At 39.0% G+C, this 109,746-nt stretch overlaps 9 protein-coding genes, 3 long non-coding RNA genes and 2 other non-coding genes across 17 annotated transcripts; 6 read left to right on the forward strand and 8 right to left on the reverse strand.

The window, feature by feature from the left end:
* Positions 1-3,303: 3,303 nt before the first annotated feature.
* LOC131013718 (small nucleolar RNA R71) lies at positions 3,304-3,410 on the forward strand. The gene has a single exon (XR_009097805.1). It is a non-coding gene; the product is annotated as a small nucleolar RNA R71 (small nucleolar RNA).
* Positions 3,411-8,079: 4,669 nt separating this feature from the next.
* On the forward strand, positions 8,080-10,289 carry LOC131012188 (GDSL esterase/lipase At5g03980-like). The gene is made up of 5 exons (XM_057940098.1): positions 8,080-8,625; positions 8,711-8,923; positions 9,234-9,382; positions 9,487-9,760; positions 9,960-10,289. The coding sequence occupies exons 1-5, from the start codon at positions 8,367-8,369 to the stop codon at positions 10,166-10,168; spliced, it is 1,104 nt and encodes a 367-aa protein (XP_057796081.1). The 5' UTR covers positions 8,080-8,366; the 3' UTR covers positions 10,169-10,289.
* A 14,031-nt stretch (positions 10,290-24,320) lies between these two features.
* On the forward strand, positions 24,321-24,402 carry TRNAS-GCU (transfer RNA serine (anticodon GCU)). The gene has a single exon. It is a non-coding gene; the product is annotated as a tRNA-Ser (tRNA).
* Positions 24,403-31,299: 6,897 nt separating this feature from the next.
* LOC131012190 (uncharacterized) lies at positions 31,300-32,809 on the reverse strand. The gene is made up of 5 exons (XM_057940100.1): positions 32,448-32,809; positions 32,201-32,270; positions 32,021-32,128; positions 31,847-31,937; positions 31,300-31,529 (listed from the first exon to the last, which is right to left on the reverse strand). Exons 1-4 carry the CDS (start codon positions 32,504-32,506, stop codon positions 31,851-31,853), a joined length of 324 nt encoding a protein of 107 aa, XP_057796083.1. The 5' UTR covers positions 32,507-32,809; the 3' UTR covers positions 31,300-31,529; positions 31,847-31,850.
* Positions 32,810-33,109: 300 nt separating this feature from the next.
* Positions 33,110-35,421, reverse strand: LOC131012189 (uncharacterized). Its single transcript, XM_057940099.1, has 3 exons — positions 34,202-35,421; positions 33,914-34,123; positions 33,110-33,547 (listed from the first exon to the last, which is right to left on the reverse strand). The coding sequence occupies exons 1-3, from the start codon at positions 34,307-34,309 to the stop codon at positions 33,509-33,511; spliced, it is 357 nt and encodes a 118-aa protein (XP_057796082.1). The 5' UTR covers positions 34,310-35,421; the 3' UTR covers positions 33,110-33,508.
* Positions 35,422-36,799: 1,378 nt separating this feature from the next.
* Positions 36,800-37,141, forward strand: LOC131008378 (uncharacterized). Its single transcript, XM_057935261.1, has one exon. The coding sequence runs from the start codon at positions 36,800-36,802 to the stop codon at positions 37,139-37,141; it is 342 nt and encodes a 113-aa protein (XP_057791244.1).
* A 6,512-nt stretch (positions 37,142-43,653) lies between these two features.
* Positions 43,654-44,353, forward strand: LOC131012191 (uncharacterized). Its single transcript, XR_009097227.1, has 2 exons — positions 43,654-43,812; positions 43,952-44,353. It is a non-coding gene; the product is annotated as an uncharacterized LOC131012191 (long non-coding RNA).
* Positions 44,354-45,667: 1,314 nt separating this feature from the next.
* Positions 45,668-48,949, reverse strand: LOC131012192 (uncharacterized). Of its 3 annotated transcripts, none has more exons than XR_009097229.1 (5): positions 48,508-48,949; positions 47,808-48,024; positions 47,312-47,630; positions 46,114-47,231; positions 45,668-46,008 (listed from the first exon to the last, which is right to left on the reverse strand). XR_009097229.1 is itself a non-coding variant. In XM_057940101.1 (4 exons), the coding sequence occupies exons 1-4, from the start codon at positions 48,789-48,791 to the stop codon at positions 46,765-46,767; spliced, it is 1,287 nt and encodes a 428-aa protein (XP_057796084.1). In that variant the 5' UTR covers positions 48,792-48,949; the 3' UTR covers positions 45,668-46,764. The 3 variants fall into 3 exon arrangements, 1 of the variants encoding a protein (XP_057796084.1); XR_009097228.1 differs by having other exon boundaries at positions 45,668-46,016; XM_057940101.1 differs by having other exon boundaries at positions 45,668-47,231.
* LOC131012193 (uncharacterized) lies at positions 45,748-46,652 on the forward strand. 2 transcript variants are annotated; one of them, XM_057940103.1, is made up of 4 exons: positions 45,748-46,070; positions 46,136-46,172; positions 46,250-46,371; positions 46,450-46,652. In XM_057940103.1, the coding sequence occupies exons 1-4, from the start codon at positions 45,816-45,818 to the stop codon at positions 46,510-46,512; spliced, it is 477 nt and encodes a 158-aa protein (XP_057796086.1). In that variant the 5' UTR covers positions 45,748-45,815; the 3' UTR covers positions 46,513-46,652. The 2 variants fall into 2 exon arrangements, with proteins under 2 accessions (XP_057796086.1, XP_057796085.1); XM_057940102.1 differs by having other exon boundaries at positions 45,816-46,070; positions 46,250-46,652.
* Positions 48,950-51,601: 2,652 nt separating the features above from the next.
* On the reverse strand, positions 51,602-60,104 carry LOC131012194 (flowering time control protein FPA). The gene is made up of 4 exons (XM_057940104.1): positions 59,745-60,104; positions 58,650-58,964; positions 53,460-54,673; positions 51,602-53,060 (listed from the first exon to the last, which is right to left on the reverse strand). Exons 1-4 carry the CDS (start codon positions 59,745-59,747, stop codon positions 51,887-51,889), a joined length of 2,706 nt encoding a protein of 901 aa, XP_057796087.1. The 5' UTR covers positions 59,748-60,104; the 3' UTR covers positions 51,602-51,886.
* Positions 60,105-62,213: 2,109 nt separating this feature from the next.
* LOC131008379 (uncharacterized) lies at positions 62,214-64,167 on the reverse strand. Its single transcript, XM_057935262.1, has 4 exons — positions 64,141-64,167; positions 63,979-64,021; positions 63,093-63,810; positions 62,214-62,676 (listed from the first exon to the last, which is right to left on the reverse strand). Exons 1-4 carry the CDS (start codon positions 64,165-64,167, stop codon positions 62,214-62,216), a joined length of 1,251 nt encoding a protein of 416 aa, XP_057791245.1.
* Positions 64,168-78,256: 14,089 nt separating this feature from the next.
* LOC131012196 (probable amino acid permease 7) lies at positions 78,257-82,392 on the reverse strand. Its single transcript, XM_057940105.1, has 7 exons — positions 82,073-82,392; positions 81,486-81,722; positions 80,954-81,047; positions 80,008-80,222; positions 79,671-79,804; positions 79,325-79,552; positions 78,257-78,860 (listed from the first exon to the last, which is right to left on the reverse strand). The coding sequence occupies exons 1-7, from the start codon at positions 82,167-82,169 to the stop codon at positions 78,459-78,461; spliced, it is 1,407 nt and encodes a 468-aa protein (XP_057796088.1). The 5' UTR covers positions 82,170-82,392; the 3' UTR covers positions 78,257-78,458.
* Positions 82,393-91,250: 8,858 nt separating this feature from the next.
* On the reverse strand, positions 91,251-92,227 carry LOC131012197 (uncharacterized). The gene is made up of 2 exons (XR_009097230.1): positions 91,715-92,227; positions 91,251-91,459 (listed from the first exon to the last, which is right to left on the reverse strand). It is a non-coding gene; the product is annotated as an uncharacterized LOC131012197 (long non-coding RNA).
* Positions 92,228-93,081: 854 nt separating this feature from the next.
* Positions 93,082-94,879, reverse strand: LOC131012198 (uncharacterized). The gene is made up of 3 exons (XR_009097231.1): positions 93,544-94,879; positions 93,408-93,432; positions 93,082-93,325 (listed from the first exon to the last, which is right to left on the reverse strand). It is a non-coding gene; the product is annotated as an uncharacterized LOC131012198 (long non-coding RNA).
* Between the last annotated feature and the right edge of the window lie 14,867 nt (positions 94,880-109,746).

The raw sequence follows: 109,746 nt of genomic DNA on the forward strand, positions 1-109,746 counted from the left end.
ACATCCTCTCATATCTCGGATTTCAATATTAAACTCTTGAAGGAGGAGGATCCACCTTATCAACCTCGGCTTGGCATCTTTCTTCTCAAATAAATACCGGATGGCCGCATGGTCGGTGTGAACAATAGATTTTGTGCCAATGAGGTAGGAGCGGAATTTGTCGAAGGCATACACAACCGCCAAAAGTTCCTTTTCAGTGACGGTGTAGTTTGATTGAGCCTTATCTAGAGTCCTACTAGCGTAGTAGATGACTCTAAATAGCTTGTCTTTCTTTTGCCCCAACACGGCCCCGACGGCGATGTCGCTTGCGTCACACATGAGCTCAAACGGTTGTGACCAATCCGGTGTGATCAAGATGGGAGCACTCACTAAAGCCTTTTTTAGTTTCTCAAAGGCCACCAAACAATCTTCATCAAAGTTGAACTTTGCATCTTTTTCAAGAAGGTGACATAAGGGTTTGGTGATCTTTGAGAAATCTTGGATGAATCTTCGATAAAACCCGGCATGTCCAAGGAAGCTTCTCACGGCTTTCTCATTGGATGGTGGTGGAAGCTTCTCAATGGCCACTATCTTTGCTCGATCCACCTCCAATCCGGCTTTGGAGACCTTGTGTCCAAGCACAATTCCATCCCTAACCATAAAATGACATTTTTCCCAATTCAATACAAGGTTAGTTTCCTCACACCTTTGCAACACAATAGATAGATTATGGAGACAATGATCAAAAGAATTGCCAAAGATAGAAAAGTCATCCATAAAAACTTCCATTACATTTTCAATTAAATCATGGAAAATGGCCATCATGCATCGTTGAAAAGTAGCGGGGGCATTGCAAAGACCAAATGGAATGCGTCTATAAGCAAAAATGCCATAAGGACAAGTGAAAGCGGTCTTTTCTTGGTCCTCCGGGGCAATCATGATTTGATTATACCCGGAGTACCCATCAAGAAAACAATAAAATTCATACCCCGCCAACCTATCAAGCATTTGGTCAATAAAAGGAAGAGGAAAGTGATCTTTTCGAGTAGCTGTGTTCAACATCCTATAGTCAATACACATCCTCCATCCATTTACTAACCTAGTTGCAATTAGCTCATTATGCTCATCTTTTATGACGGTTATCCCCCCCTTTTTAGCAACAACTTGAGTGGGACTAACCCACTCACTATCCGAAATAGCAAAAATAATTCCCGCATCTAGCAATTTGAGAACTTCTTTTCTTACTACTTCTTGCATAATAGGGTTTAACCGTCTTTGGCCTTGCCTCCTAGGTTTAAAATCATCTTCCATCAAAATCCTATGCATGCAAATGGATGGGCTAATCCCTTTTAAATCGGAAATTGACCATCCTATAGCGGACCTATACTTCCTCAAAACATTTAGCAATTGATCAAGCTCATGAGGAGAAAGGTAGGATGATACAATTACCGGATACGCCTCATCCTCACCAAGGAAGGCGTATTTCAAGTGTTCGGGGAGAGGTTTTAACTCCAAGCTGGGAGTCTTCTTCTCCACTCCTTCATCTTTCGGCTCTCCATTTCTCAAGTCCAAGAAACATGCCTCTCCTTGTGAAATTTTCTGCACAAAATTCATTTCATTAGCCTCAATAAATAAGTTAGAAGCATTAAACTCATCATTATCAACAAAAGAGAATAGAGGGTTTAGGAGGCAAGTGTCCATTGGATTGTTGTAGATGTGGTACTCCTCCATGTTGATGCAAGACTCTATCACTTGCATCATCTTGCATTCACCAACCCTCTTTTCTTCTTCCTCCTTGTACTTGAGAGCCTTGTGAATTGAAAATGTGAAGCTCTCTTCATTCACTCTAAGGGTGAGTTCGCCCTTAGCAACATCAATGAGGGCTCTCCCCGTTGCCAAGAAGGGGCGCCCAAGAATTAAAGGTACATCTTTGTCTTCCACCATGTCCAAAACAACAAAGTCCACCGGGAAGATGAAATTGTTGACTTTCACGAGGACATCTTCTACTATCCCCTTTGGATAAGAAACGGAACGATCCGCCATTTGAAGGGCAATTGTTGTTGGCTTGATGGTGCCAATCTCTAGCTTATTGAAGATTGAGAGCGGCATCAAATTTATACTTGCTCCCAAATCACACAAAGCTTTCCCAAAGCGATCATTCCCAATATCACAAGGGATTGTGAAGCTTCCGGGGTCCTTGATCTTGGTGGGGATTTTTCTTTGGAGAACGGCACTACATTCTTCGGTTAGATTGACCGTCTCATTCTCTCCCATCTTCCTCTTGTTTGATATGACTTCCTTTAGGAACTTTGCATAGGAGGGCATTTGTTTCAAAGCTTCAATAAGTGGAATGTTGATGTGCACCTTTCGAAAAATCTCAAGAAACTTGGAGAATTCATTCTCCACATTCTTCTTTTGGTGCCTTTGAGGAAAAGGGATTGGTGGGCAATAAGGTGGTGGAGCCACGTACACCTCCTTCTTCTTTCCTCTATCTCCTTGTTCCTTTGAAGGGTTGCCATCTCCAACTTCAACCACAACACCACTTCTATCTTCTTCGTCGGGCATCTTGGGCTCTTCATATGTTGTCCCACTCCTTAGAGCAATGGCCTTGCAATGCTCCTTGGGATTCACGATTGTGTTGCTTGGGAATTGCCCTTGTTGGTGTTGATTGTTTATAGACTCGGCAATTTGTCCCACTTGTATCTCAAGCATTTTCAATTGCTTGGCTTGAGCCTCTAACTTCTCATCCGTTCTTGTCATGTGAGCTTGAGTCGTGGTCATGAACTTCATCAATATTTCTTCAAGGTTGAGCTTCTTCTCTTCCTTGATCATGCCATGGCTCACCGCAAATCCGGGCGGTGGTTGCAAGAAATTGTTTGGATTGCTATAGGAGAGGTTAGGGTGGCGGTTAGGTTGGAATCCTTGAGTGTATTGCCCTTGCCCTTGGTAGCCACCTTGTTGTTGGGGCCGGAAGTTCGCATAGCCTCGGTTGTTGTTGTTGATGTAGTTCACATCCTCGAAGCTAGTTTGTTCTTCAACCACGGGCTCTACCTTGACATTGATATAGCATCAATCTTGCTATTCATGGCGGTCAATTGAGCCGTCAAAAGAGCTATCGGATCCGAGCTTGTTGTAGCCGCCACCTTCTTCAAGATGATCCTCTCCGTTGGGAATTGATGGCAATTGGTGGCCAAGTTCTCTATGATGTGAGCGGCCTCCGCGTGGCTTTTCTCCAACAATGCTCCATTGGCCGATGCATTCATGTCTCTTTGCATCTCACCACTACACCCGGTGTAGAATACACAAATGATTGTGTTTTGATCTAAACCATGGTTAGGGCACTTCCTTAGCATCTCTTTGAATCTCTCCCAAGCTTCGTAGAAGGATTCTCCATCAAATTGGTGAAATTGGACTATGTCCTTCTTCATCTTCATGGTTCTACCCGGAGGGTAGAACTTGTTGAGAAATTTTTGAGCCATGTTCTCCCATGTAGTGATAGAACCACCCTCTAAAGATTGGTACCATGTCTTGGCCATGCCCCTTAGCGAAAAGGGGAAGAGTCGAAGTCGAATGGCATCCTCCGGGACTCCATTCATCTTGATGGTGCCGCATATCTCCAAGAAGTTTCCAAGATGTCCATTCGGGTCATCTTGGGAAAGACCGGCGAATTGGTTTTGTTGTACCATATTTATGAGGGCCGGCTTGAGCTCAAAATTTGTGGCGTTGATTCTCGGGGCATTCACTCCTCCTTGTTGGACAATGGGTTGGAACATATTGCTAATAGGTGGTGGTGGAGGTGTATTTCTTAGAGCTTCTTGCTCATTGATTTTCCCTTGCATGGCTTCTAATTGCATTTGAAGTTGACGGATTAAGTCGTGATTTTCCGCCATAGCTTCCTCCAACTCTCTATCTCTTCTTGTTCTTGCTTTGTTGTGTCGACAAAAAGCTTCAACCTCAAGGTTTATAGGTATAAGAGGTGCACCCTTAGATCTTGTGTTCATACACTACCTATCAACCAACAAGAACAAGAAGTCAAAACACAATCTTAAAATAGAAAACAAAAATTAAAGCAAGTAAAATGTCTAAAGTAGTTAAGCACAATGAAGCAAAATATCACAAGCAAAGAAACTAAACTAATCCCCGGCAACGGCGCCAAAAACTTGTTCGCTAATATTTTCACCACGCCGCAAGTATACGGGTAGTTGTAATATATGGAAGCAAGGTCGTATCCCACAAGGATTAGTAGTTCAATCAAGTGATTATCCTAATTCATTATGCTAGAGCTATTTAGACTAAACGAAGGAGTGATTGGTTTGATTATGTAACTAAATACTTAACAAGTGTAAAGACAAATAAAAAACAAGTAAGCAAAGTGGATTAATAAGATGATTAAGGCGATTTAGGGACTAGGCATCGATGATTAAGCAAAAGACTTCAATTATAGCTCAATATTAATCTTGACAATCCTAATTATCTAGAGTGATCTCCCAACTAGTTCTAGCCCCCTCCCGGACGACTAGAGCGGTAGATTACGGGTCATAGTTGCCGTCCCCGGTCAACTTCTAACCTATAACTCCCAAAAGCACACAAAGATCGACATACTCTCACCCAACTCTCAACCTCCCGGTTATCGAATTGATATGTTTCAAACACCTTATCTATTGCAATTATCCTCTCCCGATTCAAAGTGCAAATTAGAAATGCATAGAATGTGGCCAACAATCCATACAAGAAATAAATCAAGGGTTTGAAAAGATAATGTGCAAATGAACAAACAAGATTTATATTGAGCATAAATAATCAATCCATTACAATAATCATCTAGCCTAATCCCCAAATCAAAGAGAAATTTAGCCTAACATGTTCAAACACAATAAATCAAAGTTAAAGGTGTACATAATGAAAGAGAGAGTAAGAAATGACAAATCCTATTTATGAGCTTCTTCTTCCTTCTCTTCTCTTCAATGGTCTTCAATGGTAGATGGGTGTGTTAAAGGAGGCTAGGGTTTTTGTGTGTGGAGTGTTGGGGAAGATGAGTGATGGAGAAGAAGAATAATGAGAGAAAAAGGGGAAAAATGGGGTTTAAGGGCTGAAAAACGCGACTCCGCTCTTTTCCCGCGGTCATGGCCCGCGCCCGTGGTGCTCAAACGTGGGCGAAACTCAGTGAACCCGCGGTCCCGCCCCGCGGCCGCGGGTGGTGACCGCGGTACATCCCTGGACTTGAGCACTTAGCCCGCGGTCCCACCCCGCGGCCGCGGGTGGTGACCGCGGGCGATACCTTCCCCACGACGCGTGACCGCGGCCGCGGCCTCTGTGCGCGGCTGACTTTGTCGGCCCCGTTCTCCCTCGTCCGAGCTCCGATTCGGGCGCCGTTCACGCTCATGGATTCCTCTCGAGACGTACTTCAATCCTATGCTCTCACAATTCTCCAATCAACTCTTGATTTGCCCTGAAAATACTCAAAAACTATACCAAGCAATCAAAACTTCATAAACACTCAAAATTGGGATACAAACACATATATGCAATCAATTCATGGGGAAAAATGACAACAATTCGTGTGATATTGAGGTATGAAATCCATGTTTGTCAGTAATTGAATCAATAGGTTGAATGCATGTAGTTGATTGGTGAAAATACATCCCTAGGGTCAGAGCTTTCTTTATATTTGAGTTAATTATCATAGTTTTTATGCTCTTTAGTTTTATTTAGTAAATCTTAGTTTAATATTCACCTTCATAATCGTTTTACTTGCATATTGTGAGAGTCTGTGTAGGAGATAGATAGAGTGATTTCGTCTTACAGTCCCTGTGGATACGATATCCGATTGCTGTTTATACTACGATTACACCGTGTTAGTTGCGGTACTTTTGTCGCTAATAAAATAGTGATCAGGGTGATTCGAGATGGTTTCATCGTGGCAGTTCATCTACAGCCCAAGACTATGTTTTTATAAGACTCAGCCTTCTGTTTGGATTATTATTGATTTATAAACTGTTGTAACTAGATTCTGTAGATGTTAAAGAAAATTGATGTTATCTCTACTATTCTTGATTACTATATATGAGTGATTACAGAGTTATAGGAAGAATACTACCTGCTTGTGTGTTGTGATAACTGCTGGGGATGATTTATGCTTTGGATGGATATTTGCTTTGTTGTTTGGAAATTGCAGAATGGGGGAAAAATTGTTTCACGCTCAACTCCTCTTTTCTTATACTGTTTTGAGTCGGTTGAGGGAGTGGCTGAGTCACGTATGCTACGTGTTGGCTGAGGACTTAATCAAAGATTAGTAAATTTAATAGGTTAAACTAGAGGTGATTAACTAGTTAATCATATACACAATTTGGGCTTCAACTCCCTTCATATACTAACAAATACTGGCCCAAACAATTACTATTGGGCTCACAATTTTGGCTGAATAGTACTTGGGCTTATGCACTAATATAATCATTGGCCCAAACAAATATAATCATTGGCCCAAATCAAAAATATATTGATCTTATTTAAACTTAGTCCAAATAATATTTAGTGGGCTTTTTGCATAATAACATGAGAATTTAGCCCATCTCTATTAACTTAATATAAATTGGGCTTCTAAAATAATATCCTGGTCCAATTTTCGATAATAAAGTATTTGGACTGCTATAACTATAAGTCTCAATATAACTTAATTCACTAGCTATATAATAACTCAAGTCTTTCATGCAACTATCTTTGATTTAATTAATCAAATATATCTAACCTATTAAGAATGGATATCTCTATTTAACTATATATTAACAAATAATAATATAGTTAAGTTGGGGGCTACTACAGTAATTGAATCGCCGGCGGCCGTCCCTTTTTTACCGGGGGGAAATGCCGCCGGTAATCACTTATTTTTTTGTAGTGAACGATAGATCTACAGTTCTCGACTAACGACAAATATACCAATGACATTACCGACGAAGCCTGAAGAAGCGATTCGGGGAAAATTTTCCACTGAATCACCGACGAAATTCCGATGGAAGCTTACCGACGAATGTTCGGCCATTGTTGATTCATTTATTTTTTAATATCAAGGGCTTAGAGCGACGGCGGCCATGGCTCGAGAGGGGGGGCAGTGGCAGAATTGGAGGTTGGGGTTTTGTAGGGGCGGCGGCCTAGCTGGCGTCATTCTGAATCAGGGATAGGCGCGAGAGAGAAAGAATGGCGACGACGGCTCGTTGTTGCTGATTCACTGGAAAGAGAAAGGCGGCAGTCGATGAGTGTTGTTGACTGGTGCGGGAGAAAGAAAGGCATGTGTGAGACGAGCGAGGGAGATGGAAAGGTGCGGGGGTTCATCAGCGGCCATGGCTTCGCGGGCGACGGTTGCTGCGGCTGTGAAGATGGCCGGATAAGGTTGAAGAAACCATGGCTACTATGGAGAGAGAGAGAGAGAGAAATAGGTTAGGGCTTAGATTTGTACATGACCTTAATTAATTTACTTATTTAATATTAATTTTAACTTAAAATAGAAATATGTGTTAAATAATGGAACAATTCAAAAAAAAGTACTTAAATAGTAGGACCGAGAGAGTATCGATTAAAATGATTAGTGCATAAAGGAGGGGCAAAGAGAGAGGGGCCCTCAATTAAGAGTTAATATTTGTAAATTTACCCAAAGCCACGCCAATATAGTATTATTTTTCTCTCTAAAACGTGTGTTTACGATTAACTAAAAGTGGTATTTCTACACGACATAACATTGACGCAGATGCAAAAAATTATTAAACATAATTTAATTAATTACCTCAATGTTATATTTACGACTTTCTGTACAATTATATATTACTTGTGTAAAAACTTTACTCCAAACTATCAACAAAGCTACACGTATTATGGGTTGATGTAAAATATATATATAGTAGTAGTAGAAATCGTTCCGATTATCATCAAAATCTCCAACTACAACTCATATTTCTGGAAAGCAATACGTGCCTGTTTTCTCAGCTTTCTTTCTAACTCAAAAACTTTCAGAAATTGAAAATCACACACACGTGCACGTAAGAATGTGTTACCATATCAAGTATTTATGTGAAATATTATTTAAATCATTCAATGTTTTCAATTTACAATAAATAAAATCTAGCGTTAATGAGCCTCTCAACTAATTTTTAAAAAATAACCCCTTGAAAAAATAAATGTGCCAACAACTGCTCGCAATCGCCATCGCTTTATCAAAATGATTACTCCAAATTATTAGAACAGTGTTGAACCTATACTTATAGACTTATAGTAATACTTTGAACATTTAATGTGAGATAAATATCGCATTATCCTAATCAATGAAACACTCCTGCAACTATAAATATAGCTCACTACATCATTTCTTATATATCCATCATTTCACCAACATTTGAACAATGGCTATTTCCTCGTCTCTCGAGAAACTTGTCTTAGCATTTATGCTTGTCCAAATTTCCTCTCTTTCACATGCCCATCTTCTAAAGATGTGCAAGATAGACCAAATCTATAACATCGGAGATTCCATTTCCGACACAGGAAATTTGGTCCGAGAAGTCGGCCTCGCCACCTTCTGCGCGAGGCCGCCTTACGGCGAATCGTATTTCAAGAAACCGTCGGGCCGATGCTCCAACGGCCTTCTTATGATTGATTTCATTGGTATGATTAATTTGCTCATTCAAAAATTTCATAAGTCAATAATTAATTTGTTTTCTTATCTATATGTAATATGATGTTATTACAGCATTAGATGCGGGTGTTCCTTTTCTACCACCCTACAGAAACAGTGGTGCTGATTTTAGGCATGGAGTGAACTTCGCCGTCGCCGGTTCGACGGCGCTGCCGTGGTACGAGCTGGCGGCGGAGAATGTCTCGTCTTCGGTGACAAACAGCTCTCTCTCTGTGCAGTTGGATTGGATGGCTGCTCATTTCAACTCCACTTGTCCTAATCGCACAGGTTAATTATTTAGATTTGGGTTTTTACGTAAAATAATAGCATCGATCCTAGTGTTATTATTTCAACCTTCCTAAAAATTGAGAAAAAAGTGGGGCCCCAATTGGATGGTTGAGGCTAAGAATCTCCTTAGTTATACGAAATTAATTATTTGTTATGTATTGACTTTCATTTTAAGAAGTGATTTATAGAAATGAGACGTCCAATGTAGGGTATTGAATTCGAATGGAGAGAGTATTATTATTGACAATCAAGCAATCATTTGTTTTCTCTTATTTGCAATTCTTATTTTGTTTAATTTCCAATTTGTTAGATTGCACCAAGAAAGTCGAAAACGCACTTTTTATGTTTGGAACAATTGGTGGAAACGACTACAACTACGCGCTCTTTGAAGGAAAGCCCTTGGAAGAGTTAAGAAGCATGGTACCTCAAGTTGTAAATACCATTATGCTTGGTGTTAAGGTAAGTTAATTTCTATATAGTTCTATTATTTACAATAAAAAACCAAATTTCCTTAAAAATTATGTGTATCAATTATGGAGTGCAAATTCATGGTTATACTGTAGAAAGTTATTAGCTACGGAGCTACTAGGGTGGTGGTTCCCGGGAACTTGCCCATCGGCTGCCTTCCAGTTTATAAAACCCAATTCTTGACCAACGTATCGGCATCATACGATGAGAAGCAGTGCCTGAAGCAGCTGAATGATTTCGCCAAATACCACAATCAACAACTGCAGCAAGCCATTCATGACCTGCAACAACAAAACCCTAATGCAATAATCGTCTATGCCGATTATTACAATGCTTATCGCTTTCTACTCCAACACGCCATATCTCACGGTAAATATTTCACTACCAAAACTCATATAGAACTTCGTTTGAAGGAATTGAAGGAACCACGAGACTCATTAAACGATACTTATATTTGGACTCAAATACAACTAAATTAATATCACTAGAATTAGCTAACCCGATCGAGTTTTGTGTATGGTTAAGGATTAATCATAAAAATGAAGTTGTTTGGTGAATGTATATATAGGGTTGGATACAGAAAGGGCTTGTTGTGGGATCGGAGGAAAATACAATTACGATATGCCGAGAATGTGTGGGAACGATGGAGTTAATGTCTGTGCTCATCCGGATGGATACATGAGTTGGGATGGGGTGCATTTGACCCAACAGGGATACAAGATCATGGCAGGATGGCTGCTGCCTCACATCTTCTCCAGTCTCCATTGCCACTTTTAAAACCTTACTCACTAGGCTATATTTCATTACTAAAACCTACATATTTTTGTTGTCTCCTTGTTTTTATATAAATTGTTTGTGTGATTATAATTCAGTTTAAATGTATCATCGTTGTATTAAACTGTTGTATATCTAGTAGTCTATGTAGCATGTCGTCGCATCATATGCACACACACATCTGACTATAAATTTACATAGTATTTTATTTTAAACGTGTTTGTCTAAAGTATACTCCCCCAGTCCAATAAGAGTGTGCATTTCTTTCTATTTTGGGACGTCCACAAGAGTGTGCATTTCACTAACTCTTTATTTCTTATTCTTACTTTATAATGAATCACTTTTTTCACTCCTAATACACTAATCTAACATTTTATTAAATATGTGCCACCAAAAGTGATGCACATCCTTGTGGGACAAAGGGAGGATATTATATTTAAAAGAATATATTAAAATAATATAAAAATATAGTATCAATCAATCAAGGGATAAAAGAGATCGATGGAGGATGAGAGAAAATAGTTGGACTCTGACGCCTTATAATTGTTGCAAAATGAAAACAACAAATGAAATCACTAAATGTTGATCTTTAAAAATAAACAGCTAATATTGATTTTAAGTTTTTACAATAAAATGAGTTTATATTTGAACCATTTCTTATATATAGAGAGAGAGTATGGATTAAATGAGAATGATCAAATGTGGTCAGAAATGAGAATGAATCTACGATGATATATACATATTCAAATCTTATGACTAATATTAATTTATTCAAATTTATCGTGTAAAATAAATATAACGATTAAGCCAATACAAACATTTCACCATATTAATTGAATACGTTATTCATGCATTACAAGCACTTTATTTATTGATTATATTAACTTATTCGTTATTCTCATTTAACATGAAAATAGTCATTCTCACTATAACATAACCATATATATATAGGCTAAGGTTCCAGTGAAAATTGAGAACCATGCACAAACACATAAAATACACGAACAAAATATGATCATTAGTCGATATCTAATCTTGTATATATGTTATTTTTAATTGCATATTTTAAAAATATACTCCCTCCATCCACGAAAGAACTTCCTATCTTTCTTTTTTGGGACGTCCACAAAAGAACTTCCTACCTATTTTTGGACTACACCCCACCACTTATAATCCTCTTACTTTTCACTTTTCACAACTCCCAATATTAATTATAGCACTTTTTCACTACTCACAATACACTCAACTACCTTTTATCCACTCTCAATACACTCAACAATATTTTTTCTTAAAACCCGTGCCACTCCCTCCTAGGAAGTTCTTTCATGGACGGAGGGAGTATATTTTTACTAGGTCCCCCTTCTATCAAATCTATAGTTTTGCTTGATTAATACCGACTCTGTTTTCCAATTTTTACATATGTTAAAAATACATTTTTACTTTCAAGATCTTTCCATTTATAGTTTTGCTTCACCAAAAATATTTGCATAGTTAAGCTAGGTTATCAAATTTATAATTTTGCTTCACCAAAAATATTTTCATATTTAAGGTTTAATGAATGTATATTGATGGACAAATGTATCTTCTAACTTACGAAGAACTTATATAATGGTAATATATATGTATAGTAAGAAAAAGGTTTAAACTTAATGCCATTCTGATGACATGAAAGAGAAGAGTTAAGATTTTTCTATTTTATTTTAATGTAAAAGGGAAAATTTATGTTAAATTCTTTTTTTTTTATTCCTCAAATAGATGGTTGATAAGCATTTATTAAAACTTGGTAAATTTACACTGGATTAAAACATATAAACATTTATTTGTTATTATCTAAATTTTAAAACATAATATTTTAAAGGAGAAAAAAAAAGTTTTTTTTGAGGAGGTACAGTTTTAGAATATCTTCGATTCTGGAATATCTTGTTTCATTTTAGTTAAGGTATGTAAATTAATTTTTTTTAAAGCGCATATTCTTGAGTACACGAAATTGTACACGAATACGTTTTTATACCTGAAACATAATTTTTGAATTGATTTGTTGTTACGAAGATGCGTAATTTAATATTTTGAACTAGACATTGTATGAATATTTGTGAAGTTTTATAAAATCTTTTACATTAAAAAATACAAAGTATTACATAATTATTGAAGGTATAACTCGAGCACACAATTTGGACTTAAGAAACAAACAAATATACATTCTCTCCAAATTTGGGGGAAGAAATTAAATCGCTCTGGAATCAAAATTATGAGCATTTGGTCAAATCTTGAGGCGGCGGGCGCAAAATTTTAATCTTGGGCTTTCAGATTTGGGTAATAGGTATTCTCTAACTTGTGGGTAATTAATTTATCAGAACCATTTATTTCATCACTTCATGGTTCGAGTTCGGTCCTAATCCAATAAGTAATAGGTAGGTTTTAGATTTGGAATCATAATAAACGGTTTCGGTTCGGATAAAAAATCTCCATTGGCATTCCTAGGCCTATGTATTAAAAGAGAAAGTGCCCGATTTTTTGTGGACGTCAAATATATATAGTAATTGTGCTTGGTTGTTCCGCCTCAAAAAAAAAAATTGTGCTTGGTTGTTTGTGGACGGAGGGTGTATTGTCTTCTCCAAATTGTGGATGAGAAATGATTTCGAATGAAACTGTGTTGATTAGAGTTATTGTGTTGTGGTGTGGTGTGCTCTTGTATGTACACAAGAGATCAGAGCTTTTTTTACAGAAGTAGAAGTCGAGAAGAAAGGTGAAGCTTTTTACAGGGAAGATTTTGGATGATTTATGTAGAAAAGTAGTTAGTTGTGTGAGGGAAAATCTTCAGAGATTGAGGGGTGAACAAATAAAATAGTTTAGACTTTTATAGAAGAAAATTTACAACGTTGATGAGCCTCTTCAAACATTTTTTTCTAGACCCAAGAATAGCCATTTTATTTAGGAGTTATCCTCCGAAAGAACATCGTTGAGCCAGCGAGGAAAGCCAGCAGTCCAATACACTGGCTGCCGGCAAGAGCGTGCAAAATGCGCCAAACAATGAGCGACTCTATTCGCCTCACGGTAAACATGATTAATACTATTAAGAATGGACGAACGAGCTACACAAAGAATATCTAAAATATCATCGGGAAAAAACTCCCCCTCCTCCTCTGGACAAACCATAATCCGAGCTACCAACATCGAGTTCGTATAGATATCAATTGGTTCAATGCTATACTCCATGCACCAAGTTATACCAGCTATCACTGCCATGATTTCCATCTTAAGAGAGTTCGACCTTGGCGTTGTAGCTTTAGTTGTTGTTAGCTTCACACTTCCGGCATAATCACGTACCACTACACCATAAGCTTGTGTTTGAGGGTCATAGAGTGCATCAACATCGCACCGATACCTGCCTCTTTTGGGTGCAAACCGGCCATTTCTTTTTACCAAGCCTCAATCCCATAAGATTCTCCACCAAATACGTCGGCTTCGCCATATAATAAGCTTCCAATATCGCTCGACAATCATTATCCGTGGGGGCAGCAATATGCATAGCTTTTCCATGCATAAGATTACACACAAAACTCCATAATTGATGAAGTAGTACACCACATCGCATATTCCTCCGCCGTATAACTTTTGCGGACAGCCATGACAATATCAAGCAATGCCATTCCCGAACCTTTTTTCATCAGAGGCCAAAAAATCGAGCTCTTTCATGTTCCGTTCAAAGACGGACAAAATCCCATGGCAATATCAAGCAATGCCATTCCCAACGATCGCTGCAGCGCGCACAAATCCCATCTACCAGAACTCTATGAGCTCTCAAGTTTGCACTAGTTGGAATCAAATTGTTCAGAGCTCTCCATACAAAAACCCTCACCTTTGGCTGTAGCTTTGTACTCCACACCAAATAAGACCACGTATTCCTATCAGCCAAGCTATGATTGGGGTGTGGATCGTAAAAGCTCATATAGAGTAAATAGGCTATTTTGACAGAAAAAACACCTTCCGAATCCCATCTCCACATAATAGAATCAACAACACCCCGCTCAGCAACCGATGTTCTTCGTATTGCATCCACCTCATGAGGCCAGCAAAGTTCATTCAAGGTGTCTTCTTTCCACCACAACTACTCATCAAGTAAATCTGCCACAATCACAGTCATATCTTGAACCCCATCACCACATTTGCCCATCACACGCCCCAACTCCATATCTCGGACCCATGGATCTTAAAAAACCCGCACATCTTTGCCATCACCAATAGACTATAGGAGTCCTTTCTCAAGCAAGGGTCGGCTCCAAATGAGAGACCGCCAAATATATGAAACATTACCCCTTAGCTGGGCATGCATAAAATCTCCTTGCGGGTAGTATTTAACTTTGAAAACCCGGGCGACTAATGATTCCGGATTCTGTATGAGTCGCCAAGCTTGCTTCGCTACTAGGGCTTGGTTGAAGCCTCGCAGGTTACGAAACCCCATACCACCCCATGCTTTAGCAATACACATGCTTTTCTTGAAACATTGCATTTTAATCAGTAAAATAATAAGATATCAGATTCTCAAATAACACATGCTTTTCTTGAATTTGGTATAGTAGTTATTGAAAAATCGGTAATGGTTGTAAAAATCTGAAATAGTAATGGAATGTGGTTTTGGAAAGAAAATTCAGCCTTGCCGAGATGGACTTATAACTAAATTAAAAGTCTAAACAACTTATAATTGGCCAATATACTAATTACTCAATTTATAGAATACAACTCAAATGCAAAAGTTAAATCCATTTTGTAAACATCACATAAGGATAATAATTATTCCAAGCATAAAGTTAATCAAAATTTTCTTTAAAACTTTTCTTAATAAATCTTTAATTTGTTGGAATTAAAATATTTTTTCTTCTTCGGAGTGTGAATCGTTTAACTCTAAACTCAAGAATTCTTCTAAAATTTTATTGAGGAAAGTCGGGATATTACATTTTTGCGTAGACATTAGACATGAGTTTTTGAAAGAAAAATAAAAAAGGGAAGAATGGAGGGTTCTGCCACAGACGTGAAGAGAGAGAGAGAGAGTGAGAAGAGTTTTCTTAAAAAAGAACATTAGAACAAATTAAATAATGGTAGTTGTTTTATGGGTCCAATTGTGGTAGTTTCGTCTTTTCATTTTGAAAATAACTATTTATATGAGTATGATTATATATATATATATATATATATATATATATTGTTGGAAATATGGTTTTGGACCATATCTGAATTTAATTATTTAATTGAAATAATTATTGGATGTTAATCTACGTCTCGAGTAGATGAACGTGGTATACTTGAAGTCTCAAAACCGATTTCCGGTGAGTGAGATATTGTATATCAAAGTTTGGGTGTTGAGAAGGGAAATAACACTTGTAATGTGTTGTTGTCCCACATTGGAAAACAAGGGAAGAATGCTCTTGTATAAGAATAGCAATGCTCATGGAGCTAATAACTTGTGGGCTTGCTATGGGCTTGGATGAAGGCCTTGGCCTCACACACACGCGCGCCGCCGCCGCCGACGATCGATCGGACGGACGGATGGACGACGACGCCGCCGGACGGGCGGGCCGCGGCCAAGGACTTGGATCTTGGCAATTGGTGCTTTAGGTGGTGTTTGGGTCCAAACTATATAAGTTTTTGGACAAAATACTTTTGGGCTTTTGATTAATTTTATTCTTGGTCCAACAGTTTATTTTTTGTTTCCAGCCCAACCAATTTGTAGCAGCCCAAGCCTGTTAACGTTAAAGAAGCAGATGCTGCATAGCAGTTTCAAAACTGCACACTTTGAATTCAGAAACTGTCGAACAGTTTTGAATTCTTTTGAATTCCTGCAGCCAACTTCAAATGCAGTAACATCCAGACTGTTACATGGTGGATTAATTTCCCATTATGCAGTTTTAATTTCCCTCATGGTGAATGGCTTATAAATAGAAGACTAGGAGCATGGCATTCCACCCTACGAAAATTCTGCATTCCTCACTCCCTCTCACTGCATACTGCTCAGTTCTCGATCCAATTCAGTTCGCCGGAGCTCGCCGGATTGTGGTGCTACATCCGACGAGACGTTCGTCGTTTTACCTTTGGGGAAGATACGCCTACACCGTGAGTACTACCGGGGCGATAATCTTCTTGCGGGAAGAGTTCCACCTCGACTCGACGTTTCATCACGTTTGTTTTTTGTTTCTCTGTAATTTCCCTCAAGCTTCCTTGTTGCTTCTAATCTGTTTATTTTCTTAGTTCAGTTTTCTATTTTCGATTGTTTCGTTTTTTGAGTTGTAAAGTTCCTCGATCGTGTATCCGGTTCTAACAATCGCAAGAAGATTATCCGCTGCTGCCGCACGTTCGAGTTTGGATTTTTAATCTACCTTAAAACTTTCGAAACTTTAATCCTTTGCTTGGAGAAATGGCGTCCATCCCTGCTGCCGGCACCGCCACCAACGGCTCCACCGCCTCTGCCACCATTGGCTCAACCTCCTCCGCCACCGTTGGCTCCACCGCCTCTGCCACCATTGGCTCAACCTCCTCCGCCACCGTTGGCTCCACCGCCTCCGCTACTGTTGGCTCCACCTCATCCACCTTCTTTGGGTCATCCTTTGGCTCAACGGGTGGTTCCACTTCCACCATGGCCCCGTTGCAAACGTCGAGGACGTTGGGTCTTGCCGAGAAACCCTCCATTTTCTCGGGCAAGAACTTCAAGTATTGGCAAGAAAAGATGTTGTTCTACCTCACAATCGTGGGGTTTGCCGGTTTCTTGACGGAGGATGCGCCTCCAACCCCGAGTGAAGGGGAGACGAGCTTCGAGGTTCGTGCCGGGTATGCGAATTGGTGCTAAGGCGACTACTTGTGCCGCAACACCGTTCTCATGTCCTTGGACGAGCGGCTCTACAACGTCTTCAAGGTCCATAAGACCGCGAAAGAGGTGTGGGCGGCACTTGATCTCAAGTATCAAGTGGACAAGACGAATACTACAAAGTATGTCGTCGCCAAGTGGTTGGACTACAAGATGGTCGACTCCCGCTTCGTGATGGACCAAGTGGAAGAGTTCCAAACTCTTTCACACGAAGTTCAAGCCGAAGGAATGCCCTTGGCGGATGCGCTACTTGTAGCGATCATCATCGAGAAGTTGCCACCAAGTTGGAGGAGCTTTCAAAATCTTTTGAAGCATGAGCGCTCGGAGATGTCCGTGGCGAACTTGGTGTCAAAGCTTCAAATGGAGGATCACGTGAGGAGTCGTGATCAAAAGGGCAAAGCGCCGATGGATGCAAAAGCCAATCTCACCGAGAAAGGCGGACCTTCCAACAAGCGTGGTCGCCCTAACCCCAACAACAAGGGCAAAGGGAAGCAAGGTGGAGGACAACCATCAAAGTTTGATGGTGTGTGTTTTAATTGTGACAAGCATGGTCACATGGCTAAGGATTGCCGCAAGCCAAAGCGGAAGAAGGAGAAGAACAACGTCAACAACGTCGAGAAGGACTTTGACGATTGGAACCAAGACGACTTTGCTGCGATGATTTCCGAGGTGAATCATGTTGATAGCCCAAATGCTTGGTTCGTGGATACCGGCGCTATCGTCCACATTTGCATCAATCGTGAGTTGTTCCACAACTACAAAGAAGTGGAAAACAAGACGATCATGGAGGCGAGCGAGCGGACTTCTCAAGTCCTTGGCATGGGAGATGTGGTTCTTCAACTCACTTCGGGCGTGGAGATCACCTTGAAGGATGTGCTACATGTTCCCACTGTCCGAAAGAATTTAATTTCGGGCATTAAGCTCACTAAGAAAGACTTTGAACTGTTTTTCAAAGCTGATTATGTTGTAATTCGCAAGTGGGGAAAGTTCCTTGGGAAAGGCTATGCCTCCGAAGGGCTTTTCAAACTTGGCGTGAGAGCTTGTAAGCCTGCCAAGGCAACTATCAATAAGAAAGAATCTACTTCTTCTGCTTACTTGATTGAGTGTTCCGATTTATGGCATTGTAGACTTGGACATGTTAATCTAAATGCTATAAAAAGATTAGTAAAAATGAATTTACTAAAAATTGATGAATATAACTCACAAGAGAAATGTGAAGTTTGTGTTGAAGCCAAAATGGCTAAGTTACCGTTTAAATCGGTTGAAAGGAACACTAAGCCATTAGAACTAATTCACACCGATGTTTTTGATTTAAAGTTTGTGCAAACTAGAGGTGGTAAGAAGTACTTTATCACTTTTATAGACGATTGTACAAGATATTGTTACCTTTACCTATTGAAAAGTAAAGATGAGGCGATTGAAGCTTTTAGAAACTTCAAAAATGAAGCCAAGAATCAACTTGGATGTCAAATTAAGATGGTTCGAAGTGATAGAGGTGGAGAGTATGTAGCTCCGTTTGCTGAATTATGCAACGAAAGTGGTATAATCCATCAAACGACGGCCCCTTATTCACCACAATCTAACGGCGTTGCTGAACGCAAGAATCGAACACTTAAGGAGATGATGAATGCCTTGTTGATTAGTTCAGGATTACCCCAGAACATGTGGAGGGAAGCTGTCTTAACGGCTAACTATATCTTGAACAAAATTCCACTCAAAGGGAAAGATGTAACTCCCTATGAGCTATGGAAAGGAAGGAAACATTCGTATAAATACCTCAAAGTGTGGGGGTGTTTAGCTAAGGTTGAAGTGCCTTTACCAAAACAAGTTACAATTGGACCTAAAATGGTAGATTGTATCTTCATTGGTTATGCACTTAATAGCAGTGCCTATCGTTTCATAGTGCACAAATCGGAGATACCCGATATACATGTTGGGACAACGATAGAATCAAGGAATGCTATATTCTTTGAAAATATCTATCCCAATAAGGATAAAGGTGTGTCTAACTCAAACAATAGAGTTGAGAGTGAAGCTACGAGTTCTAAACCTCTAGACGTAGCCAGTAGTTCTACACAAGTAGATGATGCCACGAGTTCTAATCCTGTACCACCTAATAGGAAAAGACCAAGGTCTAAACCTGTGGATGTAGAACCAAGACGTGGGGAACGGGTTAGAAAAGCTAAGGTCTATGGACCGGATTATGTTGTCTTAATGTTAGACGGCGAACCGGTGACGATCAAAGAGGCTTTATCTGGCTCTGATGCAGCTCTATGGAAAGAAGCCATAGATATTGAAATTGATTCCATTATGCAGAATCATACTTGGGTGTTAGTGGATCTACCACCTGGAAGTAAAGCTTTAGGATGCAAATGGATCCTAAAGAAGAAGTACAAATCTGATGGTACTATAGATAAGTACAAAGCCCGACTTGTCGTTCAAGGTTTCAGGCAGAAAGAAGGGTATGATTTCTTTGATACCTATTCACCTGTGACTAGGTTGACGTCTATTAGGATGCTTCTCGCTATTGCTGCTTTGCACAATCTCGAGATTCACCAAATGGATGTGAAAACTGCATTCTTGTACGGCGAGTTGGAAGATGAAATATATATGAAGCAACCTGAAGGGTTTGTAGTACCTGGGCAGGAGCACAAAGTATGCAAACTCCAACGGTCTTTATATGGATTGAAACAAGCACCGCTTCAATGGCATTTGAAATTTGACGGCGTGATGTTGTCAAATGGATTTAGAATCAATGAGTGTGACAAGTGCGTCTACATTAAGAATTCTAATAACGGCTATGTTATTGTTTGTCTTTATGTAGATGACATGCTCATCATGGGGAGTAATTCCCGAGTGATTCAAGAAACGAAAAATATGCTAAGTAAAAACTTTAGCATGAAAGATATGGGCTTAGCTGATGTAATTCTTGGAATTAAAATTCTAAGAAAGTCTGATGGTATTGCTATAACACAATCTCACTATGTTGAGAAAGTGTTAAAGAAGTTCAATGCTTTTGACAAGCCAATAGCTAAGACTCCATGGGAACCGAGTGTACATTTGAATGTACATAAGGGAGAACCTGTTGATGCGATAGAATATGCTAAGATTATTGGGAGCTTGATGTATCTAACGAATTGCACTCGTCCCGATATAGCATGCTCGGTCAACAAGTTAAGCAGCTTTACAGCCAATCCTAGTAATGAACATTGGAAAGCTCTTGAAAGAGTCTTGAGATATTTGAAATATACTCAAAACTATGCAATTCATTATACTAGGGAACCCCCTGTACTTGAAGGGTACTGTGATGCAAATTGGATATCTGATGCCAAAGACTCGTTCTCAACGAGCGGTTATGTATTTATTGTGGGGGGTGGTGCTGTGTCTTGGAAATCCAAGAAGCAAACTTGTATTGCTAGATCGACCATGGAATCCGAATTCATAGCTTTGGATAAAGCTGGTGAAGAAGCCGAGTGGCTTAGAAATTTCCTCGAGGATATTCCGTGTTGGTCGAAACCTGTGTCGTCCGTAATAATTCATTGTGATAGTCAAGCTGCTATCGGACGAGCACAAAATAATTTGTATAACGGTAAGTCGAGACATATTCGTCGACGCCATAATACCGTGAGACATTTGATCACGAGTGGTGTTATTACAATTGATTATATAAGATCAATTGATAATATAGCCGATCCGTTGACTAAAAGTATCCATCGAGATCAAATGTATAGACTGTTAGGGGAATGGGTTTGAAATCCACATCTTAAAGATGATCATAGTGGATACCCAACCATGATGACTGGAGGATCCCAAGAACTTGGTTCAATGGGACAACTAAGCTATGAGAATCTGTGTGTTGAACACTCGAGTTGCCTATTCCTTATAGAACAGTGAGTGTTCGAAAACCTGCATGTGGTGAGGTTAAGTCTTGGACTTTTAATAACTCTAGAACTCCTCAATGAGGACAAGTATAGCAGGATGCTTGAGTTAAGAGTTACCTATATAAGTGTGAAGTGTGGCCGCTTCGATTGAAACACTTATGAATCCAAAGGGGTGTTCCAAGGCCTGTAATGGACACAAACGTAAGAACGAATGAGGATTGAAGCAATATTGTGTCAATATTACTGACTTAGTATACACCGAGGAGGACTAGTTCAAGGAACCATATCCACTAGGCCGCCGGTATACTCGATAAGATTGACTATGGTAGGTTCAAAGCCACAAGCTACCTTTCCAAATGCAATGTTGTTTCTTAAGAGGACTGAGCTAAGTGTCTGCATACATCTGCATACGGCTTTCTCACTCATGTGGGGGATTGTTGGAAATATGGTTTTGGACCATATCTGAATTTAATTATTTAATTAAATATTCAATATTTAATTGAAATAATTATTGGATGTTAATCTACGTCTCGAGTAGATGAACGTGGTATACTTGAAGTCTCAAAACCGATTTCCGGTGAGTGAGATATTGTATATCAAAGTTTGGGTGTTGAGAAGGGAAATAACACTTGTAATGTGTTGTTGTCCCACATTGGAAAACAAGGGAAGAATGCTCTTGTATAAGAATAGCAATGCTCATGGAGCTAATAACTTGTGGGCTTGCTATGGGCTTGGATGAAGGCCTTGGCCTCGCGCACACACACACGCGCGCCGCCGCCGACGATCGATCGATCGATCGGACGGACGACGACGCCGCCGGACGGGCGGGTCGGGTACGGGCCGCGGCCAAGGACTTGGATCTTGGCAATTGGTGCTTTGGGTGGTGTTTGGGTCCAAACTATATAATTTTTTGGACAAAATACTTTTGGGCTTTTGATTAATTTTATTCTTGGCCCAACAGTTTATTTTTTGTTTCCAGCCCAACCAATTTGTAGCAGCCCAAGCCTGTTAACGTTAAAGAAGCAGATGTTGCATAGCAGTTTCGAAACTGCACACTTTGAATTCAGAAACTGTCGAACAGTTTTGAATTCTTTTGAATTCCTGCAGCCAACTTCAAATGCAGTAACATCCAGACTGTTACATGGTGGATTAATTTCCCATTATGCAGTTTTAATTTCCCTCATGGTGAATGGCTTATAAATAGAAGACTAGGAGCATGGCATTCCACCCTACGAAAATTCTGCATTCCTCACTCCCTCTCACTACATACTGCTCAGTTCTCGATCCAATTCAGTTCGCCGGAGCTCGCTGGATTGTGGTGCTACATCCGACGAGACGTTCGTCGTTTTACCTTTGGGGAAGATACGCCTACACCGTGAGTACTACCGGGGCGATAATCTTCTTGCGGGAAGAGTTCCACCTCGATTCGACGTTTCATCACGTTTGTTTTTTGTTTCTCTGTAATTTCCCTCAAGCTTCCTTGTTGCTTCTAATCTGTTTATTTTCTTAGTTCAGTTTTGTAGTTTCGATTGTTTCGTTTTTTGAGTTGTAAAGTTCCTCGATCGTGTACCCGGTTCTAACATATATATATATATATATATATATATATATATATATTACTACATATGAATTTCTCACATTTATGTTAAATTAAAATTTTATTGAAACCCAAAAAACCCCAAAAAGACCAGGGTCGAGCCTCGTTAAAACCTCTCTAAGAAAATCCAAAGGAAAACTTAGAGAGGGAAAAAGAGTACCCGTCTAGATACAATGCCAAACAGAGCAAAACGATGGCGGAAGAGCGGAGTTGAGGAGACTTCAGGAGTTCTGGCCGGACCATCACCCCCAAACCTCCCCGGCTCAGCACAACCATCAATAACAAAGCAAAAAATAAAAATTAAAAGGAAAGCAAAACTAAAGAAACACAAAAGCCCACAACGGCAATAAGAAAAGAGCTCGCTAAGCAGAAAGACAAGGAATCCGCTCCTGATAAAACAGGAAACTGGAAGAGCCAACAAACACCAACGGATTCCGACCATGCCTAGGTCAGAGTCCAGCGCATCAGAGCTCTAAAAAACCCCAACACGACACTCCAAAAACCACGATCGAACGAGCGAGGGGCGAACAAGCCCCAACTCGATCCACCGAAAACAGCAGCAGCAAAAAGACCCTAACTTAACGAACAATTCGAACAAAAGACCTGTGAATATCATCATAAACTAATTGAGAAATCTTAGGTATCAAGTGGTGACAAAAACCCTCCTGGGACATAGATGAAGCAGGAAATCAACAACACAATTTCCCTCATGGAAGATATGAGAGCACCGGATGCTGCAATGAGCGACACATTTGAGAGCAGCAAGCCAACGACTATAGAACCGCCACGGCACCAAAACCGAACTGCTGTTGAAGACATTAACGACGTAAGTAGAATCCGATTCCACCTAGAGATTACACCATTGATAACTAGCTGCCCTCTCAAGAATAATCAGGAGCGCAAAAAGCTCCGCTTCGAAAGGGAACCCCGACCCAACACAGAAATGGAAGCAAGCAACCACCGCATTAAACGCGTTTCTTATCATGCCACCAACATGCATGGCAGCGAGCTCTCCTCGTAAAGACCCATCAATGTTGGCCTTGAGCCATAAGAGCATCCACAGCCCTTGTGTCTAGGTGTTGGTCCCCATCTAAGACACAACCCTCCACAGCTCTTGTGTCTTAGCTTGTGTCTTAAATCTTCATTTCCATAAAATCTCCGATTCTACACTTTTATTTTAAAATTCCAAATTTTAAAACATAACGAAACTTCAAGTCAATTTTAAAAGAGTGTTGAAATTTCGGGTAATAAACCACATTATAACTAGGAATGAAAATAAAAACCAACATCTGAATATGAGCCAAATTTACGGCCCAAGAATGTAAAATGAGCCCACTTCTTCCTTCACTCTGATTAGGGCAAAACCCCAAACAGATTCTCTCCCTTCATCTCTCTCTCCCTCTCAAACACACAGACACGCACCGGAGACGCAATTTTTTTTTCAATTAAACCGTGCGTGTGTAATGCACGGATCTCACTTTCTTCGCCAACGACCCGTATCTTAGCAGAGACCCGACGTCGGCACAAGTGGTGTCTCCAGCGCGGGTGTGGGGCCGACGACCCGGGTCGATCCGAGACAAAGATGCCGCACTGCAGATGCTCTAAGGGCGGGGGAATTTCTCTCATTTATATATATGAAGCGTTTGAAGTACTAATACTCCCAAACCTTTATTGTAGTTGGAATATATATAACTGTCGAAATAAATCATTAGTTTTTCTTCAAATAAAATCGAACCCCATATATAACAATGCACGCTGACATTATCCAGTTCCCGTGATGGAATGGATATAAAATAGGGAAACGAAATCCCAATCAAACAAGTCGCTTTGGCCGAGTGGTTAAGGCGTGTGCCTGCTAAGTACATGGGGTTTCCCCGCGAGAGTTCGAATCTCTCAGGCGACGTTTATTTCTATTCAGAAAACTTTTGATAAATTAAAATCAAAATATTAAATTCCACCTAATAGGCCTCTCTTTTCCACCTCACCATTTCCTCTGTCGTCTATGTTCACTCTCGCCATCTCTTTTCCATCATCACCCTTTTTTATACTCCATATAACGGTGATCTATTCGTGTATTAAAATTTTATCAAATTATATTAAAATTTTTATTTTTTTATTTTTTCCTTTAAATATAGCCTAATTTTATTATATTTTTAAAAATGTTTTAAATCTCTTCTCTCCCGTAATACTTTATTTTCCTTTTATTTCAATTTTATAGTTTAATTCTTGTAATTTTCATCTGTTATTAAGTGAAATATGAATTATAATACATGATAATATTTATTTTTCGTATGAATATTATAATGTGAAATAACAAATATGTTAAATGAATTTTTTTGTATTTCTAAATATAATATAAAATTATTATAATAATAGATAAATAAAAATTAAAATAAAATAGAAAGAAAACATATGTTAAGTTGGATTGGTGTTGGTTAATGGAAGTACAAATTATATTAGATTGTAAATTGTGTACGTGGGTGGATGAGAGAAATAAATATTTTATTAAAAATATTAAAGAAAGTTCTTTCGTGACAGATAGAGTATTTAATATTGAAATTTTAAAGAAAAACCTCTCAATGAAAATAAACAAACAATTATTTGAAGACTGATCTGCTTATGCTATCTTGCAATTTATTCTTGACATAAGTTATTTTGAAAAATATTATTTTTGCGTTTGCAATAGAAATAAAAAGATTTAACACCAACTTTAAATAAAAATAATATAAAAATAAGTCACATATATCTATTTGTTTCAATAAATTTCATCAAAAGAGAACTAACATCATGCAAAACAAACGAAAAAATTGGAGTAATTTTTTATATTTACATATATTAGTAATATTAAAATATGAAGAAATATATGCGGCTGTTTTTGATATGGACGCGAACAGTTCCCCGGGACTGGATGGTTTTTTTGGAGCTTTCTTTCAGAACTGCTGGAGCACGATCAAGGAGGATGTTGCTCGCGCGGTGAAAGGGTTCTTCATTAATTCTTATCTGCCTTCTGGTTGCAATGCTAATACGTTGATTCTGATTCCGAAGAAGGAAACGGTGGACACTGTTGTTGATCTTCGTCCGATTATCCTGTCCAACTTCTTTTTCAAGATTGTCTCCAAGATCCTGGCCTCGCGGCTCAATAGGGTGGCTGCTGATACGGTGTCTGCTCATCAGTTTGGTTTTATTGGAGGAAAATCTATTCATGACTGTATTATCCTGGGCCGGAAGGTTTCAGCTGCATGAACCGTACGGGTCGCAAGTCGAATATGGCCTGTAAGAACGATATTAGAAAAGCCTTCGACACTATTAGTTGGGACTTTATTCTGAAAGTTCTCGAAATTAATGGGTTCCATGACAATTTTGTGCGCTGGATCTCCATTATCTTTCAATCTGCTCGTATCTCCATCTTGTACAATGGTCAGCTCAGTGGCTACTTCCCTTGCTCGTGAGGTGTTCGTCAGGGTGACCTCCCCTATTCTGTTCGGCATCGCGGAGGACGTGTTGAGTCATGTTTTGCTCAATTGTGTTCGCTCTCGCCATCTGATCCCCATGGACTTCAGTAGATCGAAGCAGTTTCATTCTCATTTATTTTATGCTGACGATATTCTCATTTTTTTGTAAAGCTTCCCGCAGAAACGCGCGCAAGATTAAAGAGGTGATGGACTTCTATGGTGGGATGTCTGGACAAATTTGTAACGCTCAAAAGTCTCACATGTTTTTTTCTAAAGGTGTGACTTCTGCTATGCAAAGAGGTATTATAAGTGAGCTTGGTTTTGGAGTGGGCAGCCTTCCTGTCAACTATTTGGGGTTCCTCTTTTTGCTGGTCGTATGAAGGCTACCTACTTGCGTGCCATTTATGATAGAATGATTCAAAAATTCTCGCGCTGGAAAGGTCTGCAGCTGTCAATGGCAGGAAGAATTTGCTTGGTTCGCTCGGTCATTCAGAGCTCGGTCACTCACTCTATGATGGTTTATAAGTGGCCTAAATCCTTGATCTATGCTTTAGACCGTCACTGCCGTAACTTCATTTGGACAGAAAATATCGACCAAAAGTCGTTCTGCCCGGTGAGCTGGTCACGGGTTTGTGCGCCTAGGACGGAAGATGGGTTGGGAGTCAGATCGTTCTCTAACATGAACAGAAGCTTCCTTATGAAAACAGCCTGACGTCTCATAGAAGGGAAAGATTTTGCTTTTGCTATTCTTCGTACTAGATACTTGGATAATTTCTGCTACGCCAAATGGAATCTGGCGTCTTCTCTTTTCTGGACGAGCGTCCGCAGCCTGGTCGATCAGATGGTGGAGAATTCGTTTTCTTTTATAAGCACCGGAGCAAGTACGCTATTCTGGCGGGATGATTGGCTCAGTTACAAGCTGGTAACTAAACTTGGAATTCCAGATTATATGCATATTTTCTTGAATCAAGCAGTTGAGAATTATTATTATGATGGAATTTGGCATTTCACTGAGGATTTTGTTATCCAGTTCTCGGATGTGGTGGTTGATATGCTCCTCATCCCCATCGGTGATGAGGAAGATGTTAGGGTCTGGAAACCTTCGGACACCGGGAAGGTTACTTCAGTTGTTGCTTATGCGAATATAGGTCCTTCTTTTCCTAAAGTTGGTTGGGGGTCGTGGCTCTGGGCCAATTTCATTCCAGATCGCTGATCGCTGATATGTTGGCGGATTATTCACACCAAAATGCCAACGCTGGATTGTCTTCGTCGAAGGGGGATTCAAGGCCCCAATCGCTGCATTATGTGTAGCAAAGATGAGGAGACTTTGAATCATCTTTTTTGGGATTGCACTGCGATTCGTCCTGTTTGGAATGAAATGTTGGACTGGTTTGACAAACGTGACTTAGGTATGAGCTCGGATATTCATTCGTTCCTTGTGGCCTCTTGGAATGTGGATTTTAGCCCTCTGGTGTCGTCCTTTTGGAAAGTTGCTATTATTAATATAATTTGGAAAGTTTGGGATTGTCGTAACCAAGCAACTTTTGACGAGAAAACTTTTCATCCTAAGATGATCTTGAGCTTCCTCAAAGTCGCTTTTAAGGAGATGGACTCTCAATTCTTGAGACTTGGTCATTCGAACAATACTTGGAGTGAATATCTTATTCTTAGGCGTATTGGGGTGGCGACGCGTGCTAGGCCACCTCCGACGATGATGGAGGTTCATTGGTGGCCTCCGGTTGGAAACTGGATCAAACTAAACACGGATGGCTCGGCCACGGGTGCACCGGGTCTCATAGCTGCTGGTGGAGTGTTCAGAGACAATTGGGGATGGGTTCGTGGTTGTTTCCATTTTAAAGGAGGAAAGGGTTTTGCTTTTGAGGCGGAGCTCTTAGCGGCTATTCATGCGATCCGAATCGCTCATCAAAGGGGTTGGAAGCAACTATGGCTTGAAGCAGATTCCACTTACGTGGTCCGCCTCCTTCATAATCGTTCGACGAATGTCCCTTGGCGTTTCCTGGCCGAGTGGAGGAAAGTCTTAAAGCTTCTCTCCCAAATCAGCTTTCAAGTTTCTCATATTTTCCAGGAAGGAAACAAACCGGCGGATTTGATGGCAAATCTAGATCGGACTGAAGGTTGGTGGCCTTATGCCTTGGAGGAGATTAAAATGGTGGCTGCTCTTGATATGTCAACGCATAGTGATGTGCGCGTGAAATTTTGATGTTTGATGTTATTGTTTAGGTTAAGGCTGATAGCGTGGCTTTTTCAGCCATCACCGAGGCTAGTGCGGAGCCGTTTGTCATGACGGGAGATGGGTTCAAGAGTTGGCGGTGCGGCTGCTTTGAAGGGGGAAGAGCAGATGACAGGAGCTCGTGTTTTCTTTGGCGCCGTGCTGAGCTAAGTCATCAGAATATTGGCTGTCACGAGCCATTGAGGTCGGAGGTTAATAGTCGAACGGGGCAGGCTACTGGAAGCTGTAAGGTGTCGCTGACACTCAGTGGAATTTTGACTCGGATGAGTCCCGAGCTGACTTTCGCGGAGGATCTCTGGACTTCGAGAGGGTGGGTCATGCGCAGGGTCAGTTATGCGCATGGATTGGCGATGGTCGGCTGCGGGGCTGGGTGCGGGAGCAGCCTGGTGCTTTCTTTCCAGAACTGCGTTGAGCGGGGCGGGGTCTCGGTGGTCAGGCCTTCCTCAGGTCGGATCTCTGATAAGTTCTGGCAGGACTTCTCGACCGATGGAATTAAGGGTGATTTGCGGCGACGGCATATAACCGGCCATGGAATTAACCTTTTTGCCAGTTGGGAGTCCTTGCCGCCTGGTGTGAGCTGTTGGGGGATAACGGCAGCCGGCAACAACCTGTTCTTTGTTTCTCGTGGCTTGGTTGGAAGAGGTTTTTTGGAGGAGGATGGGCCTTCAGCGACGGCGTTTCACCGGCTGCTTGGTCCCTCTGCCTTGGTTGATCGTTGGCTGGAGGAGGGAATCGGCGACGGCGTATTACCGGCTGATTTCCCTTCTATGACAGCTTTCAGTGTGGCCACCTTTGTCGACCGTTGGCTGGAGGAGGGAATCGGCGACGGCGTATTACCGGCTGATTTCCCTTCTATGACAGCTCTCAGTGTGGCTTCCGTTATCGAACGATGGCTGGAGGAGGGAATCGGCGACGGCGTATTACCGGCCGGTTTCCCTTCATTGATAGCTTTCGGTTTTATTTTGTTGGTTGTTGGGTTTTTCTTGCGTTTGCTTTTCTTCTTGTTTTCTCTTTGTGTTGAGAAGCCGGGATTATCTAGGAACGATGGTTCGGCCGGAGTTTCTGAGATTCTCCCAACTCAGCTTCTGACACTTTTTTCTCTTAGACGAGTACTCTTTTTCCTCATGCTGAGGTTTTAATGAGGCTCGGCCCTTAGTCTGCTTTTCTGTGCTTTCAAGGGTTTAGGTTCTCCTGTTTTTCTTTTTTCGTTTTTTTCCTTTTTATATAATCATATTTTAATAAGGTGTACCCCCGGCCCATTCTACAACATTGGATCCATCGGTGGTGGTAGTGAGAAGAGAAGAATGGCAAGAATCAAGAGAGTTAAGAGAGGATGAGGTGGAATTTTATATTTATTTTTTTATTTTTATAAGTTTTATATAATTTAAATGACATTAATTTGAATTGGAGAAAATTTAATTTCGTGTGGAATTTTAGAGAAATTAAAAATCTGTATATTTAGAGGTAGGAAAAAATGTGTAAAATTAAAAGAAAAAAAAAAGACTCAAAATTTATGTGTTCCAAAATTTGAACAGATCGTACTATTTAATTCTTAAATAACAACAGCATGTATCTTTGCAATTACTATGTTAAAAAAAATCACGCCCTTCTTTATCTCGTAAGATAAGGTGTTCTAACCATCCTACCACTACTGCATCTCCTTTTACCAGGCTTGCTCGGAATTAGCCTCTTTTAGTTAGATTATAATCGATATAATCATAGAATTTTTTTTTTTTTTAGTTGATAAACTTTGATCAGCCCAACGTTGATTCTTCAATATATCTCTGGTTAAAAATAACACTGATCTCATTGATAACGAGTAGGGTCAAATAATCCGATGGAAGTAGTTGTTGAATCATACAACATAATTCAATAACAAAAGCTGTAGAAAAGAGCCGAAATATGAAAAGATTATTTTATTTTTAAACATCAATCGCAGTTTAATATGGTAGTGTGTAGGGATTAGCATAACTGAATGATTTCGATTGGTTTTGGTCCGACTAGAATTAATTTCGATGAAGTTTCAGAAATTGTGGGCATTATAAAATTCAAACTTGATAAATTATCTTTCAGAATACTCACTGAGGCACAAACTCATTTTCAAGTTTCAACCGAACAACAATTTAGTATATTCTCTCTTTATGCGTGTTTATTTGTTTATTTGTTTTTTTTTGTTACTTTCTAGAAATTCATGCTTTATATAGTTTTATGCTTCCTGATTATCAATTAAAAATACCATTGCGAGCATATAAATGTGCCTTTTAGGTGGAAAAGGTAATCTCTTTCACATTCTCCATCTAACTAACAAAGAGAATTTTATAAATTAAAAAGAAAAGGACAATCAAAATCAAAGCAAAAACCAAAAGGATTAATTAAAACGTGGGGAGAGGCTTTTCAAATTTTAAATTCCAAAGGTGGATCCCAAAATCTAAACTTTAACAATAGGCACACTACTAAAAAAAACGCTCATACGTAACGGTAAATTTCCGTTATGTATGTACCAAAACTACCGTTGTATATAGTGGTGTTATGTATGAGGACGTTCATACATAACAGTAATATACCGTTATGTATACTATGAATACATAACGGTTTATCGGATATCCATAACACACGCAAAACCGTTGTGTATAATACTCATACATAACGAATATTTCCGTTATAAAAAGTTTGTTTTCTGATATGTATTAGTTATATAAATAACGGTGATTTATGCTTTACATAACGTTTATCCACCGTTGTTTAATGGTAGAAAACATAACGCTTTTTTATCGTTATGAAATTTATTTTTCCGTTATAAAATATATTTCGTAGAGACTGTGCTGGAATTATACAACGCTTTTTTGTACTTCACATAACGGTTATTTCCGTTATCTTTGGTATCAATTGTAACAGTGTTTTACCGTTATAAATTTATGTTATTCGTTGTGTAATTAAATTATAGATAACAGTGTTTATACATATTAGAAACGGCAATGAGAACCGTTATGTATTCTCAATTATAAAATTAACCATATTTTTAGGGGTTTTTTTATTTTTTTGCCTGTTTTTTGTAATTTCCTAATTATAATTCATACAAATATACAATATTCTCAAATAATACAATCCAAAACATATTATATAACATAACTTAAACTTCCATACATTGTAGCTTCAAAGTACCTAAAGTAGTCATGTAATTTACATCCAAACAATATTAACAGAAAAATGGTGTTCAACACTTGCTTCACCAAATTCTTACATTTTTTCCAGATTCAAAAGACATACAAAACACCAACCAAAATGCCACATCTAGCTTCCTATCTTCCTGCTAACTGTTATTGCCACCTGACCATGAAACAAAATCAGTAAAACATAATACTATGTGCCATGTAAAGAAACTAAAAATGATGCTAAATGAAGATTAACTTCACAAATGTTTGAATCTAAACTTAATCTCAAAAGCCCAGTTTCAGTAATTTGTTACTTAAGTTATATATGTGAATTTTAAAGCCTGATCATAATTCACAAGTATAAGAGGATGATATAAGAGGATTAATATGGCACATGTATATCACCAACACTTAGGGATGATGTAAGAGGATTAATAGCCGGATCATAATTCACAAGTCAAACATACCTCATAATTCACAAGTCAAACATACCTGATCAGTCCAATACATGTGTAAGAACACACTTAGCCCATTCCTCGCGAACTTCATCGATTTCAACTTGAGAATATTGTACATTCGTAAACTGTAAATAAAAATTAGTGGTCAAGTATAATTTATGAAAAATGTTACACTAAAATATGATAGTATATATTTATAAGCATTTACCAATGATGGCAGAGAAATATTGGCGTCCTTTTCAAACCCTTGCACTATTTCTTTCATATAGCGCATCACAAAAAATCCACATTCCGTACCACCAGGTTGCCTAGGAGCCTACATTTAGAATCATAAAAATATGAGGTTACCAACTATGAATTAATATTACCTATAAACAATAGCACACACCTTTACAGTTTCCCATTTTGCCGAGTTCTTGAATTTCTTTCCTTTGTTTGCATTGTAGATACTCATAGCACTTCAAAAGAATGAATACAAGCAAATTAATATACGAATAGACACCCAATCAAGAAGTTAAATTACTTTCAACAAACAACCAATAGAAGCAAATTAATATACGGACAAAAAAGAAGTTAAATGACAGTCAATACAAGCTAATTAGTATACGGACATACGCACAGGTGATAAAACTTACTTGTCAACAGCAGCTTTCCAAGGGACATTACGAATTCTATTATAAAGAGAGTCGAACATATACACGTGGCCTTTGTGTGGTACAATTACTGTGAGTATCCAAGCTTAAATGTCTTGTTTCTTTTCGGCACGGAGATTAAGAAATGTGTATAAAGTAGATAAAGTGGGTTAGTGGAAATTATTTAAATATTAAGTATAGAGAGAGAGTGTATTGCCAAAAAAGGAAACAGGATATTTCAAGTGGGACAACCCAAAAAGGAAAGCAGGACATTTCAGCTGGGACAAAGGGAGTATTTCATACAAGTAAAAAAATTAGTATAGCAATGATCATAAAACTTAATAACTATTGAGGTTGTAATGTTAAGTATTCACTTACTCCACATTGCAAGGCGCCAAAACAATTTGATTTGCAATTGTAAGAAGCAATCGTTCTGATAATGCGCGTGCCCTATCTTCGATTGATAACTTGCTAGAGTGTGAGATAGTGAACGGGTTCACAAATAGAAATCTGCCAGCTTGATCTTTATTCATGTTTCTGTACAAATGGCTGAAAGTAAAAATTGATCAAATTTATAAACTTAGGGCATTATTACCATACATCCCAATAAATGGATATTTATTGGTAGTATAAACCAATCCACCAAAAAGTAATGCATACTGTCATAACAAAGCAAAATGTAAACATAATAATAACTTTCAACAAATGTAATAATATTATACAAGAATATTTGAATAGATACAAATAGTGAAAGGAAAACCCAAAATGCTCTACGAGCGTCCCAGAATCCAATTCCATCCACATGTGTAATTATTGAAGTCCAATCCCTTTTCTATATACATAAGTATATCAGATCATTTCATGTAATTATCAAAGAACAAATAATTGACAAAAATCTTCCAAACTAATTAACCCTGTGGTATATATTTGTCAACAGAATACTCAAAAAGGGACTGTTACCTCGTTGGCAAATCTCATGAAGAAAGAATGAGGAATTGATAGAAAAATAGAGAAGCAGCCACCATCAGAAGTCCGTTAGCGATGGATAAATGCAAATCAGCAAGTCAACTACTCCTTCTCTCCTTTTGCTTTTCACTCAGTTTCTACAAGGTAATCAAACAAATTTTAATAAAATGGCAGTAAGTTGCTACAATGAAACTTGTCCCCAACAAAAAAGCAACTTATCTCCTTAATAAAAGCAATGAAACTTAGGAGCAAATAGCAACTACTCTATCTCCATAACAGCTAGTTAATCCTTAAGAGCAAACAAATATAGCAAGTGTCACCATATATGAAACTTAAGAGCAAATAAATATAGCAGCTAGTTCAATGAAACATAAGTATCTCATTAACTGTGACAGTTTAAAACTCTATTAAGCATGACATAATCATCAAATGATAACACTAACAAATGCTAAACTGGCCTCTTTTCTCAAACGCATGTAATTAATGCTCAACACTTTAATTACCTTAAAATCATCTGTAATTCGAGTTATGACAAACTGACTCCAGTCCACTCGTAGAATTCCAGTATCCGGCGGTGGTGTATACAACTTTGCTGCATCATTTTTGTTTGGCACAATAAAGTCATTATACAGACGAGTTTTCCATGATCGCCACTTATTATTTGCTGATTCCAAACAAGAAGCCTTCCATCCATCAGGAACATTGTAAGATAACTACAATATCAGAGAAGAAGCACAAGTCACTAATCAATAATACTAATAATCTGAACATATATATAACAACAGACTTACCTTCACCGTTTCCCAGATCTCCTGTTTCACATCTGCAGGAACTTCTCTCCAATGCAGCTGCACGCTTTCCTTTATATGCAGCAGTTGAGCACCCAGAAAAAAGAACATAACAATAAGAATAGATATACATTCTATAACTCATTACAGCTCCAATGAAGCACAAACAGATCAATGAAGAAGCAGAATAAGGCAACAGGTGCATTCAATAGAAGACACAAACTCACACGTGTTTGGAGTGAATTTCCTAGATATAGCATTAATAAAAACTAAGTGTAAGCCCAGAAGTATCAGACAAGTCCTAAGGAGTTGCAGATTCACCCTACAACATTCTATTCCTCCTAGCTACAACCATTGCTACAAATCATCTTCAAATAAGACTTTGCTTTGTTTCTATAAACAAGTCACATGTGTTCTCAAACAAGTCACTGTACAAAGGATGAATTGAATGATGGATGCATGAGTGCTAGCTAAATGAATAAAATCATCTCGCAAAATCAGAAAAAGCAATCGACGGCAGGAGCGGCGTTGCCAAACAAAAACTTATTTTCGGAGGGCTTCAAGTTCAAATCCAGACAAAATTGTATAAAAAAATACAGAGAAAGCGAAAAAGAAAAAATAGACAAATTTATAAGTGCAAATTCTCACAACAAATTCTCAAAACACACAAATAGCATTACCTTTCGTTGGGAACTTGGCGTTGGAAAATGCTGCTGCTACGGAGTCGTCCGGGAAAGGCTAGGTGAAGGCGGCGGACTGTCAATCGAAGGAGACAGGGCAGGGCGAGCAGACGGCGGCGGGGCGAGCCGACGGCGGCGGGGCGAGCCGACGGCGGCCAGGAAAGGCTGGAGCGGCGGTCGGAGAAAGCTGGGGCAGCGACAAGGGTTCGAGATTTGGTGGAAGGCGGCGGACTGTCAATCGAAGGAGACAGGGCAGGGCGACCCGACGGCGGCGGGGCGAGCCGACGGTGGCCAGGAAAGGCTGGAGCGGCGGTCGGAGAAAGCTGGAGCGGCGGTCGGAGAAAGCTGGGGCGGCGACAAGGGTTCGAGAATTTGGTGGAAGCTAGATGCGAAAGGGAGTAGCAATTTCACACTTATAATTTTTTTTTGCAAATAGATTTGGTGATTTGGGGATTTTGGTGAAATTAATGTGAAGAAAAAGATGATTTGGTGAATAGGGGATTTTGGAACGAAAGCTTTGGAATTGGAGTGAAAGAGTGGCGGGAGTTATATTTCTATTTTTTAAAAGGAATAATTTAGTTTTTTTTTTTTTTTTTTTTTTTTTTTAAGTTCATAGATAACAGTAAGGAATAACGGTTGCAATTACCGTTATAAATTACGCTCATACATAACGATATTCTTAACGCTGAACAACCGTTGTTGAATACATGCTCATACATAACGATTGGGTTAACGGTTTCACTAGCACCGATATATAATATCATAATAGATAACACTATTACGTAACACTTAATTTGATACTGTTATAAATACATTTAGATAACAGTACATACATAACAGAGTTTCCTAAAACCGTTATGTATATTAAAAAGTGCGCTCATACATAACGGTTTTTAATCAAAACCGTTATGTATGAACCGTTATCCCTATTTTGATTTTTAGTAGTGGCAATTCAGATAAAATATCCATTCATTATAATAGGACTACCACATTTGATTCTAATGAGTGTGAAATCCTTCAAACTCATGAAGTGCCTCCAAATTACTCAGATTAATCACGTAGCCGGTCACCGTTGACACACACACACACACACATATATATATATATAAAAGCCCCACATGTTTCCCATTGACTTTGAAAAGTCTAAAACTCGTCTTCAATGGGTTCAATTAGCCGTTCTTGTATAAGAAAAAGAAAAAATGTCCACCCAAATAAAAATATGGAAAAACTAGTCTTTTCTAACGTAAATGTACAATTATACCCTAACGTAAATGTACAATTATACCCTTAATACTGTTACACACTTTTTTGCAAAAGTGTGTAATAACATAAAGTGTGTAACAGTGTATTTTACACTGTTACACACTTTTTCACAAAAGTGTGTAATAATGTAAAAGTGTGTGGTTACGAAAAAGTGTGTAACAATGTAAAATATACTATTACACACTTTTTTCGTTTCAAAAAGTGTGTAATAGTATATTTTATATTGTTACACACTAAAAGGGTATTTTAGTCAGAAATGCTATTATTTCCATATTTTTATTTGTATGGCTAGAATTTCCTATGAGTAAAAGGTTTTGGCTAGACTAGGGTGTTTTGGCTAGACTAGGGTGCTGCCTCACCATATTGATCCAATGGCGAAGAATTCTTATCTAATGTGGAATGTGGATAAGGATTTATGACGTAATGAATTATAATATGACAAAGTTAATTGTCACATGAATTTCGTCTATATTTCCGAAATCAAAATATATCTACTTACAAAAAGTCTTGTTAGAATCTAATACTTCAAACTAATTACTTAGCTTTTTCCCAACTTTTGTATTTTACTCAGTCAACGCCTCCATGTATATAAAAGGAGATCGCTTTTTTATTTGAAATCATCCGTTAACAATCAACTCAAGAAACTCACCAATTAACAATGTTTTGCTGCGTGCGAACAAGAGGCCGCAAAGAAGGGAAAAAGGGTCAGCAGCCAGCGGCGGCGAACGGCAAAGGCCAGCCGCCGCCGCCGCCGCCACCAGCGGGGTACGATGAGAAGGTGGGGAAGTCTCAAGGCAACGGGATGAAGGATGGAAACATGGTAGTTCTGGCGGGGGCAGGCGCTGCTGTTGCTGCCACCGCCGCTACGGCTGTCGTGGTGGCTGGCGTCGGGGATTCCGGTGATGACGGTACGTCGCAGGGGTGCTGCTGTGGTGGTGGAGGCGATGGAGGGGGTTGCGGCGGTGGCGGTTGCGGCGGCTGTGGTGGTTGTGGAGGTTGATCAAGTATGTCTCTTGCCAAACACCCGTTGCGATGGAGATTGTAAATTTGTTTCTTTTGTGTAATTAGTAATTGATTTACTAAAATAGATAAAGATCTGAAGCTTCCTTTATTTTATAGTACTACTTCATTTATGGATCCAATGCGATCAGATTTTTATTGTAAAAAGTGGAGAAGGAAGATACCAAGTCAAGGCTAGTTTTCGTCGGTCAACAGCTTGTATTCTTTTTTTTTTTTTTTTTGTAATTATTAGTTTATCACTATTCGTGTATTTAATGAGTTGGTATTTGTGATATTAACTTGTGTGGTTGATATGTTAGTTTTGCCAACTTAAATGTTGCTAATTTATTAGTATTAAAATTCACGTAGTCCTATTTGGACAGAATTTGTACGAACAAAAAAATATTAAATATTTAAAAAAATAATTTAATTAAAAATTTTGGTTCTTTTTTAAAAAAAAATAGTTAGTTTTATTATCTTCTCCACATTGTAGTTTTTTATAAGTTTTTAAACAATTTAATATTTTTAATTGTTTTTTTTTTGTAATTTTTGTACTTTAAAAATAATAAAAATTTAAAAAGTTATTTAAAAATTACAATAAAGAAAACAATAAAATTAACTATGTTGGCGACCGGTGTATTGCATCTTCTATTCTTGGTTTTTCATTACAACCGGCTAAACTGTAAAAATAAAGAAAGAACTTTGAAAATCCATCATATACAATTATTTATAGAGTCCCTTGTCCTTCAAGAAAATTAAGAAATGAAAAATATCTTTTCCTCCATGCCTTCTCTCTCTAAATTGTCTCTTTAAACTGAGGAATAGTGTTATCACACTAACTATAGGTAAATAATATCGGTCATCGGTTCAAAATTTCCAGATCAAAACTCGCACAACATACCCTCAAAATAGCCTTAAAATACCATGTGCAGAAAACAAATCTTACAAAACCTTAAAGATGTCCCATAATATTTTACCTATATTATGAGTGTGATTACACTGTTCCTCAGTTTAATTCTACTATATTAATTATATATATGTGATATTTGAATTACTTTTATGGTGTCAGAGCCATGGGAGAATAGTTATATGTAAAGATGTAATTTATCACATAAATTATTTGAAATGATGAATTTAATTAGGAGAAAAGATACTGTTTGTTAGAAATGGATATTGGGCCCATTCCTCCCTTAAAATTCCTCCCTTAAAAGGCCTTATAAGGGAGAGGGTTGGACACTTCAATTACCATGTTAGAAATGGATATTGGGCTCATTCCTCCCTTAAAAGGCCTTATAAGGGAGAGGGTTGCCTCACCATATAAAGTGGCTCATGCCACTATCTCTAATGGATATTGGGCTCATTCCTCCCTTAAAAGGCCTTATAAGGGAGAGGGTTGTCTCACCATATAAAGTGGCTCATGCCACTATCTCTAATCCAATATGGGACACTTCAATACACCCCCCGCATGGCTCATGCCACTATCTCTAATCCAATGTGGGACACTTCAATACACCCATGGAGAGGGTTGGGCACTTCAATTACCATGTTAGAAATTGATATTGGGTTCATTCCTCCCTTAAAAGGCCTTATAAGGGAGAGGGTTGCCTCACCATATAAAGTGGCTCATGCCACTATCTCTAATGGATATTGGGCTCATTCCTCCCTTAAAAGGCCTTATAAGGGAGAGGGTTGCCTCACCATATAAAGTGGCTCATGCCACTATCTCTAATCCAATGTGGGACACTTCAATACACCCCTCGCATGGCTCATGCCACTATCTCTAATCCAATGTGGGACACTTCAATACACCCCCGTGGCTCATGCCACTATCTCTAATCCAATGTGGGACACTTCAATACACCCCCCGCATGGCTCATGCCACTATCTCTAATCCAATGTGGGACACTTCAATACACCCCCCGCACGCGCAGCGTGGACTATCCCAAACGCCATCTGTTGACAACGATATTGGGGGGCCCATCATTGGACTATCCCAAACGCCATCTGTTGACAACGATATTGGGGGGCCCATCATTGGATTGGGTTGGCTCTGATACCATGTTAGAAATGGATATTGGGCCCATTCCTCCCTTAAAAGGCCTTATAAGGGAGAGGGTTGCCTCACCATATAAAGTGGCTCATGCCACTATCTCCAATCCAATGTGGGACACTTCAATACTGTTAAAAACAATATGCAACAAGAATATGATTTGCCTCAAAATCTCGAATTACTAAATAAATGGACAATTTCTAAAGTGGAACCTAGTTTAATATATAAATTAGGAACTTTTGGAAAAATTAGATTAAAACGGATAGTTAAAACTACAGAAGATACAATTCCACATAATGGAGAAAATATGATGGTTAAATTGCTTGAGGATAACTGAAACATTCTCATAATTAAATTGCTTTAAGCCATTAACACTAGAAGGATTACCAGAAAGCCTCATAACAGCTTATAGAAGTTTAAATTGGAAACAATCTCTTATGGAAATTATACAAACTAGCTCTGGGTCCAATTTATTTTGATATGTATACAAATATACAGCTTTCATTATCTAATGTTAATATTTTAGGTGCTTTAACATTAAATCTTATAAAACTCATGGTTATAATTATAAACCAAGAACATAAGTAATATCTATTTGTTATACAGTTTATTATAAGCCGTTAAGAAGAAAAATAATTTCGAAAAATTGAACAATTGAACAAGCAATAATGTAATGATCTGGGAGTGGCTCATTGCTTGGCAAATTTTGCCGCGGTCTCGTCTGGTGTAATGATCTGGGAGTCAAGCTTTTCGACTTGGCTCTCGGATATTGCTATTCGCGATCTTTAATTTAATAGAGATCTTTTCCGTTCAAAAAAAAAAAGCAATAATGTCACAACCAAAAATTCATAATAATTTAATTAATGTAATAGAAATAAATTTTCCAATGTAATAGAAATAAAAATTCAAGAAATTTCTATTAATAATTGAGGCTATAGCCTATAGGATTAAATAATAAGACTTGGGCTTGTCTTATGAAATTAGATTAATAATTTTAATTAATCCACTCATCTTAAGGTATTCATCTTAAGGTATTGTAACTCGCTTACTAATTAAATAGAGCTTGTTCTAAATAAATTTATAATTAAAAATAATTAAATCTAACTAATTGATCGATTAATATAGACTGAGTTTAAATATAAAAAGAGACAAATGAAAACAACCCAATTAACATATAAGTAAATCTGGACCTGAAAACAATTAAGTAAGGGGTAATTTTAAATACAGTCCCTAATTTTATCATTATAGCCTTTTATTTTAAAAAATAATAAAAATATTTATTAATGTACTATTTTGTCCCTATAACCCTAATTTAACATTTGTAATAAATTATTCTCTCCGTCCACAAAGATTGTGTGTTTATTACTATTTTTGTCCGTCCACAAAGATTGTGTGTTTTCCTTTTTTAGAAACCCCATTTATACTTTAAATCTCATTCACACTCAATATTTACAAAATACGTACCCTTTACTTTTACAATTTTGTGGGCTCAATACTACCCTTTAATATTAAAATCGCATCTTCCAACTTTTTTATTAAAATATGTGTCCTCCACTCCACCACTCACTCTTTGTGAACGGAGGGGGTATAAGTTTATAAAAACATTAGTTCAAAAGAACAATATGTATAATTTTTTCACACATAAATTAATCACATAATCTCCATCCTGATCTAATATTGAAAATAGGCAATTTAGATAAACTACCACATTTGAATCTAATTACTAATGAGTGTGAACTAATCTCACCGTTTGATTGGCGGTGAAGTATCGCCTGCGTGCGAATTGCATAATTGAATATATTGATATACTTGTTGTAATTTCAAACTCATAAAGTGCCTCCAAACTACACTGGTTAATCACATAGCCGGTCACCGTTTACACAAACAAAAGCCCCATATGTTTCCCATTGACTTCGGAAAGTCTACTCATCTTCACATAAAATAATCTTTACCATATTGATCCAATGGAGGAAGAATTCCTATCTAGTGTGTAGTGTTGATAAGGATTAATGACGTAATTAATGAATTATATGATTACTAAGTTCTCCCATGAATTTCGTCTATATTTTCCGAAATCAAAATATATATATCTACAAAGAGTCATGTTAGAATCAAATACAAACTACTTAGCTTTTTACCAACTTCCGAATTTGACTCATTCAATGCCTCCGTGTATATAAAAGGTGATCCCTTTTGATTTCAAATCAACTCAAAAAACAATCACCAATTTATAACTATGTTTTGCTGCGTACGAACAAGAGACCGCAAAGAAGCGAAAAAGGGTCAACAGCCAGCGGCGGCGAAGAAGGGCAAAGGCCAGCCGCCGCAGCCGCCTACGGGGTACGATAAGAAGGTGAGGAAGTCTCAAGGCAAAGGGATGAAGGATGGAAACATGGTGGTTATGGTGGGGGTAGGCGCTGCTGCTGCTGCCTGCGGTGGTGGAGGCGATGGAGGGGGGTGCGGCGGCGGCGGTTGCGGCGGCGCCGGTGGAGGTTGATCAAGTATATCTCTTGCCAAACATCCGTTGTTGCAATGGAGATTGTAAATTTGTTTTTTCATTTGTTGCAGATTGTTATGTAATTAATAATTTATAAATTAAAACAATAAATTTATGCAGCCACATTGTGGCCACCACACATTAATATAATAAGAAAATATTGATTTATTTAATTTATTTTTTTAAAATAAAAATAGGATTTAGTTATTTTATTATATTCTTTACATTGTACTATTTTTTTAATTTTTTTTTTGCATTTATATTTTTAATTTATTGTTTGATAAAAATAAAAAAAATCATCAAAAAATTACAAAAAAATAACTACAATATAGAGAATATAATAAAATAACCAAATCTTATTTTTATTTTAAAAAATAAGTTAAATAAATTAAATTATTTTCTATTTAGGTAAATTGTGGGTGACCAGTGTAGCTGTTTAGCATCACTCTTACTAAAATAGATAAAAATCTGAAGCTTTCTTTATTTTATAGGAGTACTTCATTAATGGATCCAATGTGATCGGATAATTTTTTTTTTTTTTTTTTTTTGTAGAAAGTGGAGAAGGAAGATACCAGTTGCCATTGTTGCTCTCCATCTTCTCTCTCAAAATCTCTACACCTTTTCTCGAAATAAATCCGGCCGACTGCACATAATACGTGGCGCCGTTGTACCAATGCCACCAAGATCTCTATCCGCCAATGACAGCCAATTGGATCGCCGCCTTCGCCGTGCTTCCATTTCTCGGCCGAACAACAAAGTTGTCCAGCCCCCACCTCCTTATTTATCCCTCTTTCTAATTCTTGTTCTCTCTCTACTTGATTCACCAAAATCCCTTTCGAAATATTCAGATTACTACCCTACACCAGATGCGTTGCTCCCAAACCTAGCCTCGCAGTTCATCTCTGATCCTTCCCTTCTAAATTTTGCTGATTTCAGATTTTTTGTGGATTGATTTCTGGAGAAATTATATCTCTTCCTATTTCAGTTAAGATTTTTTTGTTTTTTTTTTCAGATTTTTTTGTTGATTGACTCCTGGATAAATTATCATTCTTCCTCTTTGAGTTCAAAAATTTTTGTTGGTTGATTTCTGGAGAAATTATGTCTCTTGGCCAAGAAGATTTGGAAGAAAGATGAAATTGTTCCTTCATCAAAGGAAAACACACGTTTATTTAAATATCACCTAAAATTTTGGAAGAAAAAAAAACTGTAAAAATTGCCAGGAAAAAGTTGCAAAAAAAATTACATATAAAATTTACACAGTTGAAATCATGCTTATTTAGATAACGCCTGAAATTTTGAAGAAAAAATTGTCAAAATTTTTGCTGGTAAAATATTTTTTTTTTGCTGGTAAAATATTAACGTTAGAAAACTGCGTTTTCATATAATATATAGATTGCATGTTTGTTTCTCTTAATTCACGGCAGGCTATGAATTACTATCATTTATAGAAAATAAACATATAAAAATCGCACCATTGGATTGGTTAAATTGGAGGCTCCAGATTAATTCTCTTTTCTCTAAATATTTGTCATTCTCTGTTGAACATTTCTCTCTCTATATATATATTGATAAATTAACAGTATTAACTAAATAAATTTCAAGGTTGTGCCACAGAGTACTCGAACGTTTGGCCTTAGGTATTAATCCCTTACCGTTTGGCCAACACACGTACACAATCGTTATAATATTTTTTTTGTCCCCTCGGGCATTAGGGAAGTAGGGATTATTTTAGGGCGATGGTCAGATCGGAGCTCCATTACTTTGCATGTATTATGTTTTTTTTTGTGTTTCTATGTTAGATGGGCACTCTTTTTTCTTCTGTAAGGATTTCCCCACTGAATTTTTCTTATAGAGGTTTTAACGAGGCTGGCCGGTTCTTGTGTTTTTAAGGGTTTTCTAGGTTTTTTTTCGGTTTATATATATAAACGCAATTTCATCATAGTGTGAATATTCCAAGTTACATAAAACGGTTACCCCACTCAGAATCTAAGGAAAAATTAGGGATTCCTGATTCGAGATTCGAGATAAAAGGTTTGCGTAAGAAGCTCGGTCAAATCGGTGAGATGGCAATCTAAGAATTTACGAGGAAACATCTTGCTCAAGATATATATGATGTAGAAATGAGGTACGATAATCTACTTATTTTGGCTTTATAGATTTACATAGACAAAAATCTCAGTTTTATTTTTCGAAATTTGTTTTGTAAGTTGTCCATATTTGAGCATACAAAAATGAAACTTGGAATTTAAATACGACTTTGTCAGAGGGGAGTTTGACGTTGCAGTTAGCTTTGGTGGCGTTGTAGGCTTTGTAGCATTAGTGTGTTTCATGATTAGATGTTACGGCCGCGGCGGCGCGACTAATGGAGTGGCTGAAAAAGACGGCGGTTTGGCAGTTTTGGAAGGGGGAGTAGAGATCGCTCAAGCAGTTGTGGGATTTGAGGGTGACTGCTGTTGCGGCGGTTGCGGTGGAGGTGCGCCTTGTGGAATTTGAATTTATCACGTGCCGGCCTTATGCTTTTATTCAACAACTACATACTCATATTTATGAATTTCCATTTTCTTTATCTTTCAAATCGTCATATGTTCTCATTACTTCACAATGATCGTGAATTGTCTGTAAATAACCTTAGTAACTTGATTTCTCATGTTTTATATATATGTTTTCAGTTATAACCTTCAATAATGTCCCCTTTTTTTTATTACTCCCTCCGTCCCACTCTAAATGTCCCATTTGCCATTTTGGGCTGTCCCACTCCAAATGACCCATTCCCTTTTTGGCAAAACACTCTCTCTCTATACCTAATATTTAAATAATTTTCACCAACCCACTTTATCTACTTTATACCCACTTTATCTACTTTTTACACATTTCTTAATCTCCGTGCCCAAAAGAAAGGAGACATTTGAAGCGGGACGGAGGGAGTATTATTGAAGCTCTAATCAGATCAATCAGCTGCCTCGAATTCGATGTCGAATTATAAAGTTATGTTGGATTGTCCATCGAGTTATTTAGTTTGGTTAATTCGAACAATAATTTCTTGGGAGATAAATATTTTATATCAAAAATTAAAAATTAGAATTTCAAATAGATGGTTACACCGAAATTTTTAAAAATTATTTTAAAATGTATAAATTTAATTAGGAGTAAAGATACTGTTAAAAACAATATGAAACAAGAGTATGGTTTGCCTCAAAATCTTTAATTACTAAATACATTAATGGACAATTCCTAAACTAGAAACTAGTATAATATATAAATTATAAACTTTTCAAAAAAATGGTTTAAAGCAGATACTAATTAAAACTATTGAAGAAACAATTCCAAAATTAATCAATAAAGCCTCTTTATGAGCATTTTTTAAAATTTTTTTAGTGCATTAATTTTAACAGCAAATGCATTCATTTTTAAATAATTTAAGGCTTAGGAAATTATATTGGTTCATTTTATAACTCTTTAATTTAATAAAAAAATTAAATATAATACTTTAATTAATTTTTAATGCTATTTTTATTAAATAATTTTCAATTGTTTAATATACTATAATCATCATAACACTTTATATAAAGTTGAACATTTACATATTCAAATTCGAATTTTTATTGAGTAATTGATGTGGATTATTTTATTTTATTTTTAAAACATAGTATTACATTTGCTTATTTTTTAATTTTGTTTAGTATTTAGATTTATTTATTTTAGTACATATCATTTTTTTTCAGTACTCGGCATGCATAGCACGGGAGGGCGTACTAGTTTCTCATTAAAAAGAACTTTAAATGATTAATTTGAGTCGAACATTAAAATGGGAGTCCTAATAGTTCTCCTAGCATTTCGCCAATGCAATCTTACATAGTTTATCATTAAAAGGGACTTTACTTGATTAAGTTGAGTCGAGTATTAAATGGGAATCACTCATAAATATAATGTACAATGCTGATATGTATTTATAATACTAAAAAAATATTATGGGCCTGGACTGGGTTGAAGCGAGTTAGGCCTTACTTTTACCTAACTATATAATCCATAATATAATACGGAGTAGTGTCATGAAAATACATAAAAATTTATGCATAGACATTATTCATATTTTGGCCACACATTTGTTGGATAAGAAAAAGCTCAACCATGCCACTGAAACTATTTCCTCATAGCCTCTTTCCCACAGCAAAGCTTCAACCTCCGTCACATCTCTTCTCCGCGCCTGCGGTGTTGCAGCTGAAGAATGGAACAACAACGACAACAACAACGACAACAATGTCCCGCCTCAGAAACCCAACGCGGAGGTTCCCTACTACTACTGCTGCAATCTCAGCCTCATCTGCACCACTTGATTTAACAGAGGAAAATATTGAGCAGGTCCTTACCGATGCCAAAACAGAGGCAAGTCGAATCGAATTTCCATTAACACAGTCACTGCATTTACCTCACACTTTGATTTCTTGCAGCTGGGACAACTCTTTGACACTTCAGTTAACATAACAGGTGATATTTCTCAATTGTTATGATTCAGCGCCAGGAATTTGAATGTATAAATGTAACTGATAATGCGGATTGAATAGGAAAAGTCGAACTCGCAGAACTGGATGGACCTTATGTGAAGATCAGGCTCAGCGGCCGATTTTGGCACAAACGTTCCACGGTTTTGGCTAGGTTGGGGAATTACTTGAAGCAAAGAATACCTGTAAGTGCTGATCCTCGTTCTGTTTCAACTTCATTTGAAGATCGTGCTGAGCTCGTTTCTGGGCTTCCCTCATCTCAGGAAATTTTGGAGGTGGATATAGAAGACGAGAAGCAGCTTGATGATAGCCCTGCAAACTTTTGACACAGAGCTCACAGTGTCATTGAAACAGTAATCCTGTTAGATTTATCACCAACTAGACATTTATCTCGGTTTTATGGAGCATGAACGTTGATTTTGGTAATGATATTTAAATGCTACACCCAATGTTGAGGGAATATCAAGATTATCTATTGCATAAATGAGTAAACGACAAAGTATGGAAAAACGAAAGATTGATTAGCACAAGGATACATAGTGCAGGTAGAGGAACTCTATTCGGATTTAGCTTTCACATCATTCGTGGACCAGAACAAGATTGTGATCAAACCCTGCGACGGCTTGCAAAACATCAGAACCCTCTAAATATTCGACCAACACAGGTTCGGCTTCATCAGCAGAGCTACCCACTCCAAGCCGGCCATTTCTACCACAGCCCCAAGACCAAACCTCCCTCTTCTCTGTAACTGCAATAGAATGCACCCGCCCTCCGGAAACAGAAACCGGCACTTCACCAGCCAAACTGCCAACAACGAGGGGCGTATTCTCTGGACCGTCTCGCCCAAGTTGAGAACTCTGGTTCCATCCCCATGTAACAAGAGTTGGTCCATCTTCTGCGCTGCAGATAGCTAAAGAATGCCCCAGCCCTGATGCTACACTGATTGGCCGCAGGCCAAGGTCGACAACATGCAATCCTAAACCTTCTGTCACTCGACCTAGTTGACCGTACACGTTGCTCCCTCCACTTAGAAGAGTACCATCCCCTGAAAAACGAATCAGTATTAGCTTACAAATTGCCCCATCACATGATATGACAGCCTATCAATGGATAGCAATGACTTACTGCATAATATTAAGGAATGATCAAGCCCACAAGCAACATCCGCAACTTCAGCATCACCGACTTCTTCGATCAAAGTAGGCTCCCAGATTATAGGCATGTCCTTTTCCTTCTCCATTGCTTCTGAAACCAGTTTCTCAGCTGCTTCAATCATCATATTCTGATTTTCACTTGACGATTTCACTTTTTCAGCAATGGAATCCAATGGTGAGGCTTCCAAAGATCTGCCCATCCTCCCTAATCTACCATCTGCATAATAACCCCAGCCAAACAATTTCCCGTGCTTAGTCAGAGCAAGAACATGTCCCCAACCAAGTGAAACCTGCAAAATAATATAAGCGAAAACATTAGCATATTCAATCAGCAAAACAACTTCACACATGAGCTGTCTTACCTCCTAGGCTCGTACCAATCATAATAATCGGGTTAGGCATGCTACATTGTCTAATTCTTGAACTGTTCTATGATTTATTCTACCTTAAACTAGTACGAAGACCACCTTAACTATCTCTTGTCCAAGAAGTGATTCAACCCTAGCCGGTAAGACAGCCTCGGTGATATCTTTTCCAAGACCTAGCTGCCCACGCTTCGACTTCCCCCACACCCACAAGGCACCATCATCTCCAATAGCAGCAGATACAACACCAGATGCAAATGCAGATCGAACCATCACCTTATCCAGCCCTTCCACTTTTTGCGGTTTATTCCAAGTCTCTCTATATTAAATACATATAATATTATATCAAAACAATAACCACGAAGATTACAACGAAGTTAAAGCATCTGCACTCGACAAAACAGTAACAAGAAGCATCTTGCATTGTCACGCAAAAGAACAATGTTGAATACAAATTCTAGTTATCTCTAGAGGATAACGGAAGCACAAATTTAGCATAAAACTGAATTTTTCAGCATCAATGTAAACTGAACATACTTTTTGACTGTAAAATCAGGCAGTGCCATAAAACTATCCAATTTTCCGTTTGAATGACTAAAACGGTGGACTTCAATTAATGTAACATAAAATTACAGACATATGACTTCATGCACCACGATTTTGATTTCCACTATAGCTAAAATCCATGAACGAATTCGATCGTAAATAAATAGTTCAGCAAACACGAAATATTAAAAACTTCACAATTTTATCCTAAAAAAATTAAAATAAAATAACTTCACAATTTGGGGAGGAGCAAAACCTAGGAGAAAACGGGCCGCGGCCGAGCTGTGATTCGGTATTCCGTCCCCAGGCCCAAACGTGGCCCTCAGAAGTGAGGGCGAGAGAGTGGTAGTGACCGGCGGCGACGGCGCAAACGTCGGGCGGCAGGCCCGGTATAGGAGTGGGGTCGTAGGCGTCGGAGGCCAGCCCAAGGGGAAAGTCGTGGAGACCGAGTGCACCCTGGGAGTTATCGCCGAAGCTCATGACGGACATCCACCGGCGGCTCCGAAGGCCCGATCGGGTTATGGTGAGGAATCGTAGCATTGTGCGAGTTTAGTTGTTTGTGAGTGATTGAAAATGGTGTAACAGAGTTATACTTTCACACGGGCCTAACCATCAACTACCCCGACGGTTAATGGTTATATACACATTTCCGGCCCAACCCGTAGAGATATCAATTCAGCCCGAAACTTGTGGACTCGTGCGAATAGACCGACAAACTCTGAGGATTGGGCTAAAAATTTTTAGTCCAATAAAATTTCAGCAATTTCAGCTCGAACAACCCTTAACTGAACAACCCGACCACCTAATAGGATTGGCCTAAAGATAACGCAAATTCTATAAAACTGATTCGAAAATAATATATTTATTTAATTATATGAAATTTTTCTCGTTATTTGATTTTTAAATTTATTTTTACTTTGCCCTGTGGAAGTTAGTATACAAAGTTTTTTTTTTTCAAATGTTTGTGTAATAATATTTTTATTTGATATTCAAATGTCATGCCCGTAATTTTATTTCTATATGTTTTTAATTTAATACTCCCTCTGTCACCGTTAAATCGATCAAAAAAAATTTTTGACACAAGATTTGAAAAGCTAATGTTTTAAGTGAATAAGTGATTAGATGTTTTTTTACTTAAATTTATTTCATATAAGAAAATTGAACAAGTTAGTTGAAACCAAGGGAGTACTTATTATGAAATATATAAATATAAAAAATTGAAAATGATAATCATTTAAAAAAAAATGTGGGCATTCATATCCCTCTAAGAGTTGTATATTAGTTGGAATGTTATGTAAGTCGATATTGAAATATTATTTATTTATGTTTGTATTTGTTTATTATAAATATAAAATTGTCAAACAAATATATTAGTTAAAAAAAATTATATTTCTTTCGTCCACAAAAAATTTGTCATTTTTATTTATAGTTGTAGGGTCCACACATCTCCACTCATATTTAAAGTGGACCCTTACTCCACTAACAAAAAAATTCTCCATATTAAAGCGTGGGACCTTTATTCATATTTATAGTAGTAGGGTCCACACATTTTGCACTCATTAGTTTTAAAAAATTACTTTTTTCAAACCCAACTAGCCCGGTGGGCTAATCGGACTAGTTCGAAAGTTTAGGGTTAGAGTTGAGAGTTTATAACTCGATTTTTTTTAGCTCGAACAGCCCTCACCTCAACCCGTATAGCCTGCAACCGATAGGACTAACCCAAAATCGATGGATTGGCCCGGTTGACATCCCTACGTAATTGTAACTTGTAGAAGTAAGTATTTATTCATTCGATTGGATATGGGCAAAACAAAATGTCCAGATCTAAATTATACTCCCTGCATCCCACTTATAATGACACACTTTCCTTTTTTAATTTGTCTCATTTATAATGACAATTTTCTAAAATGAAAATAATTAGGGGTCTTAAATCATGATTTTACTAATTATCTTATTGTTTTCATGCCCCCAGCTCCCCCCATGAGGAGGACTCTTCGCTCCACTTTGGTGTTCTGGATCCCCCCAGAGTACCCATAGGTGAAGCTGAACACTGATGATTCGTATGATGCACAGACGCAGGACGGTGCGGGTGGAGGAGTGGTTTGGGACCACACTGTAGCCATTCTTGTTGCAATCTGCACTCCATGTGCTGCCACATCCAATTTCAAGGTTGAGTTGGTTGCTCTGCTCGAGGGGTTGAGGCTGGCTATTACTTTTTTTGCTCATATCTGGGTTGAGTTGGATGCTTCAGCAATCGTTTTGCTCTTGTTTGATGAGCATCATGGTCATGCTAGTATCCGTCTTACTGTTATCTGGATCCATCAGCTTATTGGGACAGACGAGTTCGTTTCACTCATATCCATTACAAGGGAAACAAGTCTGCTGATTTCACTCATCAGGTCATGGCACTGACTACTTTTGATTGTATTGTGCCTTTCGTTATTTTCTTGTTCTTGTTAGGATGGATCAGCTTGGTTATACTAACTTCAGATTTAGATATCATATCGATAGTTAGTTGGTTCTTGATCTACCCTTTTTTTATGTTAGTCACTTTGTCCTCTGTGTGTAGTTATTTTTGGGTTGCACTTATGTATGGTTTTGCTCTGTCTAATTTATGTTTTTTCTTGTGGTTTCTATTGGGTGTTGTCATTTTTGGGAAACGCCATGTATGTGATATTGTTGATATTTATTTACAGGTTAGGGTCTGCCTAATCCCTCACCCGTCGGGTGTTTGATTAAAAAAAAATCATATTGTTTTAATTAGCCCCCTCCCCGAAACCCAAATTTCGACCTTTATTGTGTGCACCGCCATTGTCCTATTTCTATTTTCTCTCTATCCTTTGCTTTCTCTGTCTGCAATTCGATCAATTCTTGTGAACCCTCACCATATCTCGTGGATATCGATGAAATTTGAACTTCTTTTCTGAAAGTCGAGATCGATGATGACCAGAGAGCTGAGATGGCTGGTCTACATAGCACCAAAAATCGTGGGAAATACAGAAAAAGCTCTCCCAACTGGAGTCATTCGCCAAGCCAGAGCCCATGGGCCTAGACAACGGTTTTAGAATGGGAGACTGACTATGTCGGCAATCTAGGGACATTTGTACCACAACTTGCTGGATCGTCTGCTTCATCCTGTCAACAATTATATCTTCACCACCTGTTTCAAAATTCGTAGCATCCATATACTGCAGATCTACTTTGAGATTGTAAAATGAAAAACTTGATTTCATGCAAGTAAAATGAGGAGTGATATCATTTATATTTCAGATTATGATACACTACAAATCCAATGTGCTAGATCAACTAGTAGATGCCTAGCCTATTCTAGGTTGTAAAGATTGAACACGAACACACAAGACGTTATACTTACATTGATTCTTGAGATAATCAATTCATTCAAAATCAAAGGTAGATACAAAATATAATCGAAATCCCGTCTGTTTCGCAACAACACTAATACATCAACAAAAAAGACAGCCAACTTCAAGAATGAATGTGTAAGCACAGATGCCTTTATCCCACATTGTTCCAAACTAATTTACTCATACAACAATATAACAAGTACAAGAAGAGGCAAGCAAGGCAAAGCTCAGAATGCTATAACACAACTCCCCACAAACAATTTCAATCTTTCAGGTACCTTTCCCTTGCTGGATTTGCTGAAGAAGAGCTGCAGCGAGCTGCAGTGTTGCTTCCAAACGCTTCTGTGGATCAGCATCAGGATCATCTTGCTCGGCAATTTGAAGTTGCTGCTGCTGCTGCTGCTGGTTTAACTGAGCCTCTCGTTGCGATACAACTAAGTTTGGGGCCTGCTGCAGCAACTGCCGCACTTGGTTATACTGTGATGCTGGGAAATCGGATGACATCTGATCATTAGCTAATCCGTAATTTTGGGGCATTCTGTACTGGTATTCTGGTTGATTAATGTTTCCTCCTGATGGTTTGTACTCTCCGGAGCTCGATACGCCACTCAATTGTCCCTGTTGTCCGAGAAGAGACGACGCCAGCTGAGCAAGTTGCTCCGGTGGGAGACCTGCAACAGGCAACGATGAAGAAATAGAAGGGTTTTCCGGAACAGGCCACTTGCCATTTCCACTCGTGGGGAGACCCGAGTTACCGGGTGTATAGCTACTATGAGTTGCTTCCTGCATTTGTCGAGGAACTGCATAGTAAGGGTGACCCATGGAGCCCGTTGGCAGATTAGAGACCTGTGGTGTAGTATCTCTAACGGTGGGGTTCAAGTCCTGATAATCATGGGGAGACCAGTTTGCTCCATGTGCAGGCTTCCGAACATAATCATGCCCTTGCGCATCAATTGACCGCATATCACTAATTGAAGATGAATTCCCGGGAATAGGTGCTACGGTTCCAGGTTTTTCGTAGCCAGTAAGAGGTGGTGGAGGCGGCAAGTAAGGCCCTGATGGTGAGACTGGATTCTGGTACACCGATTCATTCTGGAACGAGTTAAATGAAGTTTCTCGGTTTTCGTTTGGAGGAAGGGATCCATAGCTAGAACCAGGAGGATCTAACCTCAAGACAACACCAGAGATGCTCAGTTTACCTGGTACTTTCAGAACTTTCTCGGAGAACTCTGAAGGAGGTACGAGAAATAAGGTGTTCCTTTCATCCAATTTTACGACTGCTGCCCGCTGCTTCTCCCCAAGATAGCTCATGAATTCATTGTAATATGAAATGTCGGGATCATTTGCTGGGGCAAAAAAGACAACCCAAGCACTAGCCGCCTGATAGTAATGCTTCGCAAGCATGTCTAAGCTAGTCCTCGCTGTACAATCGAGAATTTCAGGCCTACATCATTCAAAATCATTTCATGAGTAATCCGGTAGCATAAAGTGACAAAGGTAATGAAAAGGCTATATCCAAGTACAATTGAAAAAATACTATAAGTCACATAACATTTCAATAAATTATCTACAGTAGCCATATTCTTCAAGATTTCATTAAGTTTCCGAGGAAAAAATTATCCAAATGAGAAAATAATGGATGTGCTTATTCATCTTTCTAGTATATCAAGTGTACTATCTGATAAGCATGAAGGCTGTCATAAACTGAGTGCTCAATAGGTTCCCAACAAAAGTGAAGAACTTCTGGCAGCAATTTGTGCTGCAATGAAATCTTGAAAGCTTCAGGGAAACTGAAAAACATGAAACCTGTTTGCAAAAGGATTATGATAGGCTTACTACTTACAGGACCATGTCCGGCGGTTTTCCAACAGGGAAGCAGCGAGCACGACAAACAGTTGTTCCTCCCTTGGCTATCATTCCCTCCCACCTCCAAACTTCTTTCGAGGAAGGTTCGCGTGAATCAGAGTTCAATTTTCTCCGATCAACAGGAGGCATCGGCAGAGGGGCAACCTGAAAATCATCATATGGTGCATTCCAATGATCACCCCTTTCCATAAATGGTTGGCCAGTGTTCATCAAACGCTCAGGAATTGGTCTATAACCTGAATGTCTGGAATTGTCATTGTTATCGAGGCCGGACTGAGGAATATTACGAGGGGGCATACGTTTCGATTTCTCTAAATCAGATAGTGGATATTCTGGTAACTCATTATCAAGAGGATATCTCTCGGTCTTCAGTTTTTTGGTCCCGCGCAAGAAAGAGACATCTTCAGGCAAATCCCACGGATCATCATAGATTGGACCTTGATGAGGAAAACCTTTAGGAGAGAATTCACGAATATGTGCTCTCATGTTCCTTGGAGGGCTATGGGGATGATCATAAACATCTGCGGATAACCCTAGCTCAGACCCATGCCCAGGGAATCTCCTCTGCTCATGGATATCATGTCTCCCAGACCACGAATTAGTATCCCTCATGTTACGATCACCACGATCCAGATGTGGCGCATAAGGAGGAGATCTGATGCTGGGATCCCCAGATATATGGCCATAGTCCCTATCAGATCCAAAGTCATCAAAATATTCAGTGCGTCCATATTTTCCAATGTGTGGCGAAGGAGGAGCATTTGAGCTCCTCTCTTTGTTTGATGGCCCCATGTCGTTCTTCGCAAAACATATATGTACACGGGGATTTCCAAATAACTTTCCTTGCAGAGTTTCTTTAGCCTCGCAGGCTGCCATCACATCTCTGAAGCGAACAAATGCATACGTGCGACCTGGAAATGCAGTTATCTTCTCAATGTCACCAAATGGTGAAAAGGCCTTTCTCAAAACATATTCATCTACTTTCAGTTGGGCAGGAAATCCAATCCACAAGACCTCACTTGGTTCTGCATTTTTGTCACTCATCTTGGACTTGCTCTGATGTGATAACTCAGGACTAGAGTAACGCATTCTTGAGTCCCTCGAGGAAAAGGGAGATCCTCGTCCCCTGGAATGTGGATTATCCCTCCGCTCAGAGTAGTCTGCATCACGTGGTGGAGCTAATGATTTTTCCTGCAAATTTGAACTCCATTACAACTATTGAATTACATACTTGTCAATGCTTGTTCGACAACTACCAATCCATAAGTAAATTGCCCAAGATGCAGCTATGTTAGAAATCTTCCAACCTCTCTCTCTCTCTCAGACAGACTCACAAATGCATAAACAACATGTGCTAGCCCCCGTGTCAATGTCCACTGGTTCTTCTCCAATAATACATGTAAGGGTTTACTGTTAGATATATTAGCAAATAGATTTGACAATCTATATAGTTAAGAGAAAGAAAATTTGAGAAAGTACTGAAAAGAAAAATCCAATATCCTATTATCCATATCAATTTTGCTCCAGAGTTCTAAGGGAGAAAATTCAAAACCAAAAAAGAGATAATGAAGTAAATTGTCTCTTCAGTCTTCACTTAAACTCCAAACCAAAAAGTAGATAATAAAGAAAAATCCAACATCCTATTATCCATATCAATTTTGCTCCAGAGAAGCAGTGCCTAAGTTCTAAGGGAGAAATTTCAATACCAAAAAAGAGATAATAAAGTAAATTGTCTCTTCACTTAAATTCCAAACCAATAAGTAGATAATAAAGAAAATTACAACACCCTATTATCCATATCAATTTTGCTCCAGAGAAGCAATGCCTAAATTCTAAGGGAGAAATTTCCAAAACCAAAAAAGAGATAATGAAGTAAATTGTCTCTTCACTTAAACTCCAAACCAAAAAGTAGATAATAAAGAAAAATCCAACATCCTATTATCCATATCAATTTTTCTTCAGAGAAGCAATGCCTAAGTTCTAAGGGAGAAATTTCAAAACCAAAAAAGAGATAATGAAGTAAATTGTCTCTTCTCAAACTCCAAACCATAAAGTAGATAATAAAGTAAAATGTTGAGAAACACATAATACAGGAAAAGTCTCTTCAATTATGAGAATAAACAGAGGATTTCACATAATTTCACTATAATAGCAACATATAAGCCTTCAAGCAGTAGTTTGATGAATGAGTTTCGCAACTCATCTATGAAAAGTGCACTCACTTGATGGTATAAAAGCTGAAAGATCGGAAAATCCCTCAAAGTCAAAAATGAATTCACTAAATTTGTACATACATATGTGAGTCTGAGCGTGAGTTTGACTGTAAAGCTATCTGCTAGGGTACCAAGTACCAACAAAAAATTTCTGCATACAGCATCTAAACAGGGAGATGTATCCTGCACAAGTCTGAAGTTCGAGCACGTTTTTTCGAAACAGAAGCAACATAAGTAGGAGTATCAAGAAATGCACAAAGAACTCCAACCTCCGAGGTCTACAAAAGTGAACAAAAGAATTCATTGGTGGGTCATTAATGGCCTTGTTCCCTGTCCAAAAGCGCAATTTACATTTTCATTCATTCACCTCACATACTTTTCTTAAATGTTTGGCGGTATGTGATGTTCTTTCTTTTTGTTGGAGTCAAGTTGTGTTGGGTATGGAGTATGCATTTGAAGGTGACTATGTTGTAGAATGTACGGTGTTCCTTGCAAATCTTTTGACCCCATCCTGAAGTATTGGTACATATCACACATATGACACTAATGCTATACCAAGTTGAGGCGACTGTGGTGACAATTTACACCTTCCCATTTCGTTGGATGAATGAATTTCACCAGACAGCCGAATTCTTCCACGGATACATGTAGCTCAACACACTGGACATGAAGAATATAATCTTTCTTCTCCACAAAACAGAATGGTAATCGTGGTCTAAATATGTTATTCATCACTATGAAATGAACAGCTCCAGGTATATCTCATTGGAGATATGCAGACTCTTTTCATCATCTTCATCGTTTTCCACCTTTCTGGAGGAAGGTAATTTGTGTTTCTAATGAACTTACTGGCTGACGGGATACAAGCTATGGGAAAACATATGGCAATTGCATGAATGCTCTGAGATGTGGTCAGCTGAGGGAAAGCATATAATGATATGATTGGTGTTTGATGCAGTGGAACCGCATATGGCATTTAGTACTAAAATATGCAAATGGATATACCTTGCACTGTTTGGTCAGAAGTAACAGTTCAGAACAATCAGTTCAATACATTAATCTAAAGTTGCATATTAGCATTGTGTTGAGATGAACACCGTCCTGCTTTTTTGAAAAGCAAAGTAGAAGCCAATAAAGGTAGTCTGAATATGATTTAGCTTTTCATTTAGCAAGTGGTGTGCTCATATAGTACCTCCACCATGATGTAAGATGTTACTTGTGCACCAAAGTTTTGATATACTGGAAAACCATAAGCGAGACATTCTGGTTCAGAGAACAGAAACTACAAATTAAGTCATTCTACACTGTTCAACTAGTTTCAACTTTTGGAAACATGTCTCGAGCTATATGCCTTAGAGGGGCCTGCTGATCAGTGATTCAGTGCTAACCCTATTCACGTGCAAGTTCCCAGCACTAATAATATGATGAAGTCTGATTTTTCTGGCTACTTGATGCCCATATGAAGAAATAACTCAGCTTTTTAGCGAGCAATGAATATGAACTTCAAATATTTCAGGCTTATTTTTGTTTGGCATAACTTCTTTCATCGTATTTAGAAACTTACTAATGAGGACTTGTAATAACTTATATATGTAACATCCACTCCATGAATTCATATAACCTATTGTAGATAACTTTATTCTGCAAGCTCCCACAAGAAATTACTAAGGAAAAAAAAATATAAGGCGATGTGGTTTCAGAGATTTTCAAGCATGACTGGATGAAGTATAAAACATAATTTATTTGTCAAGCATAAGTTCACAAATGATACTCCCTCCATCCGAGATATCGTTTCCACATTTGCCATTTCGGTCCGTCCGCGATATCATTTCCACTTCCATTTATAGAAGTAGGGTCTACAAACTTCCACTCACAACAATAGTGGGGCCCAAACTCCACTCACTACAATCCACTACTATCTATTATTATCCACCATTTTTTTTAAAACCCGCGTCATCCACAATGTGGAAACGATATCGCGGACGGAGGGAGTATTATTTATAAGCACCAAAATCCAACTTATAATTTGTGCTTCAAAGATACAGCTGAAGAAAGCTTTCACCAGATATGTCCCTTTGATCTTCTTGGGGGGGCTTCTAGAATGATACATGCGTGAATAGATTGTTTCTCCGAACTCTTAACTTAATTTAACACTATTGCAGAATCATCTTAAAGTCCTCCTAATCCCAGGCTTAATGCAATCGCTAAAAAGTAATGGATTCATATCAAATCCAAACATGTCACATATGATTTTGCAGTTTTCTAATGGATTACTGAAGTGGTTTGCAATTGTCTAATCAATTGCTTGCTTGGGACAAGTAATTGATTTTCTGGTCACCATTGTGGTGTTTCACCTCCTCACTACAAGAAACTTTGTAGGGTAAAGTAGAGGACTTCTCTGCAACTTTTCCACATGCTTAATTTGTGTGCTCTTTCTATTGCATTTATGTCAAGCAGATCAGTTGCATTTAAGAAGATTTCACAATGCATCCATGTTTTGATGGCAAGATCCTTGCGTAAAGAGCAAAGCATTGATTTCAGCACCTTGGAGTAATTGCACTTGATGTAAGATGTTATTCAAGAGCAAGCAAAACTTGCGCTAATTAATTGGAAAGCAGAAAGTGGAGCAAAATGAGGATTAGCATCTTAGTCATTAAAGACTGAGACTAAATAAGTATAATTTCTACTTTTTCGTGTTCCATTTTATTTGGAATCCCAGATAAGGAGAGTGAAACTAGTTCCTTTGAATAGTAATTGATATGCAATGAATGGGATAGAATTGATTGTGCAATGAGTTGAATCTCCATGTGTGTGTATGTTGGGATCTTCTGCAGTATAACAATCAACATGAATGACCATAGATTCCATAAAATGGGGCAAATAGTATATACCAACACAGGAAAGGCATCAATACAGTACCAGAAGAAAATAAGACAAAGATTGACAAAACTAACCGCCTTGGCATACTCAATTCTAAGTGGATTGCCTTCAATATCAAAACCTTGAAGCTCTTTAAATGCAGCATAGGCATCATCTTCATTTCTATAATTAATAAAAGCATAGCTCCGACCTGGTTGAAATGCAATGCTTTCAAGCTCTCCAAAGTGTAGAAAATGATGGACCACATCACTTTCAGTTAAGTTGTGAGGAAGATTTCCGACCCAGAGATGCCTTGATGGTGGCGGATTACTCCCCCGACCACGGTAGGATCTATCTTCTGATCTTGAAGGGTAATCCCCACGAGGTCTGCCTCTTCCTTCTCTGATGCTCTATAGAACAAAAGACAAATTACATATATCAACCTAAAAGATATCTATATAGTTTCTAAAAGAACACACCATTGACATATTAGGTCATTTGAAACTTGTTAGAAAACAATAGTCAACGAGAGGGATAATCCTGCAAACTGGACTCCAAAAAAGATGCAGCATCCATGCAGGAAAAGAATCGCAAACACTCAGAGAGAAGGAAATACTCTATACATTTCCATAAAGCAAATAAATGCAAGTGCATATTACAAGCAAAGTGGTAAATAAAATCAGACAACAACTAACTAAATAATTAACAAGGCAGTAGATGTGAAAACGGAAAATCCTTTTAAAGAAAAAGTATTAGTTAAAACAAAAAACAAAGTTATATAAAAATAGTATATAAAAATGATGCTCCAAGAAGAGTAGGAACATCCACATTCTTGACTTGGATACATCTTAACAGTTATGATGAGCATACTTGGCAGCAGATAGCATATTTCTTCTATCAAAGTTAAGGAGAACATTTATCTATTACAGTAAAGCCAACAATACATTCTATCAAAGCAAACCAAATGTAAAAAACTAACGATTCTGACAATGGCAATGGATAAATGGAGATGGAAAATCAATAAACCTGAGACCTGGACCCCTAACTATTCAGGCATTAGAAATTGCCGATACAAACCAGAAAATTACTAAAATCAAGCCAATTCCAAACAATTGTATATTGAAAAAAATCATCTCTATGTGAAATTCAATACAAAAAAGAAAAGATAAAAGAGCAAATCCAGAACTGACCATTTTCCTTTGGTCTACAAAATTCACTCCGAGATAAATCTAAAAGACTGCCAGAGAATCCGGCAGAAGCTCGCTACCAAATACGCTGGTTGTAGAAATACTATCAATGATCACGCTAAAATGACGAAAATTAGGGCTGGATGAGAGAGAGAGAGGGGTTTGGGTGTGTTAGGTTTTAGGCGAAGAATTTCACTGAATATGTGCGAAAGAGGCGAAGATGGCGTGGGCCACGCGCAAATAAGCTCTGTGCAGCGCAACAGTAGCAGATTAATAGATGAGCAGTCGCAAAATTACTAGCGCTAAATTTACTTTGCGCCCAAATTTTGTACTACAACATAATTTTAGGGTTTTCCTCTTTCCAACCTAATGTTTCGATTTTTTATTGGTTGTCAATTATTCTCTAGCCCTCGAGTACTTTTGACAAAATCATTTTAAAACCGAAAGTATTTTTTCAATTTTTTGTAACTTATAATAAACTAGTTTTACTTCGGTGTCATGCACGAGAGACAACTTATTAAATAAAAATTTACTCCCCCGTCCCAATAATATTGCCTCACTTTTCTTTTTGGTTTGTCCCAATAATCTTGTCTCATTTTCTTTTTAGGAAAATTTTAAAGGATTATTAATTTTTAAATAAACATGATTTTAATTAACCAACTAAACAAATCCCCCTTATTTGAGGGAAATATCATACCCACTTGGCTCTCTCTCTCTACTGCCTCCCCCATTTCTCCTCTGTTCTACCGGCGTCGCCTCCCCTTCCTTCTCTGTTCCACCGGCGCCCCCTCCCCCTTCCCTCTCTGTAACTCCACCGGTACCGCCTGCCCCCTTCCCCCTCTGTTCCTCCGGCGCCGCTTCCTCTCTTCCACCTCCGTCTCTCCGCCTCTTTGAGGTCCATCTCTCTCTGTGAATTGAGGCTATTTGCACAGATCTAGTGATGAAAAGCCCTTGAGAGGTCGACGGAGCCCCAATCGGCACCGTAGAGGACGAAGGTAGGGCGGATGTAGTGGTGGACGACCCACTTGACGGTGACTTTGCCGAAAACATCTGAAGAGACATGGGCGGATGTAGTAATGGGAGAGAATGTTGAGGTTGGAAGTGAGAAGAAAGTCGAGGGGACTTCTTTACCTTTTGCTAATATAAGGAATTGGAAGAGACATGGTTCAGTATGGCAGTGGAAGGGACCGATTGGGGCTCTCAGCCGAGGAAGGAGAAGAGAAGAGAGAGAAGGAGGTGTCGGCCCTCCACTACCCGCGGCGGCGGCGATTCATCAGAGGATAAGCTAGGGCACAAAATTGTAAGTGAGTTTGGAGCCTTGTGTCTTCTTCACGCGAATTGGGAGACGGGAAGATAATCTCGTCGGCCCTCAACAGTGCCGAGGCTGAGAAGACCGGCGACTCGCCGGAGTTCCAGTGTGATGCGACGGCTCTGGGAATTGAGAGTGAGACGATAGTTGTTTTAAAGACATTCTTAGTAAAGATTATAAAAACTACTCAATTGGCTCATTGCACCAATTTATAATGATGGATCAATTCAAAAATCGATCTAAAATCAATCATCCTATACGGTGCACGAGATTAGGGTACACGAACTACAGCACGAACCACTGCACTGCACGAATGATTCGTGTACCCTAATCTCGTGCACCGTATAGGATGACTGATTTTAGATCGATTTTTGAATTAATCGATCATTATAAATTGGTGCAATGAGCCAATTGAGTAGTTTTTATAATCTTTACTAAGAATGTCTTTAAAACAACAATATGGCTTATTATTCGTATAAATCTTAAGTTACTTCATTAATATTTATGTGGATTCTCTTACAAAGTTGTAAGTTTTAACTTTCACTAATCTAATAGAGAATTCAATAAAATCGTGTTAAGTAAGTTTATTTTGAGATTTGAAGCATAATTCTCAATGAAAATGAAAATGTTAACATCCATATCGATGCCAAATCATTTAAAAGTATGTTATTTGATTTCGTGTATGTTATTTGATTTCGTGTCTAGTGTTGTGTCCAAAAGGTAATAGTCGTGTACAATATCTCGTGCACACTTGAACATGTTCTTCAATACACGACATAGTACACGAAACCTAGAAACATAAACACGAAACAGTACACCAAAGCTGTTTTTATTTATTAATATCAAGTGCACGAAGTCATACACAAAACCTATTTCTTCAGTACACGAATAGTACACGAAATCTGTAAATTAGAACACAAAGACATACACGAAACCTGGCATCATCCATAGTTATCAAGTGCACGAAATTGTACACAAAACCTGTTTCTTCAGTACACAAATAGTACACGATTACAGAATTTAAGCACAATTTCATCCTACAACCAACAAAAGCTCCAACAATACATCCATCCACAATAACAACATAGTCCAAAATGATAACATCCATCCATAATAACAATACGGTTCAAGCTACATAGTCACATTTAAATGAAAAATGACACTTAAGATTCACCAACCTGCATAGGACATAAATTTCTTGTATGCTTTTCGCTCTTGCAAACACTACACTTCTTCTTGCGCCGCCTTCTTGTCTCAACTGTTTGTTCTTGCTCTTCTTGTTCTCCATCTCCAGCTGGTTCATTCAAATCTACGTCTCCCAACACGAGTGATGCTGTGCATTTACGTCTATTGTGCCCCACAACCTTGCAACGCGAGCATATTTTACTCTTTGCTCTCGACGAACTCTCCACAGCGGTTTCAACAGTGGATTGTGCCCGTGTCATCTTAGGATGACCTGACTGACGTTTGATAATTGGGGGCTTGACAATATACGACGATACTCCTTCTGGCACATTCCACGATGTTGGATGTGGTACGGGCGCGATGCGAGCTGCATAAGTCTCCAACAAGGCATATTGTTTGAAATATCGGCCCACAAAGTCGGTGACGTTTAAACCAGAACGCCTAATGGTAGAAAAATATACGAAAAAGAAAAAGTTAGCTTTCAAATACATTACTTATATAGCATCCCCAAAAGAAAATAAAATAGTTAAATTCCTCATGTGCTACTTATTTAGTAAACAAGTATCAAATCTAGAATTGATTTAACCAAAATCATATTTATGCATCACGTAATTGCTATTTAGAATTGATTTTCAACACTTAGTATTTAGTAAATAAAAGTTTGAATTTTATAGACTTGACATATGCCTCAAAGTCTAATGTGCTTAGGGCAACATAATTAGATGTAAAGTGTAATTCGAATAATTCAATTGAATTATTTGAAATTAGATAGTAAACAAGTAAGAATAAATAAGACAAATAATAAGATTATGACAAACTAATACTACGATTTTTCAAATAATTCAATTCAAACGTACCTTATAGCAGCGCAAGCGTGACGACAAGGGATCTGGTCCAACTCAAACTCACGACACTCACATGTCCGGTTCTCAAGGTCGACCACAAAGAATGTGTTCTCTTCCTCAACTATAAACATATGCGTGGTAGTTCCACGAACAACTAAGCGGTGCCCTTGTTCCACAGCCACATGTACCTTAGACGACACCACCTCAGTCAATTCATGCGACCGTGCAGCAGCAGTGGATCGTCTTTTGTCAAACCATTTTTCTACGATAGTTCGAAAGGACTCAAGCAACGAGCAAACTGGTAGACGTCGAGCCCACAATAATCGACTATTCAAACTCTCGGCTGCATTTGACGTCATGAAACTGGTACGTGGTACACAACACTTCAATCTAGCCCACCTATGCTCCCCAACAGTAAGTAATTGTTTGTGTGCTGCCGATTTCATAATGTGCAATGCAGCAAAATTTCTCTCGAACTCCTCAGATCGATAAGTATATGCTGTTGCTTTGAAAAGTGCTGCAACATGTTGCCCGTAGCGTGCAAGATTTTTCTGTATATGGTAATAACAAAATCCATGGGCCGCATTCGGATACATTAACTCCACAGCATTTTTAATGCGTTTATGTTGATCAGACACAATCAACAAATCATCAGGCTGGTCAAAACAAACACGCAATCGATGGAAAAACCATGTCCATGACTCGTCGTTTTCAATTGGGCCAAGCCCAACTGCAAGAGGAAACACTCACTTGTTCCCATATTTTGTCACAGCGACAAACAACACGCCTTTATTCTTTCCCTTTTGATGGGTCCCGTCTACCACGATGACCGGTCGCAAATGATTCTCGAAAGCATTAATACTCTATCCAAGAGCAAGAAACATATATCGAAACTTACCATCAGGGGCAGTCTCAATATCATATACGGTCTGTGGATTAGACTATCTCAACAAATACAAATATGAAGGAAGTATCTGATAAGACTGATCATAATCTCCATATGTCATGTCTATTGCAATGTTTCTTGCTCGGAGAGCAAAGCTATAATTGATCTCAATACCAATAGTCGCTGCATTTCACTAACCATCTCTTTTGGCTTAAGTACGACCCCCTCGCCAACCAATTTTCGAGAAAAATACTTACCGATAACCTTAGCAGGTACCTGTCTTGGAGTAGTACGATTCAAATTAGTGTGGCAAGTATGACTCGGGTCAAACTTAATTACCCTCCATATCGATCCTTTTTGGACAACACGAAGTTTAAACGGACAACCATCATGTTTGCAAACAAACCCTAGACGCGTCGTGCTCGATCGATCCACAACGTACTCCACATGATTGTCCATATGGTACAATCCCACTGCAATAGTCAAGTCATCCTTCGTAAGGAATGTCGAACCCACCACTAGCTGCCCAATTCCTCCAGATGGTTCACTCCAACCTAATGTCACCGAGATGTCATTATCAATGAGTGGAACCGTCCAATTGCATATTTCTTGCGCTGCCTCGTCAGCTCCAGTACGAATGATGCAGCCCGAACAGAGCCAAGCTCGCGCCAAAACAGATTGGAATCCCGCGCCGGACCAGCGCCAAGGCGCCAGAGGAATCAAGGCGCCAGAGGAATCGAGGCGCCAGAGGAATCGAGGCGCCCGAAGAATCAAGGCGCCAGAGGAATCGAGGCGCCAGAGGAATCGAGGCGCCAGAGGAATCAAGGCGCCAGAGGAATCGAGGCGCCAGAGGAATCAAAGCGCCAGAGGAATCGAAGCGCCAGAGAAATCCTCCCGCCAGAGGATTCCTTCCGCCAGAGGAGTCCTTCCGCTAGAGGAATCCTCCCGCCAGAGGAGTCCTTCCGCCAGAGGAGTCCTTCCGTCAGAGGAATCCTCCCGCCAGAGGAATCCTCCAGCTAGAGGAATCCCGGCTTTCCAGAGCAGAGCGTACGGAGCTGGTTTTCTCGCTAGGGTTATTTTAGCTTGTTGAGCAAGTTTATTAGTTTCCTTGTTTTTACGATTATGTCCTTCGTTAAATTAGGGTTTTATTTTGTGCCTATATATATGGCGGCTGTATGGAACAAACATTGAATTAACTTTGATGATATATGAAAATTGTGAGATTATTCTCTCTTGAGAACTTCGAGTTCTTCTTGGATTTTGCCCAAGCAAATCTAACCTATCGGCGTATCGGCGGGTTCACCATCCCTCGTCGTGTGTCATTCATCGTCCCCGAGTTGCTGCGTCAACATCACGTTGGGGTTTAGGGATTCGTTCGCCTAAATCATTTCGTGGGTTAGATCCAGAGGTTTTGGGATTTCCATCTTCTCATTCCACCTATCGACGAATCGACGAGTTCTTCATCCCTCGCCTTGTGTCATTCAGCGTCTCCGAGTTCTTACGTCAAATGCACGTTGGGGTTTAGGGAATTATTCGCCTAGATCATTTCGTGGTTTAGATTCAGGGGTTTTGAGGCATTCCATCTCTTATCTGTAATTTCAATTTGTTCCGTTCAATTTCAGTCTTCCGCGTATAAATCAAATAGATCGGTGATTTCACCATCTTTACGTTATTATTTCCATATTTTCCGGTGAAATCCATAATCACCGGCTAAGTTCATATTTATCTTTAATTCAAGTCTTTATTTCAGATCTGCATCGTTTAAAGATCTGTTCGATCTTTTGTGATCATATCAGAGATCTAGCGATCTCATCTTATATTAGATGCAGTTCTCGTTGTCAAGGTCAAGAGATCTACAGATCTCTTTCTTATATCAGTTGGTATTGCTCTGTTTTGGGACATTCCACCCTTTATCTGTATTTTTAATTCAAAGTCTTTATTTCAGTTCAGGATCGATCTAAAGATCTGTTCGATCTTTTTGTTCACATCAGTTGGTATCAGTTTTCCGGGTTTCGTAAGGGTTACGCTATATATTAAAAAAAAAAAAATAGGGGAAGCAGAACACATCAAATTTGTGTCTCGTAAGGGTCGAAATTGTCCAGGATTTTGTCTATCTGTTGGGTTCTGTTCTCAATTTCAGGGTGTTCTGTTGGGTTTTGTTGGTCGCGTTTCGTATCCAGGGAAGATGTCGATGCCTTCATTCCAAGGGAAGAGCGATCCCGACCAATATCTTGAGTGGGAGAGAAAGGTCGAGTTAATATTTGATTGCCACAATTTTTCTGAGATCAAGAAGGTGAAATTGGCAGCGAGTGCGTTCACGGATTATGCACTGGTGTGGTGGGATCACATGGTTACAAGTCGGCGGAGGAACGGAGAGGCTCCTATTCAGACTTGGCAAGAGTTCAAAGCGGTGATGAGCAAGCGTCATGTGCCTAATCATTCCTACCGGGAGCAATATCAACAGCGACGACCAGCTCAAAATTTTCGAAGGGGTCTCATGAAAGATGAAAAATCTTTCAAGGAAGACTTAGAGAATGTTCGTCAACAATTCTATGGCTGTAAGAGCAGGCAAGATGGCGCAAGGGATGATTGGATCTATGAGAATCGGGGCCCTTGGAGGCAATATCTACCATTTTCTAGTGGTTCCTCGTTCAAAGGTAATCAATGGAAAAATGAGGCGCTGCCACGTGATGATAAGAAGCATATCTTTAGGTCTCGGACCGAGGGTGTGCGATCAGCAAATCTGGGCACTCCGATAGATTCTGATGGTTGCCATCGAGTTACAACGTGGTGCATGTATCAGGGATTTGGACATCGTATGAGTAAGAGTTCGAGCACACCAGTTATGATCATGAGAGATGATCGTCTGGTGGTGACTGCGGGAGAGGAGACCGAGCCTGATATGCCCAAATTGGAGGAGACCGACGCCGAAGTGGCAATGGTGGTGGAGATTGATAACGAGGTTGTTGCTCTCAAGGATGAGGAAACCGATCCTGATAGACCACAATTGGAGGAGACCGACGAAGCAAAGGCAGTTGTGGTGGCCATCGATCGAGAGGTTGTTGTTGTTGAAGAAGAGGAGCCCAATCTTACGTTGCTGACATTGCCAAATTCACGTGAGAAAGTGCTTGAGGAATATGTTCTGATTCCTTTGGAAGCCAAGGTTTTGCTGATCACGTATGCAAGTGAATTCTTTTGTGATGAAGCGCCGATGCATGCTACATGGTTGTTCGGAAGAGAGAAGAGGCATGGAGGTATTTTCAACAGCAATCTCGGCATGTTCAAAGTTCAAGACAATTCAGCGTTTGAGCCGACGCATATAGTTTTTGATCCCGGCAAGATGAATGGTGGACACGAGAGAACAGCTAGGGTCCCTCACTCATTTACTGCAACAAACGACACTTTTGTTTTTGATCCAGGTATTGGCACTCACGACTTGGATTTGAGGACAAATCCTCTTCAAGAAGAGGGGAATGATGCAGCCCGAACAGAGCCAAGCTCGCGCCAAAACAGATTGGAATCCCGCGCCGGACCAGCGCCAAGGCGCCAGAGGAATCGAGGCACCAGAGGAATCGAGGCGCCAGAGGAATCGAGGCGCCCGAAGAATCAAGGCGCCAGAGGAATCGAGGCGCCAGAGGAATCGAGGCGCCAGAGGAATCAAGGCGCCAGAGGAATCGAGGCGCCAGAGGAATCAAAGCGCCAGAGGAATCGAAGCGCCAGAGGAATCCTCCCGCCAGAGGATTCCTTCCGCCAGAGGAGTCCTTCCGCTAGAGGAATCCTCCCGCCAGAGGAGTCCTTCCGCCAGAGGAGTCCTTCCGTCAGATGAATCCTCCCGCCAGAGGAATCCTCCCGCCAGAGGAATCCCGGCTTTCCAGAGCAGAGGAGCGGACGTGCAGAGCAGAGCGTACGGAGCTGGTTTTCTCGCTAAGGTTATTTTAGCTTGTTGAGCAAGTTTATTAGTTTCCTTGTTTTTACGATTATGTCCTTCGTTAAATTAGGGTTTTATTTTGTGCCTATATATATGGCGGCTGTATGGAACAAACATTGAATTAACTTTGATGATATATGAAAATTGTGAGATTATTCTCTCTTGAGAACTTCGAGTTCTTCTTGGATTTTGCCCAAGCAAATCCAACCTATCGGCGTATCGGCGGGTTCACCATCCCTCGTCGTGTGTCATTCATCGTCCCCGAGTTGCTGCGTCAACATCACGTTGGGGTTTAGGGATTCGTTCGCCTAAATCATTTCGTGGGTTAGATCCAGAGGTTTTGGGATTTCCATCTTCTCATTCCACCTATCGACGAATCGACGAGTTCTTCATCCCTCGCCGTGTGTCATTCAGCGTCTCCGAGTTCTTGCGTCAAATGCACGTTGGGGTTTAGGGAATTATTCGCCTAGATCATTTCGTGGTTTAGATTCAGGGGTTTTGAGGCATTCCATCTCTTATCTGTAATTTCAATTTGTTCCGTTCAATTTCAGTCTTCCGCGTACAAATCAATTAGATCGGAGTTTTCCTTATCTGTGACGTTATTACTGTGTTTTTCCGGTGAATCTTCATAAATTATTGGCGAAGATTATATCAACGGGCCTCACTACTAAATGGGTGGTCGGATGAGAAGTTACAATGTCCCGGTTGCCGATTCCAACCATAAGATTCAGTATTCACCGAATCTAATATTTTCCTACGTCTTCTCTCGTCTTCCTCTTCATCTGAAGACATATCATCATCGTCTACTAAAGTCTCATCATCGTTGAGGCCATGTCATGCTGCTGAGCTACCAGTTCTTGCATCCACCTCGGGCAAGACTGTAGATCGTTGTGAACCATATAAGACCCCATCAATGTGGTGTTCAGTAGCTGAGGACTGTTTGCCTTTCTCGATCACATACACAACTGGATAATTGCTTTGTTCCATAAGCAATCGGTTCAAATCGATGTCAGTCTTCAACGATACCTTTACTTTTCTCCCTTCATTGGTGTTTGATATTTAGAAAAGCATATAGTCAGAACGACCATTGTCGTCTAATTGCTCATGAATCTCTCGCATTAGACTAGCACGACAAAGTTGTTGCACATCCATGAATACAACTACATCATCCCCGCCTATGTACTCGGCTCTATCCCAATAACCGCCATGATGTATAATGATAGGTCGATATGACATCTGTTGAAAGAAATTACAGGACTTATAAATATATTGAAAATGAAAACCGTGTATAAAAACTATAAATCGTGTACATATCGTGCATAGTTTCGTGTACAGACTCGTGCACTGAAAACCCCTAGTTGTGTAAAGACCCGTGCACTGAAAAACTCTAGTCGTGTATAGATTCGTGTACACTTTGAAATATTAAACTATGCATTATAATAGCAACAAATCAACCAAAATTCAAGGTTTATGGCATAAAAATGCATTTGTGTAGTGTCATGTGTATACTTCGTGTACACAAGATCATTCAACTTAAGAATTTCGTGTCCTACTGTAACTAAAATCTAAATATGGTTCAAACAATTTTCAACTGAAAACATTAAAATATGCAGTATATTAGCAATAAATATATCAATAAATTATGTTTGTGGCATGAAAGTAAATTCGTGTATCACTTCGTGCACTCAAGATCAGTCGACCTAAGATTTCGTGTCCTACTGTAATTCATAAATAATGTTTGATACCTACAATATTCACTTCAAGATATTAAACTATGCATTATGTTAACAACAAATCAACTAAAAAATTAGATTTGAGGCATAAAAGCTCATTCGTGTATATTTTCGTGAATCAATTCGTGTACTCAAGAACATGCGTTTTTTCAACTTTATTACGTACCTTAATAGAAATGAGGTTGCACCTTCGAGAATCAATAATATTTTCAAACTCTAGCTCTCCATATCTTATTTTCAAAATTTCTCTCTACAAATACAATTTTTTGGATTTTCAAATTTTCTGAAATAAATGTTATCCAAACTCATATTTTCTGAAAATTTAATTTAATAGGTTAGGTGTGTTGAAGGTGGTTGAGAACAACCACTGCGTCGTATGATCGTATCCATGGCCACCCCCAGACGCCCTTGGTCTTGTCCGCCGCCGTCTCCGTCGCACCCTTCACCATCTCTGCAGCGGCTCCTCCACCAGTCTGGTTGGAGGTTGAGCTCTGGTAGGGGAAGAGGGTTTGGGGGAGGTTGAAGAGGGTCCCGTCACGGGGCAGCAGCAGCGGTGGGGCGTGGGCTTCTCCTTCGTCCCTGCCCACAGATTGCTTCCGTGGAAGCGCCGGAGTCGCGCGACTGTCTGCCTGGAAGCGCTTCTGTGGAAGAGGGTCTCCCCCGATTCATGCAACTGTCTGCCGGGCTTCAGGCGGTCGTCGTCTCCCAACCCCATAAGCGAGAGAAGGTCCTGGATGCTGCTGGAGAGAGAAGCGTCGGAGTCGCGCCGGAGAGAAAGAGAGAGATGAGCGGAGAGAGAAGAGAAGGTCCTGGATTCTATTTTCTTATTCTGCAAAACAAAGTTACATGGAAATATTAATTGTGATGTCAGCAGCAGTTGTTGAGGAACAAAATAAATTTGAAAGCAACAAAAATCGAGAGAGAGAGAGGAGATGAGAGAGAGAGATTTTGTGGGGCCCACTGAGGATATATTTGTCTTTCACTACAAAATGGCTACTTTTACTATAGTTTTATAGTTGTGGCTTTTTTAAAATTATTTTTATATTTTAGGCTACTAATATATACTCCCTCCATCCCCAAAATAAGTTCCTCTTTGGGGACGGCACGGGTTTTAAAGAAAAATGGTAAAGTATATTGATAGTGGAGAAAAATATGTTATAATTAGTATTGGGAGTGGTGAAAATGTGAAAAAGTGTTATAATTAGTATTGAGAGTGGTGAAAAAGTAAAAAGTAAGAATAAATAAAGTATTATTAATAGTGGGGTAGTTGTCCAAAAATGGAAAGAAAGAAAGAGGAACTTATTTGGGGGACGTCCCAAAAAGGAAAAAGAGGCACTTATTTCAGGGACGGAGGGAGTATTAACACATAAAAAAATACAATAAAAATTCGAGTACCAGGGTATACCTGATACCCGATTCACAACCTAACCTAGTGCCGATACCGATTGATACCCTAATTATTCGAGTATCGGGCATCCAATACCCGATCAGGTTCGGGTCGGTATCGGTACAACCTGATACCGATCTCGATTTTCCCACCCTAGTGATTTTTAATCATTTTTTAAAATTAATTAATCTAATTTAAAAAAAATTAAGATTGATTTCTTAATTAAATTAATTTATTTTTACATCATTAATTTTGCCTATCTTAAAGGATCAAAATTTATATTTTGGCTTTCCTAAAAAAAAAGGATCAAAATTTAATTGAGTGTAATAAATAAATAAAAAAAGAGAATTTTTAAAATTAAACATAAAATGAACAAAATTTAAATGCAAGCCAACAATTAAATAACTCAAATTTCATTCAAATAGAGGGGTGGCATTACAAAGGCAGAAAGCCTCTAAAACTCATAAATTCAACTTAAAACTTTTAAAGTTACCATATAAATTGCAGTCATCATTCCTATAAATTTCAATCAAAGATCACAAACATTACAATGCTAAATATCTGAAACTAAATAAAGGACAACCATGGTGAAGAATGAGCTATCAACCGAGCAAAAAAATAAAATCGTCCAATTCATTCTTTAAGGGTGCATCGACGAATTAAAAAATCACCTCGAGTCAAAATTTTGGAAGCTCAACTCAAGTTCTCTGTTTCAAGGAAAACAATCTCAAGGTTGTAGGGGGCTGCAAAGAAACAACAATAAAGATGAGAGATCTAGTAGGAAAAATCAAAAGACAAACGAACTTGTACACCTTGACATCACATTACTCTCTAGCCTAAAATACACAAAAAGAAGCATAATAAGAAAACTTGATGTTGGTTTAGAACAAAGTAAAAGTACAATAGATGGGTAAATGCAGGGCTGATCAAAGCTCATACCTCAGCCATTAGACCTGATTTTTTTAATATCCCCAAATAAGTTGTTAATATTGAAATTTTCTCTAGAGGCCTTAGAATTGGACATGATACTTAACAAAATTAGATTTCAGAATATGCACAACACAATGCATATTGATGAAAAGTGGTTTTTATATTACTAAAGGACCACACAAATTTTATTTAGCCCCGTGATAGGTTGAGTCACATGGGACATGTAAGAGCAAGAAGTTTATTTCCAAAACCATGTTTATGTCCGTTGTGTGTAGACCACTGTTTGCAGAAAATTGAGAAGTTGTGTTTGATGACAAGATTGAAATTTTTCGTTCACAAAGCAAGTACCAACCAAGAAGAACAAGAAATATATGAATGTAGGCACACTAGAAACCAAATCGATTATATAACAAAGGAGGTGATTAAAGAGCGTTTAATTAATAAGACATGCAATGCAACACTTATGTATATGTATGCAATGCAAGTCAAGACGACATGTAAATACAACCATTTATTGCTCATCCAACTGTAATTGTAAGGCAACCATTCATTGTAAGGTAACATATGTTTAATGTGTTAAATGCAGGGCAACCACTTTATGTTTACTACCAACTGCAATGTCAAGTTAATGCAGGCAACCACATAATGCTTAACTTCAACCAAATAAAATGAACTTATGCTCCAATGAGGCCTAGCTCAAGTGGCACAGTTGTGGCACCTAAAGACTCTCCTTGTAAGAAGTTTTGGGTTCAATCCTGCCTGCGCGCGGTGTAGTGGTCCCGCCTGCGTGCAGTATAGATATTTTTCACCTTTGTGTGGTGTAGAGGTCCCGTCTGCGTGCGGTTTAGTGGCTTATTTGATTGTATAATATATAGATACATCTTGTAATTAAAAAATAAAATCAACTTATGCTATTTGTGTTTACTACCAACTGCATTAAATGGAAATAAATGCGAAGCAACCACACAAAGATTTTTTCCCTTAAATGCAGATAATACCTGCAATTGAAGAGAAATAGCCAGATGGGGCAAGCAAATAAATATTCATACAACAATACAATGCAAAGCCACATATCAAAGATAGTGCTCCAGATTTTAGGGTTGCTGCAAGCCAATATGGATGCAACATCATATTGGTACAGCAACCACCGAATTCTCTTGACTGCAATATTAATAGTTTGGGATGGTTTAGAGCCATCCAATCTCTACATGTAGAGACATGCAATACAATGGATGGGCTACTAAAATATTAGTTCAAACATTTGAAATGCTATCTCCCGTAATCCTTAACAATATTTTCTTAAGTCTACAAGCTTGCATGATAGAAATATTAAAGGTTAAATGCCAAAACTGCTACAAAATTCCCCACATGGGCAAAATGCATTAATAATGAGCGATGATCTTAAAAGTTCCTATAGAATTAGCACTACAATGCATCAACTATTTTAAACAAATGGCAGCATCAAATGGATCATGGAGATGGTGCATGAATTAGGTTTGAAGGCTATAGATGCATATTAGACCAACCAATAATTTTTTGTAGGTTTATGCTCAAGAAACACTAGCTTTAGTATGCTCATGTTTAGTGCATAAACATAAAGCCAATTCCTTGTGAATTACATATTTTTGTAAAGCCTTTTGACACATGTAATGCCTAACCTAATCCAAATGAATTAATGTAACACATATGAGCAAAAAGTCTTATCATTTCATATTCATCCCCATATTTCTCCCTATTTGTACTCTCATTATTGACCAATAAACAAAAAACAAATAACAATTAGATCAAGAGATCAACCAACAATTAGCAATCAACATCAACAGGACCAACTAATCAGCAACAATTAACATATGCATTTCCAAGCGACAATCAACAATCAACAATTAACAACAAACATCAGTTCCACTGGCAGCAAATTGCATCAAGATGACCATTTATACAGGAAAAACGTGAAAAAATGACCAGCCAACAATAATAGTCAATAGGAACAATAAACCAGCAACAATTAGATCTCGCACTAGGGTTTCAAGAAGTGTCTTAGAGTTATACCCATCAACCAAGAAACCGACAACAATTAACATCAAGAGGACCAACCAACAACAATTAACATGTACAATTCCAAGCAACAATTAGCAATTAACAATTTACATCAATTACTCCACAAGCAACAAATTGCATCAAGAGGACCATTTTTATAGGAAAAACATGAAGAGGACCAAGCAACCAACAACAATTGTCAATAGGAATAGCAAATTAGTAGCAATTAGATCTCACCCTAGGGTTTTAGAGAGTGTCTTAGAGTTATAATCATCATCGACCAAGAAACCGACATCAATTAACATCAAGAGGGCCAACCAACCATCAATAATAGTCAATAAGAACAAGAAACCAACATCAGTTGCACCAAGCTCACCAACAAAAGTTATATAGAGGGCCAACAAATCACAAGCAATAGTTAATAGGAAATATCTCACCATAGGGCTTCAATTGTGGTCTCATAATTGTTCTCATCATGGACCTTCTGCCAAGTAAAAAATTTCTCATCCAAAGCAGCCATTTGTTTCTCTGCCTCTAAGACCATCGCCGCCCACTTTTCTTCGGAAGGATTCCATGAAAACACACCAATTTTTTTAAATCAGAGATAATATCATAATCACAAAAGCTCATCTCCAGACGCAAGTCCTTCACGTAGTCGCAGGGTAAGACAAATTGACTTCTTCTTCAAACACATTGCCGATCGTGAAAGGTTGAAGGCCGCCTCTGATAAAGTATGGATCCATGCTCATGGTAGCAACGAGGGATGGCGATGGAGGTAAGCCTCGGGCAGAGGGGGTTTGTGGCGAGTAGGGTTTTCCCCATCGCCATCTCTCCCACAGCTCAAATACATTATAGCAGTGAGGGGTGGCATAGGAGTAGGCTATCGTTGCAGTGGCAACGGGGATCTATCCAGATAGAGAGGGTTAACGGAGAAGACAAATGAGGGGCGGTTGGGTTACATTACGATTTTTAACCATTAATCGAGGGAGTGAAAGATAGATCGGCGAAGGTGAGATATGGGGTAGCTTAGATAAAGTAGATCGAAAGATAAATTGGAACAGACGAAGAAGATAGATCGAGAGAGATTTGATGTAGCAGTGGAACATACGAAGAAAATTTTAGGGTTTGTGGAGATTAGTGATTTCTTGGTGAAATTAGAAGTTGATTCAGAGTGGGAACTATGTTTTCTAGTGAAGCAGATGTTGACCCTTTTTTCTAATGTTGGGGCATATTTGTCTTTTTCAAATTTTAATAAGGTAAAAATTAAAAAATTTAAGTTTAATTCAAATTTTAAACTAGGGTATCAATCATGAATTTCATACTATCTAGGTTTTATATCTAGGATACCAAACACATGAAAATTATATCAATCGCCCCTGTTAATATAACCTATTTTTACTTAATCTATCTTGTCATATCCTAACATGCTTACAAAACGAGCCGTTAGAATACACAGTTGAACGTCGTACACAGAAATACAATTTGTTATTTGAACACAATTAATCGTGTAAATTTTGCTGAACCCTTGTTTTTACCTGTATTTTAATCTATTTTTCACTAAAATCATCAACAAAGCTACGGTCCCAACAACAAACAATATCAGTCGTGTATTGGCATACATAATATATTACTCCTCCTGTCCTTGAAAATTGTGGTCTTATTACCATATTGGAACGTCCATGAAAATTGTAGTCTTTCCTTTTTTAGAAATAACCCCCCACAAAAAGGTGTGAGTCTCAATCTCCACTCAAACACAACTACCATACTTTTTCTTAAAATCTGTGCCGTCTCCATTGGACCATAATTTTTAGGGACAAAGGAGTACAATTCCATGGCATGTTTTCGGCGGAAAATATAAAGCCATGTGCTATATATATAAAGTTAATAGTGCGCAAATCAAGTTGAGAAACTATGTGTTCATTATGTTTAAGGGAAAAGGTGCAGATAAGCCCTTCTAGGTGTAGCCCTTATAGCGTATACCTCCCTATCCTCACTGTGCGTGCAACTAAACCCCCCAACTCAAGAAAAATGGTGCAAATACCCCCCTCACCCTAACCTCCGTTTTCTCACCGTTAGTCAGCATTATTTTATTTTCTGTGGGGCCCACCATCTTCACATAATGCGCCTCCCTCCCCTCAATTCTCGTCTCTCTCTCTGCCTCACAACGCACACACACATAGCAGCACCGATCTCTCTCTCTCTCTCTCTCTCTCTCTCTCTTCCGGTCGCCGCGACTCATCTTCGGCGATGGGCCATCGACTGTCGCCGTTCTCCCTCATCTCTCTCTCAACTCGTGGCCCTTGCCTCGATTCCCAGCGAGCGCACGGCTGGAGGGCCGCCGCCACCGATCTCGACCCTAAACCCCTCTCTAAACTCCGGCGCCGCAGCTCCTCCTCCGACGAAGAGCCACCGTCGGCCAACTAACCTTTTTTCCTTCCCCCTCTCCGTCCGTGGCCGAGCGACAGCGGTAGGGCCGCCGCAACCCTGGCCTCCCTCTGCAAAATCCATCCTAGTCCAGCCACCACCGCCTGAACTTCCCCATCTTCACTTAAATCGGCCGACAACAGCATCAAATGAAGCAGACTGCCGCCGACGCCCTCTATCTCCCTCGGCTCTCTCAAGCCTCCCAATTCTACGAGCTACTGAGCGATAAGGCCGATGGTGTCAGATCTCGAATCGAATTGCTGCGGAGGAAACTGCGCCAATCGTCGTCGACGTCGACTGAGAATCGCTGCGGCCGCGTGGAAATCCGTCATACATGTGAAATTCGTGACTTCAGACGAGAATTGAGGGGATAGAGGCGCATTATGTGAAGATGGTGGCCCCCACAGAAAATAAAATAATGCTAACTAACGGTGAGAAAACGGAGGTTAGGGCGAGGGGGTATTTGCACCCTTTTTCTTGAGTTGGGGGGTTTAGTTGCACGCACAGTGAGAATGGGGAGGTATACGCTATAAGGGCTACACCTAGGAGGGCTTATCTGCACCTTTTCCCTATGTTTAATTGTGTTTCAACATGAAATTAACGGTGCACAAACCAAGTAGAGGAATCGTATCTTCATTAAGTTTAACCATATTTCAACATGAAATTAAGGTTTTACCTACTATATCAAAGTCCAAAATATGTAATATGTCATCTATATAAAATAAACTACATAGAGACCTATGCAAATTTTCAAAAATAGAAATCGTGTACTAAAAATAGCAATCGTGTACAAATTATGTGCATTATCTTTGGCTAACTGTGTACGACATCATTTTAACCATATAATCAAGTTTAATTGCGAATTAATATATTATACCCAATATGTGGTCATAAATATCCAACTGCAATGCCAAAAAAAGTGTATATAACTCATTCTCTCCAAAATAAGGGAACTTTATATACCGTGTGTAATGGAAAAAATCCGTATAGCCCGTTTAAATAAATATTCGCAGCTCAAATACGTGGCTCAAATCCGAAAATTGAATTAATTCCAATTAATTCAGTTCATGCGCTAAATCATTAAGGCACATCGGCTCAAACCCTAGAAAGGGCAGTAACTTAGGGAAGAAGGTAGAAACTAGGTCAGGGATACGATCCCACGAATATCGGAACAACTAGGGTTTAAATAGACGTGCCAGCGAAACCGTCGTCAGGCTACCACAGTATAAAACAAGACCAACTAGGTCATTCAAACCGTCCAATGGTTCATACTCTAACACGTTCTCTCCACCTTCCCTCCTCATTCGCACTAATTCGCTTCCACGTTCTCAATCCAAAGGATTTCCGACAACCAGATCATCCAGGACGTCCTGACGAGCTTAGCTGATTGCTCAATGGCTCTATAACTTTGTTAACCAGAGCGACCCGATCTAGTCATTCTATTTAATATACTTTATTTCTTTTTGATACGATTTCTTATATTGTTACTGACTTGAGCGTCGGAGGTTCTTCTATCGACACCCCCATCAGTGCTCCTAGAAGAGCTTTAACGTATTTGTGGTTTCAGGTTGCTAGTGCCCACCGTCCAGGACGACCCCCAACGTCCTTATTTGTAGTTGTTGGACTTACCCCCAACACCGTACATGAAAGAACACACATTGAAATTAAATAAATTGCATACCTAATTGACTTTAAATAAATAAAAAAAAAAATCGCACGATGGTGGACTCGAACCCAGGACCTCGGGCCTTGGGTCTTGCACTTTCATCAAACCCTTACATCGAAAAATAAAAAACACAAAAGCTTGTGTAAGATACAAGACGTCTGAAGTTTTTCAAGTTCGAGCGTATATTTGATGACATATTTGTAATTTTATTGATGTTTTACAGAATTTGAATCCGGTTCAAGACTCATCTGATGGGGCTAAAGACCATCTTATACAAGACATTCCTTTGATGAAACACCACATAAATTATTTCACTAATTACAAAAACAAAACATGAGTTCAAAGCTCAAATTTAGTGGTAGCAACTCACAAGAATCATGCTAGGACTTACTTAAATTTGTTGGATATAAGCCCTTCTACAGAGCCAATAAACGCTAAAATCGTGCAAAGCAAGCAAAAGATCCTGAAAGCTTGAAGAACTATCCATGTACCTGTCCAAGCTCTCACCTTATTCTGCACCAGGTACATTTCCACCGGAAAGTATATCGCCAACGGCCAGAAATTCAATGCTCCGAGCACTCCTAACACTTCGTTGAAGTAGGGGAAGAGTAGTGCAAGTATAGTCGTGGCCGCAACATAAATAGTTCTGAAGCATAGTCGTAGAAGATTCAACTTGAAACGCGGCACGAGTGGGAGCTTCACTATGTACTCGTTGTTCACGAACCCACTATTGGGATGCTTCTTCGCGATCTCTGCTTCAGCTGCTGCAAACAATGGCTGACTGTATATCTGCAAACATTCAATCCCATTACATATATGAAGTATCTGCATATGCTTAATAGTCTTTCTCCAAAGAATTGCGCATAACCCCGATTCACTAAAGAGGCACGCTCCGGTGCATCCGGGTGCACAGTGCATCGTCCCTATTTAAATCCTAATTGTGATTAATAAACTCTAATTACGGAGTAATGAATCCTAATTGGAGATTAATAAACCCTAATTGGGGACTGGTGCACTATACATCCGGATGCACACCAGTGTTTGCCTTCACCTAAAATGGAACATAAGCATGTGGAAAGCCTTTGCTCTTGTATCTGTTGTGTGTTTTTAATTCTAAGTCTATCATATAGCCCTGAGGAAGCTTTCAGATACGACAGTTGTTATCTTAAATGCTCAACTCGGTATAAATGCGTGTAGTTCTAATCTTTCGACTAGCAAATAAACACTAGAGGGAATTGAGAGATAGGATCTACCTGATATCCTCCCACAAGGTGGAGAACAATACACACGTTAGCAAGGCCAACGAGCCAGTACGGCTCGTAGAATCCAAATCCCGTCAGAAGATTTCCCGGAGCTTCGTTGCCAAAAGCAGCATATCCAAAGCATCCGCATAAGAGGAAGAAGAAGGACGTGATAAGTATGGATATACATGAGGCCCTCTTCATCGTCTTGTTTTCTTCAGGAGGTGCCTTAAGTGTATCCTTCATTTGCAAGTTTGTTGTTTCAGCATTCAGATTCTAAAATTTGTTCTTACAAAATTCAAAATGATCGAGAATGGAAAGGACAGCAGATAAACCTAACAGTCAGGGCGATTCTAACCTGAATGTTCAAAAGAATTATGTTATAGTTAAAAGCAAAAGCTATGTCTCCCAATGCTTGTGACGAGAGCCACACTTTTCGAATTGTATTACTTGCCGGTACTCCATGAATATCACCTTTGATCTGTCCATTTCCTGCATTGATCAAAAGTCACCCATAAAACCAGAGTCCAAAATCTAACGTTATTTCCTACATCTATTAATAACGAACTAAGATTTACACAGAAATACATCGATGCAAAATAAGTTTTTGTGGCTCCACCGATGCCCTAGACGAACACGAGATTAAGAAGAAAAAAAATGGCGTAGTGAGACATCAAAATAAATAAAAAGGGTACCTATTACTTTTGCGAAACCAAGACCCAGCCCAATGAAGGTGTAAGCAAAGGACATGACGGCAGCAATTATCGAGAGTGACTCCATGTTATGGAAATCGGGTATCTGAGAGAATACTAGCTGAACAGCTCCGAACAAAAGAATGAACAAACTGTCTTCGTATTCACATGGAGCATCGTGCCCCTCCTTGTGGTAACAATTTGATTTCAGAATAGCCCTAAACCAACATAACTCAGCAAATAAATAACTCAAGAAAGATTGCAATCAGTGATATTCTCTACTCTGTTCGATCATTCAGAATTACGGATTCAAAAATATATCTAAACATATAAGGCATTAAGTTGTGGAAATCGGAATGTTGAAATTTATATTTTCTTGAAGGACTTGTGAAAAGTATCAAAGCCTCAATCTTCTTAGGAAACTCAAATCTAATATGACATTCTGTGAACACCCAATTCAAAACCATACGAGACTTAATTAGTATTACTTAGGCATTTCGAATCATCATATAAGATTGATAGTTACTTCCTAAATCAGTGCGAGAAAAGAGAATTTGCAGAAACAATTAGCCCTAAATTTTTTACAGCTGGTTCATTGCATTCTTTGTTAAGCCTATTTTGGATCGACAAATGGATGTCAGAAAAGATAATACGAAATCAGGTAAGAGCACCTAGTGATGAATACTCTTCTAAGATCCTTATTTTTTTAGCAAAGTAAGTTCTCGTCAAAATCAATCAGATAAGGAGATCTTCTACGAGATAATTACCCAACAAAACTCAACTGCTGCGCTTCCCCTTTCAATATCAAAGATAAAATTATTGTTTTAGTATCAGAATTCATAAGTGCTTACACTTACTACATTTTACTCTGAGATCTCATCAATACCATGAGACTAGAGACTATCAAACAAATCAAAATCAAATCAGCTTTAGTGGCACAATAAAATACCTTATACTGACTGCAGATGTTATGGTATAGGCAATTCCAAATCCAAAATAACTTTCGTGAAGAAATATTCCAACCACCCACATACACGTTTTCCCTGCCATGAATATTTTTCTCAGCGCTCTTCACACACTTGTAATTATCTCAAGAGAACATAATGTGGTCTCTCCATATCCATCCAAACAACGACTTGATAAAATAAAAAAAAATAAATGGATTCGAACAAAAAAAATTAAACGTAAAATTCTCTAATCCTTATAATTCCTCAATAAGCAGCACCTCACCATTATTTACCGATATCCTTGGCCATTAGCATAGCAATAATCGCTACTACTTCATCAAACTCAACCATCCCAAAACAAGTACGAGAAGAAGTAAGCAAACTCAAAACATGGTTCTATCTATCATCAAATTACAAAACTCTAAAAAGCTACCAATTGCTCAGCAGTCTCAGCTTCCCTTTTTCGAACTAAACACTGTATGCTGATCTAGCAATAACAAAATTGTGGAACAAAACACGAAAATCAGAATTTACCTAGATAAGAACTCACAGCTTCAGCATAGGACTTGTTTCTGATATGGCCCACCTCAGGATGAGGATATCTGTAACAATCACAAAGAATATTGGAAGAAATTATAGTGATGATTCCAAACACCACCATACTCAGAGGGCCTGCAATCCACCCCAACTGAGCCACACTCCATGCCAATGAAAGCACTCCTGACCCTATCACTCCTGTTATTATATGGGCAATTGCTGTCCATACAGTCCCTTCACATCCAAAACACGAAATTCATCAACAAAAATCCCCCAAAAATCCAGTCTTTTTCCAATAAAACTTGTTTCTTCTCTAAAAGAACAATCCAAAAAAAAAAAAACATTGAATTTGGAGAAGTTCACATTATCATAATAGCGACCATCAAGAGCTCATTGCCTAGTAATAATTTGAATAATACTCACTTCGCATTCCACAATTTAAATAATAATAAAAAAAAAAACTGAAAAACAAAAACACACACACGCAGACATTAGAGAGCATCAAGAGCTCAGTGTCAAGTAAAATTAAGATATGGGGAAGATTAATGTTTGACATAATATGAAGATAAATTGAAGCAAATTACCTGTTCTTTTGACGGAAGCATCAGAATCTGAGGATGAAGACTCAACATCAGTGAGCAGAGGATGGGAGAATTTATCTTTATCTTCAAACTCAACCATTTTTGTGTGTTTGATGGGTGCTGCAAGAATGTAGGTGTTTCCAGAGTCTCTGCAAGTTCAAGACTGGTTCAGCTTTGCGAAAAGTTGGGTAACAAATAATCGTGGCTTTCACAATCTTCATAAAATAGGTTGCGTATGGCCCATTCTTGCCTACAAAATCATATTGCTCAATCTTCACATGCATTTTATTGTATTGTTGTGTTGGTATATTTATTATTGTTTCAATTTGTGCTAAGACTAATTGCCAAATTTAATAAATATGGTATTTGCACGTGTCTGCAGTATAATAGAAGTAGGGCCAAAATAGTAACGGCGCATGAAATTTGACTACATGTAACATTTGCGTTAAATAAATACAATTTCGATCCATGAAAGAATTTTTTTGGAGAAAGTGATATGAATTTTAAGAAAAAGAGTGTTGAGTGTAATAAAAGTGAAGAAAAAATTATTGAATATATTAAGAATTGTGAAAAAATATTTTAATTAGTATTGAGAACGGTGAAAATATGAAAAATAAAGATAAATAAAATATTTATAAATAATAGGGTATGTCCAAAAATAAGTAGAAAGTTTTTTTGTGGACGTCTCAAAGAAAAAAAAGTGAGAAGTTTTTTCGTTCGGAGAGAGTATTTCTTTTATTCTAGTTACATAAAAAAATTGTAAAATAATTTGACGAACTTAAATACTCCCTCTGTCCCAATAGAAGAATAATCTTGTATCTTTTCGGCACGGAGATTAAGAAACTTGCTTTTTGAGTGTAAAAATATGTGGAACCACATTGTTTATAATGTAAAATCATTATCAAAAATAGAAATAAAACTATTCTAGCGGAACGTCATGAAAAGAAAAACAGGCATATTAGAGTGAGACGGGGGGAGTAATATATTATTATTGTTGAAGCCACTCTTTTCATTCAACATCGATTTGATAATGAAGTATATATATTTAGAGTATCGTCTCCTCTTATAAAGTATTTTAAAGGATTAATAAATATAACTTCAGTATGATATCAGAACTTACTTAAGTTGCATAAATTTTTATTTTTATTTTTATTTTTTGTCTATTTACATTATAATTGTTGATGTGTCGTATTGACTTAGCATTTGACAGAGTAGACAATGACAAGGGAATGGATTCGACTGAAATCGAGATCCATCTTGTGAAAAGTTGAACCAATCTATGTATTAGACGATATTCAATCATTCTTTATTATTCAATATGGTCCTCATGTTCAAATACTTCCTCTTTCCGCCAAAAGTATTTCATTTTAGCTGAGCACGGAATTTAATAAAATTAGAGATGATGTTGATGTAGTGGAGAAAATGTCCCACCACTTTATGGGATGTGTGATTGAGATTGAATTTGAGATGATTTTTTTGTAAATAAAGAGTGTTTGTAAGGATAAAATATAAAAGCGGATAGTGGGATCATGACTTAAAAAGAAAAGTGGAATACTTTTTGCGGACGCCAAATATAGTAATTGTGAAATACTTTTGGCGGACGAAGGGAGTACAATACAAATACTAGTACTATTTAAATGCTCTATATTAATGTTTTAGTGCTACTCTGAATTCCCTCAAAAAAAAAAGTGCTACTCTGAATTTTATTAGAATAAAATTAAATCCACTATAGCCCACGAACTTATGCAGAATCACCAACATCTAAACAAGTGGGCAATAAATAAAGGAGGAAAGAAGCTGTCAGCTCAACTATTTGGGGTTACGTGCCTTTCTTTGGTGATGGAGTATTATTTGAAAGAAACATCACGATGAATAAAATCACAAATTAACTCAAGAAAATTACGCGTCCACAAAAAATATAGTAGTATAATTTTAAGTTCAATACAAATTTTAATAGAATAATTAATAAATACATTTAATGGGTAAACAAATCCTTGTTATATAAAAATAAATTATTGTGATTGATTTTTTTTAATGAAAATAATTATGCTTGAATTGAGTGCAGATGGTGATATTTAAATAAATAAAATATATGTATAAGGTAAAATATGAAAAAGATAAAGTAACCTAATGTAAAGAAAAAAGTATACTCTTTGTGGACTTTAATAAATATAGCTATTTTATACTCTTTATGGATGAAGGTAATATTAACAATATTTCTTATCATTCCATCCGGTGATGGGGAGAAGGGTCTAATGGGAGCACTGGACCCCACTGAAAATTTTAAAATAATTTATGTATAGTACTTTTAATATATATTCTTCAAATAAAAATTAATTTCATTTTTTTTCTTTTTTCATGTAGCAATCATAATAGTATTTTATAATATGATTTTTATGTTATTTCAAGTTGTTTTCTATTTTTTCTTTATTAAATTGGTAAATTTAAATTTAGAATTATCATAGTGAATTCATATAAAAAAAGTTATATGATTTAAGTTCTAAATGTAAAGTTCTTTACAATTATATTACCATTTACTTTCTAATTAAAAAAAAAATATGTGAGAAATTGTATGTTGAATTTCTTTCTCAATATATAATATTAAATGTATTGTACTGTAGATTTTAATTACGTGAAGTACTAAGATTGTTAAGGTTTTCAATTGTAGGCGTGTTTGAGGTGGCCATGGAAGTTGAGAATGACTAGAGATTAAGTATTTCCATAGAAATTTAAGTGAACTTGTTATATTTTAAATTATTATTTTTATTTCATATAAAAAAAATTACCAACATATGTTATTGTTTGTTAGTCAACGGTTAACTAACAAACATGAAAATTGTTATTCATTTTATCCATACGAATTTTTATCCATGTGTATTTAATCATCTTTATCTTCCTATTATATTTTGTATCTTTTTATATAGTTTCTTTAGGTTATACAATGAAGGGAAGGAGCAGTTTTCAAAGGAGTGGGCAGAGGCGGTTATGGAGAAGTTATCGCCATGATCTCCATAACCGCCTCTGCCCACTCCTTTGAAAACTGCTCCTTCCCTTCATTGTATAACCTAAAGAAACTATATAAAAAGATAATTTTCTCATGATAAATTTATCAATCAAAGAAAACACACCCTAATTTTCTCATGATAAATTTATCAAGCAAAGAAATGAATATTTAGTTTTTTTTTTGTTATGTGAATATTAGTTTGTGACAGGAAAATAAATTATTTTTTTAAATACCAAGTTATTATTGATTGTTCTAATTTTTATCATGTAAGTTATTAGAACATGATGATATATGATTAATATTAATACTTCACATTGAATGGATCTAATTGTAATTGTTGTTAGTTAACATTTTATGCAACAATAATTTAGAAAACAAAAGATATATACAATTTTTTATTTTTAAAGTTATATATATATATATATATTATTTTACAATTATTATAAATTGGACATCCGAAACAAAATCCTGACTACGAGACTGCTTTCACCACAATCCACATTATAGCTTCGTACAAACCCTTTGTTAAGATGGAGATAGAATCACAATACCTCATTTCAGAAAGAAAAAAAATGTATAAACCCTTTTTATATTCATTATAAACATATTGAATACAGAGACCAATGCTAAAATATTGAATACAGAGACCAATGCTTGAAATTCTATAACTTGACTATATTTTTTTTTTAAGAATTACAGACACACAAATGTGAGAAAATAATCGTTTAAAATTCAAACCAGATTTTTTTTTAAAGAATTACAGGACCTCTATACCACACAAATATGAGAAAATAAAAGTGTGAAAATAATTGCACGCAGACGAGACCATTACCCACATAAAGGTTGAAAAATTAATCGATCACTATCCACATAATAGTGAAAAATAATTGCACGTAGACGAGATCAGTATCCACATGAAGGTGGAAAAACTAATCGCACGCAGGTGAAATTGAACTCAAAACTTTCACTACCCACATAACGATAGAAAAACTAATCGTATACAGGTGCAATTGAACTCAAGAGCTCTCACAGATGAGAGTTTTTGAATATGATAGGCTTGCCACTTGAATTGGGCCGGCGAAATACTACCCTGACTATTTGTGTGCCCTTACTTTCGTAAACAAGTTTCCTTCCTCTCTAATACGAAATCCTTTATTTCAAGTTATGTCAAATATTATATCTATATATTAAATAACACTGTAAATACAAAATTGGCATATTTTGATACGTATGAATTAAATCACATTTCACCACTGTACCTCACCCACTGCTAGAAAAAGAAAAGGAGACATTTTGTTATCTTTTTTACTTTTAATAATATGATATTCAGTCAGGCCAAACTTTTAATTGGGTTTATCAGGAATCTCGAATTTCTCTTTCTTTTTCAGAACTAAGTGGTAGAAGTTGCTAGTGCCATAATGGTCATAGAGCATTACTTAATAAAATAATAAAATTCAATCCCGATTTCACCCAAAAAAAAAGGAAGAAGAAGAAGTTCAATCCCAAATTGGGAACCTTTTAATGTGAAAGTGACTTTTATCTACGGGACGTGGATTTGGGCCATTTGGCTGTCGATATTTTTTCGTTTTCTTTTTATAAGTTTGCTATATTATATATGCAGTATTACTGAAAAGAACCAACTATTTAATCTTGCCCGTTAACTATATGGCCTTAATATATTAAAAAATGTGTTAAATCATTTTATGAGTCAAGATCAGGGACCAAATATTTGTCCAATCGATTCGGATATTTGTGATAAGGGATATCAAATAAGATGGCCTTTAATTTGGACTTAGTTCACTTAATTTACGATTAACTTTAAGGGTGCATTTACTTTGATGAATAAATTTATCCATGAAAAATAATGGATAACAAAAATTTATTTTTTTGAAATGTCTCATTTCTTTTCCAACATTTGACACAAAAGAAATGTTCGCCATTTTTCATTCCTTATTTTCACTTTAATGATGGATAATGTTATCCTTCCATTTTCGAGTGGATACTATTATCCATCCTTAAAGTGAAAATAAAGAATGAAAAATGGTGAACATCTCTTTTGTGTCAAATGTTGGAGAAAAAAAAATGAAACATTTTAAGGTATAATTTTTTGTTATCCTTCCTTTTCCATGAATAAATTTATCCATCAAAGTAAACGCAGCCTAAGAGTTAATATATCTATCTATACATTATCACATAGTAAAATGAATATCCATGAAGATAAATAACTTAAAATGCTAATAATTTTTACTATAAATATACTAATATATCCTTAATGATTAGTAAAAAAAAAAATAACTCAAATATTCCACCATTGCTATCCCTCTTTTCCCCCCACATCTGCCGCTCCCCTCTCCCACCCTAATCCCATCACCACCATCCCTTCCCTTCCCCTTTTCGCCCTCCACTGTCGTTGCCGCATCCTCTCTCTTTTTTCACCTTGCGCTTCCCTTCCCACTTAACCTATGCCACCGCATCCTCTCTTTTTCCCTGGCTCATCGTCGACGCCTCCTCTCTCCTGCCCGCCGTTGCCGCTAGCCCATGCTTCCAGGTTTTCTTTCTCTCTCTTTGTCACTCTTTCTTCTCACCACTACTTCTCTCGCCTCTCCCACCATCATTTGCTCTTCTGCATAGGATGTCGCCCCCTACTGACTGATGAGTTTATGTTTGTGCTCGTTTTTCTTATATGTCCTGTTCTTTGGGCATAAGGTGCAGGTGAGACATAATGTTGCTGCATTTCACGAAAGAGGCACAAAAATGATGCAGAGGTGTTCGGGGCACACAACAACCTGATTTGAAGACCAAAAGTCTGAGAAAAAAGGTGGTTGGGCAAACTGGTCATGCCCATAAGTACCGCGTGAGATCCAGTATGCATTAAAAGGAGGACGAGGGCAGGACGCGGCGCAGCAGGCGGACTTAGTAGGATAGAGATGTAGACGCTTGATATGGGCAGAAGGTGGCAGCACCCAAGAAGAGACCGGCAAGGTTAAACCAAGACTTTGTCCAGAAAAGGAAAAAAATCTTCAAGAGATTAGGTCTGAAGATTTGGGTGCATCTCCACAAGTTCTAGATCCAGCTGCCACACTATGGGCTGGGCCTTCTGTAACCCTAATCGCTCTTATTAATACTCGAAGGGTTCCACGCCTAGAGGGTAATCCATTCATAGACCGACTGTTATGCCTTAGTTTTATTTTCGTGGAGAAGCAAGCTTTTCCCGGGCTATGGGCGTAAATACTTTATTTTTAGCTTATGTTTTGTGCAGCACTTTTGGCCGTAAGTACTATTTACTTTAAGTAATTTCAATTTAGTTTTCTTTTATGTTTTCCCTTATGTCTTTTGCCTTGTTTCTTTCATTCATATCTAGCTAAGTTTATATTCTAATTTGGGCAAGATAAACTGAGCATGAACAATTAAACTCGAGAGGTCTAAATGGTTATAATAACTGCATGAGTATGTTCTCGATACACTAGGTTTGATTAAAATACGGTTTGAGCAACTTAATTAATTAACTGATCACTAGTCAATTAAGGAGTTTTGACCACAAGAACCTTTGGGCACAAGACGAAAGAAATTTCGACCTCCGAATAGTACAATTGGTGTTGGATTTGTGACTAGTGGAGTAATATCACGTAAGGGTCAAATTGGGTCTTTCTAAATCTGAATGCATCTTGGGCATAATATTCTCAAGCGAGATCCCAACATAGGGAGCGTTTATGACCAGAATAGTTGATTCCATTAACTGATAATTTCTGGGATTATGAACTAAAAAAATAGATTGGGAATAAGGTTGTTGCATGGTTGACGCGTGACAATTGGGGGCGTAGCTGCCTTATGCTTATAACTGATTGATGTACGAGTGTAGTAAATATCTTTGAACCGATGACCGAGTGAAACGTTCATGTTTAGTGAGTCGAACCCAAATCAGAATCGTTTTGTTATTTGACCAAGTTACTCTTTTATTTCAGTTCAGTTTGTTTGCGCGTTTTGCCCACAAGAGTTTTGAGACCGAGATAACTGAAAAACCAAAACCTTTTTAGTGACACCTTTTGCAGAGGAGATTACACTCAGTTCCCTGTGGATTCAACCCTAGACTTACTGCTAGCTAATATAGTTGTGGGCACATGACTTTATTTGCGCGAAGCTAAACGACGGCTTCATCACTGATGTTGCTACGGTGTCGCTGTCCATGATGTCCACTACTCTCTCTTCTCGCCAATTTCTCAATTTCGCTTTCTCTCGCTCTCTCTCTCTCCCAATTTGAAATACCCAATTTCTAGGGTTTCATTCTCTCTCAATTCTCAGCTTTTCGGCGAGAATCAACACTGCCGCCACGTCTTCATCACCAGTGAGGATCGACGATGCCAACTGATTATTACACACTTTTACACTATTACACATTTTTTTCTCAAAAATGTGTAATAATAGTAAAAGTGTGTAACAGTTTAAAATACATTGTTACACCCTTTTCACAACTATTAAATGATTTTGCAAAATCGTGTAATACGAAGAAAAAAAAAGTATGTAATAGTTTATTTTATATTGTTACATTCTACAAGGGTACTTTGGTTAGAAATATTACTAGTTTCATAATTTTATCCGTATGGCTAGAATTTCATTTTGCTATATGGTTTTATATAACTAGAATAGGTTGTTGCCTCTATTTTTAGTTCAGGGCTGATATGGTGAACTTTTTCTTTTTTTCGGAGCTATATATTTTTGGCTCTAATCTTAAACCTTTGATTTTTTGAGGTCTCATCGAATCAAAAAGTTTGTGATCTTTTTTAACATGTATGAATTTTTTTACTAACTATATTTTTTCAATCAAGACACTTGACCTCCTATTGAATAAAATAGAAATGTGATCTCAACATCAACTTATATAAGTAACTTCGCGAGAAGTAAGAATTGGACAAACATTTAACATAAATTATTGTCTTTTTTTCTATGTTATAAAGTTTTGGAGAAAATCAAAACACATTTCATAAACCTCAAAACCTTACTTTAAAAGCAAAGTAATGAAATTTGACAAACAAATATATGATAAGAAAATTTTCAACTAATCAGGTCAACTCACTTGATTTTGATTTTGGACAATCGGGCCGACTCATGGATCTCAAGCTACATTGATATCCCTACTTGTAGTTGTTGATATCAAACTTTTAATGAGGATGTATATATAAAAGAAAAATAAAAACATGTCACATTTAACTTATGTAACATTAGAGTAGGGTTAAATTACAAATCCATGTAGTGTGTAACAGTATAAAATAATACACTATTACATTAGGGTAGGGTTAAACTACGAATTATAAATACAAGATGAATCTTTTCTGAAACATGATAAATTTACTAAGGAAAATCATAAATTTTATCCCCTTATAGATTTCGAACTAAAGACTACCTATAACTATTCATTTAGTAAAATGATGAATCAATCATATATCTTCACTATCTATGAATCGAAAATAATTCCTAATTTGTATTTCCTTGTAGGATTATTTTAATCATGGACATAAATTCAATAAAATGACTTTCTCAGATTAAAGAAACTTGATAAAATATCCCATAAAATTAAAGAAATTTAATAATTAATAAAAAAAAGACACCACACACTACGCCAGATTCGCTCATAGATAACGGATTTTATCCGTTATCTATGTGCGAAAACATCCGTAATATATAATGGTGTAATGTATGTGGATTTCATACATAACGGAGATTTAAGCGTTATCTATTCTATTATACATAACGGATTATATCCGTTATCTATAGTATTATATCCGTTATCTATTCTATTATACATAACGATTGTTTATATATACGTAACGGATTATATCCGTTATCTATAATATTATACATAACGGATTATATCCGTTATCTATAGTATTATATCCGTTATCTATTCTATTATACATAACGATTATTTATATATACGTAACGGATTATATCCGTTATCTATAATATTATACATAACGTTTCAAACCGTCATGAAAGTTTAATATTCACTGTTATGTACACACCTATACATAACGGTTTTTTGATATTAATAACGTTTGGTAATCCGTTATGTATAACGTTTTTTACCGTAATTAGATTTCTATTTCTCTGTTATCTATTAATTTATACATAACAGTATAAATGATAAAAACCAACAATAATAATATTATATATCATCCAAAATATTTAATTTTATATTATTATCATAAAAAAGAATTCATACAAGATTTGAATATAGTCAAAATTCAACAACTGCTCTATCTATACTATTATGCCTTACAAAAATACTAAACATATTAAATATGCAACTAGCTAGCCATATGGTACAACTTTTCTTGTGAATTCACAAGCCTCTTCAGCTCAACGTACGACTCATTTAATCCACCACAAACCTGCCACAAAATCATACAAAGAGCCAACCAAGAATCACAATATAGAGCATCATGATAAACACTTAAAAAGCATATCAAAGTGATTGGTATAATGGACAAAACCTATCAAGTTACTAAGCACTAAAAACTTCTCCATTTCACATTTTTTAGGAAATATTACTAAGCACTAAAAGTACCCAAAATTGATTCAAGAACAAGCATATGATTTTTGGTCCAAGGTAAAAAAAATACCAACATAATAGTGACCTTACATACCTCAAGATGCACTCGAAAATAATGTAAGTCTCCTCCAATTATCCTAAATGGCTCCCCATCTCTCCAAAACATGTCTCTGCAATCTCAAACTTATGTGTGTATCCCTATCACAGTATAGCATCATTATGTTAAATGCAAGCAGTGCTCGAAACGACTTAAATCACAACAGAAACCAAATGCATCAACCAAACTAAAAGCCCCAAATGCATCAACCAAACTAAAAGCCCATTTTCATCATCATTACTGCTCATTTTCTACTTCATTATCCACAAACTAGAGATACAAGCAAGAAAGGCAGTGAACACAAAACCATGTACAAATTTCTACAAATTAGACGGCAAGCTGAGTAATCCTCATAATCACAATTCCCCTTGCATCAAGGAAGACACTAAACAAGCCAGTCACACAACCATCCAATTCAACCAATGGGCAATAAATCACTCACTCATCCATATCTTCCAAACAATTAACAGAATGAGAAAATTTTCGACCGAGAACTACCAGAAAGCAATCAAGCAGTGTGCTCGTATTATCCATTTAGCAAACAATTTACATATATTATCCATTTAGCAATGAGACTACATCTAATTCATCACCAGCAATGTGAAAAAGAGACCAAGAATGTCAGGATATCAGCAAAATTTAAGAAACATAAAATACAGATTAATAACATAATTTCCATGTTCAGAACATAATGTCTGCTGTCAAACATCAATCAAAATAGAACATGATTAGATGGTTGGATTAGCAATGTTATCATTACAGAGTTGAAAAGCAAAAGAGATGCAGCTGTCTAAGGGTATACAGGAAACGGTAGATTTAAAGTCTGTCCTCACAATAGCAACATCACCATAGCAGATTAAACACCACACAAGCTAAAAAAACCATACCCATAGTATCAAATATCATGTTTCAGTCATCCCAACATATTCTGCATTTAAAATAGGAAACTACAGTTCTATGTTGGATCACCATTCAGGTCAATAGTCTGATCCAATTTGGCCAGCTTCAAAAACAATAACATAAGGCTAACGGTTCGAGCTGGCTTTAAATTAGTTCTCACATCATTACTTGGCATGATGCTGAACAGCAGTCATGTCAGTCCTCAACCAAGTACAATAATCTAAAGGTTTGACGTATGATAACGCTTAAAAGGGGATTAACATAAGTTAGGAACATTGTCTGGAATCTGGACACTTGTAAACCAAGTCGTATGTTCCATAAGATTCAAAATATACGCCAAACAATGCAGGCAAGAACATTTACATTCCCTACCATATTAAGAGAAAACAATTGTTCTCAATTGAACTGAAGCTCCAATGCAGCGAGAATAAGGTCAAAGTCATCCCCAACCTTCACAGGCAATAGAAAGGAAATCCATATGTTCTCAAGACAAAAAGAAGTTGATAAAAGAAAAACATGTGCAAGTGTTATGCCTGTCTCTCTGAACTAGTAGATGCAAATATTAATATCAAAAGTGTCAGATATACATGGCTTATTCCAAGTATGATCAGTTCTCATGAGATGATAAACTATAAAAATAAAAGGTGAAACCAAAGAATAGTTTCATACCTGGAAACTTTCCATCATATATACTTTCCCCACATTTACCTGCAAAGTTAATTAGATTCAGCTCAGGCACACTCAGAGAGAACGGTGGCAAGTATAACGTCAATGCCCACATATAACTTACCATCTTTCCTAAGAAAGTCACCTCCCTGCAAAATAGTTTAAGGCTGTCAAACATTATAACTACAAAAACAGTGCATTTGGTGCTTTTTAAGCAAGTTTCAGTAAATCATAAAAATGGACAATTCAATAAGTACAACCTTAAAACTATATCACAAGAAATGCAGTCGTGACCATCAGCCCTGTCACAGGATAAACAAGGATAACAATTACAATATATCAATTGACAATAACAATTAGTGTAAACTAAAAAAACTATAAACAAATAAGAGCAAGTAGTCTGAGGACAATAGGCAAATAGAACTCTAAAAGGACAAGTGACAAGAAAGAAAATCAATCATAAAAAATAAACAAGCATAATATACAAAAGTTTATAATCATTAAAGATGATATCACAATCAAGTGAAGATTCTCTATTTATATGCCAAACTGTAGATAATAACATGAATTATAGAAACACTCAATCCCATACGGTGGTCTAATGTTATAAATAAATAAATGATATGGACAGGAGTAGATTAACCAGCAAATATCAGGAAAAGGGTGAAACAGCTTATTTACTCGTTTTCCAGAAAAAGCTCTCCATATGTTATCCCATCAGCATATCGAATTTTCTTGAAGTGATCAACTCCCTGCAGAGGATTAACAGAAGCTTCATGGAAGAATGTTAGGGGTCACAATACACAAGAGAATAACTGATTGCACATGAGGGACCTGAAGCAACATAATGATTCGCTCAAGACCATAGGTGTAAGAAAATAGATGTAAAAATTCGAAAAAAAACACGGTTAAGGAAAAAAGATCTGACAAAGTGCCACCAGAGTAGATAAATTGATCTATTTGAACTTTTTCAATCAGATGAAAGGATTCACGAACTCATTCTTATAACACTACACAGCAACCTACACTCTGAACTCATAACATGTACGAGGAGAAAACGGCGACGTGGAGGATAGAACGACCGTCTTCATTGCAGAGGTGGCTGGCTTGGCCGAGCTGCTCTTTGGAGAGCGACTTGAAAACTGAGGTCAAAGAAGGAAATGGGAGGACAGAGGCCATGACTAGCCTCGGCCTCGCCGGAATTTCAAGGTCGCCACGGCGGCAGAATCTCTAGAGGGAGAAATTAGGGCTTCCTTCTCTTTCCTGTTTCAGTCGATTTCTTTGATTGAGAAAGGTGAATCGAGAGAGAGGGTCCGACAAAGTAGATGCGGCGCCAGAATCGGTAGCAAAAGCTGCTCGCCGGTGGCGGCATCAACTTAGGCAGTGAGGATTCCGATTTGGAAGGAAGTTAGAATTTTAGGTCGGAGAGGGTAGAGTCTAGATCTGGGCCCTAGGGTTTCAGGCGGAGGAACTAAGGTGGGCGAGGCCGGCGCTCCTCGCCGGAACTTCGGCGGCCGCGGCAGCGGAGCCCTAGCTGGTCCGCTCAGTTTGAAAGAGAAGGGGGAGAGAATTTTCTGTGTAAATTTTTAGAAGAGCTCGATTGGGAGGGATTTGGGAGAAACATGAGTTTGAGATAATATAATATAATATAAATTTTTTAAAAAAATGAAAAAAAATTATACTACATAACAGTTTTTAAAGTGTGATGCATAACGGTTTAATAAACCGTTTTAAAATACGCTCATAGATAACGGTCGGCTTAACGGTTCGATAATACCGTTATGTATGCAACTAATAGATAACGCTCATACATAACGGATTAACTTAAACCGTTATCTATTTCCATGGACAACACTACATAGATAACGGTTTTTTGTCAAAACCGTTATCTTTTCAAAAAATGCGCTCATACATAACGGTTTTTTAAAAAAACCGTTATGTATGAAGCGTTATGTATGTGCATTTTTGTAGTAGTGACATAACATAGTTGTATCTTCGTAAGAATATGCATTATAAAAAATGTAAATTCTCATGTGCTGACTGCAAAGAATTCACATATTTTAATATGATATTTGTAAATACTTGTAAGCTAATAATGAGTTAATGGCAAAGATACAGATCAACAAACTGATGTCTAGAAAAACTCCTACCTAACAGAGTGCCCAATTAGTAACTCTATTGACTGCTCGTCAGCTAGTCAGTTGAACTAGAAACGGAAGCATATGCGGAATGTGGTGAAAGTTTTAGCTCGGTTAGAAAATCTTTCAAGTTGTCTTTTCGATTTGAACAAAGTTTAGTTTGGAGGATCAAAGACTTGAATCTAAATGATGATCCTAGAAAAGCAGTTTTATGCTTATGCAGAATGCAGTGCAAGTGGTCAGTATTCTAAAAGATTTTGCAGGTAGAGCAATACTGAGCAAAATTACATATTGTAAAAACACAATCAATTTGTTTGGTTTAATGGCGATCAATTTGTTGATTGGTTTGAAAGACACTTTGAGAAAATATAACAAAATTGATGTAAAGACGCAAAGTACAACAAGTAAGCAATTTAACGAAGTTCAGAGCAACTCTCTTATATCCACAACCCTGATAAACAGGGGAATCCCTTAACCTTGTGACGAGCTCATTTTTCGTGCTCTTTTTAGTGTGTTTTTAGGTATAGATCGAGTCTTTTTGTATGCTTGTGGGAGGGCATGTTTTGGACACAGGAGTGTGCAGGGCACATTATGGATGAACAGGCTCCATTCCGCGAAAGAGACAAGTACCCGACTTTAGACAGTGGCACAGCCCATGCTGTGCCCATATCGAGTACCGCGCGGGATCGGGTCGTGTTCGGGCGAAAGGCCCAGATGGAAGGAGCATGATCAGAAGACAAGGGAATGAAGGCAAATAAAAGGAGGCCAAGAGAGAAGTTGCACTTGGGCACAGCTGGAGTGAGCAGGCACAAACGAGAATATCTGCCCCTCGGGTCCAAAAAAGGAAGGAAATCCACTTACCTTCCCAGCCACGATCCATTGCCATAACCGGAGGCTCTGCAGATTCTGGGGCACGACATGGAAGGAAAGAACCAACGATGCAAACCCTAGCCCAGCCACCGCCAGTTCTGGGCCAAGCCTTAGCCCATGCATTCTCTATAAATAGGGATGCACTACACGCCCAGAGGAGTCTTCGACAGCACTGAGAGTTGAAGTCCGGCGAGTCCACTGATCCAGTTCCACCCCCTACGCGGCCACTTTCATTTAATAGCATTCCTATTTTTTTTTTCATGTTTTGAGTGACTGTGAGGCAGATACTGTGACACCCAAATCCAATTTAAATTTACATGAATACGCACGCGAAAAATCATGATTATAAATAAATATTTAACGTGAAAATAAAGAAATAAATATTCTATTTAAAACATTTTACTTAACATAATATTTTTAGGTAAAACTAAATACAAAATATTTGATTCGCCATTCGACCTTCCACGTGCCTCCGGCCTTTAAAACCCTGAAAATGTTAAATATGGGATGATCAGCATACAAAGTACACTCAGTGTGGGAACATGCAATCATCGTCCAAATTAATAAAACGGTAACACACATAGCTATTTCATACATATCCTCAATATTCGCATTGTGGCAATCCAAGGACTTTAAAGTCCCGGACCCTATTTACGGGCCCCTGGCGACATCCTCAATATAATGGTTGCAACCCTGTAATATGTAATCGCATTGTGGCAATCCAAAGGACCTTTCCGTCCTGGACCCTATTTACGGGCCCCTAGCGATACATAACCTCAAATCGTATTGTGGCAATCCAATGACTGTGACGTCATGGACCCTATTTACGGGCCCCTAGCGATTAATGTAATTCATAACACATATGGTAAACACATAATATTAAAATGGACAAAAATTAACTACAACATGTACTGAAATAAATCTCACACCTGATATTTGAGCTTTGAAAATTAACTTGAGTAATTCAAATCAAAGTCAACGTCTTAACTAGGGCTGGGAATTTCGGGATCGGGTAATCGGGTACCCGATACCCGACCCGAAAAAATCGGGTATCGGGTACCCTATACCCGAAAAAATCGGGGTCGGGGTCGGGATCGGGTATTAAGGCTGTGAAAAAATCGGGTATCGGGTATACCCGAATTACCCGAATCAATTCCCAAATCAATTCATCCCTCAAATCAATTCATCCGCGGCCCGCCCCCTGTGTTCTGTAATTCCCAAACCAATTCCTAAAGGCTAAATCAATTCCCAAAGCCAAATGAAATCAATTCATCCGCCCCCTGTGTTGGTAAAACCAATTCAATTAATTCCCAAATCAATTCCCAAAGCCAAACCAATTCCCAAAACCAATTCCCAAATCAATTCATCCCAAATCAAATCAATTCATTCGCCCCGTCCCAGCCGGCCCTAATCTCTCACTCCAGAGTTCAGCCCCGCCCACCGCTCGGCCGCCCCGCCCGCCGTCCCACTCGCCACTCCAGTCTCCAGTCCGGCGTGGGAGGCGGCGCCCCTCGCCAGTCGTCCCAGCCTCCCCAGTCCCAAACTCCCACGAGGCCGCAACTCCCACCGCGACCCTCGCCCCGCCGTTCGCCGCCGCAGCAGCCGTGCAGGTAACTCCCCGCCGTTCGACCCTCGCCCCGCCGTTCGCCGTCGCAGCAACTCCCACCGCGACCCTCGCCCCGCCGTTCTTCTTCTTCTTCTTTTTTTTTTTTTAATACAGATTTCAAATTTATGCAGTTGACTTGGAAGGATAATTTTGACCGGGTATTTAGGGTACCCGAATACCCGATTCGGGTACCCGAGTCGGGTATTAGGGTACCCGATTTCAATTTCGGGATCGGGGTCGGGTATAGGGTTTAGGGGATTTTCGGGTTCGGGTACCCGATTTTTTCGGGTAGGGTACCCGAACCCGACCCGATTCCCAGCCCTAGTCTTAACGTCTTAGTTGTGCCGCACCTAATTCCATAAAATTAAATATAATTTAATAATAGTAAAAAAAACAATATTTAATAATAATAATAATAATAATAATAATAATAATAATAATAATAATAATAATAATAATAATAATAATAATAATAATAATAATAATATATGTGTTCTGTGTGTGTGCAATAATATATATAACTAGCAACTTACCTTCAACAATGGTATGTTACTTGCTTAAATTAGTTTTGGTTCTGTGTAATTCTTTTATGACCAAATGACCTTATTGATAGGTATCAAATTTCAAAGCTTTGATGAGTCACAACTTGTAGGCTTACCTTTTTTTTTTAGATTTATAGGATTGCTTACTATTTATAAAAAGTTTACACGTCTCATACATGTATATATAAATATATATAGTGTATTAATTTAGATCTTTAATTTAGTGGTGGTTTGCATTTATACGTGTATGTATATATCCACACAAAAATTAAATATATGTATATACTATCTTTTGATAAATCAAGTTATATATCTTGTTTATTTATTTATTTATTTATTCTTATCGTAAATAACTATATATATGTAAATAATTATTTATAATTTATAATATTATTTGTTTATATAACTGTGTAATATCAAAAGTTCAATATTACGGTCACTTTTTTAATTAGGGGCACGACTAGACTAACATTGTTAGGTCCGGAGGGTCTCGAATAGGTGTATGGGGGGGAATACACTTATAGACTATTTTTAAACAAGAAGGGAAGATCTCAAATACAGAGATCAAAACGAAACTTTAATCACAAACACAAACACCTGTTTATTGAAAAGAGATTTGACCAAAATAGGGTTGACGACTAATACTGAAAGACTCTTCAGTAAGGAGTTATCAGTTAAGTTACAAGAACTTAACTGATGCACGTAAAGCTTCAGTCGAGTTTGATAAATAGAGATGTTATAAATCTCACTGACTATCAGAAGATAAATCAGTCAGACTGATAACATACGCAGCGAAAATCTTTTGTTTCGCAATAGCCTTTTGAGTTGAGCACGTTGTTAGTCTTAAGTTTCTTTTTGCTATTAATCAGTCTTTAGTTTATGAAAGGTAAGAGCACAAGTAGGAAAGTAAAACTGAAAGCTGTAAATAACACAAAGATTTTTACGTGGTTCGAAAAATACTTCCTACATCCACGGTTGGTTGATCAGACCAACAACTTCACTCTGCAAGTGCCTACGGGTGCACAGTAAACCGAACCGTGTGCTTGCAGGTGCACACAACCGAATCAACTGAAGATCCAATCTTCAGTACCAACACACCTTGTTGGATTTCTCACTCCTAGCACGAACTGGCACTAGGATCTCACGGAGATAGAGTACCTTCCTGAACTCCTTTGCAACTCAAACACTCGATTCTATCGGTCGAAGAGAGGTTTGAAATCTTGCCAACTAAACTTCAAAGAACAAGTTCTTTGGAGTTAGTTTTGACCTAGGCTCTGGGTAAACAGAGATTTGCCTAAGGTCTAAGAGAATATATGTAATCAGCAGTGACTGATTTTTGACTTTGGCATTCTCTTCTTCGATTCAAGCTTTGGAGAGTTTAAGCTTTTGGTTGAGAAACAATTTTGGCAGAGCTTCAGCTTATGTTGTTGAAGCTGTGAAGATTGAAGTGATACTCGAGCGCTATATATAGGAGAGGTCTTGAATAGATCCGTTGGCGGAGAAGGTCTTCAAGATTTCTTCCGTTAGAGAGTAATTTGAATTTGGGCTGAGGCTTCAATTTTCGAGGTTCCTTGTTTGGTGAGAACGGCTATGTTGAAGAGCAGGAGATGCGACGTCTCTGATAAAGTAGTCACCAAATAGGAATGACCTTTGCGGAGAAATGATGATCCTGAGATCTCTGCATTTAATGCGGCTGTACTTTTTTGGAGTACGTGGCTTCCTTTGAACGTTGGAGGTTCAGTCCAAGGAAGAATGTTTAACTGATACTTGACTTTAGTATCAGTCCGCTGATTCCACGTGGCACGCATAAAGTAATCAGTTCAAGACTGATTCTTCAACTGATACTTCAGTTGGCAACTTCAGTCTTCAGTCTTCAGTCCTTCGTCCTCCAGTCTTTAGTCTTCAGAACAACAACTAAACTAGAAAAGAACTCTAACGCATGAGTTCGAACAGTTCTAGTCTATTACAAACAAAGCCTATGGATTTTGGTATCATCAAAACAAGGATTAGGATATTCCATTAAGTTCCCAACAATTTCTCCCTTTTTGATGATGCCAAAACTATACAACAGTTCTAGGCAAGAAAAGACTAAACTCAGAGCACAAGTTCTAAAACAGGGTGAATACTATTCCCCCTTAACAATAGAACCTAAAACATGTACTAAGAGAAAGACCACAACAGTTCAAACATAGAAAGAGGAGAAGACAGAAAACCATTAATCAGAGCCTGGACAAAGAGTCATTGTCTTCATGTTGAGATCAAAAGAAGTCCTTTTCATTTAAAAGAAAATAACTGATAAGACATCAGTTTGAATTACAGGACAAGTAAAGAGACTTCTTAAAGAATCAAAACAGAAAACTAAGGTTTCTGACCATACAAACTGAAGACCGCATTCTTGATATTGTCATATGCTACTGAACTGACATTAGTAGGCACCTTCCAAATGTTGCAGATGCTTTCGACTTCTGTTCTGATAGAATCTCTGTTAACTCCGTCTCTGGTTCTCGGAGGACATACCGTCTTCTTCAGAGAATTTGAAGTCGGAATCCCAGCATCTTTCTGAGCAGACTGCATCTTCACAATCATTGCCCTTTCAGGCCAGTTTACAAGAAAGTATTTCCAAGCTTCATTTTGGAAATCTCTGCTCCTGTCGAGATTGGCGAAAACAACCCATTTGGTGTAGCTTTCTTTCAACTTTTCCCACCATTCATTCATATCAGTTGGTATCCATCGATCTTGTCGTTCACATCTATCCAAATGGGATGCCAAGACCAAGAGGCCTTCACTGATATATTGCAATATTCTTTGTTGTTCTCGAAGCCTCTGTGGGAAGGGAAGTGGAGTATCTTCGCCCATGGAGAGAACTTTCTTGGCCTTCGACTCTGGGTTTCTGGAAGATGAGCTTTCTTCTCTTGATCTCTTTCTGCTGAAATCTCTTGAGACAGAAGGAGCTTGCGCAGTGGTGTTGTTAGCGCCAGAGAAGATGGCTTGAGCTCTGGCAAAGCTTTGTGCCAGATCTTTAGGTAAGGAAGTTCCAAATACTCTTCCCCCTTTTTGGCATAATCTCCAGGGAGAGAGCTGACTTTCTTTTGAAGATCCTTGTTGTCGCTAAGCATCGATTGAATGAGCGATGAGTTGGAAGACTCTCGAACAGAATTCAGCTCACTTTCAACTTTTGCCAGGCGAACAAGGATTGGTCGGAGTTCTTGCGTGATCATCAGTTGAGCATCTGTAGCAGTCATGAAGTCTGTCATGAACTCGATGCGCATTTTTCCAAGTTGATTTTGAATATCAAGAAGTTGTTGCTTGGATTTTATTTCTGCTTCCAAGATGTATTGATGAAGCTCGCTGAGTTCCGTCTGAACTTTTGGAAATGCTTCTTGAAGTAGGTCCCTTTGGAGAGTGAGATGAACAATTTCGGCTCGATGAATTCTTCTTCGAAGAAGGGTGATGCGAGTATCATGATCGATCATGTCGTCTTGGGCTTGAGCTTCAACAGCCTTGAGGCACCTTAGGAACTTTGCGCCGTAGATGTCCTGTCGTTCCCTTTCATGCTTGAGCATCTCGATTGCGAATTGTTGATCGGAGATGACATCCAATAGAGCATCAATTGGATTTTCAGTTCCTTCAGGAATTTTGAACTGAGTTCTGATGGGTTCTCTCTTTTTCCACTCTGTGAGGAATCCATCAGTGTCAACATCCGAGTCATATCGAATGACACCGAGTTGGCGAGAGATTTCGATGATTTCCTCTGGTTGCTTAGGGGGAGCAGGGGGTGCCTGTGCTGGTCCTTGAGAGGTTGAAGCAGCATCAGTGGCTGAAGTAACATTGGCTGTGGTTGGAGCAGAAGGGAGAACTTCTTCTTCAGTGGGAGAGGATGGAGCAAACATACGCCCTTTGCAGATGTTGTGGCCCTCTGTTGGAGTGGGCTCATCAGTGGCCAAGATGGGCGGTGACGAAGGTCGAGGAGTTTCTGTGATATCCTCAACACGTCCTTCCGGAGATTAGGGATCAGCGTTGTCAGCTGATTTCATCTTTGCTACAGGCGGGGAGCTCGGAGGTTCAGCCTTATCAAGGTCACTGGGCTGAATATCCTCAAAGGAGGATGGCATAGCAGTTGAAGTTTCTATCAACAAATGACTGATTGGATCAGTCAGCTGCTCTGGAGAAGTGAAATCAGCTGCAGAGTCTGCTTGAGGAGCAGTCTCAGATGCAGATGCTTTTCGAAGAGGGATTTCAGAATCTGGATCCTGATGAAGAGGCGATGGAAGAGGCAATGTAGCTACAGAATCAGGGATTGTAGGCTCTTCAATGACTTTGGATGTGCCAGCATCCTGGTTGAGAATCAGAGTATGCCTGGAATAGCCTAGGGATTTGGTGAAGTATAATTGAACGGACATAGATTTAATCGGTGTGTTATTGATGAATTATAAATTATACCTAGTGTTGTTTGGAAAAGCGAGAGAAATGCTAAGTAGTTAAGAGCACGAAAATAAAACTGCAGTAGTATTGCGGGTGAAGATAGCGTCGATTTACATGGTGCGTGTGCATGGCTATTTATAGATTACATGTTGAGGGCAAAATAGTAAATTCGTTGTTAAAACATGTTCCTCGCGTGGTCGAGGGCATAATAGTAAATTTGCCCTTAGACGGGAGATTTCTCCGCTCTTTTGGTGATCTCTCTGGCGAAGGCCATTTCTCTGACAAAGGCCATTCCTCTGGCGATAGCCATTACTATGGCAGGGGTGACTTCTCTGACAAAGGCCATTCCTCTGGCGGGGTGACTTCTTTGACGGAAGCCACTTCTCTGGTGAAGACCGTTCCTCTGACGAGGCCCGTTCCTCTGACCAAGACCGTTCCTTATGCTCTGCACATATTACTCCTCATCAGCTACTCCCCCATCTGGTCTGACTAGTTCGCTCTGGGGCAAAGTAATCTAGTCAGAGTGTTCGCCCGCGTGGCTGACGTCATCCGCATTAAAGGCCCGTCCCTTCACAGTATACTTTTCCGTACTTTGAGGTTATTTTTTAACCCTTGCGTCTTTTCTCCTTCCCGTAAAAATCCTTGACCGTTGATTATTTCTCCAGTGCCACGTGCCGTTCATCCCGCTAGTTGGTGGTTGCCCGCGTACATTATACTTAGGCAGTTTGAATTCTCACTATTCATCTTCTCCTTTCGCACTCCGCATAATTTTTCATTTGTTCTCTCCATCTCCGGCGATCTTCCTCATGTTTCGGTGTATACCTTGCGACCTTTCCGCTCCAGTCCTTTTCGTCGACCCTAAAGAGTATTTAACTTAGGTAACTCGCGTATCCTCCTTTCCCGATTATTGTATTTTGGTGTAGGGTGATTTGAAATTGTTGGTGCTCTGATTGAGCGTGCAAACCCTAAAATTTCTTAAGTTTTCTCACCATGGCTTCTACTTCCGGCGCCCAACCCGCTTTATCTCCCTCGCCCTCTCCCTCTCCCTCTCCTCAGGCGACTCCGCGTTCTTCTCCCCACTCTCAAAGCCCTCTAGAACTTTCAGCCCCCTTTAATCCTCCCAGTCCCCAGGATCCTCCGGCCTCCTCCGAATCTCTCCCCCTACTCCCAAATCGCCCAAGACCATTCCCGAATCCCAGTTGGGCTTTGCGAGCATGCAACAGCTGTTTGAGAAGTGCCGGCGTCCTGAGGGTCTGACATTCGAGCCCTATTCTAAGGCTTCCGAGCCTTTCACCCGATTGCATATGAATAAGATACCCCTCTTTCAAGCCCAGGTAGAAGCTGGTCTAGGGCTTCCGCCTCCTACCTTCCTAGTGGATGTTTGCAATAATTTCCACATCCCATTTTTCCAAGTGGCCCCCTCCGCTCTTCGGAGGTTGTTTGCCTTCCACATTCTTTGCATCGCCCACGGTGTCCAAGACACCACCAAACTATTCCTCCAGACCCAAACCCTTAGATGGCAGGGCAACCCCTTGTATAGTTTTGCTGCCCGTAAGACCTATCCCACCACCTTCCTCAATTCCCTCAACTCTCATGACAAGGGCTTTATGTCCTTTTACTGTTTTGTGAAAACCAATAAGGGCACCTGGCGTCAATATGGTGCACAAGAACTGCAATGGAACGAGTCTCGGACCAACTATAAGCCCCCCGCTCCAGGAAAACCCAGCAATTTTGATTTAGGTGTGATATGCTCCCTTAATACTATGAATAGAGCGGATCCCCTCCCTTGTAAAGACCTAGCTGAAAATAATCCGGCCTTAGCTGCCACCGGCTTATTTCCTTTATTTCCCCGCGGATCTATAGGTAAAATTAAACGTTAGTAGGTATGCATAAATTACTATTACCTTAGTTCTGTTGATAAAGCTGTGTTTGTTCGCAGGAATGTCGTGGAGGTCAAAATGCCGAGCCACTCTCCTATCTGATCGTCCCTCTGGCGATGAGGGGCAGGGCTCTGGGCAGCCCGCTGATTCCAGGATAGACACTTCCCGGATGGTGTCTGATGCCCCCGAGGAGACTACGCCCGTGTAGCGCTTCCTCCCAGGCAATGGGAAGAATATGGAAGTGCTGACCCTGTTCAGCCCCGACAGCCAGGGGGCCGGTGGCTCTGGCTTTAGCAGAGCCGAAGGAGGATCCACCATTCCCATGGTGGATATCGACGATGATGTCCCCATCTCCGCATTAGTCCAGAACATTCCAACTCCCGCTTCCCGTCAAGTCCAACAGAAGAGGAAGGCCGCTGTGCAGGCCCTTGCGGAGAAAAGACGCAAGAAGGGTCCGCATAAGGCCAACAAGTTTGTGGACCCAGAGGTTGGGTCAGTAGGTGAAGTGGAGGCTGCCTCCGTGGATGCTGAGGGGGGTAAGGTTCCGGCCCTGCCCGCGGGAGAATCGGAGGCTTCCGGCTCCAAGCCAATCTCGTCCCTGAAGGGACGAGACTTCGTCCACACCTTGCTTTCCCATATCCATCCTAAGGATAGGGAAACCACAGGCAAGTTGAAACGGGCGATGCTGGCTAACCAGCTTAGCCAGTTGGCTCTTCAGGTATCCTGCATTTTTACCCTGTTTTAATGATTTTATTACCAACCTTTCTATTTCTCTGCTCTGACCTTTTTCCCTTTATTTCTCTATAGCTGGAGTCCCGGGTGGGAGAGGCCATCCAGTGTATCGATGACTACGATGCACTGGAGAAGGACCTGGAGAAAGAAAAGGAGCGGACAGCGAGCCGCAACGAGGAGGTCGCGGGCATGGTGGAGCGGTATAGCAAGGCCGAAGCAGATGTGGCTGAGCTGAAAGCAAAACTTGCCCAAGCCGAGGTGGAGAAGGCCTCTCTGGCCTCTGAATTGGAGAGGGCTAAGAAAGAGGGGTATGATAACATCGTCCGATTCCGGATGAGGTACCTGGAGGAGCACAGGGAATCCAGGCGCAACTGGAAGGCGGCTTGCGAGGGTGCCCAGAATCGGGGCTATGTGATGGGGGCTCGGGACCAGCGCCTGGAATATTTCCTGTCACCCCAGGGCCAGCAGTTCCTGGGCATGATGCTAGAAGGCACCCTGGCGGCCTTCCAGAAGACCCCCGATTATCTAGAGGGATTCGCCCAGATCTTCACCCACGTAATAAAACAGACAGCGTTGAAGACGGCGGAGATGGTGGGTGCAACAGCGGAACAGGCCGCTGCCCTAGATATGGAGGCCTTGATGAACAATATCAAGGATGAGGATCTGAACAGCCTGCTGGGAATCGCCGCGGATTCCCCTGAGAAGCCAGGGTGGTGGTACCCGGTCTTGGAGAAGGCCCTTCCCCAATTTACCTTTGGGGTCTGCTCTGAGCCGGCGCCCACTGCCCCTGCGTACTGGCCTTCCTTCTGCGCTTCCCTGGTGAAATTTGTGAATCAACTGAGGGGCCAGGCTGGTTTGGTCCTCTGGGATTCCCGCAGTTCGGCATGGAGCCCCCTCTGCCCTCTGGCCTTAAGGCCTCCGCCTTCGAGGACCCCGCGTCCTCTTCCGCCGCCATCGATCAGCTTTATGCCCTGTACAAAGATGAGACAGCATATACCCAAGAAGCATTAAAGTTGTTAGACGTGGAGGCTCACCTCCCTGCGGTGAGGGATTCGGGCACTTTTCCGGTGTTCGAAGAAGGGGGTCCCTCTGGTGAGGCTTCTGAAGCTGCTGCTCCTGCTGGTCCGTTGGCTCCGCACTTCTCAGCCCTTGCTCCTCCGGACTCCACTACTCCTGCTCCTCCCTCGTAGCTGCCTTTGCTTATTTCCTCCCTTCTCCTCAAAATTTGTACATTTGAAATTTTGTAAACACTCTAGTATTTTTCTTGATTGTAATGTACAGTTTATTGCCTTTGGATTGTTTTTAATGAATTTCCCTCGTAATTCCCTTCTTTAGATTCCTGATTTAGCTACGTATCTATTTATCTCTCATGTTGTGTTGCTGTTGTTGTTGTTGTTATGGCCTTGTGCTTTGAAACTTCAGGATGTGGCAGTTGTTTCTTTCGCGTAGAGTAGGACCTCTTTTTTTTTTTTTCTGGTCGGCTTCCCTTTGGGTAGTTTCTCTGGCCCTGACGAAATTAGTTACTCCCTTTCGACAATGTAATTCTTCAAATTTTTTGCTTTGGTGATCTCTCTGACCTTAGCCTTCCGAGGATTTCTCTGACTCTTCTTTCAAAGATTTCTCTAACTCCTTCTTCTGGGATTTCTCTGACTCCTCATTCTGGGATTTCTCTGACTCCTCCTTCTGGGATTTCTTTGACTCATTTTCCGAGGATTTCTTTGATTCCTTTTCCGGGGATTTCTCTGACTCTTCGCCTCCAGCCATTCCTCTGCTGTTTCCCTTTGAGTCATCCCTCTGCTGCTTCCCTCCTTGCCGACTGGAACACTCTGCGCGGAGCATGGAAGACCCGGAGGGTGCGACCAACTTTCGCGGCTTATGATTTAAAAGAACACCCTGCACGGAGCATGGAGGACCCGGGGGGTGCAACCAACTTTCGTGGCTTACGGTTAAATAGTAACCCTCTGCGCGGAGCATGGAAGACCCGGGGGGTGCGACCGCGACCAACTTTCGCGGCTTACGATTAAAAGAACACCCTGCACGGAGCATGGAGGACCCGGGGGGTGCAACCAACTTTCGTGGCTTACGGTAAAATAGTAACCCTCTGCGCGGAGCATGGAAGACCCGAGGGGTGCGACCAACTTTCGCGGCTTACGATTAAAAGAACACCCTGCACGGAGCATGGAGGACCCGGGGGGTGCAACCAACTTTCATGGCTTACGGTTAAATAGTAACCCTCTGTGCGGAGCATGGAAGACCCGGGGGGTGCGACCAACTTTCGCGGCTTACGATTAAAAGAACACCCTGCACGGAGCATGGAGGACCCAGGGGGTGCAACCAACTTTCGTGGCTTACGATTAAATAGTAACCCTCTGCACGGAGCATGGAAGACCCGGGGGGTGCGACCAACTTTCGCGGCTTACGATTAAAAGAACACCCTGCACGGAGCATGGAGGACTCGGGGGGTGCAACCAACTTTCGTGGTTTACGGTTAAATAGTAATTCCTCTGATCCGCCTTTGATGTTTGCTTTTCCCTTGACTTGCTAAGTAGCAATTTGAATTTGTTTTTCCCTTTTTTTTCCCTTAGCTTGCTAAGCAGCACTTGGTATTGAATTTGTGAATTGTGGGTATATACCCTACTCCCCCCTCAGGTGATATGTGCAATGCTCTGCATGAACATGTTAAGTAAAATAGGCAACTTGGAAAGCAATAAATTAAAGTAAATGAGTCAGCATCAGGGAATTCCCTAGAACCACGTATCCGATTTTATTGATATCACGGCCCCGAACCTCGCTAAAACCCCTGTGGGGAAAAAGAGTATTCGGTCTACAATTTGTTCTATCATCAATAACATTAAACATAGAATTTTTTCAAGGTGTTGATATTCCATGGTCTGGGGAGAGCTCTGCCTTCTGGATCCGACAAAGTGTACGCTCCGCCGCCTAGAACCTCGGAGATGATGAAGGGACCCTCCCAATTGGGTTCGAATTTGCCCACTGGCTTCAATGCATCGACCCTCTTGAGGACTAAATCGCCCTTAGCTAGCTTCCTTGCTCTGACCCTCTTGTCGTATCCCGCCTTGATGATGCTTTTATACTTCGCCGCTCTGACTTGGGCTTCGTCCCTCTGTGCTTCTGTTTACCTCATTTTTGGGTAGTATTTGCGAGTTTTCTGCTACGCATTCGAGCGTGTTTCTTATCGTCTTGCTCTATTTTTCACGTGCCTGATGAATTTTTGGGTGTTCTACTGTCGTGCGCAGGATTCGGGAGTTGTTGAGCATTTTTGGCATCCTTTCGAGCAATTTTTGGAAGCAAGCTCACGGCCGCTGCCGTGTCACGGCGGCCGCCGTCAAGACGCTGGCCGCGGCCCCACGGCGCGCGCCGTGCAAATCTGGGAGAAATCAGCGAAGGCAGGCCACGGCGGCCGCCGTCCACGGTGTTGGACCTTTGAATTCCCTGCTCGAAACGATTCCTCTGGGAGCAGGGAGACTTCCCTGCTTGCCGCGATTCCTCTGCTCGGGAAGACTTCCCTGCTCGCCGCGATTCCTCTGGTCAGGAGAGCCGCGATTTCTCTAGCGCCTTCGACTCCGCTGGACTGGACTCGGCTCCGCTGGACTCCGCTGCACTGGAGGACTCGGCCCCGCTGGAATGGAGGACTCGGCCCCGCTGGCCTCGATCCCGCTGGAATGGAGGACTCGGCCCCGCTGGCCACGATCCCGCTGGACTGGATCCCGCTGGAATTGATCCCGCCGTCCCTGTGTAATTTCGACAGTTACGTTTCTTCCATTTAAAAGCCCATTTTTAGGGTTTTTCACACTACTCTCGATCCCAGCAGCCTCTAGGGCGAATTCCACCATTTTCCTTTGGTTTTTAGAGATTTAAAACATCAACATTTGCTCTCGGATTCATTGGATTACCGTTGATTGCACTTTTCATTCCGTTGGATTAGTTTACTTGGATCGCTACGTTTTGTAAGAACTCATTGTTTCTCTTAGTTAATTTGAATCTTTTGATTTATTTGAATCCTTTAGTTTATGCTTTTGATGAATGTGATGATTTAAGGTTATTTTCGTTGAATCTTGATAATTTACGTGATTCATTAGTTCGTCATTGTTTGCCTACGGATTTCTCTTGTTTGAGTATGCTTAGGAATCCCTCTCTTATGGTGATTTAAGCTCTCTTGAAAACTGAATTTGATGCTTGATTTAGATCTTGCCTAGGTAGTAATTAATCGTTGATGTTCATGAGTTTATGATCGTTTGGTTTAGAGTACTAG

The sequence above is a fragment of the Salvia miltiorrhiza genome, chromosome 2, assembly GCF_028751815.1.
Source record: "Salvia miltiorrhiza cultivar Shanhuang (shh) chromosome 2, IMPLAD_Smil_shh, whole genome shotgun sequence".
Taxonomy (NCBI): Eukaryota; Viridiplantae; Streptophyta; class Magnoliopsida; order Lamiales; family Lamiaceae; genus Salvia; species Salvia miltiorrhiza.

Bases quoted from the DNA above. Each gene is read 5' to 3' on its own strand.
- LOC131012188 (XM_057940098.1), top strand. From the start codon at position 8,367: ATGGCTATTTCCTCGTCTCTCGAGAAACTTGTCTTAGCATTTATGCTT. The intron at 8,924-9,233 runs GTTAATTATTTA...CCAATTTGTTAG, and splicing joins CACTTGTCCTAATCGCACAG to ATTGCACCAAGAAAGTCGAA. The intron at 9,761-9,959 runs GTAAATATTTCA...ATGTATATATAG, and splicing joins CCAACACGCCATATCTCACG to GGTTGGATACAGAAAGGGCT.
- LOC131012190 (XM_057940100.1), bottom strand. From the start codon at position 32,506: ATGTTCGACTCTCTTTATAATAGAATTCGTAATGTCCCTTGGAAAGCT. The intron at 32,271-32,447 runs GTAAGTTTTATC...ATTCTTTTGAAG, and splicing joins TGGAAAGCTGCTGTTGACAA to TGCTATGAGTATCTACAATG. The intron at 32,129-32,200 runs GTGTGTGCTATT...TTCTAAATGTAG, and splicing joins CAAAATGGGAAACTGTAAAG to GCTCCTAGGCAACCTGGTGG.
- LOC131012189 (XM_057940099.1), bottom strand. From the start codon at position 34,309: ATGTTCTTTTTTCTGGGTGCTCAACTGCTGCATATAAAGGAAAGCGTG. The intron at 34,124-34,201 runs GTAAGTCTGTTG...CTGATATTGTAG, and splicing joins AGATCTGGGAAACGGTGAAG to TTATCTTACAATGTTCCTGA. The intron at 33,548-33,913 runs GTAATTAAAGTG...ATTACCTTGTAG, and splicing joins GAATTACAGATGATTTTAAG to AAACTGAGTGAAAAGCAAAA.
- LOC131008378 (XM_057935261.1), top strand. From the start codon at position 36,800: ATGTTTTGCTGCGTGCGAACAAGAGGCCGCAAAGAAGGGAAAAAGGGT.
- LOC131012193 (XM_057940102.1), top strand. From the start codon at position 45,816: ATGCCACTGAAACTATTTCCTCATAGCCTCTTTCCCACAGCAAAGCTT. The intron at 46,071-46,135 runs GCAAGTCGAATC...GATTTCTTGCAG, and splicing joins TTACCGATGCCAAAACAGAG to CTGGGACAACTCTTTGACAC. The intron at 46,173-46,249 runs GTGATATTTCTC...CGGATTGAATAG, and splicing joins CACTTCAGTTAACATAACAG to GAAAAGTCGAACTCGCAGAA.
- LOC131012192 (XM_057940101.1), bottom strand. From the start codon at position 48,791: ATGCTACGATTCCTCACCATAACCCGATCGGGCCTTCGGAGCCGCCGG. The intron at 47,631-47,807 runs GTGGTCTTCGTA...ATTATTTTGCAG, and splicing joins TTGGACAAGAGATAGTTAAG to GTTTCACTTGGTTGGGGACA. The intron at 47,232-47,311 runs GTAAGTCATTGC...TTCGTTTTTCAG, and splicing joins TCATTCCTTAATATTATGCA to GGGATGGTACTCTTCTAAGT.
- LOC131012194 (XM_057940104.1), bottom strand. The intron at 54,674-58,649 runs GTTAGTTTTGTC...TCAAATTTGCAG, and splicing joins GAATTGAGTATGCCAAGGCG to GAAAAATCATTAGCTCCACC. The intron at 53,061-53,459 runs GTAAGTAGTAAG...TGAATGATGTAG, and splicing joins AAACCGCCGGACATGGTCCT to GCCTGAAATTCTCGATTGTA.
- LOC131008379 (XM_057935262.1), bottom strand. From the start codon at position 64,167: ATGGTTAGTGAAATGCAGCGACTATTG. The intron at 63,811-63,978 runs GTAAGTTTCGAT...TTCCTCTTGCAG, and splicing joins TATTGAGACTGCCCCTGATG to TTGGGCTTGGCCCAATTGAA. The intron at 62,677-63,092 runs GTACGTTTGAAT...TTCTACCATTAG, and splicing joins CACGCTTGCGCTGCTATAAG to GCGTTCTGGTTTAAACGTCA.
- LOC131012196 (XM_057940105.1), bottom strand. From the start codon at position 82,169: ATGGTTGAGTTTGAAGATAAAGATAAATTCTCCCATCCTCTGCTCACT. The intron at 79,805-80,007 runs GTACCCTTTTTA...TGATCAATGCAG, and splicing joins TGGTTTCGCAAAAGTAATAG to GAAATGGACAGATCAAAGGT. The intron at 79,553-79,670 runs GTTAGAATCGCC...TTGCAAATGAAG, and splicing joins TAATTCTTTTGAACATTCAG to GATACACTTAAGGCACCTCC.